The 143,538-nt window shown below is 40.9% G+C and overlaps 7 protein-coding genes across 11 annotated transcripts; all 7 read left to right on the top strand.

Moving 5' to 3' along the window:
• The first annotated feature begins 44,904 nt into the window (after positions 1–44,904).
• Positions 44,905–47,443, top strand: LOC111661635 (uncharacterized). 2 transcript variants are annotated; one of them, XM_023415270.2, is made up of 3 exons: positions 44,905–44,961; positions 46,344–46,402; positions 46,543–47,443. In XM_023415270.2, the coding sequence occupies exons 1-3, from the start codon at positions 44,942–44,944 to the stop codon at positions 47,355–47,357; spliced, it is 894 nt and encodes a 297-aa protein (XP_023271038.1). In that variant the 5' UTR covers positions 44,905–44,941; the 3' UTR covers positions 47,358–47,443. The 2 variants fall into 2 exon arrangements, with proteins under 2 accessions (XP_023271038.1, XP_023271037.1); XM_023415269.2 differs by lacking the exon at positions 44,905–44,961 and adding an exon at positions 46,094–46,231.
• An 8,128-nt stretch (positions 47,444–55,571) lies between these two features.
• On the top strand, positions 55,572–66,295 carry csf3r (colony stimulating factor 3 receptor). The gene is made up of 17 exons (XM_023415233.2): positions 55,572–55,722; positions 57,846–57,950; positions 58,807–58,881; positions 59,444–59,740; positions 60,201–60,333; positions 60,474–60,640; positions 61,352–61,521; positions 61,689–61,839; positions 62,132–62,214; positions 62,338–62,545; positions 62,633–62,821; positions 63,054–63,155; positions 63,399–63,545; positions 63,633–63,773; positions 63,882–63,978; positions 64,066–64,144; positions 64,641–66,295. The coding sequence occupies exons 3-17, from the start codon at positions 58,818–58,820 to the stop codon at positions 65,121–65,123; spliced, it is 2,511 nt and encodes an 836-aa protein (XP_023271001.1). The 5' UTR covers positions 55,572–55,722; positions 57,846–57,950; positions 58,807–58,817; the 3' UTR covers positions 65,124–66,295.
• A 1,016-nt stretch (positions 66,296–67,311) lies between these two features.
• On the top strand, positions 67,312–72,399 carry mrps15 (mitochondrial ribosomal protein S15). Its single transcript, XM_023415226.2, has 8 exons — positions 67,312–67,561; positions 70,386–70,454; positions 70,546–70,621; positions 70,738–70,786; positions 70,972–71,056; positions 71,168–71,226; positions 71,710–71,901; positions 72,005–72,399. The coding sequence occupies exons 1-8, from the start codon at positions 67,429–67,431 to the stop codon at positions 72,098–72,100; spliced, it is 759 nt and encodes a 252-aa protein (XP_023270994.1). The 5' UTR covers positions 67,312–67,428; the 3' UTR covers positions 72,101–72,399.
• Positions 72,400–73,409: 1,010 nt separating this feature from the next.
• On the top strand, positions 73,410–75,544 carry LOC147818633 (cornifelin-like). Its single transcript, XM_087176321.1, has 4 exons — positions 73,410–73,682; positions 74,518–74,670; positions 74,816–74,952; positions 75,191–75,544. The coding sequence occupies exons 2-4, from the start codon at positions 74,559–74,561 to the stop codon at positions 75,293–75,295; spliced, it is 354 nt and encodes a 117-aa protein (XP_087032447.1). The 5' UTR covers positions 73,410–73,682; positions 74,518–74,558; the 3' UTR covers positions 75,296–75,544.
• A 14-nt stretch (positions 75,545–75,558) lies between these two features.
• oscp1b (organic solute carrier partner 1b) lies at positions 75,559–83,256 on the top strand. The gene is made up of 10 exons (XM_023415231.2): positions 75,559–76,271; positions 77,711–77,865; positions 78,287–78,454; positions 79,162–79,242; positions 79,364–79,467; positions 79,845–79,973; positions 80,648–80,717; positions 80,966–81,105; positions 81,236–81,299; positions 82,166–83,256. The coding sequence occupies exons 1-10, from the start codon at positions 76,160–76,162 to the stop codon at positions 82,274–82,276; spliced, it is 1,134 nt and encodes a 377-aa protein (XP_023270999.1). The 5' UTR covers positions 75,559–76,159; the 3' UTR covers positions 82,277–83,256.
• Positions 83,257–85,454: 2,198 nt separating this feature from the next.
• Positions 85,455–103,073, top strand: stk40 (serine/threonine kinase 40). Of its 2 annotated transcripts, none has more exons than XM_023415249.2 (11): positions 85,455–85,673; positions 89,167–89,293; positions 90,093–90,178; positions 90,831–90,974; positions 92,046–92,270; positions 92,563–92,615; positions 96,532–96,647; positions 98,024–98,168; positions 98,642–98,761; positions 99,013–99,097; positions 99,347–103,073. In XM_023415249.2, exons 2-11 carry the CDS (start codon positions 89,176–89,178, stop codon positions 99,563–99,565), a joined length of 1,311 nt encoding a protein of 436 aa, XP_023271017.1. In that variant the 5' UTR covers positions 85,455–85,673; positions 89,167–89,175; the 3' UTR covers positions 99,566–103,073. The 2 variants fall into 2 exon arrangements, with proteins under 2 accessions (XP_023271017.1, XP_023271018.1); XM_023415250.2 differs by having other exon boundaries at positions 99,275–99,413.
• A 6,995-nt stretch (positions 103,074–110,068) lies between these two features.
• On the top strand, positions 110,069–141,716 carry eva1ba (eva-1 homolog Ba (C. elegans)). 3 transcript variants are annotated; one of them, XM_023415255.2, is made up of 4 exons: positions 110,069–110,247; positions 138,561–138,725; positions 140,203–140,297; positions 140,414–141,716. In XM_023415255.2, the coding sequence occupies exons 3-4, from the start codon at positions 140,231–140,233 to the stop codon at positions 140,836–140,838; spliced, it is 492 nt and encodes a 163-aa protein (XP_023271023.1). In that variant the 5' UTR covers positions 110,069–110,247; positions 138,561–138,725; positions 140,203–140,230; the 3' UTR covers positions 140,839–141,716. The 3 variants fall into 3 exon arrangements, with proteins under 3 accessions (XP_023271023.1, XP_087032446.1, XP_023271022.1); XM_023415254.2 differs by lacking the exon at positions 110,069–110,247 and adding an exon at positions 128,061–128,352; XM_087176320.1 differs by lacking the exons at positions 110,069–110,247; positions 138,561–138,725 and adding an exon at positions 128,059–128,352.
• The last annotated feature ends 1,822 nt before the right edge of the window (positions 141,717–143,538 follow it).

Raw genomic sequence — 143,538 nt, 5'->3', positions numbered from 1 at the left:
GGCACACAGTTTTCAGGTTAGCATACAGGACAGCAGAAAGATGCGCACCGAACATCCCTATAACAAATGGCATACATGTTAAACTCCCAGAGAACAGTTAACCAGAGCTGTGTCAGCCTGCTACTTTCCCTAAGTGAGTGACTATATTAGGTCAAGGAAGGAAACATCTCTGATTGTACCAAAGTCTAAAATTTTTAAGTTTTCCCTGCTGCTAAAAATGGTTTCTTGCTGGGAGCGGGTGATGGTGACTGTCGCCTAACAAGAGCTTCAGCCTTCACTGTGTTTACAAGACAAGAGGTTATGATATACCCTCAAGCAGCGTTATGTCTTCAAGGTGGATTTGAGGCTACAGTAATTCGCTATCAGAGAATGACGAGGTGGGTTAGCGCTAGCTGGTTAGCGTGTTAACTTGATTTGAAGGAAATACGTGATAGAGACGAGGTAACACTGGCTTTGGTGAGTAAAGGAGAGACGTTTGATGCTGAACTTGCAATGTTTTCTCTAGACTGGCAAGTTAACAGCTGTCAATGCTGACGCTGGCTATGTAGCAGTAGCAAAACTTACAACTAGCTCCTGGTAGTAAGACTCAAGGTTGAAAAGCTGAAATGTCTGATGCCTATAAGTAGCAGGTAACAAATATGCCAGGTGGACTGAATCCTCCTGAATCATAACTGTAGTATAAGATTTGATTTATATCAAGGGAGTTAAATCTGGCATCACAATGTAAAGAGTTTACCCAAACACATCCCTTTAAAGAATCAAACTGACACATATAGTTCTATATTGATGCATGCTAATAAAAAAAATAAAAAAAACTGGAAACACATTCACAGACACACACAGATGATATCAGTTTTTGCTGTGCTATCCAGCTCTGTAGGCAGATTAGTACAGTTTTGTGAGAATCTGTGCTGATTGGCAGCTTCTATTTATTTGGACTTCTATAACTTGCCATCATGAGGTCTCTGGGCTCTCGTCCGTGGAGTGTTCAGGACGAGGAGGTAGAGCAGCTCCAAGGGCACCTTGGCTGAGTGCCACACTTTTTAACTTCTGAAATTTCACAGGCAAGCGCATAAGCCCACACTCACACACAAACACATGGCCCACACTTACGGCATGGGCAGTCTCTCCTAATGAATATTTGTTTTTCTTTTACAGAAAGTTTAGGAAATAAGTATTTCTTTGCCTGAGGAAAAGAATATTGATTTTAATTTTTTTTTTGCTATATAATGATGACATTTCTTCACCTTTGCTTCATTTTGGGCAGTGTAGAAGTGCAGCTCCATGAAATGAAACCCTGCACTCGGCTCTTAATTTTCCCTGTTGGTTTAGACATCTCTTGCTTTGTTTACTGGAAGAGGGAAATTTATATTCTATTTTCTGAGTTGCTGGGATGTAAAATGTATAATTCAGAAATGAATGTGCGGCCTTGAAATCTAATGTCCAAAATCCAGCTGTATCATAATGCTGTTGGCTCTGATTTAACCAAGCAGCACTCATTACAGAATGACTTACTTTCCCTACTGAACTAGAAGGAAAGGAACACTGAGTTGATATTGAAGCACTATTACTCCATTACTCCTCTGACACTCCCATCTATTGTGACTTACACTGTGAGCCTGTGCCCATTTCCAGAGTCAGTCTGATGTTATTAGCTCAAAGATTAGTGCAAAGCACTGGCATATTTAACTCGTGGAGGGACAAGTGAGTGACATGAGTGACTCGAAGCTTAGCCATCAGGCTGTCAAAGGGCAGAGGGCAGAGCAGCTGCAGACACCTCCAGCTGTCTGGACGCTCGCAGCGGCCAAACGCTGAGGACACAAATGCTCAGCACAGTACAGAGGAAATCAGCGCATTTCATCAGAAGGAAGGCAGCAGCTGAATGGCCTGTGATAAAAGCTGTTATTGAGTCATCAGGGATTTTCAAGAACTGGTGGCAATTGCGCAGACTGATTGCATGCATTCACTATTTACATCTCATTTCCTGCTCTTTATTTTCAACAAAAAGTCATATTTCTAAGATTTTTATAGCAAGAAAAAAACTTTTTTTATGCTAGATTTATATGCAAAACTCATCCATCTAAGTGACTAAGTGGGGCTGAAGGAGAGAAAAGCATTCCATCTTGTGGCTGATATGCAGCAGATCTGCAATATTTCCTCTATTGTTATTGAAATGACCGTGACTCATAATAATATTAGTATTATCAATGCTGTGCTTCGTAACCCCTCATGACATGTATAAAAGGAGAGAAACTGTGCATTTACCGTTATTTATAAGTGAGAAACAAATAGGGCTGAACCTTACAATCATTTTCATTACAGATTTATGTATTCATTATTTTTAAATGTCTTGCATGTCTTGCAGGGCTGAGCCGAGCAAATTGTGGCTGAGTGTGGGAAGCTGAGCTGAGCTGAGTCCAGGGCATCCGGCTGACGGGTCTGCAGGAAGAGGAGAACAGGTTTCATCAAAAGGTTTCAGACAACAAGCAAAATACCTCTTAGAACGGCGTGAACACAGACCGACTAAGCAGACACTATGATCTGGCAGGGTGGTAGCGGCAGAGCTGGGTATTTGTAGAGGTCTTGATTGCAGGATGGGATGCAGCTGGTGGAGCCCCGCTCTGACTCCAGCACACCTGTCTCCACTCAGACAATCACTCACAGACACTCACAGACACACATGGAGAGAGTGAAGGCTAGGTCTGAGGTGGAGGGTGTGACACGAGGGACAGATCATTATCGGCCAGCTTGTGGGGTGTTCTCAGTCAGCGGAGGTGAACACCTTAAGACGGTGTCCCGGGGAGGGACAAAAGATGTATTGGTGACAGGGTGTTGGGGGATATGCAGGAACAGGTCTGACCCGCAGCGACTCCACCTTGCAATGTACATGGATGTGCTGGGAAGATCTTGGTGCCAGATACCACAGGACACGAGTTCTTGTAGAGCCTGTGCCTCTGTGGGTCAGAGGTGTTTTGGTGACAAATGAAGGACAAACGGCTACAGGCAATGTTTTGCTGATTCAACTGTGGTTATAATGTAAATGTATACTGCCCTGAAAATACATCTACCAATGAAAATGAAAAAAAAAAAAAGCCATCCACCACACCCAGAAAAGTCATGAAGCAAAAATGATCAGGAAAGAAGGCATCCTACTAATTTGGACCAATCCTTGGGTACGAAAAATATATAAATAATATATAAATATCCTCAAAGAATGCAGCATCAAAGCCTGTGTATCTTTCAGTCACAAGAAAGAGACTGATTGAAATAGTCCTTTGTATGATGGTAGAAAGAATTTCTTCAGAAAAAAATTGAAGGGAGGGAGCCATAAAAGCACATCCACCACCATCACCGCCTTATCTTACGCCTTCTGTTCAGCTTCACACAAAACTAACTGGGGAGCAATGAGGGGCATCATCACACAAGTATGACACTTCATTTAATTAAAATGGTCAAATATTTTAACTGGGGCATTTAATGTGGATTTTGAGGAAAGCTTTAATTAAATACACTCACACATTCTTTATTAAATAATGTGTCTTGGAATTTTAATAATTTGCCTCAGATATATTTAATGTCAGAAATCCAACATAATGTGAAAAAAGTCAGCTGTAGTCTGAATTTATGTAAATGATTACTGACAGTCATAATAAACTATTTTCTGTTTTTAGCCTGGTAACGCTATTACTGTAATTTGTAAATGGAGTTTTAATTCTCTTGTTGACTCTGAGGAAGGAGAGTAATGGTGATGCTAATTTCAACCTCAGGCGAAGGAATGACTCCATGCCACAGTTGCTCAGTTGTGTTCAGCTCATAGTACATTACATTCTTACTATTATTTTCACCTCAACAGTGAGTTTTTTTTTTTACATTCAAACTAGCCTAGTTTTAAATTCCAGAGCAGACTTAAGAAAAGGGAGATGACAGAATTACCCTAACACTTTAGTTCTTGCCTTGGATTACACAAGGGGATACATAACACTTTACAGCATGTGCGCAGCATGCTGATTTTTTCTTACAAATGATAATCATATTAATACAGAATGAAAATTCAGTGAAAGTTTCTGTGTATGTCATATTTGTTTAACCCTTGAACCCAGATTTTTTTCGGAAGAACTTCTCCTTAAAAGAACATTACGTTATGAAATGAAGTGGTTCCACAGCGTGTACCCACATAACTATGTGGAACCCGTCAGTGTCTAGCGGTGTGTGTGCTGTGTTAAGTAGAGGCCAAGACCGTTTATCCTGACAGGTCAATAGAAAATTCCTGTGATATAAATAGTAAAAAAAATGTATGACAATGTTGCCAGCCCTGGAGGATTACAGAAGCTACAATATATGGACAGCACTGAGTAACAGAGGTGTTTCCAATACGTTGAAAGAAAAACATTTGAAAGATTGCAAGGGAATAAATCAGTTAATTGGTTTTAATAATTAAAGACACAATCTGAATAATTTAGATGTACAATATTTTATGTGCTGTTGTTATTGCACTCTTTAAAGCATGTATTTTCTTTTAATCAGTTGCCCCTCTGCCTTGTGTCTGTGTCATCTTTAACAGAAGACTAACTGTAGAATGCCAGGCTTGTGTGGAGATAACACTTATAAGCCCCCAGCTCTGACTGCTGTGTTGGAGTTTTCCCCAGAGAACAAGCTGATCGTCTCTAGACTACGGTGTGTTGCAAGGAGGAAAGCTCTGGCTCCTGTTTGTGCCCCTGGGCTTAACTGCAATTTGGGGTATCCAGTCTCCTTGCTCTCTCTGGGTGGGGCAGTGGAGAAGGCAGATGCTGGGGACCTCAAAGCATATCTCGGACACCTCAGCGCAGAGACGAGCAGAGCAGCCAACTGATCACAACCTGGTGGTGTATGGGATGTTGAAGCAGGGGAAGTTGCCACAAAGAACCCCATAGGGACATCTGGCTTGAGCCCCCTGTCTGCAGACTTTAAAACTCCCTGAGTTGTGGCCAGAAGGTGATCAGTGCCTGTTGTGACAGGAAACAAAGAATCCACCGGTGGATATCATTGTTGAAGGAGGCCGTCAAGAAGATTGAGGCTTGGATGGATGCTGAGTGAGGGACTAGAAGATAGATACGGTAGATATTGTTCAGCCTCAAAGAGGTTCTGGAAAACTGCAGAGCCTTGCCAATACTGACTTTGAGGAGGCCTTGTCGATCACAAGTGATCAAAAAGCTCTCAGTGGATAGTGAGCTATACTAAAGGCTGTACTGTCACTGATTCTGTTTGTGATTTTCATAGAGAGATTCTCAAGATGCAGTGTTAGAGTGCCTGCTGGTGACTGCAGAATTACCTCCTTTTTGTTTATGAGATCCTTTCTTTTGGTTTTGTCGTTCTGTGTCGGTTTGCAGCTGAGCATGAAGGGGTTGGGGTGAGAGTCTGCAGCTTAGTGTCTGAAGCCATGACATAACATGACATTACATAAGCCATTACATAAAACTTGCTGGAAAATGTCGGATTGCCTATTTCAGGTAGAAAACAAGTAGCAGCTCCATTTAAAGGAGTATATTGGTGTCTTATTAAAACATGAGACATGCAGGTTGTTGGAGTGTCAATGGCAATGCCGGACAAATGAAGAAGGTGCTCGTTCTGATGTTGAAGACTTCAAATCACCAGTTGATCCTCTTTCCAACCCTCAAATATGGCCACAAGCTCCGGGTAGTGACCAAAAGATTGAGATTGTGGGTACATTAAAATCAGCTGAAATGTGTTTTCTTTCGCGGCGAGTCCAAGCTCGCCCTTGAGGATCGGGTCGTACATTCAGAAGGAGCTTGGCAAAGAGCCGCCGCTGTTCTGCTCCTTCATTAAAAAGAGCCAGTTCAGGTGTCTTGGCCGTTTCATCGGGGATGCCTCCTGGTCACATTCTGGTGGAGGGGCTAGTCCAACTCGGATCCTAGGGCAGACAAAACACAAGCTGGTGAAATTACATATCCCACCTGGCCTTGTGGGGTGCCAGAGGAAGAGCTGGAGGACGTGGCAGGGCAGAAGGGCATCTTGGCTGCCACTGCGATTTGACCCAGATATGGGGAGGAAAATGGATGTTGTATGGCACTTGTGTTAAAAAAGCATTAGTTAATTGTTTACACATATGTTCAGTGCAAAACTTTGATAAATTACAGATGCTATAGATGCTTCCTCAGAGGAGTTATAGTATGGAGTCAGGTTTTAATAAGTGCTTGCAGCTGCGTCATGATAGTGGAGATACAAAGCATTTATTAATTGTTTATATACTGTTGTTTATATACTAATGTTGCCAGTTGTATCCCTCCTTCATGAGCAAGTCTAATTTGTTCCCAGCATCTGTGACGGAGCATCTGCTGCTTACCAAGGACACAATTAGCAATCCATCAATCAACTCTCTCACTTGTAACTAACTCAGATCATGCTCTGCCAAAAAGCATGGGCATTAACAAGCAACTGTTGGCTGTCATGTCACAAGCCAAACTGTGTTTTGGCTTTGCAGTGACAAAAATTGAATGCTGCAAAAGTAATATTGAAGGCTTTTGTCGGAAATCACCAGGACACACAACTGAATTAACTACGTTGCCCACAATCTGTTATCTCAAAGAGGAATGCAACTGACAGCATTCATGTCCGTGTTGTGCTCTGTTGGTGAACATGCTATAACACCGGTTCTCAGAACTAGAAAGGATGGATTTGAACAGACAGAAAACGTGTGTGCCAACGTGGTTTTGATAATCCCAATGATTGACAATGACAATGTTTAGAGATAAACATTCATATTCCTGCCTGATGAGACACTTTCAGGACGGGGCCTAAGTCGTCCAAATTATCATGGAGCTAAGGCATCAGAATGGCATGTACAGTCGCTAATCCATAACAGGGCGAATACAGATGGACAGTACTTTTAATCAGATCTACTGGTCTGTATATGGTCTTGACTGTACTGCAAGTGCATCATTATAAACAAAAATTAAGATACAGATAAGGTATAGATCCTGCAAATTCTTTTTATTTTATTTTTTATTTTTTTATAAATAATTAACATCTATTACTGTAATGCTATCTTGTTAGAAAAGCCATATAGGCTACCCCTGAAAAATATAATGATCATCTTTACAAAATGATAAAGAAAAACTTAAGTTCAGATAATTACAATTGTTATGAAAAACAGTATCATAAATTTAAGACCATTTACATATAGAACACAAAAAACATATTATTTTACTTTGGAAAAGATCAGTGTTAGCATATAAACTAATATCTGGATTAACAAATTTAACTGGAAGTGGTTTGTGGAACACAGTTGATTATACTTTTGAATTGTCTGCATATGAAAGACATTGACTGTGACTTTGTGTGTGCATCTGTGATGCCTTCTCCTCTCTCCATTCAAAGTCAGTAATGCTTGTGATCAATGAAAGAGCCTTGACATTGATGGACTGCTGTTTTTATATTCTTTCGTCTCCACTTTTGTCCCTTTTTCTGGATTTATCTTGAAAAGGCACCTGTTCAGACAGAAGTAAACATGAATGCAGCGCTACAGTCATTTTGATAATCACTCATTCTGCGGATTTAGCTAAAGGGATCAAAGTCAAAGGGAAATGCTGGTCTTTTGTAACTGTTATGATCATATCTGTACATTACAAACACTGGTTTGAAAAAAGCAGTCAAACCGAAGTATTTTGATAGTTACATATTTTTGTTCTTTAGTCTCTGAGCATCAGCACATTCAATTTGGAATAAAATAAGGATACTACATTACACAAATGCGTTCACATTGACAAATATGGCAACATGCACTGCACTGAAAGTACCCAGATGGTACACTGAAAATGGTCAAAAAATTGAGTGTAAAAACGATGGACGCTTTTCAACCTCAACAGCCACCATTTTGGCTACATAGCGAAAGAGGAGGGACCACCAGTATATTTTCAAACTTGTGAAAATGGCAACCAAAAAAAGAGGACATGTTGTCGGTATCAATGGCGGCCTATTTTCCATGTCGCATGTCGCATGACAAAGGCGGCCGGCAAGTGGGCGACAACATGCTGTTGAAATTCACACACTACTCCAGTGAGTATACTGTGTACACAGCGTACTACATGTGAGCGTACTGACTAAATATTCGATTCTTTTTGTAAATAAATGATTTGCAATTGAAACTTGTGCGTCATTGGTGCATAGCACTACACCTCTGACTAGAGGCAAACACAAACACAGGAAATCCAACTTCCTAGTCTATCAGCTACCCTGCACTGCCTCTGAAGTTTGACTGCTGCTGTGAACTGTGCTTGCTGCTGAGAGCTCCCTGGTGGTGACAGCGAGGTCACATTCTTCTTCCCATCATTTCCTTATGCCTGGAGCATAACATCCCTCCCGCTATCGCCATCAGGCAATCAGACAATGCACCCCTAATGAGATCTCCAACCAATTATGATTCTCTGGAGACTACTAGACCCCTTATTTGCACCTGCTAGCATGTACATACAATAAATAGCTGTGGAGCACATTCTTACTTGAATGCATAATATTGCTCTGGGGACAGAAAGATGGATTTGCTATGACTGGGTATTATTCCTCTGGTATATCCCCTTCAAATAAGAATGTCCCGCGTTGCAGCTCTCCCTACTGGGACAATCTGCAGCATGACGAAGTGCAATTATGTGCGGCATAATAGCCAGTTCTAACCCTAACCCTGTTTAAGACACGAAGGGCAAAGTAAAACCCTGCGGGACATGGTGTGACTGTGGAGAATTGGGAAGGAGAGTATGTGTGACACATTGACTGAAAAAGCCAGCGACAACAGACTAATAATGGAAGGTCACGCCTCTGCCTGACATCACCAAGAAGAGGCAGCTCATTCAGGATTCCTGGCTCCACTTGTGATGAGATGCACACAGGCATTAGGATGCGCTACGACTGTCTCCCATTTACACTTCAGCACAAGTACCGTGCCACTGGCTTTAGGTTGACAAAGCAGACATGTTTGCAGAACGTTTCTGTGTTTTCCGAGATCTGTATCGCATTAGAGTTGGGGAGGGGAGGGAGGGAGTGAAGCGGTGGCATTCAGGTTTGTATGAAAATAAAACATGATTTTATGTTTTTATTATGTTGTGGTCTATGTTTTATTGCAATTTTTGGGGGGGATTGGGGTTTCCTGCGCCATATGCTTGGAAATTTCCCCTTGGACTCAACTATTGTCAGAGGACAGCATCAGACTTGATTTATTTCCTGCAGACTACACAATGCAAAATGTTGACAGTATGACAAAACTTCTCATTGCTGCTGTCAAATGAAAAGTCTGTCAGCTTTCTATGGAAAAAACTCACATTTTAAGCTTGATAATTACATAACTTTTTTTTTTTTTTTTACATTTTTGAGTCGTAGCAGCCAGGAAAATGTTCTTCATCCTTTATCTTCATATATACTAAAATCAGCAAACATGTAGATGCATGATTTCCACCAGCTATTGTCGCTATGTTCCCTCCACTCCCGCCCTTCACTTTTTTTCCGCTTGTTTTTTTTTTTTTTAAATCTTTCTTTTTACACCATTGCAAATTATTTCCATCACTTCTGCTTAAGTGACATTTACAAATGAGGGTAAAATCAGGAAGGCAGTGGATCTCAAATTGGAAAAGGCATTGAACTGAAGATAATGCCACAGGCTCCATAATATCAAACCAAATGATATGAAATGTCAAATGATGTGAAATTGTTGCAGAGCTGAATTTTATGCTCCCACCCTCATCAATGCAGCACTTTTTTTTTTTTTTAGTAACCCTCTATTTAGGCTCATGAGTTAAAACCTGATTAGAGTATTGTTATGTAGAGTTGTGCTTAACATCATGTTCAGCCTGAAAAATGAATATTTTTTAAGAATTAACATAAATGAAAATAAAAGGGCTACTCATAATAAATAAAAATAAAAGGTCAGTTTATGTAATGCTTCATTTAAGAAATAATAGGACATTTTGGAGTACTGCTGGATGCTCCTTACTGCACATTACCATGATTATTTCTGTGCCTCCAGGCCAGAAACAAAGAAAATCTATCTGGTGCAGAGGGGGAAAGACATGATGGTTTTATTTCACCTACTTACCGCATGCTGGTAATAATTTACATGCAGCTCATACACTAGATGTTGCGAAATTTCTTCACAGCAGCTGCTGGATGCACCGTCTTTCTCCAGTGACATCCAATTTGAAACAGTGTTTTCCCTATGAATGGCCAATTTCTCAATTACCATTACCCATGTTTCGATGACGAGGGATGTTTTTTCAGCTCTTTTTTTCCTTGCAGCTGAGTCTCTCGGTTGCTGTTCTTCACGAGCTGCTTTCAGGGGCTGGAAATGCAGTTAATTTAGGTTCATTTGTGAGACAGAGAACAGAATGAAGGGCCTGGGTCATTGTTTAATGCAAGTAGTCAATTACGCTGGATCTAATGAGATCAAACTGATGAAGGCCATCAAGAGTAACATAAAGCTTTATCAGTCACAGATTGATAGTCAAATAGAACACTTTGGATGTTTGAATAAAATAATGTTCAGTATTTCCTCCAATAATCCTGAGGTCAGTGTATTGACCTTCAAAATCACGTTACTACTGCTCCGGAATAATGATCCATATTCAATAAAGCTTTGAAATACAGGGTTGTAAACATTGTATAGACGTGCGTTATATCTAATTAAAGGCCTCGACCTCGCAGACTTTGAAATGTGACATGGGATGAGCAGAAAATCCCATCCTGCTCATGTATTCTTCACCTCCGCGCTGAACCCGTGCCCCTTGTTCCATTACATTTGATTTGGAAACCCATTCACGGTCCAGTGACTCCCATTTTCTCATGGGATTATCGACAGGGAGCCTCCATTTGTTCTAATCCATCTCTTTGTCATTCAAGAGCCGATGTCGATCCCATAATTATATTTCTATCTTCCAGTCAGATCTGGCTGAAAGATCTGTATGCAAAATAGTATCAACCCAGATATACCACCTTTGGAAGAAAAAAAAAAACTACAATCCAGTTGAGTACCTTTGAATGCCTAACATTTAGGCTGTTTTTGGGTTTTTTTTTTGTCTTTTTTCTTTCTTTCTCTCCACTCTTCCTGTCTTTTCAGGGTCATGTGTTTTGTGTTAGTTACTCCATGTCTTCCTCGCCAGATGTGCAACACCCACAGCTCTGTAAGAGCCTCCGTGTTGTGATAAGAAGAGAGGTGAAGGCAGCTCATGTTTATGGCATGGAAGTGATATACTTATATATGACCCTGAGGCAGATGGGCAGATGCTTCATTACCCTCTCTGCATTACCAGGATTATAACAACACATGGGTATGGAAATAAAGGCTCAGGGATGCAATAAGGGAGGAGAGATACATGGTGAACATGGATGTTAACAAGTTATGGCAGTATTCAGAGAAAAAACAAAAAAATGCATGTATAGATAATGGATAAATGAACAGATACTGCAGATGTAGTCTGCACTCACACAGATATAAATGATCTGGACAATATATAATAATACCTCTTATCATAAGTAACACGATACAATTAATGAGCAGTATAAGCTAGAGCAGGCATGTCCAAAGTCCGGCCCGGGGGCCAATTGCGGCCCGTGTTCAAATTTTCACCGGCCCGCAGCCTCTGTCATAAAATCAATAATATGCGGCCCGCCAGCAGTGTTGACCACAGTATAAAATACACGCGTACAAAAAAAAGCTATTTTACATTTCACCAGAAGATGGCAGTAGACCTGTGGCCGCACTCTCACCGCCGTGACCCTTGTGTGATCCTTTCAGCCCAGCCCATTTTTGACATGGCGACTCTAACTAAAAAAAGAAAAGTTGACAGCGAGGGCCGCCGCTTCCAGGACAAGTGGAAATTGGAGTATTTTTTCGCTGAATTACGAAGCAGTCGGCACCAACAGCTCCCTCTTGTCAACTTCTACCGCCAGCTGGATGAAAGCAGCTTCCAAGAGATTCTAACATTTGCTAAGAAAACGCTGAGCTTGTTTGGCTCGACATACTTGTGCGAGAAGACATTCTCGGTTATGAACATTAACAAGAGCCGCGTGAGGACGAGACTAAGTGACTCTAACCTGCGTGACGTCTTGCGCATCAAAACCACTGTTTTTGAGCAAGACCTGGACTAGGCCTACATACTGCAGTCGAGATCTAAGTATCACCCTTTACATTAGTGCGGGCAAGATATGTGTTTAGTCCTCCGAGGTGAATAAATTCTAAAATCTCAGTGAATTGATTTTTTTGTGATGGTCAAAACCACAGTTTTGAATATGCACGGACCACAGTTTTAAATTTAGAAGTTTACAGTGAGCATAATATGTAATGTTTCAAATGAACCTAGATATGTTTCACCTTCCCAAAAGTGCTGTTGTCCAAGGAAGGTTGGAAAATTCTGAAATATTGTCCAAACTTGATGAGTGTTTTCCGCATTTGACTCAGCTCCAGAAAGAGGACGTGGTCAGTTTAATAAAATCTCACGTCTCTCTGTTTTCAGATGTGCCAAATCAGACCCATGTGCTGCAACATGATATCGATGTGGGCGATTTTCCGTCGATAAAGCAGCATGCTTATAGAGTTAACCCTGATAAGCGCCTCCGGTTGCAAAAGCAGGTCAATTATATGCTTGAAAACAACATTGCAGAGCATAGCTCTAGTTCGCGGAGGTCGCCGTGCCTCTTTGCTTATAAATGTGATGGGTCCGATCGCTTCTGCACAGATTTTCGTAAGGTGAACGAGGTTACAAAGCCAGACTGTTATCCCCTTCCCAGGGTTGAGGATTGTGTCGATCATGTCGGCAGTGCCAATTATGTAAGGAAACTTGACCTGTTGAAAGGGTATTGGCAGGTGCCGCTAACTCCTCGAGCGAGGGAGATCTCTGCATTTGTAACCCCTGACGCTTTCTTGCAGTATACGGTGATGCCATTTGGCGTGCGTAACGCGCCTGCTACATTTCAGCGTTTAGTAAATACCGTTTTGTCTGGCTTGTCAGGGTGTGAAGCATATTTGGATGATATTGTGGTCTATTCGAGTTCATGGGATGACCACATTCAGCAGCTTCATGCAGTGTTTGGAAGGTTGTGTGAAGCCAATCTCACACTGAATTTGGCAAAGTGTGAATTTGGTCAAACTACAGTGACATATTTGGGCAAAGTTGTGGGCGGCTAGCTCCGTTTGCTGGGCGCAAGGCCGGCGCCAGTTAGCATTAGCATTAGCTTTTTTTTTTTTTTGTCTTTATTGGTGAAAAGGGACAGACAAGCTTAAGAAGACTTCTGCTTCTTTTAACATCGATGGGGCCAAAATAATCAATTCCTACATTTGTGAAAGGGGCCTTTTCAGGCAACACCCTCTCTTCGGGCAAGTCAGCCATCTTCTGCTCAACCAGCTTTCCTCTGTTGCGTCTGCATACAATACAGTCTGATATTACCTTCCTGGCAGCAGGGTTTGCGTTAGTAATCCAGTATTTTTGTCGTAACCTGGACAGCATGTGATTCCTCCCTGCATGGCCCAATTGATTATGAATATGGCACAAAATGAGTGTGTGGATACATGCATGTCTTTTGAAAGAATCACTGGATGTTTTGATTCTGCTGGCAATGCTGCTTTATTCGACCGACCACCAACTCTGAGGGTTCCATCATCCAACACTGGATCCAGTTTGTACAGTGGGCTTTCTTTGGAGATGGTTTTAAAGCCACTCTTGAGTGAGGCGATTTCAGCTTTAAACTTGTGTGTTTGTACATACAGAATGATGGACTCTTCTGCTTTCACAAGATCTTCAGGAGTTAATTTTCTTGCCAGGCTCTCCGTGCAAAACGTTCCTGAGCTTCCTGGGTCATAAAAAGCATATGTCTGTACAGTTTCGTTACTTTTGTGGCTCTTAACTTTAACTGCGACAACAGAAAAGATAGAATCATCTTCAGAACCGGCCCCAATATGGCCACAGGTCTGTGACACTACAGTAGAAACACTTGGAGGGCTCACAGACTGTTGTGATTGTTTGGAGGATGTGCCTTTATCCTGCCACTTGATTTGAAGAATTCCTGGGTGTTTTTGGTTACACACAGTGCAATCCGATCGACTCCTACAGTCTTTGCTTGTGTGGCCTACTTTCAGGCAACCAAAACATATTCCTTTTTCCTTGATGAAATTAATCTTATCCCGATGCAGTTTCATTTTAAACTGAGAGCAGTTATCCAATGAGTGACTACTTTGTGAACAAAACAGACAACAGTGAATTGAGGAGGGCTTGATTTTATTTCCTGTACACTGAGTTATGTGTCCTTCCTTTATCGTGGTGACATCAGTAGCAAAACTGCTTTCCTTGTTCATTTGCATGAAATGGCTGGTCTTGGAGGCTTTCCATTTGGTGGGTTGTGAGTCTTGAATGTTGCCAAAAGGTGGATCAGTTGCAATTCTAACTTGCTTTTCAATAAAGGTAACAAGATCAACAAACTTTGCTCTCCGACCGTTCCTTTCAAGTAGATCACAAGCAACATTCCTCCATCTTTCCCTTAACTTATAAGGAAGTTTCATGATGATGCCTCTCATTTTAGAGGGTAAGTCCAGCTCTTTCATTTGTGTCATTTGCTCTGTTAGACTTGAACATCCTCGCAGAAACAGAGAGAATGACTGTAATGCTTTAACATCCTCATTTTTAACAGGTGTCCAGTTAAGAATCTTTTCCATATAGACACTTGCAACTTTGTATTAATTTCCAAAATGCTCTGCTAGAAGAATTTTGGCCTTGTTGTATCCAAGCTCTGAAGGCAAGTGTTGACAACTGTGCACTAGGTTTCTTGGTTCCCCTCTGGTGTATTGTTCAAAAAAGTGCAAACAGTCACTCCAATTAGAGGTTTTCTCCTCCACTCCATTTTCAAAAGCTCTGATGAAAGACCTGTAGTGAAGAGGGTCTCCATCGAACACAGGGATATTTCTTGATGGGAGGACAGAGCTTAAATTTTGCTGGACCAGCAGAGCAGCGATGTCGTTTTGTCTCTGCATAATGTTTACAATCTGATCCTGATAGCTGTTTGTCAGAGCTTGATGTTGAGGGTGTACCAGTCCCGCTTGATTTTGATTAACAGTTGATGTAACTTGAACTGGTTCACAAACATTTAAAAACATGTCATCCATTCGTGTTTCTCTGCTTTGTTTAGGCCTAACAACTCGTGGTTGAGGTATGGCATGCATTTCAGTAACATTCACCTTTTCATCCAGGGTTAGTGGTACAAACTTGTCAGCATCAGGATTTAATGCACTTGCTCTTTGAGAATGGTTCCTTTTTTAAGTTAATCAAACAAACAAAGTTGCTCATAATTAATCAATTAAATTTACAACTAAAACTAAACTTAACAAATTGCTCCAACACATGAAATTCATTTTTGATCCAAAACCTTTTTTGTCAAGCCAGTGCCAGGTTATTTCCAAGCTCCCGGCAACACCTGCCAGACAGAGCAGGGCAAATAGCGAGTTTTCTTCCTTCCAAGATACCAGGAGAGGCAGCGACGGGGAAGAACACCTCCTGTCCTGGGAAAGAGAGTCTCCAGAGGTGATTCACTTCAAATATCAGTTTCCTCTAATGAATATCAGATCTATATTAACACACACTGCTCTCTGATTATCTTTCGGCTGTCTTCTTGGACTGAACTCAGGCCCTGCAAACTGGGCCAGTGTTAGCCGCCTTGTGGAGGCCATATGCAACCAGCTCTGCCGTCTTCACCCAGTAGCCAAGTCATTCAGAGCGACCTTGAGGACTTGGTGGTCATTTGTGCTCAAGGATTATGTGGCCATTAAAGAGACAGTGCTGGCCAGCCTGAGGTTAATGGCTCAGACCAACATCCAGCTCTTTGAATTGAATTGAGGACTGAGTGGTAAAGAAAGAGGTGAAGAGAAGACAGGAGGACAACTTTTTCTATTTTCATTCATAACTTTTAATTGAAACTATTTATTATTATTATATTTTATTTGTTGTATTTGGAGTGGTGCTTGTCACCTGATGTCTCATGATGATCTCAGTCCAGTGTTCCCTCTCTTTTAGCTCTGTGTTTGTTCTCCACCGGCTCCTGAGGGAAATCTGTCTTAATTTGTGCTTTCTTTTATTCTTGCGGCTCACATCATGTGCTGTGGTGCAGTGGATGGATGTGCAACGGTTGAGAAAAAACTAAGGTCGTCACATGACTCACTATCACAGGGTGAAGCCCTGGAGAGAGATCATCAGTTTCACCTGTACCTCAAGTTCTATTAGTAAGTTATATGATAAGTTTATGGCGCAACAGTGACTCACTATCACCTCTTGAGGAACAAAGTGGTGTTACAAGATGAGACGGACTGTTCAGGACATCCAGCACCAGTTACACTGTAACTGGTGCTGGATGTCCTGAAATGTCCGGATTGTGTTAGAGAAGTGGTCATTTTGGAGGCTCTAGCTGCTAGAGCATTGCATTAATTAAATTGTTCAAATAAAATGTTTGGTTCTTGGAGGACCCTGGTGGGTCTCGCCGTGATTGCTTTTTTTATTGTGTTACCTTTGCTCTTATGTGAACGTGCAGGAAACCACGGAGACCAGGAACAGGTGCGTCGAAAGAGATCATATTCCAATAGAAAAGGTAAAGCATCACCCGACACATGCTTGAACACCTATGGAGGTATTGAATTCTTAATGACGAGATGGCCTCCCAAACAGGTATAAATGATTCTTTCAATGATGTATTTGACAGTTGGTTTGGCAAATGGCGCAACCTGGTGGTCTCCGTTGTCTCCTCGATTATTGCTGTTGCTGGTATGCTTGTTTTGTGTGGTTGTTGTTGTGTTCCCTGTATTCGTTCTCTTTGCATTAGACTCTTGACCACCACCATTGAAGGGAGGGCTGCTCAGCCTCCACCCTATCAGATGCCGCTCTTAGGAGCACCGCAGGATGATGACGAGGAGGTTGCCGCCCCCATGGCGGATATTTTGAATTAAATGTTTTCAGCTGTGATTGTGAAGAGAGAAGAGGCGGAGTGACCCTGTTACACAGAGAATGTGTGTATAAGAATGAATGTCTGAAAAAAGGAAGTACTGCACTCTAGCTGCTAGAGCCTCCAAAATGACCACTTCTCTAACACAATTTCTACAAAACGTGACCATTATAAGCTTCGTGAAGGGAGGATTTATTGCCCGACTGTTGTATGAGACTGCATTAGATTTAGCTAGGTGTACCTGGTAAACTGGCAACTGATTATACCAGACAGAAATAATATCTTCTTTTTTTTTTTGTTGTTTTTTTTTTTATGTCAAGCACATCCATGTCGGAAGGTCTAGCAAATTTTACACACAGCAATTGCAGTATGGTTAAAGTTGGGGACAGATCATGGCCATGGCAAATAAACCATGGTTATTAATGTTAGGCAAATAAAACTCATAGTTGAGGGTACGGTATGGCCAAGTTAAGGCAACTTAAACACAGAGAACATGTACGCCTGGAAGCCCAAACCCTGACCGACAGTCAGCGGATGGACCTGTGGCCTAGATGACGCTTCAGTAGTTTTTCTTGTTGAAAAAAAAACTTGTTTAAAGGTTGTTTTTTTTTCTTCACTCCACTGGATGCTTTTGTAAAGCTGTTTCCAACAGAGCACTCGTGTCCACAATTTGTGCAGTTGAGGTGCTGACTAGTGATCTTACTCTACCTTACTATCAAGGCAGCACTATAACAATAAAGCCCTGCTTGTAAAACAGTGTAATTTTATGTTTTTGAAGGCCTGTCAGTGCAGTCAGCAATAACATGACTGATCTCATAATCATTAAAACACTGGAGTTACTACACACACATTCTGCAACAGATCACAACACCATATGCAGTACTGATAAATCTACTACACACAGTAACAAATAACATTCAGTCGTTTTTTGTGAGTATTGGAGTTTTGTTTTGTTTTTTTAAATCAGTAATTTCACTCTTACTTAAATATTTTTTATGTCACTACATTTAAAGTCAAAATCGTTACAGAGTAAAAACAAGCCACACGATGAAGTTATGATATGACAATAGAGCCAGCAGCTGCAGCATAAGACACCCCCACCCGGTGAACACAGCGAAGTGTCCCAAATCAAACACACCTGCCACGTGGCATGACCCGCAGGTGTACGCTGGGTCTCGCTAAACGCCCAATGCTAAAATACTGACGCTGGATCCTTCAGCTGTGCCTTTTACGTTCACGTCTGCCGTGAGTGAGGTGTGCACCACCACCTTTCTGCTGTTTTTCGTTCATCCCTGTTGTGGCTGCAGAGCTCCTTCAGCCCAGTGTTTGAAAACTTGGAGGAGCACAGTGAGACCAGGCAGTAACCAGAGTGGACTGGTTCATTTGCATTGAGAATGAACTGGCAGAGAATCTGGATTTAGAGCAAACTTTGCGGTGCACAACACTCACAGAGTGACATTCAGACGGGTGTGTGCAACGAACGACTGAGTGTTGTAACTCACTGCACAGTGAGTGTAGTGTTTGTCTGTATTTGTCAGCTGGCAGCCGCTGTGGGGTTTATGTTGTCTATACATATTCACATTTCCTGCTGCTTTATTCTGCTGTTAATTCTACGAGAAGTGGCAGCGCTTTGATTTATGTAGCTTAATATTGCTACATAAAGTCTATGGACACCTGGTGTGGTGTTGTAGGGTTGCAATGTGCTACTGCCTCTACTGCTACATAGATCAACAAAGAACTAGTATATTTCTGCACCACTTCAATCAAAATGTTTTGCCTATAATACTATTAATCCTGGCTTTGCATGCACAGCAAATGTACTATATATTCACATAACTTGACTGTTACAATGGCTGAGGTGATGATCTCCATATCTTCAAGTTTATTCTTCCTAGCCTTTCTCTTCTGTCGGTTTGCATTAAGCCCAGCGGCAGATGCAGAGAAGCTTGTGGCCAATAGACCTTGCAGTTTTTTTCTTTTTTCTTTTTTTTTTAATTCAACTCAGATTTCACCTCAACTCACTGTATTATGTTCCTAGCAGTCCCTAAGCATTTGCTCTCTGAACCCAAAGTCCAAAGAGATCTCAATCCCAAAGGAGTAGTGGGGGACTCCAGAGAAAGCAGAGGGCAGACTACCAAAATCAAAAGCACTTTCAAACCTAGAGCCTGAAAATAAGGCCTTAAAGGGCATTTTTATTAGACTGTGAGGAGGCTGTGATGAATGGGATGCACTGTAAACATTTTCACATGGGAGCGCTATTAATGGTGGGGCTTATGACACGGGGAAGCACAGACAAATGCAGGGGGTTGTTGTGGAGGGAGATTTTCATGTTGAAGGGTTTTTTTTTTTTCCTGCTTTAGAAGGTGCAGTGTCAGCTCACATCCTGTGATTTTTGCTTACAGACTCAGAAAGACTGGGTCACCTGGTAGGTCACAGCAAGGCACAGATTCCCTCGGTTGCATAGCGACCGCTTTCAATGTCATACTGACGCTTTTGGAGAACCTTGTATATCCCTGTAAGCAAGACTCTCCGATGATGACCTGAGGGACAAAAGAGTAAATAATTTTATGTTACAAGAGGGACTCTAAATTGAAGTATTGTGATGTCTAAACCGCCCTCCTGTACACAGAGTACTGCACATTCGATCTGAGAGGTTAGTTGGTTGAATACAGTAGCACATGAAGGCAAACATTTTGTTGCACATTAGAACAGCACATCCTAGTGTGCCAATTATTCCACATTGGAGCTATTCCCTCAGTGGCCCATTTAGTCAGAAAGCACACTTCATTTGAAAGTGAAAAATCTGTGAACAGGCCTGAAGATGAGACATAAATGCCTCTTTGGTCTAAACACTGATTTCTTTTAATTATTATTTATGCCGTCTGTAGAGCTAAAGCGATAGCCTCGAAACCATGACAACTTGCTGATACAGAAATTGGAATAGGGAATTATAGTTGTTTCTGGGCAGGTTTGCTGCTCCTATACACACTAATTTGCAAATTCAATTACTTATTTGTGCTTATATCTAGCCTGAAGGCCAGGCTTCACAATCAAAACGGCAATCGCAAGCTTATTTATTTTTGCTGTGGATCATAACAGTAGTGTTATATTGGAACCTCGTGATGACGACCCTCAACAACCTTGCTTCATTACCTCACAGAACACTTGACCTATGTGTTTAATCCCCGGTGAAGCAGTCAGCAGTTTGTAAGTGGCTTAAATGAAGAGTCATTTAGAGATAAATGGACACTTGGCAACTGATGTTTATGCTTCTTTTCTAGTTGTTAACTCATTTCAAATGGAGTCACTGTTTTGCTGCATTTCCCAACTTTCTCTCATCCCATATACACCATAAAATCTCATGTTTCCTTATCCAGTGATCTTTTCAGACTCTTTAACATTTGTCCTCACAACCTGGTTCAACTGAATAACAGCATTCACTGGTGACTTCAAGATGGACAATCGGTTGGAGTGTTTGTTTGCCCCCAGGTTCACCCTGCCAGGCTGAATACGCTGAGACATTGTTTTGATTTCAGCTCAAGCTCCACTACTGCCCGTATTAGATTGTCTATGAACAGGGAAGAAAACTACTACGCCCTGCCTTGCAATCTTCACTGGGCTGAAGTAAATTGCTTTCATTTTGGCTAGGCTCTCCTTTGTTATAATGTGACAAGGCTACTGATTAGACGAGCGGGAGATCAATACACTGTCAAGCTTGTGGCTCAAAAGCAGTACAGCGAAATCAAGAGAGAGACTTTCTCCACCCTGACACTGGCTGGAGTCCACATCGAGCCTCCTGTTCTAGAGGGTTCACACCCCTATCTGAACTGACACTTGGGACCTTAATTTTGTGACTAGCAGGTTAGGGCTGCGTAATAATGGGGCTACTACTTACTACCATCTTAAAGATGGTATTTTATCATCATCATGACTTTATCACAGCATGACATGTTGGCTGCCATAGCACAATTGTGGTACACCCCTGTTAATGTTCAGACTCATTTTTCTGGTACATTATAATTGCAAACTCACCAAATACAACAGAGATTTCTTCTTGATGATATACTGTAGCTCCATTGCAGATGCAAATAGTCTTAAGCAAGCAGCAATACCTGTACCATATGCTGGTGCTATGGGGCGTATGTGCAAAGATGTGGAATAGCTCAAATTGGTGTGAGTGATCTTTAAAGGAGCTATTTGTAAGTTTTGCGACTGCTACGTAGCCAACATTAGCATTAACAGCTGTTTCCTTACCAGTCTTGGCAAGAGCTACAGCTATTGTTGCGTTTACAAGACAAGAGGTTATTATACGCCCTCAGAGCAGCGTTATTTCTTCAGGGGAGAGTGGAGGCCACAGTGACTCGCTATCGGAAAGTGACAAGACAGTCCAACTGGGCAGGGGCTAGCTGGTTAGCATGAAAAAACGTGATAGAAATAGAAAAAAAACAAAGGAGGGTTGCTTTCCACCATTACAGACAGCTTGTGATGAGAAAAAAAATTACGTTTGATGCTGAACTCGCAACGTGATGTGATATTATTACTGATGCATCAATGTGTAAGAAGCATTTTAATGCTGTAGCTGGTGGAGGTGGATCTAAATTGAACTACCTTATGGATGGTTGTGCAGTTTAATCAATAGCTATACATTATATAAGATGATAATAGATCTGATGCTGCAAAGTAATCAGTAATTATGGTTGTCACATAAATGTGGTGTAAAATATATATTGTATATAATATTTACCTCTGAAATACAGTGGAGTAGAAGTATAAAGTGGCAGGAAATGGAAATACCTCTCTGTGTCGGTTGACACAGAGGTACTCAAAGTGCAAGCACCTCAAAAATGCAACAAACGCAGACTTGACAAACCCGCTGAAAAAAAACAAAACAAAAAGCCTAAACATCAGCAGTTTCAGGGCCACTATGTGTTGTATGGAAAAAATATAGCCTATTACAATATCCACTTTTATAAATACTATTAAATAGTATCCAGTTTAAAATCCATTCAGGAGAACACATTTAGTTCAAGACGGCTGGTGTCAATGAAGGGATACGTGAGGGGAATAAATAAAACGTGTAAATTTAATAATTGTGTTAAATTGTCGAGCAACAATTCAACATGAATTAGTTGGTCTATTTGAAAAGGAAATAAAAAGTTATCTATATTAAAATGTAAAACTAATTGACTTAAACACTCTTAACTACAAATGAAGAGAATAAGAATCTAGCTGTTGGCAATGGTCATTATGTTCTGTTGGTAGTCAGTCAACACAGAAACAAGTTTGCCTCCAGTTGTGAGCTACCTCAAGCTATCTACGATGCAATGAAATATTTTTTTCCCTTTTTTTTTTGCTGTAGGGGCTGATGCTCATTGACAGTGATGCTGATGGGACAGGGCAGGTGTCCTTTTGATGTCCTCTGCACAGTTATTAACACGTCATATTGTATGTGAAAACCAATCATAAAGGGTAACAGACAGTAATAGCTGTTGTCTCAGCATAATTGTTTAGAACTCAGGACGCACAGAGAGAGGGGTGGTGAATGACGTGCAGAGCGGAGACACATTTGTGCTCACCGCCTTTTGAAGATTGTCCTTATCCATGAAGGGAAATGTAGCAGCAGGTAGCTATTTGTCATCCAATTAGGATTATTCATGGAGTTCAACAAGCATACACCTGAAAACTCTTTTTCATAAATTTCCAATACTCTTCTTTAATGATAAAGATAGGGGGATGCCAATGAACGTCTCAGACATATCCCCCCAGGAAGCCGCAGCCAATCATGTTTCAGATCTGTTTATCTATTAATGACTAGATAAGAGTCTCAGCAGTGCCTGAAGTGTAAGCTGTAACTTTGCCATGAAGTAATCTCTATGTTTAGTTCATTAAGCCTGAAGCGTGGTGAAGCCCTTTCACACAGCTGACACCCTCCAACACGGTCTTGCTAAATGTGCGACAGCTGTGGATTTGTTACAAGGGGAGGTTACTCTTGCTGTTGTTAATGCACAACAGGGAAAGACTGTTTATTGAACATGATTCCCAGGGAATCATTTTTGCTACCTGGATACTGTGACAAAACATGTCGCGCTTACTTGTAATGTCAGTTTAGACTGAAATAAGTAGCACCGCATCAGTGGCGAAAAATATACAAGTTCCTGTGGTGCATTGTTGTTAAATATGCAATTTTTTTTAAACATTTTTTTGTGGAGATATTTGATTATGAGATTCACGTGTGGCTTTTCAAAGGTTTTCTCAGAAAATTGCGCCACAAGAGTGAAATAGCTTTGCGTACATGATACGTACCTTTCGGATTATCCTCTTTGAGTCTTAAAGAGTTGTTGATGGAAAGCCCAGGGGGCAGAAGACACAGCCATTTCACTTTGATCCTGACAGAAAGATGGCTGCCTCCCAAAAAATATCATCTCTTCTTAGCTTGACCCACTTGTTTGCTCTTATCTCCAGCATGTTGAGGGGGAGTGAAGTGATATGCTGTTGCCGGTAGGAATTGATTCTGAACCTTTTTCTCTATGCGACAGGGTATTTAGCAGATTCTAAGTGAGACATGATATATGCAATTTTGCGGATGCTTTTATCCAGAGTGAGTTACTGTAGTGCAAGTGCATACATTATTAGCATGAGTGAACCCGGAGAATGTGTGAGCTTTAATATACTAAATGAGCTCTGCAGAGGTTGGACAGAGAGAGTCGCTCATACTGAAGGCTGGTAGCAGATAAGAGTCTGTCACCCTGTTTAAACTGCCTTTGTCTACAATAGAGCTGCAGGATGTATATATGAGGTTCTTGCGGTGACACGAGTGCAGCTAGATCACCGAGCCAGACAAATTCTGGTCTCTGCCAAGGTGACTCGTCGTGCAGCGTGTGCATGGGGTTGTGTATAACCCCCATTACATCCCATGTCTGAGACGAAGCACTCAGATCAGATGGTAGAAAGAGACCCTTACTTTTGTTTACAATCACGAACTTCGTCATTGTCACCATCCCAGCTGTGCTGTTTCTCACCAGTGCTGCTTCTTACCCTGGTGAGCTTAATGACCCGCAACACAAGCCTGTAAAACTCAAAGGACACGTTATTAGTCTTCCTTAATAAAGTCAGATTGTTTTATTGAGATGTCAGAATGTGTTTCTAAATACGGCGTCTATTCTGCCATTTGTCGGGCTGATGCAGACGCTCTTATCATCAGCGGCAGAAACACTTGGTTATGATCTCTGATAATTGATTTTGCAATGCGTGTGCTCCTTCAAAAGATGTGGAGGGAAAAGACATCATTAAAAATTATTAAAAACGTAACCGAGGAAATCTTTCCCCACATTTTACTAATCATCATTGTCAAACAAAGTGTACTCTTTTTCAGTATTAAATGGATTGCCTGGATTGTTTGGAGTCTTACAATAAGAAATTGTTATATTAATTTAAAAAAAAAAGAAAAAAAAAACGTGTTTTGTTTTGTTTGGGGTTTTTTTTCAGGACAGCAAGGAAGGAATCTGAGCGAACAAGGAATGTGCCAGTGAGATAAGGTGTGGAGTCTCTTTTGCTGTCTTATCAGTATCCTCTGCAGTCTTAGTACTGCCGCAGCTCCAGTGGGAATTGACAATAACAACCGAAATGTTTTTTTTTTTTTTAGTTCTTTTTTTTTTTTTACCCTTGCTTTTTCTGCAGACGGATTTGCGGGATCTTAAAGTATGAAAGCTGTTGCCAAGTCCCAGTATTAAACGCTATCTTTCCTCATTTAGTGAGCGAGAGCTCCAGGAAACTCAAATACATTTACTCAACTTTACAGGTGTTATTGACATGGACACACTAGAAGGGCATTCTGCACTTGGCTTTTGTACAATTCCCAGCAGCTGAGATTGAAGAATTTTGTCATAGTGGATGGCAAGGTGACAAAGTGGCTAGTATTGATAAATATCAGTGCAGTTAGACATTTTACTGCGTTCGACAAATGGTGTACGCGTAAAATTCTTAACCACTACTCTGTTTATGTTCTCATATCTGGCACACAGCAATGAAAATGTGAAAACTGAGATATGCTTTCAGATGATAATGTTAATATGTAATGCAATGCTGATCCAGCATGGGACTGTTCTTTATTTTAGAGAGGGAACACAATTTCTTTCCCTTCACACTGATGCACACATACAGCTAAAAAAAAAAAAAAACAACAGAAAAACAAATATGACAACACAATATTTTGGAAAATATTGACTTAAAAATCAAGACTTTGAACAGCTAGAATATAGTGTGATATCTCCAGTGGCAATACCACAGTGTAGACACTCCATGACTAAAACTCTTGCATCATGCATCATGCATCATGCATAAGCTCCTGTTAGTAAACAAGTGTGATCATTATGCAGCAGCCTGTCGGTGTTATATTATTAAATATCATATTACTTGAGGTGAAGACAGGTTGAGCTGACCTCACCCCAATACGGTCCAATTCTTAGCTGTTCTGGAGCTTTCAGTCTTATCACATGATCCTCATCAGCAGATAGAGTTGTTTCATGTCCAGATTTTTAGTTTTTCTCATCCACGTTGGCGTAGAAGTTGAGGTTCAAAGTCCTTAAAGTTTTTATTTTTATTTTTTTATTTCTGCACCTCTCCAGTTTGTTTATGAAACACATGCCTCAATTTTTCTTTTTTTTCTTTTTTTTTACTGGGCTATAAAGCGATGCCATTCACACACGCACCCTAAAATCTTAACAAGCACCAGAGATATTAGATGATTAATTTCATCAGGAGAGATGATACAGTGGCTCAGGCTTCCCCTCGCTCTGCTTGCATGGCTCCTTTTTGTCCTTTATGTGACATATAGAGCAGGACAGAGGGGCTGCAGAGGGGTGACTAATGTATCCAGGTGGGTCATATCTAGCTGGCTGTATAATAAGCAGGATGGGATCAAATTTCGAAAGTGGAAACAGATCAGGAACAGTATCCCACCCCCTGTGGACGTAATGTAATGACCTTGACCAGACTTGGAGCTCAGCTTTGGGTGTTTTGCCAGAGGTTGCACCAAGGTTATTTAGCTTAAGCTTCTCAGTGTCATTGTCAGTTATTGAGAAGTTTAGTGGTGCGATGCTGAAAATCAGACAAGCCTCAGTCCTTATTACCAAACTATATGAAGGAAAACTATTGAAAGACACACTTGATCAGGCTGAAAATTCTCACTGAGCACTGCTTTATTTGTTATTGACCTACTGACTGACCAAAGTGCCATTTTCTTTAAGCACAATTGCCTGTGAAAAACACAAATAACCCCCCCCCCAAAAAAGGAGGGGGTAGCAAAAGACTGAAATGAGGCATTCAAATGCCCCTCAGAACACAGCAGTGGATCCAGTCAGACAAGACACAAAGGCCGAAGCGAGGCATCACTGTTCTGGGTGACGTTTCTCAAACAGCTGCACAGTGCCATCTAGGGGTGCCTCAGGCAGCAGTGGTGGGAGAACGAAATCACAGAGAAAAACAGCAAAAAGTTAAGTCTCATGCAGGTGTCACCCTCATTTCTGCAGGTGTGCATTCTGGGTATCAGATGTTTAGAGGTGATATCTGTCTCTAGCACATGCACACGCTCAGATCCTCTCCAGGTGAAAAGAAAGCAACATGTCACTGTGATTGCTGATTCTGTTCCCCCCACATAACTAATCCCTTACTGATCCTATTTGGAAGGAATGTGATGCAACCACAACTGGAGCAAGCATGTCTTCACAGGGCCAGACCCGGGCTGTTAGGAAGCAAAGAGAGCAAAAAAAAATAAATAAAAAAAAGAAAGACACAAAGTACCGTGAAATGTGTCGAGGTTGTGGAGCTGTCAAAAATATCATATTTGAAAGTGGCTGCCGTTGAGTAGCAGTGCTTTGTCCTTTTCTGTTTTAATCACCAGTGCTCAGCTGTCCCCAGCAGCAGCGTGACATCTTTAACACTGCAGGTATACAGCCTCCAGATATATGCTGTCATCAGTTTTCCTGCCCACTGAGCACACATTGTTCATGTTCAGTACACCCTTGTCACAAAAGTCAAACCTCGCTGTTCTTATGGTCTCTCGCGGTTAAAATATACCAATTCACTTGACCAGATATACATGCATAATATCTAGTGGCTGTCTGCGCTGAGGGGTTTGAGAAAATACTCAGTTTTCCGGAAGCAAAAAACAATTCTCTTCCTGTAAAGTGCCTCACACCTGCTTGGAAAAACAAGTAACGAATAACATAACAAACGTGTCCTAAAATAAATCTGATAGATAAATACATAAACAAAGTAAAGGTGATATTTATTTGTAATTAAGAACCTGAATTCTGAAATGCTAAAACTCTGTTGCTGCTGTGACTGGCATTTTATTAAAATTATTTTCATTTTCATTTTTTTTTTTTTTTTTACCCTGAAAATGAGTTTAGTCACGCATGGGCAGCACTGACAAAGAAATGCAATGTAATTATATCAGTAGACGAAGCTTTCCCCTTGGACCTGGAGCAGGTTCACGCAGTCGTCTGGGTAACTGAGCGCCATTATATCTGGAACATGGGCTGATGTAAAAACACATGTTTAATTAGCAAAATGAGCTAAATAACTAATAAAAAATAATTCTCTGTGAGACCTCTCCTTGCTGATGCACCCAGCAGTCGCTCGCTGGCATCAGATGCTGTGCTCGTAGAAGGTGAGAGAGAAGTGTTGAGCGCAAGCAATTGATTTTGTTTTCATGCGACTCTTTGTGAGTATCTGTGTGAAAAGCACGTGGGTGCGATGGTAAGTGAGGTAAGGTGAGGTGAGGTGAGGTGAGGTGAGGTGAGGTGAGGAGAGGAGCGCCATATTCTACAGTTAAAATGGGGACAAAAGACTGGAGTGGGCCCCAGTCTGAATTAATTGCCAACACCTAAAGCAAATCTAACCTCAATTTTGCCACCTGATGATTACAGAGGTCAGTGTAGCTCTGGGAGCCTTGTCCTCATTCTCATTTAAAAAAAAAAAAAAAATGTTGCTTGAGGGCTTATTTTGACTTTTACCAATGTCACAGTTAAAATATTCTAAATTTGGGATGGTTCTAGGACCTTTGCATCTGTTCGGAGATAATTATATATGCATGGTGAAGATGTTTTGGGGGCTTAAACCTGTTCCTGTTAAATTATTTCCTTATCTGGGAATTATAACTATAATTACTTGCTGGACTGTTTCCAGTGTCCGCAGAGGGTCATTGGTAACATCACAATAATAAACAAGAATTTCAGCCAAAAGCATATACTCTCAAAAACTGACTGATAGTTGAAAGCAATAGATTTTTTTTTTTTTTTTTTTTTATCACAGTGGACATTTTGCATTTACCATTAACAATGGCTGCGTCACCAGCACCTACACCTACATAAAATGCAACAATTATGAGTTACACCTGTGTTAGTAACTACATCTTGAGAGATTAGCCGTGTTTCCATTTGCGCATAATAGAAAACAAAGCAAAACACAATTGAAAATGGTCTGTGTTTCCATTGAGTGATGTTATGCGAATAAAGCTGGGTTATATCCTCTCCCGATATCATTCCAAGTAAACATGCTGACAGATTTCCAGCATCTGCTGGGACGGCGATTTCGGTTGCATCCACCGGGATAGCCGCTGTAGCATTCAATCAAAGAAAACGAGGGCAGCAGGTGCATGCAATGACAGAAAGGCAAGCCCATTATATCTGGCAGCGGGTGACTACTCATGTCAAGTCATGTGACTTGAATGCGGAAGATGTTTCTATTTCACTTTCGCTATTAAATAGTCGCGTGTTTCCATTACTCGGTTTTTAGTTCACAATTTCAAATTGCGCATCAAGCAGGTTAATGGAAACACGGCTATTGGGAAGAGTCTATATTTTGTAGTATTTTGAGCCATACTAGCAGCATGGCTCCATAGATTGTGATGAAATTTGGTCCAGATATGCATTGTGCCCAGAGGATGAATCCTACTGACTTTGACGATCCCCCTGACTTTTCCTCTAGTGCCATCGGGAGGCTGACATTTCTAGTTTTGAGTGAAATGTCTCAACAACTATTGGATGTGTTGCAATGTAATTTGGTACACACATTCATCTTCCCCTCAGGATGAATTGTTGAATTGTAATTACAAAACTTTAATTTGTGCACACAATTTAACACATCAAAACTCAGATGATCAACATTAGAGATACAGAGAGACAACTGTTACTCTGCCTGGTGGTTGCAGGTAAAATCCACTCTCTCATTTGTATGCCATTTGCCAGGAAAGATTTTGAATGTTGCCTCAGACTGATTGGAGTAATTAGATGTGAAGTTAAGGCGTTCGTTTAGTTTTGATGGTAATAGTGCTGCTGCTGTTGCAAGGGTTTTTACGGTCTGCGTGTGTACGTGTTCACATTATGATCACATTTGACAGTTTGATGAAACACAGTAAACAGGATGTGATAGATCCATCCGATGCTCGTGGTCAGAGCGGACTGGACGCCGCTCGAGTCAGATAACAAAGCTTGGCGGTGGGTAACTCTGTGGTATAACTGCTGGGACAGATGACATGGATAATAAGTACCTTGTCAAATCAACTTCTTTGAGCAACAAGGACCAGCTATTTCACATCAAAGACAAAATAGAGACTGTAGGTTTGTGGCCCTGCTATTTTGTTATGTTGTGTGTTTTATTCTTCATCCTCTAAAACGGAACAAACTGATTTATAGATCAAAAAGAAGGGCTTTTTTAAAATAAAAAAAAGTGCCAGTTAGAAGAGGCAAATGTGCCAGGCTCAAAACAAAGATTATATTTAGCATGAAGCATCATGAGAACTGACTGAATGTTCCACATTGCTTCAGGCCTCCATTTTCTGAAGGGGGGTTTGGAAGGAGTTCAGCCTTTGAGGGAACAGGGAGGTGATGGGGTTCATTGTCACATTATCGCAGGGGGCATGTCCCTGCATCCCTCTGTGTATGCGCCTCCATGCATAAGGTGTTTTCATTGAGACTGTGAGTCAATTCTACTGTATGTTGGTGTTTCATGTGGAACATTATTGAAGTTCATTCGCAGCGTGAACCAGGCAATTCCTTAAGGGAGTAGCCTTGTTCTTTGTCTCTCCCATGTCCCTATCTCAGCATGCAGGCAGCGTATTGATCCATCTTGCAAATCCCTCATGCTAAAACTTCCCCTCAAACAGAGCGCAGGCTCACAGATGTTCCCGCCAAACAGCATCTTTTTGTGTTTATTCTTAAATTAAGAGGGACAATTTAATTTGTTAATTTGTTATTTTAGTCATTTTCTTAGTGATACAACACTTAAAGTCTTAACACCCAGCCTGCTGCACCTAATGGCCGTGATGATCTTCATTACACAACACATTGCACTTGGTGATTGACAACTTAAAACAATTTTTCATAGACGGAGTGCAAGAGGGGCCAAAAATGTAAAGTTTGCTTGTAAAGTGTTAGCCGTGATGGTTCCTCTAGGAAGCGTTAATGTGCTCATCAAACATCATGGCATTACGCTGTAACACTATGAACTGTCTTGGGTATAAGAAGAACATTTAAGTGGGTGGTGGCACTGCATGAATGACTGATTCACCAAAAATATCATAGATCATCCTCCGGGGAGCATGACTATCCACTTCAGTCCGGCCAGTTGCTGACTCAAAATATTTGGTCGTATGAAAGAACACACCGGTTGAGTAAAGACACAAGAGGTTGCACTTGACGCTTAAGCATCCCCTGCGTACGGAGGCTGATCACAACCATCCGACTTTGGCTATTTGTGGTGCAAATTTCGGTGCAGAGAGGAAGGCCTATGGGCAGTCATCAGCTCTCAGTTTTCCTGGATTTGTTTTGTACATGTGGGAAAGTGAGTCGGAAAATACTGTCTCCTTGATTTGCCTGATGTTTCCTCAGGAGCTTCTCATATAGCCTCAGGCTAGACAACAAAGAGAGGGAGAGAAGTTCATTGAATCATAATGTTGTCTCCTCTTCCTCTTCACGCTGACTTCAAGAGCATTTGAAATGCCTCAGCTTTAACATATAAATTATTTCGTAGAAAACTGACCAATTGAAATTGAAAAGTGGTAAACAGAAAACTTACATTTTATGATGTAGACTTAAACAATTGCATCAGCAGAAAACACCCTGCACCTTGCATACCTGCACATGCAAATTGCCACACCTTTCCAAAATCAGAACCATGGACTACTAGAATATCCACGTACCTTTAAAAATAAATAAATAAATACAAATAAAGTCAGCAACAAGGATTGCAAACTTTTGACAGAGAGATTAGTGCACCATATGGCTAGTGCATGTTCCAATATGTGATCTTCATGCAACAGTAGCTTCAGTGCTCAGTTTATGGATGGTCTGCTGAGGGTTGTACCTCACCTCAGCTTGTGAGGCTTTGCTCTGATACGCCTGCAACAATAGTCGGCAGAGAGTTGAGCTGAACCAGCGTCAGTCAGATTTACAAACTGACAAGGCGAAGATGCTCTTCTTCCCTCCCTAACCACATATCTCTCTTATTACTATGTACATCTTTAATAATGTACGGTACCCATACTGGTGCATCATCACACGTATTGTCACACACATATGCTCTGACGTGATGCATGACAGTGTGTATCAAAGCCGCAGTTCACATCAGATAACCCGGGTTTTTATGCTCAGAGGAACTTGTGCGTTGACACAGTGCAGGTAAGGAGACCCGAGGCACATCATCCCTTTTCACTCTGCAACTACCTTCTTATAAATATAGCATCAATAGAGAGCCTGTCTGGTGTTTTGGGTGAGGAGAATGAAGCAACTCCACTCAGTGAGACTCAGTGATCTTAGATGAATGCGGTGTCATTCAGGGAATAAGCAGGGCAGAGAGGGTGGATGTGATGGCAGGTGCTGCGGCTGCTGCTGAAGGCCGTTCCTCTCAGCCTCAATCACTTTCTAAAGCGTAACCTATCTTCGCGCTCCTTCGCACAGCTCTGCAGAGGAGCTTTTTCATGAGGCTCCTCCGCTCTTGTAGAAAAGTGTTTAACCTCTCTTGCAAAGACGACTTAATGTACCGCCGCAAATATCTTGTATCAATTTTTCTGTCTTCAATTATGAAAAGAAATCTTACAATGTGGGGAAAAGTAAAGTTTGCTTCAGTCCAAATCTTGAAGAATGAACGAACTTTGAAATTGATTTTAAAATACTGTCATGTTGGAGTGAAGAGTATTATATTCATTTAGTTACAAGAAGACTTGTTAACTGCTTCTCATGGAGCGGCCTGGCCGAACCCAAACCAAATGAAAAAAAACGAAATGCTTTGATTTGTTTGTTTTCTGAATCCAGGATAAACCACGATACCAAACGATGTGAAAAAATGACTTCCTTACCACCTGAGGAATTTTTCTTTTGAAAAGGCAATAGAAAATGTAGCTTCCAAATGTTTGGGATACAAAACGACAAATGTAGCCACATGGTATTTTGATGAGAAAAACAAAACAAAAAAAACAAAAACAACAAAAGAAGCCAGTATGGTGCCAGATAGTTTCAGAGGAAAAGCTGCTGAAGTCTAACTAAGGTTTTCCTAAGAGAATTGTTTTTTTGACTGTGCACAGGTGGACCCATCAATCTAATGTCTGTTTACATGGCTGCCAGATGTTAGCCACCATGACCAAGAGCAATCCACAACTTTTTTTTCTCTCTCTTTTAACTTTTATTGAAAGACCAGATGTAGTCTTTGACTCAAGTCGTACACATTATGAATGTTCTGGCTTTTTAGTATTCTTAGGCCATTTTCATTTTCATTATTTATATTATTTTATTCACAAGAGAGGGATCATCCAAGTGCTCAGTGTCTAAAACCGCTGTAAGTTAATAAAGGAAATAATGCCAAGGTATAAAACAAAGGCCAGTACCGGAACTGAGCAGGTATATTTATTTATATCCAGTATGTATGAATGAAATTGACTAGAAATTGTGATACAGATATAAACATCAACAGTGCAGGCCACACCAGAGCGGGAAGCCACAGGACAGGACACGACACAACAAGACAGGGCAGCACAGGACAAGACGGGCAAACAACAGGTCAGCACACCCCGCATCACTGAGCAGGACAGGATGGGACAAGTTTGGATGTCATAAGACAGGACTGGAGCATTACAGAACATTGCACATTTGAATGTAGCTGAGTTAGTTATGGCTTCACAACACGGATGAAGAGCAATCTCACTAATTGTTTGCGTTTGGCCGTCGTTGCCCGGCGACACATTGTGCCACGGCAGGTAAAACAACAACTGTTTGAGAAAAAGGGAACGAGCGATGCTGCTGTGTCGGTGTTTGTTTTCCTCCGGAGTTCCTCCTGTGTTTTTTAAGTTGCCGTGTTGTGCATGCTGATGCGTCTCTCTTGCTTCCTGTAGTAAGACACACCTGAGCTCCATGGTTGTAAAACTCTAGAATCAAACAAATTCTGTGTCTGAACTTTAGTAACATAAGTGAGTTTGGCTTAATTAGCATTTTTCAATTTGCATGGCCGTTTATTCACGCTAACATAAAACAGAGATACTCTTTGATACACTTTGTCTGTGTCTGGTGTTCCAAGGTTTTTTTTTTTTTTCGCATTATGGGGACCACTCTGTTCCCACTTGGTGTAATTTAATTACAGTGGACCTTGGCATGCCCAGGCAGTGCCCACGCAGAGCGGTGCAGAATGCCAGCCGGGAACATCCTGTCTTGGGCGACAGGAACATCAGACGCGACAGATGGCTCATAAATCATGGAGGTGCGTGCACAGTGTCGATGGGAGGCCTTCCTCTGGAGAGCACGCTGTGAGCAGGTGGGCACAGGGAGCATCAGCACAGCAACATGAGCCCCGGACGCATTACCAGTCTGACTAGGCAACTGCCTGGTGTCACAGAGATAGAACAGGGAAGGGGACAACACGGAGAAATGCTCCCACTGTTCACTTTCACTCAGCTTTTGTGTCTCAACATTTCAAGGTGTGAGATCTCATATTTGTGTAGAAACATGTTTTTGTTTGTGTTGTATCTGATGAGGACGGATCAGATCTGAGATGTGCGGACGGTGTCTCTGCGAAGGTAGAGAAAGTTCTCGCAGTCTCACTTGAAGTGTGCACCATATGTTCTCACCTAACTGAACCCAGTAGTTGTAGATCAAGACTGATGCAGGATTTTGTATCTAACAAGACAGAGTAGAATAAACTGGATGTGATGCATTTCACTTTCAGCTTTTGTGCACAGAGCAGAATTTATGTATTTAAAAAAAACAGGTGAGAAATCATCCAAAATGACAAATATGATATTTTTAAAGAGTTCTTTTACATCGCGAACACTGTTGTTTAACCATCTATTGTTGTATTGTACTTTCTTAAAGGGACACTGCCACATAATCGGCAGTTTTTTTAGTTTTTTTTTTCTGATCCATTTGCCCATCAGGAAAACATACGTGTTTTAGTGCAAAAACCCTTAAAAGGTTAAATCATTGAATTTACTCGTTTCAAAACTCTACTGCAATTAAGAAGAAAAGGTCATATTTTGACTCGCTGCGTCAGGTTTCTCCACCGCCACGTTTATTCGTTTCTCATCGGTAGTGAGTTAATTAAGGCACCGCCGCATTAATTGATCCTGATATGCCATTCATTCATAGGAAAAACTAATTTCCTTTTCGATTACTAACTGTAATCATCGTTTTACTGCATTGCATTCACTCACTTGAAAGAATTGCTGCTGCTACTGTGAGCATAAGGCAGAGTACAGCAGGTGACAATATGCTCTGAATTGGAGCTTGTTTATTCCTCTTTGAGTCCACTTGAAAGGTGTGTCTGACTGACAGTGGACGCATCCCCACACTTGAATACTAGTTGTGTGACACAGAATTTGTACATCTGGCTCTTGTTTTTCTTCTTTTTATATGATATTGATTGAATAATCTATAACTTTAATCAAATCAATCTCATACATGCTCTTTCAGGGATTGAATTTTCATGAGAAACAACTCAAGTACAGCTAATATTGCACAATGAAATATAAGCATAATAAGGCCTATAAATGAATAATAATGCATATTTTTAATACATTTGAAGACTTGTGTTGCCATGCAGGTCGTTCCCTTGTAGCACACTCCGGCTTCATTGAGAGGCTAGAGAGGTGTTTTTGTTCCAAAGTAAATAAGGTTTAAAAGCCAAACTTCACCGGCTGGCAAAGAACCAGCCCTGCAGATATATTGGAGTCATTTTATTCTATCAGCCAATAAATATCTTAGTTATTGCACCTTTAAGCAAAGGCGATTTTATGAATATGTATGCAGCATGGCATGTTAATTATACCTGGGTCAAAAAGCATTTGCATATTATTAGTGTTTTAGAGGTTTCAACCTGCACCAGATAACTGCGGTTTATTTTAGTGTCCAATAATTTGTCGTTAAAGTGAAGAAGAAATTAGTTTTTCAAACACTGCCGCAGCATTGTGAACATTCTAGGATGCTAATTGTTTGGCTTGTGTGCCAAACTGCAGAAGTCTGTCACTGAGGAACAACACAAGAAATTGAAGTTAGGTGAAGTCATTCTACATTAATTATATGAATCCCTTTTTTTTTTTTTTATCAGTCAGCAATAACATTAAGATGGTCAAATGTTCCAGTTGATGCAGTCTACTGTCTGCTAAAAAGTAAGTTTTAATTTGTTTTGTCTTTCAGTGCCACTATAATTGACATTTTCTACATGGTGAGCTCAGCAAGGTTCCAGCTTTGACTAACAATGAGAGAATGAGACCTCCGCAAAAGGTTATCGTGTCCCTGCCTTACACATGCTTGATCAGTGGGGTCACCAGGAAAGAAAGGCAACAACGAATGAAAAATTCAAGCTGATTTCAATCAGTGGCCGGGGGAAACCCTTTGATAAGTGGCTATATGGCTGCATACACAGACTGACAGATGAATTTATGAATAAAACACTAACAGACTTCATGAGTGAGATTGATTCCTTCTCAGATCAATGCTCCTCATGCCTACCTTGATGTGAAAGTGCAGGTATCGCCATTCAGAATCAGAGCGCATCACCGGCACTCTCCAGGGAACCCCCGCTCTTCTGTGTGAAAAGACTAGCTGGAATATTCAGCATTAACTCCACTTCAAGCCAATGTCACTTAGTTCTCTCCCTTCTCCAGCTGGCTTGTAACACACACACACACACACGTGCACAGACACACAGTTGCACTCCAGTGTTTGCATACTAATGTCTATGTGCTAAACACCTTTCCATCATCCCTCTGATGAAATCTCCAGGCACACAGGTCCACAGTTGTTTGAATTGTTTGTTTGGAGTTTGTTATTTACTTGTTAATGAAACACAAATGCACACAGCATCTTGAAGTGAAGTGTGGCATGCTGTCGTAGTCAGGCTGTAACCCAGAATAGGAACATCAAAACTCTAAAATCTCCAATGACAGCTTATCACTTTGAAAGACAAATAAGAACGGAAATTCTGCACGAAGGCGAAGCAGGTGGAATTATTTTCAGCGGTGATTTGAATTGGATTCAGGGTGAAATGTCTCAACATGATTTGAATGGATTGCCATTTAATGCAGCACAGACGCTCATGTCTCCATCACGATCAAATGCAATCAATTTAATGATCACCATCAGGTCGGGATTTCAGTTTGTCCGACGACTAACATCGTCATGGTCGTCATCGCTGTAAGCTACGTTGTGTTTATCCCCGATTTGCTAATGTTAGCATGCTGATGCTAAGCTAAGCGCTGCAAATCTGAATGTTTAGAATCAACAGGTTGGTGAAAACGTCACATTTCTTTTGTAAATAAGTGGTTAAATGAATTATGTCTTATCTGTTTACCCATGTCTTAACTCAAATAACAATAACTTTTCATTCAGCACACAATTCCATTCAAACAACCCAGAGTAATGTTTTGCTTTACTGAATGAGGAGCTGTGCTTTTTGCAATACTGTTGAATGATGAAAAGAAATTAACCTCTTTTTTTCTTTTTTTTTTTTCATTTAGGGGTAATTTCAAATGCTTTATCATACAGTGACTGTCAAAGTGGCAGCTGTGATTAGGCGTCATATTTAAGGTGTTCGCTCAGCAATCAAGATCTGCCCTGTCTTTGTTTTGTTTGTCTTTTGTTTGTAATTTTTTTTTTTTTCCACCTCGGCTGGTCTCTTTTGTTTGTTTGTACAAATACAAGCTTGTTGTGAACAAGTTTCCATATTGAAGTTCTGATTTGAAATGCTTTTTTTTCTTGCTTTTTTTTTTTGTCAGGGGGTTGTTTGTTTGTTTGTTTTTTTTTATTTAAGGCTGAAGCAATTTACCACAACAAACACCTGATTACAAATGAGAGAGGCATGTGGGTGTATTGTAGTATAGTCACTTGTTATGGCCATTTAGTTTTTAATTAATGCCATTATGTTTTTCCACAGTTGTTTAATTGGGGATCTGTAGCCATTCACAGTATACATGCGTCAATGTTGATATGTGTGAGTCCATGTCCAGGTTCTCACTCTCAGATCACATTTCATTTTCCCTTCATCTTTGTTTATGGTAATTCTGACTGAGTCAATTAAACGCTTCAGTAAACTAATATGATGTTGGCTTTAAGTTTTGGCATGTCAGAGGAGAGCAGAGGTTATAACAGCACACCGAAATTTGTATTTATCACCTTGTCTTTCCCCACGGTACCAGCATTAAGCTTGGCATTAGTAAATCTCTTAATAATTACCTCGTGATTTTCATACCTACTTACGCACCGAAACAAAGCTGCAGGAAGACAAAGTTACAGTTACAGGGATGAGCACAGACAAAGGACAGGTTCCAGAAACCTTTTATTTTTTCTTTCTTGGTGGACAAGGAGCTCAATTCTTCCAGGCATCAGGGAACAACCCTGTTGCATAGCAGTTTATTTGTACACTACAAATTTGCAACAGCGAATACATTTTGAAGAAACATAATGCACCCTGGTTTAAGTTTTTGATTAACATAATTAGGAAACATTGTTTATTAACATACAGTATCTTCCAAGTCACAAAGTCTTTATACTGGATGTCTCACATGTCTCTACAATATATACTTGTAACAACTTAAGTACAATGACACCTTTTTTCTGGTTATGTTTAGGCACCCTTAGATCTTATAGCTAAATATTAAGTCAACAGTGACTTGAAGCGTGGTGCACTGGTAGCCTCATGCTTTAGATGTGCATAATTGTAGCGCTCCATACACTAGAACAAATGTTGCCAAGAGTACATTATCTATAGCAACCACGTTTCCCATCAAAATGTAAATGTCAAAATAAATTACCTCAATAATTTAATTGTTAGAAAACGAGGATGCGGGGAATGAGTTCGTCCTCCATTTAGACGACCTCATGGTTATGGCCAGCTTTCCTGAGCGGGCCATGTTTCACACAGTCTGGTCGACCTTGCACCTGCTGCCTCACCTGGAGGAGAACTACACATCCACAGCTTGACCCACGGGGGCGAGTGAGTTAGAGACATTTGAATTCTCCATGCATAGTCACTTTAAGCAGCAGAGATACATTTTCCTGTTTTTATGCTGAGTGATGTTTGTTGCGGCATTGTTGTCCATCAGAGCGACTTTTAGTGCAGGTCTTTCAACATCATTGACATTTCCTGTCAGCACAGATAAGACATCGCCCCACATGAAGCTGCAGCCGATGCTGGAGTAGATTTCCGCTGTATTTGCAGTACTGTCTCCTTTCACCGCGAGGATGCTGGCCAATTAAAAACTCAAAATCTGTGTATTTCAGCAGAAGCAAATGACTGTTGACTGCTGTGCAGAAGCCTACAGTGTGGAGGACAGAACCTCCTCTGAAAAGTTTAAGGCCAGGCTTCCAGATGGTCGACAGATCTGTTTAATGCACCGTGGGGGAAGATTGACTAAAAGAAGATGACTACTGCTGCAATAAAATTACACTAGTCACATATGACACTAGGCAACGCTATACTGCTATTCTTGTTTTAAGTATATTTTTTGGGGCTTTTATGCCTTTATTGGATAGTATAGTAGAGAGAGACAGGAAACGTGGAGGCAGAGAGAGGGGGAATGACATGCAGTAAAGGGCGGTCCGATGCAGCGAGGACTGTAGCCTCTACACATGGGACGCCACACGACGCCCCTATACTGCTATTCTTAAGGAAAATAGACTGGATTATTATTCTTTAAAATCTACAATCAATGTTTTAGAAATATTTGATGACCTTAAATGATCCTTTCAGAATTTTCAGAAAGTCTAAGTCTTCAGCGAATGCGTTGTTTTGCTCAGCCCTGTTAGCAACAGAGATGTTCGCTCTCAGTGAGGAGTGAATGTCACTTTTCTGCTGCATCCATCTCTGACTCTGGGTGGTGGTTGGTCACAGTGATCCATAGAGGCTAAGTGCTTGTGGGACAACTGTATTTACAGTTACTGAGCTTAGTCGCCATTGAAGCAATGTTCAAACAGCTTCAGTGTATTTCACATACGTTTGAAAATGTGTGCCCTGAAATAATAGTTTTAGAAAAGCTCCTCCATTGTTGGCTCACATGTTTTAAATTGTCCACCCTGAGTATTATAGTGATGAGAGTGTGGTGCTTTTAATGCTCATTTTGGTGGCATTAAATACATTAGGGAAGCAAAGGGTATTTGGTCACAAGGCAAATAATTTCAAAATAAAACAAGAAATCATTAATATTAAGTCTTCTGACTTAATGACACTTAATGTCTTAAAAGTCATCTTAAAGTCTTGTAGTGTATAGTAGGCATGAGGACTAAAATTCAAAGTAAACTAATAATCAGTTTACACAACATTTCTACATGATGAGGAACCACAAAAGTGCATCACAGCTATAATTGCATTGGTAAATTCTTTTTTTTTTCAAATTTGTTTCCTTTCCATGGTGTCTAAGCGGTAACGCGGCGTGCGGTGCCAGGTCTAGAGGCAGAGAGGGGCAGGTGGGTGCTGACAGAGACGGGTGCACAGACACCAGGAGCAGAGGGAAGGAGCCAAGACCTGCCAAGCGTACACAGACACCAGCGAGCCCCCAAATGACACAACATATGGAGTACAGCTGAAAAAAATCCCCTCCACCCTTCTCCGCCCGCCACCATCTCATCCTGTTTCCCTGCCGCACAGCAGCTTTGTGAAAAATAGGCGCTGAAGCTGTAATGGCAAGTGGAGAATTTCAATATCTATTTCTGTTACAATGGCAACCATGTTAGGCATTCTCAGAAGACGTGCTAAATCGTATCCCGCTTCATACTGAGAGCCCCCCCCCCCCGGTTGAAAACATCTAATTCTGTATAATAAGTGAATCACTGAAGCTTGTTAGGCAATAACATTTTCCCTGCAGTATCGCGGATGATGAGGTGATACCTGAATACCGTCGCCTCGTAAAGATGGAGCATGTATGAGAAATCAGAAGAGCAGCATGTGAATGTTTATATGTGATGAGTGTTTCTCTTGATACGATCAATACAGTCGATGTGTTGCCCTCTACGACTGCTGTCCGGCTCTCATTAATTAGGCAGAGGCCAATTACCACCCAGAGCACCTTCCACCCCTTCATTGTCTGCAGGCCAAAAAGTAGACAATGGAAGGAGCGCTTGACCTTGACTTCCCATCATTCTACTTTTGTCATGGCAGGATTCAGCGAGAAAAAAAAAGAAAAGAAAAAGAAACTTTCCAGCCTTTCTTTGCCAGCAAGAGAAATATTTGTCAGGTTTTCAGTGAGATAGAGATGATGGAAGAATCAAGGCATGGCAGCAATCTCTGGGATCAGCCATCAGAGCCTAAGAGCTCTCTGTCTGCTTCTCTCCTCCTTTTTTAGGCTTATTTTTTCCTTTCTAGGCTTCATCCCCCCTCCCTGCCCCTTTGCCTGCTTCCCTCACTATGCCGCTTGGTGCGGCTCCATTGTAAAAGCCTCCAGAACCTTTCCACCTACCAGCAGCAGCAGCCTGTCTATGACTGCAGGGCATGTCCACATGTGCAGGGTATCAGACTGGCATTATCACCAGGCTCTACACCCGCAGACACTTATCTGATTCACTGGGTGTCACAGCCAGCAAAGGCCTGCTCCTGGCTCCTCAGTTATGGAGCATTCGAAAAGCTGATCCGAGTCTACAGTAAGTAACCCACCCTGCTGAATCGCCATCAGGAGTTCATCACCTCTTCCACTGAATCAAAACTGGATTCATCCCTAAATCTTGCCTCAACCTTAAGCTGAGTTTTACAGATGGTAAGTTACATAACTATGGAAGTGCCCTCTGCAGTTGATGCATTCAGCGCCCAGACATGACACCACTATGACCAGTACCAGTATTCATCACTAATGTCTTATGTGCAGGAAAACACTTGTCACCATCTGTCATCCGCCACAAACACATGGATCAAATAGCTTAGGGCGGTGACATAGAGAACATGGAAACAGTAAAGCCAAAAGTACAGGAGCATGTAGACCAGGGTTCCTCTATATGAGGCCTGTGGGCTCATTCAGTGTATATACATGTACACCGACTAACCTAATGGCCGACCGTTAAGGCGCTTCCAGACGGTAGAAGTTTGTGCCGCTTTGTCCACTGTTTTCAAAGAGAACACAATGGCCAATGTGAGCCAATAAACAGCGTTAGTAAGCAAAACCTGCCACATTCATCGTGACATATTGCTAAACATTTTCTCAGTTAGGCCTCAGCCTGCTCTATTCAGCGGCATGATGAGATTACACTTGGTGAATAGGGCCAGTCTGTGGTATATGGTATTGTTTGTTAGAAGGAAACCACCATCGTGGCGTTGTACCCTGCTGCTGCATATTAAAACTGCAGAACCCTGACGTCGCCAGATGGCAGACAGCAGCAACTGCTCACCGTCTGAGAGCACCTGAAATTCCCAGAAGAGCACCAATTTAAATCTTAAAGTCTTGCCTGTATAAAAACCCACTGAAAGTACAGCAAGGTCTGACACTGACAGCTGAAATATATCATTCCACTTATCCTGAATAACCAGTTTTAGTTAATTTTACCGTACTAATCCTAGCCTGACTTGTTTGCTGTACTATCTGTCATCTGCAAGACTCCCAACATAAAATGACACTAAAAAAGTAATGGTATAAAAGTAAACAAAAGTTAGTGCTCAAGGTCTTTTAAGTTGCCTCAATTATATGTTCAAAATTACTGAAAAGACAGATACTGAAATGATAGCCTAGCTTAGCTACTGCAGTAAACTAAACTGAGGAAGTGGAACTTAAATTAGCTTAGCTATTATTGTTATTATTATGATTGATATTGCTGTGACAATAATGAGAGAGCTGCTATATTCATGAAAGTATAAGAGGCTCAGACAGAGGCAGGTGACTTCGTTGGATTTTGCTTTCAAGGAAAGTAATTAGGGATTCCTGATGTACACGGCACACCTTGAGTACATATATTCAGCGTGTGTTGTGGGAAAACATCACGCAGTGTGTAGGTAATAAGCTGCGGTATGATACTCAAATAATTTGAATTGACAAAAATATACAGTGGACACTTTGTAAAACTATAAACTGACTCGCATAATTAGTTTGTCAGACTTCAACCACACCTAGGAGTTTGCGTGTGGATGTGGCTGCTACAGTTCTGCTTGTCAGAATCTGCTGCCAAGCATCATGGGAATTAGGGTGATGCCTTTTGCTTGGATAGCGAAAAAGAAAAACTGTGAGGAAGACACCACTGTTTATTCATCATTGCTCATTTCCTTTCTTTCTCTTGACCAGCTTGCTTGGGTGTCCCGTCCTCTGTACAACCAGACATAGCTAATTAATCCCCGACGCTGAGCCGAGCGTGGGGAGATGGTGTGGGACAGCGCCATGCAAAGCGGAATCCGCAACATCCAAATGAGGCCTGACAGGTGACTGTGTCCCCGATGCAAGCCACTGCACGCATGCTGGAAACAGCCACAAGAGGCTTTTGTTTATGGATATCACAAGCAATATTTGCTGACTGCTTCTTTTCCTAATTAGTATGGAATTTAAAGGAGCCATCCTGGAGGTGTCATTCTTAATTATACTTTAGGCCTTACAGCATTTTGTAGTTGCTTTTTTTTCTTGTTTTGGAAAGCCTGGAGAGAGGGACAGATTGCAAGCAACAGTCTGTGTTCAGTTAGTTAAAAGATGAGAAAGGCAGGCTCCAAAAAAAGCCCAAATTAATTGTTGTCTCAAATCGCAGGCTCAGCATGCCTGGTGCAGGCAAGCCTCTATAATGAATGCTGTATGAACAGGAGATGGATTGGAGGGCTTGCTAATTCGGTAACGTGGAAACAAATGCTTTGCTTCCTCCTGTACACAATCATTCTCTGTCATTTTTCCTTGTACATATCTCACTCATGTATTTTGTATATTTAGACCATTTCTTTCTCGCAGGAACTGTTGCTCTTTGTGTGTCTTTGTTTGTGTGTGTGTGTGTGTGTGTGTGTGTGTGTGTGTGTGTGTCAGTTCCTCCTCTTCTTTCCCTTGCTCCCTCTGCTGATTGGTATTTGTGCTTTGGCCTGAGCCCTAGAGCTCAAAGAGTTCAGTACCTGTTGTCCACAGTGGTGAGAGGAAGAATGGGGCAGTAAAAGGAGAAGAACTGTGAAGGAAAACAAGCCTGAAATTCACTAAAACGATCACTGCATCCCAGTTTATTTATCTAATAATGGGTCATATTCATTAAAATGGAGGTTGCCAGAATCCTGTGTTCTTATCCTTTTAAAACATGAGGTTGCTAAAGGAAACAAGATTTTTTTTTTTTTTTAATGATTGATGACACTTTTTAAGCTGCCATTATCACTGTAAACCTTTATTACATAGATACTACTAGGGCATCATGTGTCACTGTTTATGTGTCAGCTGCCTGATGCTTTACAGCCTCGAACCTCAGTAGTGCACTTTATCTCAGTGATTCATCCTCTTCATCCTTTACACTATGAGTAGTAGTATACAGTACTTGGCACCTACTGCTCGTCCACCTAGAATCATATTGCATTATATTATAATGAACGTAAGAAATAAATGGTTGTAGATTTATGGGGGCTTTATTATGTGCTCTTGTATTTGAGATGACAAAAATGCTTTGGTACTAGTATATGTCCTTTGCCTTCAGCTGTTTTTGACTCCTAGAAAATTCATTGTATCGCTGTTAAGCACTTTGAAATAGCAAATCAAATGTCTGTAATTCCCGATTACCAATTCTCTTGTGGTTTGCAACCTCGGTATCGGGGATGGGTGTCCTGGAGATACACTGACACGCAAAACAAATGCACAAAAACGTATTAAAGATGGCAAGGCTGCATATACTCTCGGTGTTTATCTCTCTCGACTCGTACATGAAAAACATGCGCGCGCGCACACGCGAACGCCCACACACAACCACTGGAAAAGACACTGGCAAATACTGTTTACTGATATGCGGATTGGGTTTAAGAGCGGAACGCTGAGCATTTCAATCTAAACAGTAAACACTCTTAATTGGATTGTGTGCTTATGTGCTTTGATGTGAATCCTCTAAGGACTGTATATTATTAGGCCTAATTGATTCTGATACATATTTACACGAGTTTAGAAAATTAGTCCAAAACAAATGTGAGTGGTTTCATCCTGATTCTAATAGCGCTGCATTATATGCCACCTCTTTGGTTGAACCGATCATTACTGGAGCATCGTGCCGCTGCAGTGTCAGAGTTCACTGGTCATTTGGCGGTCCGGTGAGGGCTGCTCAGTCTGTGTCAACATCTTGTGGAAGTGACACCGCAGACCTCCCGCTCGCCACAAATGAGGCCCGGAGGGAGTGATGGGAGCTGAGCGACGGGGGTTCACCGTCGCCCTGAGGTTGAGAGGTGGAGCACCGATCCTCTGTTGCTGACCTCATATAATACCACCTGCCCCTAGAGGGTGTGTGTCAAGCAATTCAACCTCGTCCACATGGTATATAGATCTGCTTTTAGAGTCCCCGGAAATGTCAGACGGTGCAAGACGAATACAGTCCCTTTGCTAATGGACAAGCCGCCACCACAGTGAGTGTTAAACAGTTTGTGCGATGCGCAGAAGTCCACCAGTCAAATAGCAAAGTTCAAGACAAGTCTAGTGCTTCCGTTATAACGTACAGACGATCTTCGAAGTGCAGGAGCAGAGGATTAGGCCGCAGGAGTGGGTTGATTGAGGGCTGGTGCCTCTTTTTGCCATCACTCTCCCCTGGGTGACACTGTGGTGGGAAAATAACATGAGTTGCTTGGCCAAGCAGGAATTCACTTCTTTGGTTTCACATCACCTGCAATTTGAATTCCATTACTTGCCGTGCCACACTTCAAATAATGCTCGGGCCTATTAATTACCAAAGTATGGGTTCAGGGTAAAGGTGAACGTGCAATTACAGAATTAAATCAAGCCCCCGTTTAGCTTGTCAGTCCTGACAGAAATAATTTGGGTGAATTATTAAATGCTTCCACTGCTCTTGGTTGCGTCATTGTCGACTCAGACCTACCCAGCTGCAAGAATCCAAGCTCTGCTCTTTTCTCTCTTTCAAATAAAACGATTAATTGCGCTTTTTAAAAAATGATCCGAACTGCACATTTTTAATAATAATCAACTTTAGAATTACCCACTGTTACTGCTGCAAGTCTCCAAATGTTTTCTGTGCTCTTTGAGCCGCTTAATAAAGGAGGTCAAGCTTTAATGGGATCATTATGAATTTGTGGTGGTTGTGGTAATCATGCAGAAATTGTTTATCATTCTCTCGGTTTTAGGTCGAGTGAATGAGAAGTTTTAATTTCTAAAAAGTTCTAAGGTGATGTTATTAATTATCCTGGGGCAATAACATAACATTTCAACCGAGCCGGTGCAAACTTTTCTTTTGGCTACTGTGTACAAGGAACAGATGACAGAATTACAAGTGTGTTCAAAGTGGCACTGAACCGGCAGGATCTTCATGACCCTCGTCTCTGGTGCTCACACTGTCGTTTCTTAAATGTTTCACTTCGCTAAAATGACAAGTAAAAAAAAATGTCTTGTTTTGTTGAATTCTGCTGCTAGCAAGCATTTTAACTAATTGCCTGTAATGAAGCAATTTGCCAGTGGCTGACTGGTTTCAGTGGTTGAGTTTTGGTCTCCATGACAACCAGCTGTCTGTAATTAGTAAATCAAGCCAGGCTGAGGTTTTTTTGGGGGGCTACGCCAGAGTGGCTGGAAAAAGAGTCAAGAGTGGCAAGTGTTTCAGTAATTGCCTTGTCATGAAGTTCATGCTGACTTAACTGCAGGGATGTGTGCGCCTCTGGTGGTTTTTCTCAGGTATTTTAAACTTGAATGTTTCCTGTGGTTTCAAAAGAACAAAAAAACACACACACCAGTGCTGCTCAGCGCTGCGCTGCTTGGGTTACAGTGTTTATTGTCTCTCTTCCAGCGCCACTGTGCTTCACTCGGTGTTGGCTGGAGGTGTGTATTGTGCTGAAACAGCGAGAGGTACGTTGTGCACTTTGATTGATGATACTGCTTTCTCATAATTACCAATTAGCGGGTGTATTTGTCATTTCACAACAATGAAACCACCAACGGAGGATAAATACAGTTTGTTAATACTTGTGCATTTCGTCCTGCTGTAGCCCGCGCCGCCGCCTTGGGTTTGGAATATCCTGGAGTCCATGGGGCCCCTGATCTTCATACAGCAGCCCACCATGTGATGATGCACCCAGGCACAGTGCCGTCAGAACCTCGGCCTTATGAAAACAATGATCCTGAATTGGGTGCGACTGAGTCTAACATGGCCTCCTACGAACTAAATCAGCCAGGACTGAGATCCTTACATGACGGAGCACAAGCTCACACCAGAAGTTCTGAAACCACGTTCCTACTGAGCAGTGGCACTTACCTACCAGTTCAAAGTGAGTACAGCATCAACCAAGAGCTCAGCTTCCCCAGAGAACACTCAGCCAGTGACCACAAGTCTGATTTTTTTGAGGAGGTCAAGCATGCTGCCCCATCCACATGGGTTGAGGCCCCAGGCCGGTCTGACCTTGTGAATTGGAATCCTCAAGGTCGCAGGAAGCCGCTCTCATTTGTCTACAATAAGCTTGACCTTGCTGTTGATGAGTCTGTCCCAAATAGACGTGGCATGTCCCTGAGTGGACTCCCCCTGCCCCAAAGCAGGGGTCACGGCACTTACCAGAGGGGTCTAACTGGATTTGGCCTGCGAAGAGAAGTTCCTGTCCTTGCTTCATCTCGCTTCCACAACAAAGGCCACGTCAGAGCGATGACTGGCCGAAGTCCTGTGTTTGGTAGACGGGAAAGGATTGGGCTCCCTGACCATCTTGCTCAGTCCCTGCGCAGAAACCTCAATGTCAAACCGTTTGTTAAAGGTAACCCTGTTCTCAGACGTCTGATGAAAACGAAAATCGGACAGAATAAGTCATTGAACTAAAGGGTCTGACACAGAGCTCAACTGTCTTGTCAAATAGTGTCCCTGTGAGGAGTTATTAAAGTTAAGCAGTTTGTGAAGGAAAACAATATGATTTCTGGTCTGGTTTTCTCCAACTTTCACTGAATGCAGCAATGTTTAACTTATCTGTGTACAAGCCTCTGCATTGTTGTTGAGCTCTTAAACAAGACACATCATATGTGCCTCATTGAATATAAAATGTACAAATGGTGATAATGCTCAGTGTTTCTCCTTTTTTCTTTTTCTTTTTTTTTTTTTTTTTTTTTTTTTTTTTACCCCACCTCACCATAAATGTCTCACTGAGGGCTGGGTGTTACCAGAGTGCCATCTGTTGGTTTGAGTGGGTACATATCGTTTTGGCTCACAGTGTTTGTACACAGGTGCTGCTTAACAGAAGGTCAGCCTTTGACAAATCCTATAATCTGTTTACAATCTGTTGTATGCAAGTACTACTACTGGTTATGTAAATTTCTCCAAATAGCCATGGTCTTTTAGTGACGGCATGTTTCAATTGTGTTCTGGCATTTTTAATAGAGATAATGAGGTTTTAAAATGCAGCTTCAGATTTTGAATTTTTGGGTAACCATCAGCAAATATTAAACATTTATCTTTGCATGAGTTATTTTCCCAGAGACGGGGCAGGATCCAAAAGCGAGATTAATTGAAGAAAAGCGTTGTATGTCAACAACGGGGTTTTGATTCCTCACTGATGGAGCGTTTGAGTGTGTGAAATGGTAGGTGGGGAAGGTTATCCGCCTATCGACCCATAAATCAATCAGTCAGGAGCCAGAAAGTGAGTCAGTTATGAGCACTCATCCAGAACGCGAATAAGGAAATGAGTGACAGAATAAAGTGAAGCAATCAGCTGTTTATGGGGAGGGAGTGGGGAGGAAGGCGGTCAAAAGTGGCCATACATCATGAAAGATGTCAGGTTGGGGCAGGGAAAAGTACCAGCAGCAGCAGGAGGGAATGAGTTTGAAGCCCATCTGGAGGCCACACACTCGGTGATGTAAAACTAAATCTAAAACCTAGTAGTGGAACATATATGCTGCATAAATTATGTTGATCTCGGAGTGCAACATGAACCACAAAGTGAATGTTTTCATCCAGTCTAAACTGTCACGAGTGTTACACACACACACACATACATTTGCTGTGATACCCTGCAGATGTTCCTCTCTTTACCCTCGATCAATGACTTAATGACCCCCTGTACGGTTTGAAAAAGTAAGGTGAAACTGAGAGAGGGAAGGAGAATCAACCGTGCATAAACATCTGGGCTGTAGCAGCCTGAGATGAAGCTGGACTACCTGCTGGCAGCTCGCTGGGTTGATGACACAACATGTATGACGGGAGGATTATTAGCATAAAAGTGTGTGAGAGAGAAATCTGACACATTAGGATCTCTCCCTTGAAATACAGTTTAACTCGACATTTAGTCAGATAAGATGACAAGCCGCACGTGGAGAGCAGTTTAACTTTGTAGTCCTATCCTAGTGAACGGACAGGTTTCATTTAAAGATCAAAACATTAAAAACGAATTGCCTACACAGGGTGATAACCGGAATTCATTTAATAAATATAATGCAATCTAATACAGTTCTACACAATAAACTGTTGCTATGAAGCTTATATGGTGACCCTTTTGTTGAGGGACTGTCAGAGGGTTTAAGTTAAACTTTTTGATAGTGTACTACCACATATTGTTTTTTCTTTCTCCTTTTCCAATAAGTCACCAAATACTATTTCTCCCACCTGTTGGACAATTCTATTGCTGTTGCGAGGTGCTAAGGCCCCAAGACAGAGTTAAATCAACACCTCTGAGATGGTCTCAACAAAAATTGATCAGGTATCATCTGTTGCAGAGCTGCTGTATTGAATTTTATTTCACACGTTTTCATTTGTGCACCCTTTGTAATTATATTGCGGTCGTTCCCCGCTGCCTGTACCACTACCCATTGTGCGCGAGGTTGTGTGTAGCCTAGCTTGAAGAGTGAGTGTGTTTACCTGGCAGTATGTCTATGCTCTTTGTCATGTCTGCCCACAAAATGCATCTCTCCTCTCTCCTGAAAAATGTGCAGGGATTGAGGCACTGCATTTTCCCTTACAAGACCTGAACAATGGCTACTTCTGTGCTTTTTTTTTTTTTCCTTTTTTTTGGCGGCGGCGGGGGGGTGAGGGGGGGTCAGTAGCTTTCTTAGAGGCTCTACTGTGCACATCTAGCAATGAGCAGCAGCAAATAATAATTAACTGCACCCCACACAAACACAGTCACATCCCTCCAGTTCCTATTTGTTGTTTCCAGTTTATCATTGGTTAAAGTTTGAAGTTCTCTGGTTTCATATGTTGGCACTGGCTGTGTCTGCTGGCATCCCCAACAGAATCCAACAAAACGCTCCACAGACCAGTTGAGTTTTTATTGCTGTCGGATTATTGTTCACAGACCAACACACAGTAAAAGTTTATAGAGCCTGTGGAGAAAGTCGTGCCACTCAACTTAGTAGCCAGTGGAGCTTGTATTGCTCATGTTGTCGGCTTTAAGGCTGCAAAGTTTTAGAAGTGTTTCCTCAAAAATCGTCTTAAAAAAGTCTAAACTCTAAACTCTAAACTGTAAGCAGCTTTAAGGTAATCAATGCATTTATCTTTTTTTTTTATCGTCGTTTAGTTTAGAGCAGAGACTGTTTTGTGATGCTGCATTCAGGTATTTGTTGATATTGTTTATCTTTACATTCTCATCATGAGGAAGAGGAGCCCAGATAACAAGGGGACATACAACCAATGAACCAACATAATAAATACTCTGCCTACATCACCATCACTCACTCCAAATCCAACATCCAGAAAGTCAATTACAATAAATTACACGCAAATTATACTGTGACTGTGATGTTTACTAAGTATTTCACCGTCCTAAGGGCACATACGCAAAGGAGAACAGCTCCTCATGTTGGTGCTGAACCGCATCATATACAAGTCAGCAATAGTTTGAGTGGACATGCGTTCATCCAGGACCACAAAGGTCATCTCTGAGAGACGTGGGAGCTCTGCACTATAAATATTATGCATCACACAACCCTGACTGACATGATCCGAGAGGCAGAAAAGTGCTTTTGTCACTTTAAAACTCTATATTAGCCTATATGCTTTGGGAAATATAAACAAAAGTTTTCCCCATGTGTTGATGTCAGAATATGTCAGAGTGTTTCAGAAGCACACTGGGCTACCACAGCAAGAATACGCATGGGATATTAGCTATAACTTGATATAAGACTGCGTGGCAGCTTCGGTCCTGTGTCTGTGACCACACAAACTGCACTCAAGGCAACAGTATATTGTGTAGGTCACCCAAATTTTGGCAGTGCTCAGAGCCCAACACACAATCACTGTAGTTACACTCATAAAAAGCAGCGAAATACGTTTGCATACGTGCATAGCACCATAGACATAAATTATAACTTAAAAGTCATCACTTCATAGTGAAGCTCACCCTCTGCTGTTTCCTCACAAGAAAAAAAGAACCCAGTGACCTCTTAATTTTAGGGCCCATGACCTCTGGAATCAGCAATAAGAAAGAAAAGGTTCATTTTGTGTTCCTCTGCTGCACTGGTTTCCAACCTTGGGGTCAGAGATAAATCTAAGGGGTCAACAGATGATTAAAGGGATGAGAAAAAAGAAAATATTTTCATTACACACATCTCTCTCTCTCTCTCTCTCTCTCTCTCTATCTCTCTCTCTTAATTTTCCCTTCATCTGGTGAAATACTGCATACTTTCACTTCTTCAGGCCACTAAAACAGTTCCCATGAAACAGTCCAGGAAGGCTACACTTCTGCCAAACTCTCAGTAATAATGCCATAACCTCTGAGGGCTCTCAAGTTGGCATTATTTTAAAGGGTCACCAGCCAAAAAAGCTGGGAACCACTGCTCTGTTTCAGTGAAGAAAAATGAAGCTTTACAAATCTGGGAACCATCTCATATTTCATCTCATCAGACTATTCAACGTTTTCTCCATCGCAAAACAAATCCCACCCCAATTTAAGCGCGTAACACACTTTAGCTGTGGTTTAAGGTTTAAAATGGGTTTAAACCTATGCTGTCTGGGTCATTGTCGCATGATCACTTGAACCGCATTGCTGTGTTCTCAGACGCTGTGATTTAAATCACACCCGTGGTTTAGTCTGAGCCAGCAGCTGTGTCCTGTCGAAATCCCCTGCAGAGGTCGCTGCTCCTGCTGTAGACCTGGTTTAACTGACGTTTGAGTTCATAAAATTCAGCACAAGGACAGATACAGCTCAGATCGTGTTTTCATTTCTGTCATTTCAAATCTGTTCTTTTGAAGGCAACAGTATAATCAAGTGTCAAACTTTATTAGGTCATTTCAGTTAAAAGCCTGGTTCACTGGTTCCTCAATTACATTTTTATGCCAGAAACACTTACTTATTATTTGACCAAACATAATAACCAGTTGTTAATTAATGCAGGCCCTCCTTGCTCCTGCAAGGAGGGCATGTAGTCAGTTTGCCAGCCATGTTTAAGTCACAGAAACAAATGACAAATGTTCTAACACACGTCTTGTAAAGCAGACTTCATTGTCTTCCTTTACACAAGCCCAGAGAATACAGCCGTTAATAAGAACGTGTACGCGTGTGTGCGTGTCTGTGTGTGTTTTGTAATGTGTGTGGTTCCTCTCCTCTCCTCTCGTTGTCCCGCGTGAGGCTCTCAGTGAGCCCACTATAGCCTGCCAGCACAACTGACCTGTGGTAAGGGGGAAATCAATAGTCAATTCCATTTTGCAGCCAGCGTGTGACAGGTACTAGATAGGAGTGGATTGGGTGCATGTAAGGAGCAGGAGCATGAGTCGGAGATTGTCTGACCCCCTCTTCTCTCTCTCTCTCTCTCTCTCTCTCTCTCTCTCTGACAGTGTCTCACTGTCTCGCTCGACCAACCCTCTTGGTAGAAGCAGAAGTGAAGTGCAAGAGGCCATACTCCTTGGTGTACAACAGCTCAGGGGTATGTAGACATATTAAGCGTCATCCAGTGTGAAAGTTAAATATGACCAATGATTGTGATTATAACTGAATCAGAATCGATCTCAAATGCCATCAACTATGAGTGCACAGGGAATCTAACTGATGCAGACACTTTACAAAAGAGATACAAAGCAACATTGACAAAATTCTCTCATATTTTCATACATTTGTGTGAAATAAATGTTCAGTACACCGTTCAGTACATATGCAAACAGCCTCCATACATGTTATTACTGTTAGGATTATAACAGCGATAAAGGGAACAGAAAGATAAGCGCATACACCTTCCACATTGACACTTTTTAGGACATATGGTTCCTCCATCTGGGAGTTTGGATAGTGTGGGCAGCTAGTACAGCACACACGCTGCAGGCTACATGTCCGTTTCAGAAGTAGATATACATTTTTAGCCATGTGAGCTGTTGCAGCTCAAGGGATTGCCGTGTCTGTCTGTCTGTCTGTCTGTCTGTCTGTCTGTCTGTCTGTCTGTCAGATGGTTCACCACTTTGGTCCCGACTGAGATGTCTCAACAACACTTGACTTGCTTCCTCCCTGACATGTTTGGTTTTAAGTAAAAACATCTCCACAACTATCACACGGATAGCCACATTGGTAGGCCACACACATTCATGTCCCTCTCAGTATGAATTGTACAAACACTGTTGTGTGGCGCTTTTTGATTTTTCTACCACTAATGACATTCTCATCAGCCTCAGCTGTGTTTTGTGTTTAGTGCTAATCTGCAAATTTTAGCATGTTGAGTAGCTAAATACAGATTAACATCATTATATCTGCTGAACATCTGCATGTTAGAATTGTACTCAAGGTCCACTTACTATTTTCTCCTTTGCTTTCAACCGCATTGCTTTTGCAGCAATATATAATTTCCTCAGTTGTCCTGGAAATGGATGATTTCAAGGTTTGAAATAGATAAAATCAAGTAAGTGGACACATTTGTCATGATGTTGTTCACACCTTTTTAATACCTATTAATTCTACTATAATTTTTACTTTACATGCTAGTCCTGAAACTACATGACCCAGTTTTAACAGGCGGTTGTATAAATTCTTTGTATGTTTGTTTGTTTGTGTGTAAATTTTATAAGTGGTTCACTGAAGTGTACATTCAAAGATAAACTCTGGTCCAGTAGCTGGCCTTGCATCAGTACTGACATTTCAATTGCACATAGATATCTGTGAGTCATAGCACTGTGGTTATAGGGCTGATTTCACAACACTTTCAGGCACTATGAGAAAAATACAGTCTATCCAGGATACAGTGTATTCATTTTGATGCAGTAGGGTTGAGTGGAGTAGTGGGAATGGCAATTGTTCAACAAAAGGGTGCAGTTAAAGAGTTGGCCCTAAATATTTTTAGATGTGAATGTAGGCATCCATGATTAGCAGAAGCCATAATTACTGCAGTTGTGATTGCAGTTAACTACTGTAATTTTCTGTATAACATTAGATAGATATGAGAGGTTATTTCCAGCAGTGACTAATTTGGGGTTAGTCACATCTCTAATGCGAATAAGAATCTAAAGAGGAGACAGCGTTATATTAAGTACAGAACAAGAACCGTAATCAAACCTAGTAAAGCTTCATCAGTTCAACTTAGCTTCGGGGCCCTCAGCTAATTTTACTGCTCACTGAAACGTAGCATGTAATACCCAGTGGATGGAAAACACTTTGTTCATTACTGCTGATTAGGAAAAAAGATCAAGCAAAATATGTCAATGCATGATAAGCAGTTAATATATTTTTAATTGGTGCTTGCTTTTTCCATTTCTCCTGTTGCTACCTATTCAGAAACCTACTACTGTGCACCTCTTGATTAACAGTTAGCTTCCATTATCTGTTTGAGGGCAGCAGAGTGACCAGGCAGGGATACAGCTGTTAGATTAAAAGTTGAGTGGGTGAGCTCACTGACTCGCCTCGCACACCATTTGAATGGAAGCCTCAGCCAGAGAATCATTTTACAATTTAATAAGCTAATAAACGTGATATGGCAAGTAGTTTCAAGTGCCCTTGGGGGGTCAAAGCACAGTTTACAATCCCATTTAAAGGCTTGTTCTATTACCGTGCTGACAAAGGCTTGGACAGGCGCAGAGAGGGAGATGACTGCTTTTTGAGGCAGTCTCTGTGATACAGCAGATCTGCTACTTCAAAGGTCACACTCAACACAGAGGGGTCAGGCTGAACTAGACTTATCGCATTCCTCTGGGCAGTTCCCTGGAGTCATATTGTAGGGTATTTGACAGCCGCCATATTAATACCTTGTGGGGAAGGATGATCCAATAAAGTATAAATTCCTCTGTACTCTCATACAAGCAACGATCAGTAGTCTGTAGATCAAAGACTGGTCTTATTACTCCATCAGCAATCACAATCACTGTTCTACAAAGCCAAAATCTAACTGTATATTTGGTTAAAACTGACTGTTTGACATCTGTTTTACCATAAATATAAAATATATTTTCATATATAAAATTTTGAGCTTGAATATTGAGACTTTGAGTTTTGCATTTTGCACTTTGAGTGCTCTCCAGCTACCCTTAACTATCATACTCACAGCTAACCTTATAGCTAAAGCTAATTCAATTTTTTTTTAACACCAATTTTTTCACCAATTCTACTATAATTGAAAGATCTTTATCAGATTATCCGGCATCTTAAACTGGGTTTGAATATACCGCTTAAATAAGGCAATAACAAAATGTAACTGTAATGGAGAAAAACAAAAAAAGCCATCAGATACACTGGTCCTGCTAAAAGCGAAAAGTTAATGCTAACTAGCCAAGATTAGATACACTTTACATTTCCCAAAAATAAATTGGCTAAGAAACCCTAAAACTTCAAACCCATTTTTTTTTCTCAATTTTCTCAATTTTATTGTTTCTGTAGTCACAGCTGTGAGCCTTTGTGAGGCAAAATACCTGTAGAAGGTGACAGTAAATAAATATCCAATATCACCTAAAGAATTATGGAATTTCATCCAGATTCTATTTTTTTTTTTTTTTACCTGAACTATTCAGCTATCTTCTTTCGAGAAAACCCTGAATTCAAACGACTCATGTTTCTCTCCTGTAACTGGGCCCCATCAGTCATGTGTTCCTTCCTGGAAAATAGTGAAGTTTCACAAATTCAAAACAAGGATGTTGCCGCTGTTGGTGCTGCTGCTGTTGCTGCTGTTGCTGCTTGGCTAACAAAAACATATGTCCTCCACTCTGAACTTCTTTGAGCTACACCGTTTCATTTGTTGCTATCAGGGCTGATGAGAGCCACTCGTCCTTCTGGGTCTGCTGCAGCTGCTGTGTGGTGAGTGGCAGCCTTCTATGATGGCTCTCCTTTATCTTCACATCAAGCTATTTGCTGCTCCTTTCATTTGGATACTTGGGCAGATTGAAAAAGGAAACTTTGCAAAACTTATTTCTCGATGACACTGGTTCAGGTTGAAGAGTTGTATCCTGATCCAGCTGAAGGACTGATCAACTTAATTTAATTTAAAGCGCTTGCTTAATTGGATTGAATAGCCGTTCTCTATTTTACTTGTGCCATTTATCATCCTTTGTAGTTACCTGTCAAATGATGCCAGTGTTTCCTTTTTTTAACAATCATGAAATACTAAAGCAGAGGATCATCAGATAATTAGGATTTAAAAGATAAGACAATCCTTTTTAAAAAAAAGGATACTTTATGTTTAATGGTAAAAAAAAAAAAAAAAGAAGAAGTGTCACATTAAAATTTACTAACTTACTAAAAGCATTTTGGATTTACAAAAAAAAAGGAATTTATTAGATTGATTTTTAGAGTGATTTCGTTTCGATTTTCGTACTGAAATCATGTTTATGCTCTAGCCATCCATTTAAAAAGCGGATGTGAAACAGATTTCTTTCCTCCTCTTGAGATGTTGGGAGTTTTACAACTGCTGACACAAAAGGTCACTGTGTCTTAGCTTCAAGGAACTGTTCTTTCATTGAAAAATGTCTTTATACAAACAAATTTAGCGTTCTTTTACATTTTTTAAAAGGCTTCTTTAAACACACACTGCATAGTGTGAGAAAATATGACCAAAAAAAGGGGAAACCATGGCAAGTTTGTCATTGCGCTCCGTGTCAAGGATATTGCCAAATCCTGATAGTGGGTGTTTTGTAACCCCAAACGGGAAAGGAAACAGTGGCTATAGCAAAATACATGTATTTCTTTTCACATGGTGACATGACTCACTGAGACAAGAAAAATGAACCTAGACAACATGTTTATATCAATATATCTGGAACATGTTTGGCCAATACACTGAAAATGGCCACTGTTAATTCACACAGTCTTTATTTTAAGCAAGCCAAATTTTGTCTGTTGACAAAATGCACTCCAAATTTATTCTCCCAGTTGCCTTTTGTCCGAGCCACAGGCAATTACCTATTAGTAGTAAGCAGAAACTGCAAAAAAAAAGGAAAGCAGGGGAAAATGGAGGCCTTTATGCACACTGCTGATAAGAAACAAGCAGAAATTCCATTTCCCCCACATCGCTAAACGCAGACTTCACCAAATAGTTGGCTATTGTGGACTGAGGGCAGCAATCCATCTGTGACTTTGAGTGATAGTTACAAATTATTTAAGTAATACCTCGTCGTCTCATGGGGTCGCTTGCAATTCGACAGTCAAGACATAAAATTTCTGCTCAAAAGTGGAAGGTTGTTCTATACCAGAAATACGCTGAATTGAACTCTCAAGAGTCTGTTGACAATACGAATTTAAATGTGGCGCACATGTTTCAGCCTGAGGAATACAGAACGTCCTTTAGGTTCCTCAGTTTCTCATCAGCATCAGACAAGGAGACCAAGATCACAGGGAGTTTCTTTCTCATTGCTGTGGTCTCACTTACTGCCTCTGTGCACAAATGTTTGTTGTTTGTAGAAAAGGTGAGAAGCTGAACTGCTACAGGGAACATGAGATTTTCAGGGGGGCGCTAAGTTACTCTTGAAGCAGCAAGTACTCACATCTGAGAAGCAGGAACTAGCAGTTTTTTTTTTGTTTTTTTGCTTGATAAATCACTGCAATGATTTATAAATTTTACAAAAAACAACTTGTTTTCATATGGATGTAATGATGTAATATATACAGTATATGTAAATGTAATATATTGCATGTTATATTGCAATGTTGTATAGCCACATGTGCGTATGTGCGGTCCATTACGAGATATGCTGTTACATGTGAAATCTTCCATTTGACATGTAATGTCTTGCTTGTGAAATAACTAAAAACCACATGTTCCCATCTTTGAAATGTTCACTTTGTGTTCCACATGTCAAACACTTTTGCTTTTAGTTGTTCGCACAACATCGTCCATTAATTTTCTGTTGTTCAACTCACCAGTGAATTGTTCCAGCTCTACTTCAGACTATTAACCGCTACTTCTTTCCTCTTGTACGACACAGAGAGACACAGTCGAGCCGCGAAGGCATGTCTTTGTCCTGCTGGTGGCGCTTTGTTAACCAGCGACCAGAGTCCAGTGAATTTTAAACGTTCATGCTTGTGTAATGGTGAGTATTTCAAAAACAACACAGACCTCAAAATTCATTTCAACTTCCCTCACACCTGTGTATTTGCAATGTGATGGTTCCACCTTATTCTCAAATTTAAGAAGCAGGTTGTTGACTTTATGTCAGACGTACACAATATGCCAGAAAATTGCCTCCATCTGCTTAGCTTACAAGCTCCCATCTTCTAATCATTATACATGACCAGTCAGCTATGGAGCGCATGCCCAACAAGGATGATTACCTTCTAACAACTGGCAGTTACAATGTTCCTGTCTGTTCAGAGGTTTTATCCCTGTAATAGAAAAGTATAAGAGGAAAGATTCACTGTGCATGAACAGCATACTTATTTATTCTGTCTGCAGAGAATCTAAATTTCATTTTGTCACAAGTAGGGAAGCAACATCCTTTGTGTAATCATGCTACATAATTGTGGACCCAAGCTGCCATGAATGTTGATTTTTTTTTTTTATTATTATTATTATTATTCATGAGTGTGTCACGTATCATTGTATGTGTTTGTTGTGATTCTGCTCTGCAAATAGCTCACACAGGCAGCACTGCAGATTTTTCTTCACTGTTTCAGGGAAGCAGCGAATGCATTCTCCAGGTGTCTGTTTATACTGAGATATTATGCATTATGGAGATCACATACTTGCTCACATCAGCCCGCCATACCAAGCAGTTGAAACATTGTGCTGATGATGTCTTTTGAAACGAGAGACGTTATCACTCTCAATTCCTCCTTCACACAATGTAGCGTGTCGCTGGGAAGGAACAGCAATTGAAATATTTTTTTTGATAGGGCATGAAAGTTTGTAATTTAAGAATAATGCATTTAATTTTTGCTCCCTAACAGGTTATATCAACATGATATCCATATGGATGTCAGTGATTGTCATGCTGGTGGCATTTGTGAATGGAGCGAGGAATGGTGAGTGTTGCTCTCAGGATGAAATAACAAATCTAAATGGAAATACCCAAGTAGCGGTTACAAGGACAATTGTTATTACACCTGCTCTTCCCCTGACTTGGATTCTATCAAACTTCAATATAAAGCTGTTGAATTCTTCATAACAGTAATAATTTATAAAAGGCATTTACCAGAGGTGGGAGACTTGAGTCACATGACTTGACTCAAGTCAGACAAATATGAGAACTTCAGACTTGCTTGACTAACACAGATAAAAGACTCAACTTGACTTTGACTTGGTATTCATGACTTTATGACTTAATACAGAGGACTTGAAAGGACAAGGCCAAAGGCCAAAAAATCCTACACATTAAGGTAGGTGATAAAAAAAATAAACTTGTTTACTTGACTTACAGCAGTGACCCCTTGACTTGCTTGATTGTCACCACAGTAACTTGGGGCCTTGCTTGAGACTCGACAGTTAAGACTTGAGATTTGCTGCTGACTTGCACTCCCGCCTCTGGCATTTACAGTTTAGACCATCTTCAACATGGCACCTTCAAATGAATTTTCTCATTGTCAGAGGATGTCATACAACCATGTGCGAACATCCGGACGTCCAGCTCAGTGGTGCCTTTGGGGTCACCTGTCACAGCTACCTGTGTCATCAGAGAAGACTGCCTTCCCGTCATTGGACAAGCTGTTCATATAGAGTGGCGCCTTGACGATCACTTTATTCCCAGCAGCCCTGTGGCCAACGAGAGCGGCGGGATTTCTGAGGTTGTTATACCAAGCTTCAATCACACCAGGGCGTTCCTCACCTGCTGTTTACAGGCCTCTCCCGTTCAAGTAGCAGGAGGAGTGGAGATCAGAGCTGGATGTGAGAAAGATTTCTTCTTTCACATGTTTGTTCATTGCTGATCAAATTAAGCTGCCTGTATCGCTAGTGAACAAACAAAACAGAGAAAATTGGGAACATGTAAATTTTTTGTTTTTGAGGGACACACATTTCATTGTTGAGTTGAGGTCAGCATAAGAAAAAAAACATTTTAATGGATAAAACAAAGATTGTATCAAAAAGAAGTCGCACTGTTTAATTTGGAATAATTCTACTTTTTAATTGGCATTCTTTACCCAGATATACAATGTATTACAGAATTCCCCAAAAAATATAATACAAAAACATGCATAGAATCATGAGATTTTTAGTTTTATTTACATTTATTTGTAAGAGACCAAGTACAAAAAATGGAGATGTAGAAATACAGGAATATGAATACCACCTTCCTTAACAACTCCATTGAAGAAAAACATGTTCACCTTGTTTTTTCCATCTATAGATCCACCAGAATCACCACAAAACCTCAGCTGTCAGACAAACCTCACTACCTCTAACACCCTGACCTGTAGCTGGGACGCTGGGCAGCTGGAGACGCACCTCCTCACACAGTACACCCTCCACACCAAGATATGGTAATATTCAGGAATACACTGAGACAGTTACCAGAAAGCACACATCATTTTGGTGTCATGGATGTTTAAAGTGTAATTTACAGAATATGTCTTCGAGGTTGCGCAACTGTGTTTCCCACAATAGAATTTCTTCATTTCAGGGATTCAAACAGGAACTATACTTACAAGCTACCAACAGGAGTCCACCATTATACCATCCCTCGTTCTGATTTTGTCCTGTTCTCTGAAATGGAAATATATGTGGAGGCGGTGAATGAACTTGGAGAGGCAGCTTCAGTACCCATCATTTTGGAACCCGTCAGTGCAAGTGAGAATTGTAGAATATTTATTTATTGAATCTTTTCACAGATTTATATATTGTGTGCAAGCAGTAACCTCCATCAAAATGTCAAAGAGGTGATAACTGAAAAACCCAAAAGGTTGTTCAACAGCACTTGGAGGTATTTTCAGAATCCTCAAAAGACACTTCTAACCATCTGGATGACCAAAAATATTCCATCTGTTGCATATAAAAAAAATATTTGTAACCTGTTTCCCAACTTGCAACATATATTCATGTGTATTTCCTTTTCTAAAACATAAAACTACTATTTTGCATGAAAATATAAAATAACATTTTTATAGAGAAAAATGTAACAGAAAAGAAAGCATGTTGATTTTGTGTACCTTTGTTCTCACGTCGTACAAATTGAATAAGAAGATCTGTCATTTCCAGGGACCATCTTTCTTTGGGTTAAAAATCTTTTTTCAGTTGACAGAATATTTTTTCATCCAGATGGTTAGAAGTGTCTCTGGGGACTCTGGAAATACCTTCGGAACAGCTGTAAGTGCTGTTGAATGACCTTTTGGATTTTTCAAAGTTTCCACAGGTATTTATTTTTTAGAAAAACTGATTAGTAGATAGTAATACATAAAACAGGCCAAATCTAATATAAAAATGCTCAAATTAGAACTAAACTAAAAGTTTCCAAAATCCAAATTACATGGAGTAATTGCTTTGTTGACTGTTTTATTTCAGCCAAGTTTGACCCACCAAAGATTTTAAAGGTTGAAGCTGTGCCCAAAAGGTACGGCTGCCTAAAGCTGAGCTGGAGCTTATCGCAGCACCAGGCCTGGATACGTAACTTCCGCCTGAACCTGGAGGTCCAATTTAAGACTGCTGACAGTAGTCAATGGAGTGAGCAACCAGTGAGTGCAAATCAATCCGTTGTCGATATCAACTGAAGGCTCAGTTGATTAACTTTGGATGCAGTAGCTATAAGCAACCATATGCTACTAGTATAAACTCTGAAGTTCATAATGTGTGTGCCTGGAGTCATATATGTATGGTTTGTGTGCTCTTGGATGTATGTTAGATCCTGGTGAGCCGGATTAAACCAACCAGACCTGTGGACCAGTGTCGCCTGCTCCATGGGACTCAGTATTTTGCCCAGATTAGAGTCAGATACCAGCAGAGTCCCTGGAGTGAATGGAGCAGCAGCCAGTCTGGAGTCACCTTGGAGAGTGGTAGGCGTCAGATCAATTCAGAGTGACACAATCAGTCACTCTAACATTTTCCAATCTATTGCCTTTTCTTCCATTTTCTGCTCTTTTCAATATATGCTAATGTCATGTTCTACATCACCCATTGCTTTGCTCTATAGCCCAAGCTGAATTGATGTATTGAGTTTTTCCACACACTCTGGCAGTGAATCCATAACCCTGTCTTGTATGGAAAAGTTTTACTTTCTAAAGAGTGAGGAAAGAAATGCAGGCTTTTGACGACATGCGAAGCTGACAGCCGTCTCTTTGTTTTCAGCTCCCACTGGACGCCTAGACTCGTGGGTGAAACTATCGGGGGATCAGATGCACAAACAAATCAACATACACTTGTTTTGGAAGGTGCACACATCACACACGCTGCTTGACACCTGTCACAAGTTGATGGTATTTTCTGTTATAGCTCTGGTTGAGTCCGTGAGGTCTGCCTTTAAAATGTCTTCTCACTTTTTTTTTCTGTTTTAGCCATCAAAACAATTCCGCCCCAACAGCCGAAATGTGTCATACATCGTCTCAGTGCAAAAACTGCCAGGTGTAAAGGGAAAGGTGTGCTCTTCAATGGGGAATTACTGTACTTTCCAACTTCCCAGGAAAGCAAAGAAAGTGTATCTGAGTGCTGTAAATGCAGCAGGGAAATCCTCCCCCAATGAAGTTCGGATTTACCAACCCAAAGGTAAAACTAACATTTTTGAATGTGCTTCAACTGGTTTAGAAATAGTATCATGTAATTTTCCCGTAACATGTCTTTTGTGCTTGTAAGCTCTTAAGGTGATATCAGACATCACAGCTACTCCTCGCGATGACCGAGCTCTTCTGGTCCAGTGGAACAGTGTGGATACATCAAGCATCATTGGTTATGTGGTTGAATGGAGACCTTTGTTAAAAACAGACCTCTCCCTCACCCGGTTCGAATTTGCAAACAGAAACGAATCCAGCATCATTATAACAGGTACGTTTTATAGTATTTGTATTGCAGGTCTCAAAGTCCATGTGCTCCTTATTTTACCCACCTTTTATTTGGTTTTCCTACTCTGGAGCTCATCCTTTACCACAAAAATTCAAACAATCACTCCTACACTCACATCCTAAGATCCTCCTTTTCCTGTGCACGACCTGCCTGTACACACTGTTTGGAGTTTATAAGCACAGATCCACTCTAACTTCTTCACCCTCATCAATAGGAGGCTTTGAGCCCTACAAGCCCTATGGAATCTCTGTGTATCCCAGGTTTAAGGATGGGATAGGCCTTCCTCAGACTGTTAATGCCTACTCAAGACAAAAGGGTAAGTCACCAAAGATACCAAGAGAAATCACACAAAGAGCAAGCAGGGGTGTGAGAGTCAGGCTGCCTCAACTTTGAAAAAGTGAGAGAAGAGTTTGCCACATGAGTAAAAACTATATGTATTATGATGTCTATCAGAGACATCTCATATGTGATGGGATAATGCCCTCTTGTGGATATAAATGAATTACGTAGTCACTGTAACTGTAATAATCACTCAGAATGAATATATTTCTTTTTAAAGCTCCATCCGTGGTTCCGAAAATACGGATTAAAAAGACTTGGAAGTCACATATTGAGCTTACCTGGGATGAAATACCATTAGACCAAAGAAATGGAATTATCCAGGGCTACAAAGTCTTCTACTGGGACGAGAAGGGTCCCATTAATGGTAGGTGAAACAGCTAAATGTTGCTTTTCTTTTTTTTCTTTTTTTTTTGTGAACGTGGTGCTATCTGATGTCTGACTTCTCTTTCAGTTGTGAGTGCTCACCCAAAAGAGAGAAGGGTGGTCCTGAAAGACCTCAAGACTGTGTCTCTGTACGAAGCTTTCATGATGGTCAGCACGTTCGGTGGGAGCATCAATGGGTCAACAATTCATTTCGAAATGGAGCCATTTGGTTGGTATCATTATTATTTTCAAATGGCTTTCTAGAAACATTGGGGAAAAAAGGAGTGTATTCTCATGTCAGATATTTAATTGATAACATGTATTTCTCTCTTCTCAGATGCCGTTACTATTGTGATGATTGTAATCGCGTCTGGTGTTGGAATGTCATTGTTGGTCATTTTCATAGTCATGACTTGTTTCTCCAACCACAAGAGGTGAGATCATTGCCATACTTCATTAAGGTGTGAAGCTGCAATGTCCTTTATTCTCAACACATTTCTTTTGTGTTGTTCTATTTCCAGGCTGAAGGGTCGCTTTTGGCCAGATGTTCCTGATCCAGCTAACAGCAGCATCAAGAGATGGACATCAGAGTCAACACAGGTGCAGAAAATTAACCTGTGCAAGATAAAATGGTTTTATGCAACAAAGCCCTAATTTGCACTACTCTGTATTTTTAATGGATAACGTTATTCTGTGTCATATGAACAGTGTTGCTAGTAGTGACAAACCCACCAAGGGTTATCACCTGACTCTGCGGTTACCTTCAGTTCTGTGGAGTTTCCTTTTACATCCTGCAACTGTAATGTTTTGGTTCAGTCTCACTGCTCTCATCAACCTCATTTCTAGCTACAATAGGCAGCTGCTTTCAGCAAAAAGGCTCTGATACTTCCAGGGCACACTCCCTGCCCAGCACCAAATGGCAGACAGCACGCCATTACTCCACTATATCTCAACATATAAAATAGTTGTTTGCTGCTATATTATTGTTTAAAGTCTAATTTACAGAATCTTTAATTAGCAGACTGTATATTCCTGAAAATGTCAGGTAATATATGAGATGTAAAACACTGATGACTAATTCATTTTCCATTGGTAGGATACACATCCTTCCTGGGACAATGACGAGCCCAATCCAATATACCTGTCCCACCTCAGCTTCCTTGACTTCCCAATGAAACTAAGCAAACAAGAGGATGATCTTTGGTTAAACAGTGCAGAGGACACCAGTGACCTGGGAGAGTCCATTTGTGGTTCACCGTTCATCCCTGGATACTCTGGTTCAAACAGCTACTCTGTTCCTTATGCCACTGTGATCTTCTCCAGTCCATGCAGAAGCCCTCCACCCAAAGAGCCTCATGTCTACCTCCGCTCTGAGTCCACACAGCCGCTCCTGGAGGCTCAAGAATCCTTCAGTCCAAAGTGCTACCATAATATGGCAACTGATGGGATGCCGAGGGAGCAGTGTTTTTTTGGACCGTGCGATGACTGTATAGCAGAAGAAGGGGCAGACCCAGTCGTTCTTTGGGATGATTTCCCTTTTCTACGAGCATTAGCCTTGAATGATACTCAGAATGACTAAAAGTTCTTCCCTGATTATAAGAATAGCTGCTTTGCAAGATTTTCATGTAGATCTGAGTTTGTGATAAGTTGATCCAGTGTAGCACACAGCTGTAAATACATACTAGGTATGCTAGGTTTGATGCTAAAAATCATGTTGATATTTAATGATTATGATGTCCATGTTTTATCTGTACCAAACTTTGTATAAATGATATTGTTGTGTGTTATAAACTCATCAAGCACTTAATAAGAAACAGCTGTGCTACTGCTTATTCATTCAGCAGTGCAGTGCATAAAATCATCATCTTCAGTTAGCATTCACATCACACATCAGAATGTGGAAACAAAATCTTTGTGACTTTGACCATAGGATGCTTGTTGTTGTGCCAGACAGGCTGGACAGAATGGTGTGAAAAACACCAGTGAGTGGCAGTTGTGAAGACAGAAACACCTTGTTCATGAGAGAAGTCAGAGGAGAATGTCCAGACTGGTTGGAGCTGACAGAAAGGCTACGGTAACTCAGATAATCACTCTTTACAGTTGTGGTGGACAGAAAAAGTATTTCAGAATGCACAACACGTTGAACCTTGAGTCCAAATGGGCTACAACAGAAGACCATGTCAGGTTTCACTCCTGTCCGCCAAGAACAGAAATCTGAGGCCGCAGTGGGAACAGACTCATCGAAAATGGACGGCCGAAGACTGAAAAAACGTGGCCTGGTCTGATGAATCTCAATTTCTGCTGAGGCAGCAGATGGTAGGGTCAGAATTTGATGTCAACAGCATAAATCCATGGACCCAACCTGCCTTGTGTCACTATGAGGAGGCTGGTATGAGGAATGTTCTCTTAAGAAACATAATACCAATCAATCATCGTTTGAATGCCACAGCGTATCTGAGTATTGTTTCTGACCATGTCGTCTCAAACTGGTTTGAAGAACATGACAATGAGTTCAGTGAACTTAAATGGCCTCAGCAGTCACCATATCTGAATCCAATTGAAGACTTTTTAGATGTGGTAGAATGGCAGATTGGCAGCATAAATGGGCAGAAATTGTGGGATGAAATCATGTCAACATGGAGCAGGATCTCAAAGTAATGCTTCCAACATCTTGTGGAATCCACAAAAGTACTTTTATGCTAGAAAGACATGGTCTAAACAGTTTCTTTGAATAAAAAATATTAAATCCTATGAAGACAGAAAGGTGTTTTTCCCACTGACTGATGATTCACCACTTTACCTCGACATTTGATGTTTACCAACCATTGTTATCCAAAATGTTGTTCTCTGTAGCAAATGGATGTGATTTAAAATGGAAGCAGAGTAGCCTACAGTTTCCAAAACACAGTGAAGTAAACTAAAATCAAAAAGCAACCTTATGAAACCCGGGGTGATTTCAGGTAAACTGAGGCCCTTTTTGGCAAATGGTTTCTAGACTAAATAAATCCAACTAAGGTTTTGTTGTTTTTGTGGGTTTGTTTTTTCATTGAAATGGGTCTAAAAAGTATCAACTTTAACAGGATCCTGACTTAAGGTTAACTCTGAGTTAAGTGAGACACTTAATTTTATGACTATATTTGCTCATTCATTTCAGTGAAGCCCAAACAGCTTTATAAATCAATTTAGTTGTAAAAGATGGAGGAAATGGATGTTACACTGCATAAAGGGATTAACATTAATTCAATTAGAAACTGGGAAGTTGTATTTATTATTATAAGATCATAAGATTTTTTGAAACCTCCACCCTTGATTATACTCTGCTTTTGACTGTAATTTAGAAATATATAACATAGCTACCAGAGCAATTTGGTATTGTAAATGTCCATATTCATATTAATATGGACAGATACAATACCATTTAGTTGATTTACAATAACATATAAACCATTACTGTTTGAGTATTTTTGATTAATTCCTTTATTGTTCGTGTTTTTATACTAGCTAAACACATCATTCAACCTGAAACCTACTTGTTTCTAACTAAAGCCACTACAAACCTTCTCAAATACAGTAAATAGAATGATTTAGTTGTTTAGCTAACAATCTATAATGCTAAAATTAAATTAAAAGTGAACAAGGGGGCTACAAATCTAAATTCACTGTTGTTTTTGTGAGAGAAATCGAAACTGATGAATCTAATTGAACCAATCGATGTGTTCTGGGATCGTTATTTTAGCCTAGGACAAACATCCCTCCGTCCTCGCTCGGCTAGTTTGGTCTAGTAAAAATGGCGAACCTCATGTAGGGGTCGAATACAACTACCTGTCACATTTCCTTCACTTTCAGTGAATTTATTTTCTACCTTGTTAGCTCTCCTGTGAGCCATGTTCACAAACATAGCTCTGCGGACCGTCCTGAAATCTTCAACTGGTGTTTTGCGAGAGCTGTCCTCTGCTACGCCAGTGAAACCGTGGACATGCAACTCGGCTTTATTAACGGGACCGAGAGTCAGCTGCGGTAAGCCCGAGCGAGCTAGAAGGAAAAACACGCGGAACCAGATTTGTGGAGCAAACAGCTGGCTAATGTATCTCAATACACCCGGTTGTTTACTGCTATTCTGTCGACACTTAAGCTAGGGCACCATCCGTTACCTAATATCAACAGTAGTGGGCACTGCAGAGAGCTGCAGTGGCGAAAAGCGCCTCACTACTTGTGAAATAGCATTCAAGGCAGCACTTCTAAATTAAAATGCTTAATAGTGTATGACTTTCATTGAGGCACGTTCAGTAATTGTGTATATTGTGAGCTTGTTTTCCCTCCGAGTGCCAGTTTTCATTCTTAACCTAGCTTAAACTAAACCTTGAACATATCACAACAAACATGTAGCCAGTGTTTGACGGGTGATCTTGCTTGTACTCCTTGAGTCATGCAGTTTAAACTTGTAGATGAGTTGTATTATCGTCCTGTAAACATGCTTCCCTCACTTCGAAGCTTGCTTTGGAGACAACATGCCCTTCATGCTAACTAGCAGTAAAGCTTCTCCACGGGCAGGAAAGTAAAAAAAAAAAAAAAAATCAAAATGGTTGTAGCTCGAGATTATATAGATTAATTACCCTAAAAATGCCCATAGTCATTCAATTTAGTTAAACTAAACTGAAATTAAACTTAAACTATTGAGAAAAGTGAATGTTATGGAAACAAGGCCTTAAAATTTTAAGGTCTTGATTTTAATAGACAAAAGTTGTCAATATTTACTCTTGCCTTCCATAGACAGTGATGTAAACTGTAAAATGTTTCTTTAATCTGATTATAGGTTGTTGGGAGACATTGCACGCCTGTAAACTACAAGTGGTATTAGTGCAACAGTGGGTTGTGTGCACTGTTCAACCCATATCAATGCAAACTGAAAGGGGCTTGAATTTGAGGTCTAACTAAAAAAAGACATTGTTATAGGTGGGCTGCTTTTAGTAGCAGTACTGTTAAAGATGTCTGACAAACAGCATTTATAATGTGAAAAGGAAACGGACAAATTATCTGCGTTGCAGGTTAATTGCTCAAAAAACAAAACAGCCCACCTCAAACCCATCTCTGCTGCAGAGCTTGCATTGATGTTTTGGTTGCTTCAAAGTCCCTTCTCACTCAATGCTTGTGTGTGGTTACTTACCACTCAGTGCTCCTTTGTCTGGTTAATCTAATGCAACATCTAGCTTTATTATGATCATATCAAGAGCATCTACAGCAGCTATAGTTTCATTTCCCCCTCAAGTCTACTAAAATGCCAAAACCTATTTTCCCATTGTGACACCTTATCTTTGTCATCTTGACGGTCACCGATGTAACTGAACTCCATTAACAGGCTCGACTGTCAACCAGTTGACAGTCGAAAAGGTCAGCTTTTGCATAGTTGGAGAAAGGTTTACATTTTATGTAATTCTGAGAAATGGGCAGAGAGCACTGAGACACCAGAACAGGTTCAGTGCACCATGATGTTAATTTTACATGCATCTGGATTTCTGATGTAGGGATCAACCACCACTATTTCACGGGAAACAACATCATTTGGTGTTTTATGATATTGAAAACCACAGTCCTCATCATCTGATATGTGCCTGGTTGTGTTATCAGAGGGGGGTGGGGGGTGGGGGGGGTGGCCAAGTTTTACACATTATCTTGCTTGTGTTCTGAGTCCTGCAGCTTAAACTAGATCAGTTATGAGCCTGTAAAAAATTTCTCACACAACAGAGTAGAAATGCTTCTCTCACTAAGAAGCTTATAATGCAAACAATATCGCCTTCATGCTAAGTAGTATGCAATAAAATATATTCTAATGCTGCGTTTGGTAACTAGCAGAAAGGCTTCTCTACATGCAGGAGTGATCACACTTAAAGGGTCTTTTAGAGCTTACTTTCAAAAGTATTAAAAGAGGGCTCTGTACAAAGAACATGGAACTCCTCAGACATACTTTTGTCATCCTTGGTATGCATTAATTCACAACCTGAGGGGCTAGTGAACATGTCGCTATACACAGTTAATGTCAGAATCTTGCTATATAGTATGAATATATGAAACTCAAGTACAAAGAGCAAGGCTATCTTTTTTCCTTTTAGATCAGCTTTGATCCTACTTGCAATGATGTCAAATTTAAGATAAAATCAGATTTTTAGAATAGATCAGGATGTCTACAAAGGGTTATAACATCTTGGTTTATGTAAACATGAGATAACTATGTTTGCATTTATGGTCCGGGTCCTAAAAATGGCCTATTTGCCTAATTAATTGGACTTAATAAAAAGATATAAACCCACCGCTTTATTTCACCACATGTAAACTATATTTGGCTTTTTTTGAATAAAAAGATGAGTGGTTTATAAAAGGAAAAGGCTGATCATCAGACCATACTCCATTATTGAATTGCGCTTCAGCTTTTGTGCTTCTTATTAAGTGTTGTTGCGGTAGACTTGACATACAAACCAGCTTGTGACACTCATGCATCTTTGTTGAAACTGTCACTGATGCCTTGAGTCATCCCTGTAGTAGCAGTAGCAGTAGCAGTAGTAGTAGTTCCTTTGCCTTATTTGAAGTTTCCGTATAGTTGAATCATGTTTGACTGGCAATTGCTAATCGTTCACTGAGTTAATTTTTTTGTGTCTGGCCAATGTCATGTATTAGTTTGTCCTGCAACATTGGAACACATTGCAGTTTTTCTTATGGATTCCCCTGTTCTTCAGGCAGCTGTTGGGCGTCTTCTGAGCTCATATTAGCCGTCATCAAGTTGTGTTTGGTTGTTTCCATCATTCTGTCCACTCACTACACATTTATTATTTTTTTCCTCTCTCTTAAGTTCCAGGGAGCTTTGCCATTCCACCAGCAGTGAGACATTATGCTCGGGGTGCAAAGAAAAAGAAGACAGGTATCTTATGAGGCTGCTTCGTCACTAATTTCACCATATTCTGACATTTTTGAAATGTTCATCTTTCAACCAAATCTTTTGTTTCTTCCAGGCCCTCCAAGCCAGCTCAGCGATCTTCCTCCAACAATGCTGAGGATGGATTATGCAGCTGTACCCCTCGCTCAAACGTACATATATACCTTACTTTCCATAAAAGGAGTAAAAGTATATTTATGATTAATTATATTGATATATTTATTACATGAATCTACTACTTTTCTAACAAGGTTTTTTCTGTTAACAGGACTGATGATCTTGTCAAAAGACTTCTTTCATTGGAGTTAGCGTGTCATGTAAGTTGTCATGTCACAACAGATTGCTTTGCCATGTTTTTATTCTGTTTTCTTTTTCTCCAGTAATTTTGATGCTATTGATTGATTGATTTTTTTTTTTTTTTTTTGAAATGTACACTCACGTGCCTCTTTGAAAAAGTAGAGTCACAAACAGGTAATTGATTACTCTGTGATCATGTCCTCAGAGTGACAAGCTACAGCTGAAAAAGGAACAGCTGGTTGCAAAAGTCCAGAGGGATGAGAATGACCGAGACTCTGTGGAAGTCCGAGGTGAGTTCCTTTGCTTCAGTGTTGCACAAAATGTTCTCACTGAAGTACAAAGAGAGGATCTAGCCTATTTTAATTGTATGCTGATTCCCCTTTTATTGTCTTTCCCTTCAGTGGCTAGTTTGACAGCAAGAATCCGAAACTATCAGGAGCACTTGCAGAAACATCACAAGGTGAGCGAGGGAGTAGAGTCGGCATCATTTTAGCATCATTTTTCTCCCTTGCATTCTAAGCAGGGAAACTTGTTCTATGGGCAGTCTTTATAAAAAAAAATCTTTTGATGATGTAACATGTATTATTGGTGTTGACTTGCACAACTAGAACTGTTCACGTATATGTCCCCACATTTCCTCTCTGCCTTCCTCTGGTGTCATGTGTGCGTGAACTACAGGATATCCTGTATATACTCCCCCACATGAAATAAAAACATGCGTAGCACAGTCATGGTTGGAAATTTCCATGTTACATCATACATTGAACATTTTTGTTAAAACTGACATATATAGGGAATAGAGGTTGTGTAACCTTTTGGAATGTTTCTTTCTTTGATAAGCAGAAATTTTGCTTCACTTGAGGTCCTCATTTCTTCCTATTTGGGCCTCTTTGAATCACATTTGATTTCCAACTCCAATCTTTCATGTATTTTTTCATTCCAGGACAAAGCTAACAAGAGGCGGATGCTCATGGCCATTGATCGAAGAAAAAAACTTTTGAAACACCTTAGGTTGGTTCGCTATGATGCCTTTGAGAGAGTGTGTGAGCAGCTGGGCATCACTTACACCTTCCCCCCAGAGTACTACAGACGGGCCACCCGTCGCTGGGTGGCCAAGAAGGCGCTCTGCATTAAGGTAGCAAAGAAATGACCCTGTTATTCTAGTGTGGTGATGAACATCTTGGGTATTGTGAAGGTGTTGTGCCTCCTCTGACGCTTTTTCGTGTGTCTTTTCACAGGTCTTCAAAGAGGTGCAGAAGCAGAAAGCAGAGAAGAGACTACAGATGAAGAAAAGTATAGCCTCCACGGGGACAGAGGCAGCCAAGGCCCAATAAAAGTCAACATATACTGTATATTACAACGCTTGATTCTACATGTTTGTCTTGACCAGCGTCTTTACTTTTACACCTTTAGATGTGGTAATGCGGCATGCTGATAACCAACTCCCTTTTTTCACATGGTACCATCATAAAATATTATTTGTTTTTGCTTTCAGGTTGATGTCAGAGTTGCCTCAAAGTGTCAGAATTAAATTGAATAAAGTGACCTAGAAAGTGATGTTAAAATGAGCTTTGAAATTTTGTTTGTGCTGAAATATATTGCCATCAATTAAAGATGTATCTGCACAAAACAAGTGAACTGGCCATTGCTCATTTGTGCAAAGTGTTTCCTTAAGTAGCTAACTCAACTAGATTGTACACAGATCTGTCAAAGGCAAACTTCCTGTAGTTTTATCAAAAACTACTAAAAGTTAGATATGTCTCCAGAAAGATGTTGCATAATATTAGATATTAAGTAATCACAGTATTAATACTAAACTTCTCATTGTTTCAGTACTGTTTAGGCGTTTCTCTGCAGGCTTTGTGCCAAATTATTTAAATCCGCATTGATGCTCACACTCTTCAGTGTCTTTCTCACATGACAGTATGATGCTTGAGGCGTGTGTGCATAAGGTGAAAAGGCTATTAAATACAACACAGGAGCCAGAAACAATAACAGGAATAGTTGTACAATATGATGAATCCGCTGCGGAATTCCTGCAATGAGTAAAACATTTGTCAAATAGAGAGAAGTTGATGAAACCGGTCGTTTTAGAGGCTGTACAGGTGGGGTTGCTGTCTTCTATTTCAATGTTTCTCTTAATTTGTCCAAATACTAAAAGGTTCTCACTTTAATGTGTAAAACATCCCAACAAGTTATGGCGTCAGAAATAAACCTCAAGGTCAACATTTCATATCAAATATGCTTGATGACGAAATAAATTCCAGAGATATCACCATCACTACTCTCTGACTGCACTGTGTGTATAGGCTCCACTATACCGCAAGTTTCCATTAATCTATCAAATCATTTCAGATCTTAGTTTTGGAATACTAACAAATGAAACCGTGTGTGAGTGTAACAAGGCCAAATATATGAACATCTCCATTCCCTGACAGGGTTTTAATTAATTTTTTATTTTTTAAAAGTTCTTGTGCTGATTCAAATCTTGAGTAAATGCAGCCCTTCCTTTACAAACTGCAGTGGTGACACAGGTTGACTAAAACCTCAAGCCAAGTGACAAAAAGGACGTGATGCATTTGCGGGAGTTCTGTGAAAGTGTGGTCTACAAGATGCTTGAATGCTGCATGAGTTCTCTTAACTGTCATGATCACATGTGAGATTAAAAAACCATTGAAATCCAACATCCTAACAGACACACAAGTAACAATGATCTGTTGCTGTTCTTTTTTTATATCCAAGATGATTCTCTTTTAAGCTCCAATGTTGCCAGTGAATTACCACAGATCTTTCTCATCTTTAAACAGCAGTTTGTTAGCAAAACAGCTTTTCACAGCTCAAGCTCGTCACAGTTTCCTGTGTGGTGCGTAGTTTGTCAGTTTGATCAGGAGGAGTGCAGACTGACAGATTCTTCTGGTAAGTGACACCTCTCTTTCCTCTCACAGCAGATTAACGTTAGAATTCACTATTAATTTACTTTAAATGATATCCATTCAATCTCAAAAACTATATTTGTGCTTGTATTTTAAAAGTTGTGCATTCACATTAAACTCCTTTTGACAGCATTGATATAAGATAACATGGACCCTCGCATGTTCTTTTGTACTTCGGGTCGATCATCAGCTTCATATTCATTTTACATCCCTTTGTATGTAATATTTTGTATTCATGGCTCATAGTATGACCTTTTATACTTTACTATTGTGACATTTACCAGTCAAAATGGTTAATAATACTTTTTATATACCAGTATTTTGACCTAGTTCAGACCTAATTCATTTTAGACCATGTACAGACAAACAACCCCTAAAGGAGAAACTCTAAAATGATGTAAACAATGTTATTCTTGAAATATTTAACATTTTTCAAGTCAAGTCTTTCAAGACTGAAATACAAATAGCAAAATATTTTCTGAGCAACCGTAGTGGATGTGAAGCTGAAGTGTTGCACACTGATTGTGTTGAGGAAGACTTCCAAGTCCATGAAATGTCTGTTGATACATTACGTGCTTTGAAAGGAGGATTCATTAATACTGACTGAGCTGTGGAGTCTGAATAACACATGGAATCTGTATTAGGCTTAGAGCATGACGTCTCGTACTCTGGAAATTAATAGCATCATATATAAGTGGATATGACCAAATGTGAAACAACTGTGGTAGATGGAAAGATTGGTTGAGTTCATTTCTCCCACAGCTTTTCTACACTTTTACTCTGTTCCAGTCCTAACAACTCAATTTGTTCTTAACTAGGCAGCTTAATCAAAATCAACTAGCCGATCCAGCAATCCAAAATGTCAAACCCAGTGATCACCCATCAGCCAGGAGCAGGCAGCTTCGGGACAAATGTCCAAACAGGAGAGTGGAGCACAGGCTTGTGCTCCTGCTGTAGTGACTGCTTAATCTGTGAGTAAAATTCAAGATGCTTCATTTTGACATTATTTCGTTTTTGTCATACACGTCAGACACATTTTGGCCCCACTTAACTTTTTTTCTGAGACACTAAAAACATTTTGCCTCACATATTCACAATGCAATTTCTTTTTTGCAGGTGCTGTTGGTTTTTTCTGTCCAATTGCTTTGAGCTGCTACACAGCTAATAAGTATGGAGAAAACTGCTGCTTGGGTTGTGTGCCAGGAGGCTTAGCAGCCATGAGGACTCATATGAGGCTGACCTATGGTATTCAGGTATGTCACTTATATGAACAATTTAGTTAATATATATTCCAAACTTGTCAGAAGCCTTTTTCTCATGCTTTGGCTAGTGTCACTGACTGACTGTTAACTTGGCTCTTGTGAAAGACTTGATAAACTTTAGAAATAGTGGGTGCTCCCTGATATTACGAAATCTCTATTGCAGCAATGTCCTAACTGAGGGTTGACATCTTATGTTGTGATTTTTTTTTTTGCAATCTTTTAACCACAGGGAACAGTATGCAATGACGCCTTGATGACTTTTTTCTGTGGACTTTGCGAGGTGTGCAGGATGGCACGAGAAATCCGCATCAGGAACGGAGAGATTTCACAGTAAAAAGATATGAAGGATTCAGGCCCACTCTATACAGTATCTTCTATTTGTTATTGATGTCCTGCTATTGTGGAAGTAATTTGTTAATTGTAACTTTCATGCAGATAAAATATATCGAGCAGCTAATGAAATATGCAATTCAATGTATGAAAAGTTAATTTTACCTTTAGCCTTATACTGTGTGTGTGTTTGTGTAACAGTGTGTTTTAGTACTACTGTAGTGTAAATAAATTGCATTATTCATTCACATTATTAATTGTTTTTCTACATTTCTACAACATTGTCAATAAAAATGTGATTTATTTATTTTTTTCATGTTATTACAGGTTATGGCCTCAGTGTGGACCAAAGTTGAGAGCAGTTAAACCAAAGAGTAATTTATCTATCTGTCATTGTTTTATTTTAAGGGTTTTGGAGGCTTAAATGGGTGAAAGTGCCCAGTATTTTACAGGAACAAACACAAAATATGAAACATTTACATTTGTGTGAATTTGGAGTAGCGTAGGTTGGGAACCACTACTCTAAACTAAGTGTTGCAGAATTTTGTTCTGACACTGAATAAATGAATTATTCAGATTGTATTTTTAGCTGTGATTTTCAGTTTGGGACTTTGGATTATATTACATGTGCACTGGATGCTCAATTTAATTCACACTATGGTTAAACAGCAGCTTTCACATCAGCCTGACCCCTCCCTTTTCCAGTACGTTATAACGCACAGCCCTCCGATTGGCTGTTTTCTTCGTGGCCTGGCAACCAGAAGAGGCTTTACCAAACAGATAGATACCCCATCGGCAAGCATTCGAGCTAGCTACAATCGTTAGCTACCGCTGTTATCTGGAGACATTCGGCCGTCCAAATACCATCATGTCTTCAAGGACTCTGCCGCTGCTCTTCATCAACCTCGGTGGGGAGATGCTGTACATCCTGGACCAGCGGCTTCGAGCTCAGAATATCCCTGCTGACAAAGCTAAGAAAGGTAGCTAGCTTAGCAGCTATCCAGCTAACAACACAAATGTCACCCTGCAGTGAAGCGTTAACGTTATAACTGCACATTCAGTAAAGCTGGTTTGTCCGTTTACAGGACGGTGTATTCACAAGTGTCGGTGATTCAGATAAAGTCATATAAAGTCAAGTCAAGAGTTAAAGTTAATCAGTCAATTGGCTGTAGCTTGTAAATCCACATATTTTTGATAAAATCATAACTAACATCCCAGTGGTCCATTGTCAGTGAACTTCTCTATCTATATTCCCAAAATAACATGAAATGAATAATAGTCACATACACATACAGTATGTGTGCAGTACGGTGCAAACGTTTTAGAGCACTAAAAGTAAAGTAAGGATGCTTTCAGAGATAATGCAATGAATGGTATTTATTTATCAGTTAACATCATACAAAGTGGAGTGACCGGAAAAATCTTGCTGTAGCCGACCAGCAGCACCAGATCTGTTAGGGTTTTTTTTTGTTGTTGTTGCTGAAGATAATTTTATAAACCTGGATGTGTGTTTGGTGTTCTTGTCTTGCTGCAGATACATTTGGGACTGATCAGATGTCACCCTGATGGTATTGCATGATGGATTAGAAATTGAACATCTAAAGTGCCAAAAAAAAGCTTTTGCACAGTACTGTTCGACTCATTAAATGCCTCATTTGAGCCTCATTTGACCACATTGAATGAAGTCTTGAGATGTTTTCAGAGCATCATTGCATTTATCTATCTCCTTTTAATTCATAAAGTTTCCTCAATAGCTGGCTGGATAGAGGAGGACAGAAAGAGAGGTATTATTCCAGAGCTTCAGTATAGTTATGCACCGATGCATTAGTAGCTCTTCACTCTGCTTTGGCTATGATAAATACACAACAGATGAAACCTCATATGCATAGATCAGCTGTCAAACAATGTACTGTGGTTGTCTGTAAGTGTACATTTCACTTGTTTTTCTGCATATTTCAAGAAGTTCATCTGGGGTCACCACACTGTCTGTCTCTGCTCTGAGAGTAGTGTTGTACTTGTCACAGCTCCTTTTTTCAGTTGAACTTTGGCTTGCTTATGGGTAAGTAGCACTACAGAAAATACGACCCAACCTCACCTTTGAGGTGATAAAAAGTATGTGAAATGTTTGGAAAATATGATTGTGATCATTTTTGTCAGTTGCAATGGTAATTGACAAAAAGGCTAAGGGGAGTTCAAACACTGCAATTTTCCTACCTGGCTGCAGGCCTGCTACCAAGTAGGATACATGCTAATGGCTTTCCATGCTGCTGCTTTGTTAGGGCCTTTGGGATTAGGCATTGGATGAAATGGTTTTGGCCAACATGTAGTATAGAATGCTCATCTGCCTGCTTCTGAGCCTACATTTGTCCAACCTTAGTTAACTTTTTGTGGATTTCTGTTGTGCTGTTTGCCTCATTAGTTATGAATGACATCATCACCACCATGTTCAACAAAAAGTTCCTGGAGGAGCTTTTCAAGCCACAGGAGCTTTACTCCAAGAAGGCCCTGCGGACTGTGTTCGATAGGCTGGCCCATGCCTCCATAATGAGACTCAATCAAGCTAGCATGGACAAGGTAGAGTGATGTTGGCCTACAGCTGTATACTGTTTTATAACCTGTACATTTTGAATTCTTTCAATTCTGTTCCTTTTTTCCTTTAATTTGAATTTCCACATCATCACACAAACTTTATCCACATACTAACTGTCCATCAACCATCAACTGCACAGTGATCCCAGTTTGTCTTATAGGTTCATCAGTATACACACTAGAATTGTATTTCAAAATCTAACATGCTTTGCATCTACATGACATAAATCAACACATCAATCAATACTTTATATTTATATAACAAGTGTATAGCAGTAGTAGCGTATATAATGTATATATCTCATATACTAGATGTGGCTCCCTCTGCTGTTTGTTATGCAACAGAATCAGTTGGTGGTTTTTAATGCATGAGTCAATCAAGTGATGCATGTCTTCCTCTTTACAGCTCTATGACTTGATGACCATGGCATTCAAGTACCAGGTACTCCTGTGTCCCCGGCCAAAGGATATCCTCCTAGTGTCCTTCAACCACATGGATGCAATCAAGGACTTTGTGAAAGACACTCCCAGCATTCTCAGTCAGGTTGATGAGACATACCGACAGCTCATAGAGGTACGAAACGTGTGACTTAACCCTTTTTACAGGAATGGGTAGCAACATCACACATTGTCTATAGGTGCTTTCTGCAGTGTGCTGCAAGTTGTTTGAGGTTTTGGCCGTTAGTGAACTAGGTCATATGTCGAAAGAGGAAAAATGCAAAAAGGTACCAAAACTTGTCAAATAATACAAAGAGAAATAAAGTAGAGGGGGAAAGAACTTCAAATGTAAAAACAGGAATATTTTTATTAGAGTTTTAGTCATGCATACTCAACTGTATATCATGAACTGGCTTTACACTAACATATCTGGTGATACATTGCGAGTCATTGCTTCTCCTCGGGCAGGATTAAAGAAACCGCCATGTAGTACAACTTGCCTGGCCAAGAATAGGAAACACATGTCAGGGTTTGTCATACAACAGAAAACAGTATCAAGGTCCACCTTTATTACCAGTCAAAATAAGGTAGATGAAGTTAACCATCCAATCGAACTACAAACTGATATCAAGGCAACAACAGAAGAATTCAATATCAGCATTTTAAGGGGCAGTGACTTGTACCACTAATAGAAATGGAGGTTTGACTGAATATACAGCTGCTAGTACATGGAGGGTGTGTTTCTGTTTCCATTCAGTTCATCTCCAACTCTGAAGTATACACCTTTTCTCCTCTTTTTCTTTTCAGATATTTTTAATTTTGACTTTCATTTTCACTTTTTAGATGTATACACCCTTGTCTAGTGGTGACTTCCAGCTGATTAGACAAACTCTTCTAATCTTCTTCCAAGACATGCATATAAGGGTAAGTCCATTTAACAGTTAACATTTAATAATGGAGAGGGCATAATTAGAAGATACTGGGTTTTTTTGTTTTGTTTCATTCTCTTCACAAGCTTTTTGCTGTGTGTCTTCTTCTGTGCCAGGTGTCTATTTTCCTGAAGGACAAAGTACAGAACTCTAATGGCCGCTTTGTACTTCCCACCAGTGGTCCTGTGCCTCATGGAACACAAGTTCCTGGGCTGATAAGGTAGCACTGTAATCTTCACTCTAAAGAATGATGGAGATAGTGAGAATAAACAAGTGGCTTTGTGGAGAAAAAAATGTGCCTTTGGTCTTTAATGTTTGCCTTTTTGTCTTTCATACACTTTCTTTTCTGATTGTTCCCAGACACTGTAATCTGATGTTAAGTAGGCCTATCTGCAGCTAATTGCATTACAGAGGTTTTGTTGAACAAGTCTTTGCATTCTAATTTTAGATGTGATGTATGTTTAGCTGGGATCAAATTACTTAAGGATTGTATGTCCACAGTGAAACATTTAATACATAACAGACAACTAAAGGGTTCCACTAAAGGGAACTACTTTCATCAGAGAAATTTTGTGTTTTTGTGTCTGGTATTTCCAGGATGTTTAGCTGTACTGGTGAAGAGGTGAACAGGCTGCAGTTCAACAATGGAGGAAGCTACACCTCTGCCACCCGGGAAGGATCTTTTGAGATATTTGGAGACAGGGTCACCAAACTAGGCACAAACATGTACGACTTTATGGTCCTTTAGCAATGGGTCAGTGGGACAGTGGGTTAATGACTCCATCATTCAGGTCATGAGATATTTAGAGGAACTAAGTCAAAGGCCTCTGGACAATGTGCCACCAGTCACCCAAGATGTTTGATCATTCTCTAAAGTTTATCTTGGCATTTTATGCCTATATTGACAGTCAACAGTTGAGAGATGTCAGGAAATTAGGGGAGAGATGACATGCAATCAAAGGTACCTGAGCGGTTGTGAGATATTGCAGTTCATGGTTGTCTCCTTAATCCCCAGGGAACCCTGGGTTTTATCACTTCTACTGACTGTTGGGGACTCTTACACATTTAAACTCTGGTTTTACATTAAATGTTTACGTATATCATCAAGGTAGGAACAATATAATCTAAAGTTTAAATGCCTAGGACTCCCTACCACTCTGTAGAACTGATGGAGTCTCTAGGGTAAGTGACAGCTGTGTATAAGATTAAACCAGCTTGCTCATTAGCCCTTGACTTAGCTTCTAATTTATACAGTGATATCTGAGATACAGTATTAACACAGAATGTACTGACATCATGCAAAAGAACAATTTTAATGAAGCATTTATACTTTTGTTGTTTATATTTGACACTGTGTTGCATGGGCATAAGTGTTGTCTCTTTTTCATCTTTTCATTCAGGTACAGTGTTAGCCGCCCTGTGGAAACCCACATGTCAGGAACGTCAAAAAATTCTGCTCAGCACACAAAGGTGAAACTGGTTTACTGTGAGCACTGTAAACATGCATACATTTTAAAGATGGCCTCCAACAGGCTTGACCTCTGTACTGTGTCCACAATACATAACATACATAAGTGACCCTGGTCCAGAACCATATTCTACTTCCTGGTGCACCGTCAACAGGAGCAGGATCTTATTAGCAACATGTTTAGCACAATATTTGTGCTAAACATGTTGCTAATAAGATCTGAAGTAAACAATCCACTGTGTGTCAACAGGTCAATGCTGCTCCCAACCCTCTGGCCAAAGAGGAGCTGAATTTGTTGGCCAAGTTAATGGGAGGGTTAGAAGTTCAGAAACCAGGAAACGTAGACAGCGGTTTCCGAGTCAACCTCTTTGCCACCGATGAGGAAGAAGAGTGAGTCCCCTTATTTGTGTGTGTACTGTCAATGCGTTATATGGCATCAAATGAAACTTCCTTGTTTAAAAAAGATTTAACTTGTTTTAATTGTTTGCTAAGCTAACATTGTGACTCTCCTTTATCACAGAGAGGCATTCATATCAAGACCAGATGAGCTTTCATATGGAGTAATAAACATCCAAGCAACAAAGGTAAAGCTTATCTACTCACAAACTGTTTGTTTCAGAAGAAAGGAATTGGATGTCTAGTATATGTGTTGTTGAAATCAAAATTTTACTGCACATTAAGTGACAAATAGTCCAACCATATATCTGTCATCTAAGGGCAAGTGTGGACTGCAAGACTGCTTAACCCACAAGAAATTCTTTGTCCCTGACTGTTGTTATGTTGATGTGAGGGTGAATAAATGACGCAACTGATCTCAGATGAGGTGTATTCATTACAAGATTCAACAAAAACAGGCGAGAAGTCAGTCGTCACAAATGATGCCAGGTTTCTTTACGCCTGGCTAGAAATGGAGCTTGACAAGGGCTTGAGTTCAATGAGCCTCTCCTCCATGTCTTGTGTCCATGCAGAACACTAATCCCCATCTTTACCCTCTTTGTAGCCATGATGGTTGTTTTGTTTTGGACGGTCCGCTTCCCTTCTCACAGCCTTGTTTCCTTGTGTGCTCTGATTGGATTACTACCCTCTGAATTAAAAGGTGCCTCAACTACAAGCGCATCTTGTTTTTTGGCTATGCACAAGGGTTTTTATCTCAGATCTGAGAAATTTCTCTGGGACAGGCAAATTGTGGCAAAAACTTTGTAGTCTGCACTAACATGTCAGCCTCACAACTAGTTGGGTATCTTTTAGCCTTGATAAACAACCGCCATTATTTGCCCCCTTGGCCATATGTTGCTTATCTTAATGATGGGCTTAAGGTTACACTGTACAGTCAATGAACAGATATGTGAGGCTTTTCCAGTCAAACAGGATTTACTCTAATGAGGTGTAAATGCCTGTGCCCACTCCAACACTGTGATTGGTGGATAACATTGTCTTTCCGGACCAACAGGGCAATGCTGAGCTGGCCAAGATCATGGGAGAGTTCACAGAGTCTGGAGACCAATCTCCCAGTGCTAGCAGCAAAGGAGACGACCTTCTGGCCATGATGGATGGTCTGTGACATGTCACCCAGACAGAAATGCCCAGGGGGTGGGGCACAATGCATTGTCAGCAGTCCACTCTACTGTAGACCAGTCTGTTGTCTGTACCTGCACAAACACTGCAGCAACCTCACATGCAGCCGGAGAACCTTCTTCCTTTGGGTGCTTTTCAAATGCAGATATGAGCAGGTGTTTCCATTGGTTGTCAAATGAACAACTGCAAATTTGCATAGTTAACAACAAAGAATGTGTCATGAACCAAGCTTTGAGTTGTAATACACTGTAATAGTATGTATGCTGTAAACTGAAAAGAGTTTCAGTGCATCAAAATACACAGTAGACCTACATCAGTGTGTTGAACATATGTGTGTGGTGATAGCAAAACATCTGTCTGTTTAATGTCAAGATGTTACATTTTTAAAATCTAATTCAAACTGCGCAGCTGTACGCAAAATACACATTTGATTTCACACAAGGTCATTCTCTTGAATGTCAGTAATACATCACAGTTTTAGAGGATTTTCAAGTTTGTTGTCCATAATTTTATTTTTGTTTATTACACAATGCTAAGAGGGAGTTTGTTAACTTCTTCTATATTCTAATTAACAAGTGAGTAAATGATACTGTGGGGTAATCAGAGGAAACCCAAGTGCTCTTTCTGTCATGATTCAAATTCTCTCAGAGCTTTATTTTGGTAAGAAATGTGTTTATCTGACATCTGTACTACCTTAGAACATTATGAGGAGCAACAGTATGAGCAAGACATTTTCCACGACCATGTGATGTCCCTGAATGTTGAGATATGTCCCAGAAATGTGCTCATTATTGAGTGCATAATTATGATAGAGATGGATGCAATATAAGAGATTGTCTAATATGTAAATATGTTTATTGCATACTTAATTTATTTCATTGTATCCTTTTTTGTGTATAGGGAAGTGCACATTGCTGAAATTGTTGAACGTGCAATGTAGGATTTTTAATAAATAATTGAACTATTTTTTTATTTTTTTATTCTGTTTTCACACATATAGTATGAACTGTATCATCGGCTTAGGTACTGATGCAATAGAGTGTTAATAATGGCACGAATCCTGTAACAGCTTGTTGTAGTTGATGAGATGTAACAGTAGGGGGAGCTGTCAAACCTTTCTAAAAATGATGTATTGCATGTGATCTGTCCCAACTGACTACCACACATTGATATAGCAGTCACACTTGTGAAAAATGCACTAAAGGTCAAAGGCCAAGGAAGGTTTATTTAGTTTTTCTCTAGTTCACATTTAGTAGTGCAGGACTCTGACATGTAAATAAACAAATGTGATGTTTGAGTATATTTATTTATACCACGTATTTAACCACCAAACCAGATTATAAGAAAACTGCTTGAATATCATCCACAATTAGACTCCCCTGATACTCCCACAGATCTACAATGAGAATTGCTATAGCAACAGCTATCCGTACCAACAATATTTGTGTGCAGTCTGCTTGCGAGTCAAAGTGAGACTGATAGTCTGCACTCCCCCAGTCAACCACACTCACATGCACACACACACAAACACGGTGCATACCATGCAGGTAAAACATGCTGAGACATTTCTCTGAATTGATCTAAGGGAGGAGGTTTCTGGTGAGGTCTTCCCAATAATCTTGGCAAAGGAGAGACAAGAAACACTATGTGCCTTGAGGGTACAGCCAACCTGCAAAACAAACAGAAACCAGAGCTCATGCCAGTCATCCCGCAAGACTGTGCACTGAAGTCGACAGAGCCCAAAAGAAAACAGTCTTTTACCAAACAGATTTGCAAAATTGCCTACATATTCCATTACTCATAATTTTCCTGAAGTGGCATATTAAAAAATATAGGTTTGATTTCTAAGATAATGAGCAATAGTTGCTTATTTTAAAAAATCTCTTTCAATGTTTGTAAATAAATTTACAAACATGAAAGATTTTAAAGTCCACTCAGCCTTAGTTTCCCTAAACACACCAAAAGAGCCTCTGAAACATGTTTCTCTCACAGACCCCGCATTTTGAGTTATGATTCAGTTTCCCCTTTAAAAACTGTGGGCAGGACACTGTAAAGCCACAGGCTGACAAATGTTTCATGTGGCCGGGGGCATATGCTCTGCTGAGTCAAGGCAGGAAGACTAGTGCAACTTGAATAACCCTCTGCCATTTAGCCTCTGCGTCTGTCACACCTGCCCACTGGTTTGAAACTGGTAGCTGTGGGTGGAATTTAAGGTTAATCCGGTAGTCTAAATTGAGAACACAAGTGGGCTTTACTAAATGTTGATGTCATTCAAAACTATACTTGCTGAGTAAATGAGTAAGGAATTTACTTTTTACTGAGCTGAATTGGTGGTTGTGTTAGCAATAACAACCTGACAAATTGCAATTTCAAGTTTCAAATGTTGAAAATTGTAAGCATTTATCAGGTGAAGTACCGATTGCCTCAGTGATACACAGTTTCACTGAGTCATATGGTTAACCTAAATGAGGTGCAATATGTGTCTCATTAAAAACAACCACAGTGTAGAGGCCAGTATAAAGCAAGAATATTAACAGTCAGCTCTCTCTATGTATACAATACCATTAACTAGAAACAGGTCAATTTAATGGATTCCCTGAACAGAAAAGCCTTCACTTAGGTGATATAGAGGACACCTCCATGTAATGTTATACTGCTCTTCATATATAAATTAGCTATACTTTCTAGTAGAAGTTTTTTCATTTCTGATGACATATTCTGGTTGGATGATTATAAAAAAAAACTTGTGTTTGAGGAAGCTTTGTGGTAGATTTAATCTGTGGAGCTAAAGAAAGAAGAAATACTTTTTTTTCAATATAATGTAATGTAAATGCAAAAGTTATTTTCTTTTCTGACCAGTAAAGTCCTTACCCTTATGTGGGATGGGTAATTGTATGCACATGGCATAATAAGTAACAAACCAACTATGCTATTATGATATTATATTTCCACGCTGACATTTACAAACACAATAAACTTTATTGTTTGTGTTACATATTTCCCGCACAGACAGCTATGATGTAATGTTGTTTCATTAAGCAACTTTTGTTGTCCAAAGAATTTCATCATCAGTGCGCAGCCATTTACTTGGAAAAGGCAGACAGGTGTTGTCATTGGCCGATCGCAGCTGTCAATCAAATAAGTGTGTGCGTCATTTCCGTTGTCAGGTGGCGCTGTCGCTGTGGAAAGATGCGATCAGCGAAGAGCGGAGGCTTATCCTTAATTGCTCATTTCGGTAACAGAGGCTAAACAACCCGAAACCAACCCTCTGTGGTCTCCCTTGTTTAAGCGAGAACCTCCGCATATCCACCATAGCGTTTACCCAAGAAATGTCCATGTTGTAAGGAGACAACGCAGACTTTACCCGGCGGTTTCGGCTCGAGGTAAGCGCGGTGGCGACTACGTTGCTATCTAGCTTTCTGGCACGGCTAGCCAGCTGTAATATTGCCTACTTTGTTTAAATGGCCTCACGGCTGCTCTGTAGCCTCCAGCCTTGCCTTACCTAACGCAGCTCGCCAGTGGTCATAACATAAACTATCTGGCACATGAAGATAGACGTTAAAGTTGTCGTAACCTAGCTAAGGACTGCTCTCTGTAGTTTGCACCGAAAGCCCAACTCCTTGTTGTGTTGTGTGTCCCTTTGTGTGGCCGGTGTGCCTGAAGCTGTGGCAGTGTCTTTAGCCGAGGAATTCCGTGAGCTTTGTTGTCGTACTAAGTTTGTATGTGCACTCAAGCTTAGTTTTGTTACCCTGCGTTAATGTACATCGTGAAAAAACACAAATGTGAACGTTTGTGTTTATTTAAATAAGCACCTCGATCAGACGTTGCCTACATTAACGCACGCCGGGTAAAGAGGTTTAATGTGTGTTTTAAAACGTCTCAGGGCGATCAAATAGTAATTGTTGTGGGCAAATCACATTAGCACCTGCTTAGTCGAGTTATTAGTAGCTCGTCGAGTGGTTTTGCACAAGTTAAAAGGCATAACGTCAGCGTTTTACTCTACGTCTCGTTTACAGTGCTCGCTGCCAGAACTGAGCGGTGTCCAGACCTTGTGGTCGCAAAATGGCACCAAACACTGTGTGACAGTCTCTGTGCATTTGTAATTACTTTCGTCAAGTGATCTACAGTGTGACCTTGTGTCCACAGCCTTGTTGTTCGGTCAAGGGCGTCGTTATTGTAATAGTCAACAGCTGCAGTTATAGGTAGGACGGTGTGTATGAGCTTACATGATTGATTGACATTTCAGTCAAGCAGCAGGATTCAAGCTTGTATGACCTTCGAGTTGCTTTACCTCTTTGCGCTGACTTTTATGTCCGATCTATTTGTGGATTTATTGATTTGGATCATACCATCTCACTGGCTTTACTTTGTAATCCACTGATATGTTTACAATCTGCTCTAGTGTCTTTTTGCTTTTTTGTCCACCTTGATACTACCTTGATTTTGCAATTAAGTTGTTCTTGCAGAGCCAGACAAGTGGCTTGGAGTCTTGGTGGGTGGATCTTGAGACACCTACGTGGTTGTTTTGTTCTGATACTATTTAAGGAGCCCACATTTCCCGTGGGCACCGGCAGCGTGTCTCTCCTCCTTTTGTGTGATATGATTCAGAGGCTGTATCTGTTCTTGTCCTCCCTCTGGTACAGTCAGAGGCAGTTAGAGGCAGTCTTGCTTGCCAGATCACTGGCTGTGCAGAGAGGCATAGCAGTGTCAAAAAAGGATAGCTGTGTGCTGTCATTGCACTGATGTCATTTAGGTCAGTGTGCATTAGTTGGTTGCATTGACCTTTGCTTTTTAGATGTGTTGGGGGTTGGCTCCACAGCACTTCAGCTGGTGTTTAGTGGGTAGATGAATAGCCTTGGGCCCATTTGCTGTGTATTGTGTAGCAGTTTCTGTCCATGAGTCAGTTTAGTGCTATAAGTCCAAGGTGCATAGATTAGTATACATTTTTAAACTCTGACTATATGGCTGCAGAGAAAGGAAATGCATGTAAGGTGCAATCACAGATAACCTTGTTAAAAATTTGGGAAATGGCCATAAATGGAAGACCTGTTTTGTTTCTTCTGCTTATTTTACTCAATCCAGCAGTCTTTCTTGAACTCAGACAACAATTGAAAACACATTTATCTGGCAGTACTAGAAGCAGTATGTACATTGTTTATTCTGCCAGCCATTTTGGCCACTGGATGAAAAAACTTTAAATAATTTCCTGCCCAGGAACCTCATGAATTGCAGTAGCTGATTATCCCCTGGTTTGCGTGCTCTAGAGAAAGATGCTCTCTTACTATTGGCAGCATGACTTGGTGTCACTCTGGCTTGTGCCATAAATGCTCTCAGAAAACCTCAGCTCATCAGACTCAGTGGGTGATGACTAGTGGAGATAGAGACAGATGGGCGAGAGACATGATGATGACACTGTCTGCTGTCTGGGATCACAAAAAGCCTCATGGAAGTGAGAATTCATACCAGCCCATACTGACTGCCAACTGTCCTGCCTCCTCTCTGCCCAAAAACGCCAACTGGCGAGTGGCACACGATTAGTTTTGAAACAGGAAGATGGTTTAATTCATTAGAAAAACAAATTTTCTCTAGTTTGTTTCACTTGCAAGACTAGTTATGTATTATGTTTTTTTGGCATTTGTCAGCCCTCTATTCGTTCGCTAGTTCTCAGTTTATGAGGTGCTTTGGATTTTATTGGTCTGAGTCACTTCTGTTGTGTAGTTTGCTGAAATATGCACACTGCTGCTATCAGTCAGTGACATTTTTACAACAGATATGTCACTTTGTGTTGTCTTTGTTGTGGACCTAAGTTCCATGAGGTATTTTATTTTATTTTTTTCTTCAGTTGACATGGTGTACATGTCAGAGGCTTGGGAGCACATTTCGCTCTTATCAGCGTTATCACCTGGACAACTTAAGCATTTCTGACCAATGGAAACTCAGAATGACTGTAGGATGAATCATTCCTCTCAGTGTAAGGCACTACTTCCCTGTTACGAGAAACAAATGAGGTTTCATCACATAGGAACTCAGTATCAGTAAACAAAGCATACCTCTTGCTCTCTGAATTCTGGGAGGTAGATCTGCTGTGGCAGTTAAAGTAGTTTGTGTAATGATGATGTGTCACACTGTGTCACTGGTTCTTCTGGCATGTGAATCTAGTTCCTTATCATAATGTCAGGGCTTGGCTTATTTATTTTTTTTTTGTTTCAGCCTTGTTCGAACATGCATGTCCTTTCAGAGGAAGGTCTGCACAGATAAGCTGGCTGTACAGATTTTGAGATAAAACGTGCAGATTAAGAGCGGAAGGATTTTCGAAACCTCTGTCCACTGCAGCAGGAAAAGCAAAAGATGGAAATGTGGTTCAGTGCTGAGATGTAAATTTTTAAAAAAAAGCCTCTGTTTAAAGAATTTGTGTGTTTGTGCAATGCAATTATGAGGAAGCGTTTACCATTTAAATAGCAGATTGTGGCACATTCGCATTTCTGTTGGGGAGATTGAATCTGAGGTGTTACCCTTGACGCCAGCAGCCATCACTCTGAATGGAGCCGTAATGGCCTCACATTCACACTGAGGTGTTGGTAAATGTGTGGGAGGGATATTTAAAATAGTCTGGGAGGAGCTGCCCTGAAGTTTACATCCTTTCACTTCTGTTCACTAATCAGTGTACTCTCTACCAGACTGTAGGACTACTGCCTAAGCCCAGGGTGAAGTCTTTATTTTTAAATAGGCTATTTATAAAACCATTGTTTGGTTACAAATTACCAAGTTATATTTGTCATCAGCTGAGAGTTTGCTTCCTGGCTGTCACATGTATGCACTTACCCTTTAACTTGACTATCTTTATCCTGTGTACTAATCTGATTTATTCTCCCATAGAGCTCCAGTATGTCCAAGCGGCGCTCGTCGGAGAGGGGGGCTGGAGAGACATCAGGCAGGGCCAGCAAGCTGCAATGTCCTGGGATATCCGGCAGTAACGCCAAGAGAGCCGGCCCCTTCATCCTTGGTGAGGAAGCTATTAGTATTTTCTCAAGCCCCAATACCCTAACGACTGTCATTCACACGGGATAACAACAGGGTCACCTGACCCTAACGACGGTCGTCCACATGAGACCACAACAACGGTCAGGTGAAACCAGTACTTTCACAGGTACTTTGGTAGACCCACCCACAAGAGGTTAAATACCTGGGTCCTACTCCACTTTCGTGGTCAGACTGGTGCGGACTAGAGAGACCAATACATAAGAACTGATGAAGCCGCTTGGATAAGAGGCGAAACGTCTTCCACAGACAAATATAAGTCCAGTTGCCTTCGATTTAATTTGAGAAAGAGTCAAGCCCCAATAGTATAGAAATAGTAGCCTGTGTGGCTGAGATTGCATCTAGTGTGCATTCTTTGTGAATGTGTAGCTGTTACATGTGTGCAGGAAATAAGTGAATGGTAGCTAGTTGTGAGTGTATGTGTGAGAGTCGTGGGGTGTCTCTGTGTATATGCACGCCTGGGACAAGAATGCGAAGAATTTTGCTGATCCCCATGACATCGGCCAGAAAGGTCTGAGTCTGTGCTGGAACAGGGTTATTTCCTCCCTCTGGAAAATGTATTTCTCTCCCATGCTCCGTCTTTTATGTTTTCTACTACACAACTCCTCCACTATTTGCAATGCAGAGTGCCAAAGAAAACATTACACCAGGGGTGTTAATGGGTACATGCACATGCAGCCTTTAATGAGTTGCAGTGAGAGCACACACTCTGGCATGTAGCCTGCCTTTTGGTCATGCAGCTGTTCCTTTTCTTTTTCTTGCAGGGCCTCGCTTGGGCAACTCACCAGTGCCCAGCATAGTGCAATGTCTGGCCAGAAAGGACGGCACAGATGACTTCTATCAGCTCAAAGTAAGTCTTATATTTCTCTCTTACACAAACACAGTGAGTTAAACATAGATATGAATAAAAACCTGAGCATATCTTTAAAAACAAAGCTATGATGTTCCAGCAGACACCTGAACCTTTGACCCTGCTTTGGTGGTGTTCACTTTATGGCCCCCTCTTTCAGTGTGACGCAAACAACAAAACCTCAGCTGGGCAATCTGTTTATAGGGGCTATCCGATGTCTGTTAGACAAGGGAAGGCTAGTAGAAAAGGTGGGGGCACAAGGAAGGGAGGAAGGTAACGCCCCACCTGGAATGTCAACTTTTAACCCCCATGACCACATAGTGAATCGGTTCGTGACCCTCCCCTCATACCCATGGCTACAGCGCCTCAATGTCTGCTGCACAACTTGTGTACTTCACATTAATATATGAGCCACTATTTCAAAGCTGCAGTCCCTCTTTGCTATCTCCATTCCACAGATTTTAACGTCTTGTTAAATACTAAGTAGATATAACTTAATGTCGTGGCTTAATTCATTAAAAGATTTAGAGTCAGGACTGAAGATTAGCTGCATACTAAATGGTTAAGGCTCTCTTTCCACTGTCTGATCCTGTATGAGTTCTTGTCTTGTGACCTCTAATGTTTGCTCTGTTCTCCTGTGTGATTACGGCAGATCCTGACACTGGAGGAGCGAGTGGACTCTGCAGGCGAGACTCAGGAGGAGAGGCAGGGGAAGATGCTGCTGCACACAGAGTACTCCCTCCTTTCTTTACTGCACAACCAGGATGGGGTCGTCCACCACCACGGCCTCTTCCAGGTAGATTAAGACCTGCACATATTTGGCAATTAAGATAGGTGCTTTGTATATAATCGGTCAAATCATTAATTTCATGGGCACAAAATTGTTTTTTATATTTTATGGTGTATCACTCGGCACTGTGTGGGCGAGCATTCTGCATATTTCAGACTGATAAATACACCAACATCACCATGGAGAAGTATCTGTTCATTTCGGTTTATAATATGGTGTCACCATGTAAGTACAAGAAGCAGCATGTTCTTTTCAGCTCTGTAATAGCAGAGGTAAGCTTGCCATTAGTCCAGCCAGCTGCATGTATTTTCCTTATCAGGCTTGTTTCAATAGAGAAGTGGGAGTACCATTAATAGCCACATTTATCTGCAGTCGTTTTCTATTCACAGCCCCATCCATTCACAATGAGCCTCCCCTCCCTCACCTGTCTTCCCGTCTGCCTCCTCCTCTAACTTTGTTATTGTTCCATCTGCCTTCTCTCTCCCTCTTTCTGTTTTCCTTCTTTGTCTCTCTTTCACATCCTGTCTGTTCTGCTCTGCCGGTGTTCTCAGAATAGCAGCATTGAGCCATGCACTCTGATTCATTTAGGTCTGCAATATTGATTGGATTTTTATAGTGCATCTCCACTGTGAGAGAACCAGTTAATAATGTACACTTTCAGAGGTGCTGACTGCATCTAAAAAAAAAAAAACCTGATACAGAAATCGATAAGAAGTGGTGACTCTGCTAAGACTGGAGTTGGAAGAAGAGGAATGACCTTTGTTATTCGTCCTCCACCACCCGGTGTGGAGGAGTGGAAGTGTCTTATTCACATCGGCTACATGCAGCCTGCTGATTGATAGCCTCTGCCCTTCTTCAGTCTATGTCCTTCTAAGCTGAATGAATCAGCTTGATCAGCCTGTACAGTACAGGAATCCATTCAGTTTGATGCATTCATGGATGCCTCGACTTATATTGATTGGACACTGGTGTAAAGTGCTTCTGAAATACATCAACAACTATGTCCACTTGCAAATAGAAGTGCCTTCCTGAACTGAAGATCATTTCTCACATTTCTCTTTTGTTGTTGTTCCCCAGGATCGAGCCTACGAAATAGTGGAGGACATGGAGGCCAACAAAGTGCGCAAGATGAAGAAGCGGATCTGTCTCGTGCTTGACTGCCTATGTGCTCATGACTTCAGCGACAAGACAGCAGATCTAATAAACCTTCAGCATTATGTCATAAAGGAGAAGCGACTGAGCGAGCGTGAGGCTATCGTCATCTTCTATGATGTGGTGCGTGTGGTGGAGGCCCTTCATAAGGTGAGTCTAGGTTAGTGTTATGTACCCTACTTCAAGATCATACTATCCAACGAACCATGAATGCTTAGCTTTCCATTTTCATCAATGAAGAAAGCTTGTATACTACAATGTTATTGTCAAATTGCAGGAGAAATTGTTTTGTTATTGTTTACTGGTAGCACATCCTTTCTGATTACTCATTTCCCCTGTTCGTGTGCCACTCCCAGAAACAAACTGATTGTTTTTGATACCAATGATTCACTAAAAACAATACAACCAAACATTTTTTTCCTTCTCTCTTTCCTGCCTGCAGAAAAACATTGTGCACAGAGACCTCAAGCTGGGAAATATGGTGCTGAACAAACGGTAAGATATAGCTCATTCACTCTCTCTGCCTTGTCACTCAGCTAGCTGGTTAAAACCTTCTCTCATTAAACCGGGTCATGTCATTTTAGCCTGCCAGTAAGTCATTCTGTGTCCGCTCACGTGTGCGAGAAGCCTCAGCAGGCCCCAGCAGCCCATATCCAATGTGCATTTGGCTTTAAACTCAAGCAGGGGTCACATTCTCAGACCAAGAGTGAGATCAGTCGCAGCAACCTAAAGCCTAACTCTCTTGTGCCTGACTCTGGGTCCGTGCCTGTGTGTTGAGTTGAAACCGGTGATTCATTCCCCATGGCTGGATTTTTGGAAGCAAAAGGTGAACTGGATTCCGATGCAAAAGAGGGCAAAGAATATGCCACTGCTTTGTTCTCAGTGGGAGAGTTTTTGGGGTCTTGGGGGGCGCGAGTAATGTTAAATAGCATGCAGGACCCTGTTGAGTGCACCTCAGGTCACAGAGTGCTGCAGTTCAGATAGGCCTTGCAGAATGGAAAACTACTCATCTGTAAAGCCCTGTCCAAACACTCTACATGCCGAGAGAGAGATGGTTTGCGTGTATTCAGGAGGTGAAAGCCTGTCTTTCTCATGTTGAGAGTACTACTATTTTATCCGCTATTTGATTTTTTAATATTGATTTGTCCAAGTTTGGATAAATTGACAGATTTTGCATCAATCCTTAGGAAGGTTTCCACTGAACAGCAGAGGTCTGCACACTCATTCCTGGCGACTCTCATAATAATCCCACAACACCAGTCTTTTCATTTTCATTTGGAAGGATGATTAACACATCTGCTTACACACACCTTCACATCCAAACATCTCATGCTTACATCACACACAAGTGAGTGTAATCATAGCGTTGTCCCACAGACTAAGAACATACTCGGACATGCAGATCATGTACGAGAAAATGGATAGAGATGTCATATGTTTTTACCACAGACACAATCTTCATCTCAGTCACCAGTGCCCATTGCCCCCACCACCACCTGCAGCAGCAGCAGCAGCAGCAGCAGTAGTAGTAGTTGTGGTGATGAAACAGGAGAGTGTTTTGGCCAGGGGAAGAGGGTGGTGGGGAGAGCAGCAGCAGACAGGCAGAACACTCCGTCCCAGCTGGAGACAAAGGAGAGGCCTGCCAAAGGCCCCATAGCTCAGAGCTGACTCACACCGCAATGCACGTCACACACACACACACACACACACACACACACACACACACACACAGTCATCATTTATTTACCCTCTACTCTGCTTTTTCTCTATTTTCTTTTACAACCAAATCCCTTTCCTGCCTCTGTGGTCTTTGTTTTGTCCCGTTTGTCATATCCCCTTTTTGCTTTTCACTTTTCCCTCCTCCTTTATGCATCATACTTTGCTTGCTTGCATGTTTCCTCTGACACTCCACCCTGTTTGTGTATGAATGTACAGTCAGTATGGGAAAGACATGGTCAATTTAGAGGTAGACCAATCCCCAAAATCCCCTTTCCTCACTGCTCGTCATCACTCTGGGAAATGCACCGATGCCATCAACAAGCTCAGCAGTTTATGCAAGAATAATGTGATTTCCTCTTGCAGAGCCAGCTCTTATGAAAGCAGGATGTCATAAATCAATCTGCAGGGTCATTGACGATGTATGTCACAGCTTTTGCTGTATTTCTAAGCTGACATAGCCATCCATAGACATACACCACAGCAAGGTGATTTTATTTTTTTAATTCTGTTTTGTTTTGGGTTTTTTTTTCCAGTGTGCTGTCTGTTTATATCAGCAAATTGCCTTTTTTGTCTGAGGGATGGATTACCACCACTTGCTTGTCTAATGGTATAAGTCAAGCAGTAACCATGATGCAATAATATATACCTTAAAAATGAGCACAATGCTACGATAAAGCTTGGGTATTAATAAAACCCTCCTAATGATCAGTTCTGAGAAATGTTTTTTTCTGGTCTCTGTAGAGGTTGCCCTGCGTTTAACCTCCTTTCTCGTCAGCTGGTGTATTTTCAGCAAAACGTTGTGGGGAGGGAGGAGAAATCATTGGGGCATTGGGTTTCTGGTTTCCTGACTTACCCGGGGTCACGTGACCAGGAAGCAGAGATGGTGTGGTCTCTCTTCAGTCCCCAGGGACCATTGCCTCACGAGGCAAACATGCAATTTAATTTACCCAATCTCCGGTGCAAGAATAGAAACCTGGGTCGTGATGCACACAGACAAAAGGACAGACTCCTCTATAAAGGAAGCTTTTATTCTTGAGGGTCCTTGAAGCATCACGCTCTGTTTCTCTGGCCCATCCTTTTTCAGATCACAAGGCCACTATATGGTTAGAGAGACTTGGATCACAAAAGCTGTTGAAGCGGCTGAATCACATAAGTAGCTGGAAATTATGTGGACTGAATGTTCTATGGGACGATTGAGATTGGAGCATTTGGTTGAAAATTGAGTGTTTGACAGGAATTGGCTCCAGACGCTGTAATGGGAGCTGTGTGTGTGTGTGTGTGTGTGTGTGTGATGGAGCAGGGTGTGAAAGTGAGAGAGAATAGGGGAAGCTGTTGACCTCAGGCTTTTTAGAAAGCGGATGCGGGTGAGAAGCGTGATCAAGAGAGGACCCAGGCTCTAGACCATGGCTGCTTTTGGGTGCGTTTGGTCTTTTGAGTGTGTTTTCATGCGTGCATGTTTAGCATGGGAGTGATTGTGTGGGTGCTCTCAAAGTTGTGCGTTTGTGTACATATTTTAAATCTTCTTGAGCTTTATATATTCGTCTGCCAGCCCATCACTATGCAGGCTTAGTCATCGGGACAATTATCCCAAGCCACAGGTTGACTCATATGTTTGTCAAAGTGCGGCTTTTTTTTTTTTTTTCTCTCTTCTAAAAGAACACAGTGATGTAGAACAGTCCATAGTCCTTCAGCTTTAATACTGTTAGGTTTCTCTCTGCCACAAGCAATTTTACCTTGATGACTCAGAGAAAAATTTTATAGTGCGACATTGTTTCCACAGAAACCAGATTAATCAAACATTGCTGGTAACAGCATTTGGGTCTCCTCAGACTTTGAAGCGCCAGTTTGTCTGGAGTGGTCTTAATCTCAAAAGCTAAAACTATGATGTTGGTGATAATAAACTCACTTTATGGAGAGCATTAGAGCTTACATAGTGTTTTTATAGGAAGGTACAAAAACAAGAACACAGGAGGAGATCAAAACGCGAAGTGCATTTTAGAGAAATTCATCTACAATAAATTTGTAATGCACAGTGCTTTCGAGTTTAAAGGCCCTCATTTTAAAAACACAGTAATCTTTAGCCCATGGATGTCATGCTGCAAGAGATGTCCATACTTGAAGAACAAATGCTATTTTAAAATCAGTTCTATACTTAGGCAAATTTTGTATTTTATACATTTACAAAATATGCAAGACATCTTCCTATGTTGCAACCACTTTTGCACAATCTTAGATTAAGAATTTTGTGTTGAATCAAATGAATTTTAATGAAAATATAACGTAAGGACATGGGAGACTTTTTTTTTTTCTAATGAGACTGGGTGTGCATGCTCTGTTTTGTATCTGGCAGTCATGAGATACTGATGTATTTTTAAGGCCAAGTGAACCGTGAGATTATTAAAACAACATGGCATGCTAGCAAGTTCTCCCTGTATCTATTGGGCTGTGTTTACTTCGCGCTTTGGGCTGTGAGTGCAGTGTTTCACATTCTGAACTTACATTTTGTTATGACGAGTAAGACTGTTTTGCTAGTATCTTCCATTGTTTCATTATGTTAAGTAGCGAATCCAGAGGGGGCCGTGTTTATGAGAACTGGAAATAGTTGTCATTATTTGATTTTTTTTAAAAAAAAGAAAAGATTCCTGGTGTAATATTAGGTATTGATCAGGTCTGTGTGCATGTGTGCTTACAGGACTCACCGAATCACTATTACCAACTTCTGCCTGGGAAAACACCTGGTGAGCGAGGACGACCTGCTGAAAGACCAGAGAGGAAGTCCGGCCTACATCAGCCCTGATGTATTAAGTGGTAAGTGAAAAAAACAAAGGACAACAAACAAGGTGCTTTTCAAACAGTCTGAATAGTGCTGAAAATCTGGTTTCTGACATTTAGCCCTGACGGGTGTGCATCACCCAGTTTTTGTCACTTTCAAAAACTGGCAATCCAACAGTCGCACCTTATTTTTGCAGCAATTGACCATCTGTGTACAGGTGTGAAAACCTTCCTCACGGCATTAGATTTGCTAAGTGAAATAGTGAAACAAAATTGTTGTATGTATTTCCCAGAATGACACAACATTGTAATTAGACAAGTGACCCATGTTGGTATGTGTCCAGATGGGATCCTTGGATTCTTTTGTAGGCCATTGCATAACGTTAAGCAGTCAGTCTTGTGTTTGATTTTCCGGTTATTAGGCAACAAGAAAGAGGTTATGTTGCAATCTCGGACTGACAAAAGCCAGGAATAGCTTTTCTCTTTCTGTCTTTGTTTGTGTTATCATGGTGATGTTGCATTTTCTCATGGTATGTGTCTGCAGAGGAGGCTACTTTCCTCTTTGTGTGAAACACTCTGTCTGAAAAAAAGCAGAAATCCATTTTTATTGTTCAGCCTCACAATGCTCATTTGTCAAAGCAAATGTGCAAATCAGAGCATTACACACCAGTCATGTTGATGCTTGAGCATGCACTTCTGTGGTAGACCCCCAGTTTTATCCATTTTCACTTATTTCCAGAGCAACATCCTGGACAGTGGACAAGATTGAGAATAACAAAAATCGCTCACCTCCAGCCACTCAAACTGTAGATAAAACCGGGGCATGTATATCAGCATAACGTGACAGGCACACAATTAAACAGAGCTTCAGTGACTCACACACTGATGACTCACTGAAGGGAAACTACTCCCATCTATCCCCTTCCCTTCCCATCCCGTGTGTGTGTGTGTGTGTGTGTGTGTGTGTGTGTGTGTGTGTGTGACAAGCTTTAACATAATTGCCTGCTGCTGTTGCTGCTGCCTGCCTGGCTGTAACAACACTGCCTATGGTCATGCACAGCCATGATGCTCCACCCTCACCAGTTCCAGTTTATTCATCAGTGATCCACAGCTCAGGGTTAATTATAAAAGCAGTTCTCCCATTTCAAAAGTCAGCAGTGTGTGGGAAATTTCTAGGAAAAATAATGGAGTCATTGCTTGTGTTTGTGTTTGCTCATCTCGTTAATCATTAGACCTTGTAACTTGACAGGAATTGAACTTGTTAAAAGGTTGATCACCCCTGAGTAACACAGGGCATTGCACTGAACAAATAGTTGATTTCAACCTCTATTGCTTAGATGCTTATTCACTTCAAAATAGCAACATGTTTTGATATCAAACACAAATCCTGATCTGCTCTTTCCTGTCTCCAGGTCGGCCATATCGTGGTAAACCCAGTGACATGTGGGCTCTTGGTGTGGTACTGTTCACCATGTTGTATGGCCAGTTCCCCTTTTATGACAGCATACCTCAAGAGCTCTTCCGCAAGATCAAGGCTGCCGAGTACTCTATTCCAGAGTGAGTACTTGTCCTGTCCATGTGACATTAGGTGAAGTATTCAAAACAATACAATTAGCTCTCACAACAGTCATACCATAGTAAATGGTATGTGTGTGCTGTTTATTTATCACTAAACAAACAATAATTTATTCTCTATTCATCCTTCCATATTTCTGCAACACAGAATGAAATTAACTGTAACTGCTGTTATACTAACAGGGAGTTTTCCCGCCTCAAGATTTCCCCCTCAAGCGAAATGAATCACATCAAAACAGGCTGTATAGATCTTCACTACAACACAATAAAAAATATATCTGAAAAATATCTTTTAATGCAAAATATTTACTGAGAAATAATCACATTTTCATGTTCAGTTTGGACCTAAAACAATGGTCGTATAATCTTTCTAATGGCGTTAAAGCCTTGTGACTTACAGTAGTCACATTTTACTAATAAAACTGTCCTTTCCTGTTCCCTCCACCTCCTCCCAGGGATGGTCGCGTGTCAGAGAACACAGTGTGCCTAATCCGAAAGCTGTTGGTGCTGGACCCTCAGCAGAGGCTGACTGCAGGAGAGGTGCTGGAGTCGCTTAGTGCCATCATTGCCTCATGGTAATTGCGCCCCCTGCTGGCTTTTAGAAAAGAATATTGTCGTCTTTATTTTTGAAGAGTTTAGAAATAATTGTAATGAATTACAAATGGATTGTGAAATTTCTACTACTAGCTGCAATCAGTTTCTGCTGGTTGGCTTTGTGTTTATAATTTGATTTCGTAGGCTCTTGAATTCTGTGCACATACAAGTATGTTGCTGTTGGCCAACAGCTCAGTGATCAGTGTTAATCATCATCCTTTCCTAATCTCAGGCAAACTGTTTCATCGTTGAGTGGCCCTCTGCAGGTGGTGCCAGATATTGATGACCAGATCAATCACCCAGAACATCTGCAAGAGGTAAATTATTAAATTACACATTCCACATTCACAGGTCTGAATATGGAACCTGTCGAATTAATCCGTAGGGGCTAAAATAGATGTACTTAAGATACAGAATTCACACTTGATAATAGCAAAGTACAATTATATGTAACAATGGAAATTTTCATTTGGTTTTACTGTTTACATTCTCAGATACACTAGGAGTAAATTTCATTCATCCCAGATGCTGCAGAACAATGAACAGAATACATTGTCTTCCCTCAGGCCAAGGTGATAGAAGAGTCTTCACAGTATGAGTTTGAGAACTACATGCGCCAGCAGCTCCTGTTGGCTGAAGAAAAGAACACTATTCATGAGGCTAAGAGCTTTCTCACCAAGCGCCAGTTTGGCAACATCCCACCTGTAAGGCGTCTCGGCCATGACGCTCAGCCTGTCAGCCCACTAGATGCTGCCATTCTGGCACAACGTTTCCTCCGGAAGTAGTTCCCAACCACCTTTCCCAGCCTCTCTGGTCTCCCCAGGGAGTAAGGAGACCTGCAGAGTCCAGAGAGGATGGAGGAGGATATGTCCCGAAGCTGAACTTGCATACATGGGGCCGAGCCTGAACGAAGGTATAGATGGCCCAATTCGTAGGTTGGCTTTGGGCAAGCTAGGTGGAGCAGTCACGAGGAGGGCACTAGAACAAACTGCCAACCCAGAACTTCACTCCTCATATCTGGATCCTCTAGTGAAATATGGAGAGGCCTGGAGGAAGATCTGAACCAAAGGTTCTTTGCCCTCAGGTCACCCACAGTCAGATCTCACTGTGCAATAAACCTGATGGCACAGTCACATATGGGGCTAACACGAGGCTCTGCCTCGAGTGCTGAAGAGACTATTTAACCCCATATTCCTCCTCCTTCTTTGAGATCCCCCTACTGTAACACTTTACCCATCAACTCTGGATCCCCTGAGCAATACAGGACCAGAATCATGTAGCAACCCTTTCTCTTCCCAGTGGTTAATGGTATTGCCTCAAGTAAGATCACCTGATCACAGCCGTCACCTCTCTTTACCTTCATTCCACCCTCCTCCTCTCACTCCCTTCTCTTCCTCTCTGTTTTCCTGTATCAAAAGTGATCCAGACCGCTCCTGTCTGTAACTCTGACTTCAAATCAATCTACCTCTCTGTCTCTCTTCTCTGTTGGTAAACCATGCTCACTGTTCTGAGACAAGGGATTGTAACAAAGGAGTCTTGATGCCACCAGTGACATAAAGCATTAATGTTTTCTGTCAGTGATAATGCTTTGAAACCTTTTCAGTGGTTTCGAAAAATCTGAATAAGCTTTTTATCATATTTACCACAATAAGTAGCATTTTATCCCTACCTTTGCTTTGAAGATATTGAATATCAAAGTACAAGCATCCTTTGATATTCACAGAATGCATTGTCTCCTGCTTTTGCTCACCCCTGTGGAAATCTATTTTTAGCATCTAGGCAGCTAGTGTGAGGTACCTGGAAGTCACAATGCCAAGAACTGAATGGGAATAACTGTTGGATCCTCCATGCCAAGGTATATTGATGGTAACGCTTCCTCAGTGCCATTATAGTGAAGATCAGGCACTGTCATGTTTCTATTGCCAAAAAAACATGTCTTAAAATTATTCTTAGCCAAGGAAACTGGTACCCACAGCCTCATTCAGAATCAAATGGCTTCCAGGTATTCCAACTTCCCTGTTTCTCTTTATCAAGACAGATCATGGGACAAGTGTTTTTCAGTATGAATGTGAACTGTCATTCTGTGCTTTGATATGTCTGCAGTATCCATGAGTGTGTATGTGTGTTTTTTCAGGCCAGGCGTAATAAGAGTCTGCGGAGCTGTCGAGCTGTTAACCTCTGACAGTCACAGACCCTTTAAGCTATCCTCCAATCTTTGTGTTCTGTTATCTGGCCTGCCTCATTGGCAGACACTGTGAAAACCAGAGCAGGCTTTGCGAAGACAGGGCTTGACAAAATGTTTTAGCGGTGGTCATGAATGCTTTCTTAAGATTGGAAAATATCACATATCTATTGCCATTCCGAAGCCCTCTCTCCAGTTCAACTTGTACATGCTTGTATTATCTCATTTCATAGGCTCTATGAGAGACTAGCTGGTGGCTGGTAATCGATACTGTAATATTTCACAGAGAAATGAAAATATATACTCATAGGGTTTAAGTTTAGTTGCTGGGTCTTCTTGGCTGTTGGTGCATTCTTCTCTTTTATCAAAGTGTTTCTTCAAACCATGGCAAAGCTACTAACCAGTGACTGTTAGGCATCTGTACACAGCAACTTGCCTTTGCGTATTGGTACCTGCTTCAGGCTCTCTAGATTTCTTCCTATTTATATTCAATCTGATTGCATGAACATAGGCTCTGGAATATTTTCAAATGTCTTTCCGTCTACTTTTTTCTTGTAATTTCATGTTGATTTATTTATTCACTAGTGTAGACTCCTCCTCCTGCCCCCTCCCCCAAAAAACACTGGGGCTTGTCTCACAGACATAGATCATACTCAGGCAAAAAGTTTCTTTGTAAATTAAAAAATCTTTAAAGTTCCTTAGACTAAAACTGGGTGTAACTTATGTCAGTGAAACTGGCCCCAAATCTCTTTGCTCTCACAGCTTTAAGAAGTGTTGTTAGCTCCAACATTGACTCAACTTTAACAATCTCATTTTGATCCTTCCAGCCACATTAATAACAGGTAGCATCTTTGTGTTTTTTCTCCTGTTTGGACTCCTGAATCATTTTCTTGCCATTTTGCCACTAAGTCTGTGGTCAACTTAAGCTACACTAATAACGAGACTGACTTTTGCATAGTTCTATTTTTTACAGAATACAAAATGATACTCGCACGATATCTTGATTCGCGGGAGGGTTTTTGTAGTGTTTTTGGTTGGTTTTTTTTCCTGTCATTACCCCATATCCCCCAGTCAAGGCTGCACTCTCTGGTCAGTATGTAAATAATGTACCATCTTGACTGCGCCAGTCATATTGTATGTAGTTCCACCCAGTGAGATACCAACTCTGTTTCAACACATACCGATTGACGTGCATTATAGGCCACGTTGGCCATCAACCACCACATCCGGAGGCTAAAATAATATATAAAGAGACTTATCGGCTTTCTCCCAACTCAATGTGAATTCCATGGGTATACAGCAGTATTGTAGTAGTCTAGGTTGTTCATCAGAAAAGGGTGTTTCGTGAACACCGTAGCCATTGCTGAATGCTGACATTAAGTGATCGTCTGTGGAAATGTCTTATGCCATCTTCCATGATGCCCAACTACAGATTAGTAACTAGAGGTTCAATAGACCTTTGATGTAGATGTTATTATCTGTCCCCCCCTTAATCAAAAAGTGTTTCACTTTCTAGCTAGTGGATTGTACCACATTCAATGTTTGTTTTTACAGAGTCGTATTGGTAGACTGCAACGTGGACTGAAAAGCATGGAAATAGTGTGAGGTTAAACTCTGTGTAAAACATGTGACTGTTGCATGATTTTGAACTTGCAAGGTGTGCCAGAGCAATGGATGCAGAAGCTGAAGATAATTTACTCATTTGGGTCCTAAAAGCTAAAATCCAGAGCGAGAATTCCACATTATATACTCCCCGATTGGATGAGTAGTATTAGTTTTCAGAAAGATCAGTAATGACTTTATGATTTTATTTTTTTATTTTTTTTTATTTTTTTCACACACCCTGGTTCCAAAGTTATTAAGACGTCAGTATATAATCAATATATTACTGACCGTTTCAACTGGAAACTTAGTGTAGGATATGAAATGTGGTGTAGTTTAAACCCAATGGGATAATGTGTTGTAAGCTGCTTGGTCGGACATGGGCATCTAGATACAGAAAACTGCGTAATTGTACAGATGAAAACGCGTTTGTATAAAAAACATATTTTTCTACTTCATCAGATCTCTACATGCATGTCAGCAATAAACTTTGATATGGAAACATTCAACTATCTCATGTCTTTGTATTCTCGTGCTTCCTTCCATTACCACCGGGTGGAGCACTTTCTTAAAAAATGAAACTAAAGTGAGCACTAGGAGGAGCGAATTTAATGTTGGCACTTTTTAAGGACACAATACTGAATGTTCTTCTTTGTTGGTTTCCACATATTTCTCTACCAGATGTGGACAATACAATCTACAGAAGATGTTCAGTTACTGTGCCAACCATCTGCATGTGCTTCAGGCTTCAGAGGGTGAAACCTGTGTTAAGAATGAACAGAATATAGAATAATTGACTCTCTGTGCGTCTAAACCGCCTCAGTCTTGCGGTGAGTCGGGTTTTGGACCAGACCGTGGTAGACGTGCTCAAACAGGAAGGCTCCTGCTGACTCTGACAGCACCACGGGACCCTGTGGGCTGCTCTCCTGATTTCCCCCACATCACCTCAGGCCTTTGAACACAAACACACACCCCCCTCTTCAGCAGGGCATTAATTCCATTAGAAATCATGTCAAGCCTGCCAAAAAATACACACAGATACACATGGAAATTTCATTTTAAGCAAACCTGACAGACATTGGATTAAATCTGTGATAATGGCATGTGCAAATGTTGTATGAACAGTCACTATGAAACACTGAAGAATTTTTTATAAAAAAAAAAGATACATCTGTATCATGTTTTCTGTACATCCACATTTTACTAGGGTGATTTAAGTGCGCCCAGTGGCTCCCACTGACGTCAAAGTTAAATCTTTTGCCTACTACATACAGACCAGTTTCAGTCAATAAGTAGCCACCAAAGGCAAAAATGCTGCACTGGCTCAGTCAAAAGAATAATTTAATACTGACTAACCTTTCCCACCCTTCTGTGTCTCAACTGGGTCTCTCCTCTGGGTCATTACACCCCTCTCCCAGCATGTCAAGCTAAGTAGAAAAGTCCAGCAATCTCAAGGGTCAAAGTTCCACTGATGCTTTGTCACCATAAACTACAACCAGCTGGTCTTGAGGAGGTCCATCCTGGATCCATGTGTGTTTCAAACAAACGATTGTTAAGACATATGCAATGTTCTTGCTTAATTACCTTAGAGAGCATTACGTATTCAGTTTCACTGGAAAAGGGCTGGATTTATCCAGCTGGACACGGATGACAACGGATAAACAATCCACAATTCCAGATGTGTGTATGTAACAGTATTGTCATGGTTCTGTGTGTGTGTGTGTGTGTGTGTGTGTGTTTGTGTGTGTACTTTACTGGCAGCAGTGTATTTAACTGTTAAAAATGTGTTTGCAATAATTGATTTAAGTGCACAGTTACTTTTATATCTTCAGGTGTTAATGTCTGTCGGAGCATGTGAATATGTGTTGTGTGCTGTAGCCAGCATAGGCTTTATATGGCCTCTCGGACACAAAAACCAAAATATATGACTATTTACAACATCAAACAATGTTCTCACAGCTGCCTTAAGACAGGACACATGAAATCAGATGATCTATGCCATGCCTCAGAGCGTTAAACATCAGTGGTAGCCGGTGGAAGTTCCCGCTTCTGAACATGTGGCTCTGCTGGCTAATTATCAAACATTGTCTAGCACCGTCTAATTTCTACTGTTTATATTCTTCTTACTGTCTCAATTGAGAATCAAAGCAAAAGAAAAGAACTTCCTGTTCTCAGTGGCAAAAACATTTAATTTCCAAAGGCCCTTAGGGATTGTAATGACCATTAAACTCCACAAAATGAAAGTGTTGGACGTGGCAAAGTAGTGATACACTATTTTTAGAGCCTCAAAGGAAACTGCTTTCATTATAATCATTAGAATCAAAAGTGTTTATTCCCTTGAGAGTGTTAAAGTGCTCAGTGAGTTTAGTGAGAGTGTTCCTGTTACATTATGAGATGACTTTTAGGCAAAGTTGACATTCTGGCCTGTGAAGGGAAACTAGTGCTCAAAGTAGAAACAGTTCATCTTCTGAGGAGCACCCCTCAGCTCACAGTAGTGTACTACCGGAACGAAAAGCTACATTTGTAAAACTAATATCCAGCATACTGTGTCCTATTTGAAGGAACAGATCGCTGAATAAGCATTTTCACTTGTTTCCAGCTGATACCGTTTAAGACTCATAAAGGAGAGGAGAAGATGAGATTAGCAGCGTTACCATTTTCTTCAATTTTCATTTTTGCTGGCCAGCCTTCATGGCCACGTAACAGACCTTGAAACATGTGCATAAGGTCCCCATATGAGTAGCAAGGATGGAAAACATCTGCTAAAGGTTTTTCTTTACTTTATTTTAAGTTACTTTGTTTTTGTCTCGCTCCTCACATTTGAGTGTTGAAATAGATAATAAAACGGATGAACAAGCACCATTACATAGTACTATCAGCCGCACAGTGAGCAGCTATGACCACAAAACACGTTAACTGTATTAATTGTCCAAATGTCTTCGTTTTATCCTATTCATTTATTTTGCAGTTCAGTTAATTGCTGTCACATGCTGCGATGTTCTCAAACTAATACTGTGTGACTTTGAATTCAGTGCTCAAGGTCTATAACCTTAACATGATCCTTACATTGGAGACAATAAAACAAACGAGGCAACAAAACCACCAGCCCTCGTATTCTGCCCACATTAGAGAAACACAACCGAATTCAGTAACAGACAGCGACTTGTGTGATGTGGCTGTAAATCCGGTGCCAGCACAAGCAAAGACTTTGTTGTGGTACTGTGCACATGGTGTGTGTGTGCCCTACAGCAATATATTCAGGGAACTGAACAGGACACTTACCAAGTCTAGCACAGATATATATATATATATATATACTAACTGTTTTCCTCAGCACATATTTCTTTAAAATCATAAAACATACAATGCGTCAAGCTTTCATGTGAAAACCAATTCATCGACTTCTTTTTTTAGCCTTTCTTCCTGAACATTAGATGATTAGATAACCATTTTCTTTGCTTTGTGTTAAATACAGCTGAAACGACAGGGGGGAAACAGCTAGCATTATAGCTAACGTAGCCGTGTCTCCCTGTTTTTTCTTCATGCTAAGCTAACTGGCTGCTGCCTCCAGCTACATATTTATCATACGGAGGAGAGCTCCCTATCTTACGTACTAAAAAAAGTGAATATATGTGTTTAACAAAAGGCTTTAGATACTACTTTTTATTTTCCTGTTGCAGTTGTTTTTTTGTCATCAACATCCATCAGTCTGATATATTGTGTGGGTATGAATCCTGACCAAAAGGTTTTATTACTAAAACTTCATGCAGACCCTCAGGCATAACCCCTCCTCACTCATAATCACCTGAGCCCCATCAGTGTATTGCAGAAGATTGTTTACAGCTGCTGTGTCTCTCTGTGGCGTTGCCCTGAAATGCTTGACATCTATATTCTGTTATTCGTGTTTAGTGTGTTTGCATTTGACGTGATGCAGAAGGGTTGTTCTGGTCCATCCGGTTCTTGCATATTTTGCCTACAAATGGCTCGAGTCTATCGTACTGGTGCATAAGTCTCGAGAGGAAGACGCTGAGAAGAGCCAGACCCGATGATGGGGGAGCATTATGGAGTGAGAAATGAAAGTTTGCTCATGTATATCTTCTTCTTTTTTTTTTTGCTACTTTGCTACTTTTGCTTTCAGGTTGTTTTTTTTTTTTTTTAAATAAACTGCTCTTCTTCAGCGACATACTGAGCAAAGTATCTGACTGATTCCCCTCTTCTCCTTCTACCTTTCTTCACCTCCTCAACCCTTCTGTCAGGAGCTGAGTGGGAAATCCAAAATGGCGCAAGAATGAGTGTGTCATTTTCAAACTGCCCGCTAACTCTGAACATCTGGTCCTACGGGGAGGAGGGCGACCCAGTCAATGGGAGCCCTTGTCTCCCCTGTCAACACCATGAGAACAGCCCGCCACAAGGTGAACAAGGAGGCAAGTGTGTGTTTAAAATGTGTGTTTGTGTACATGTGTGTGTGTGTGTGTGTGCATGTGTATGGACTAACGCTGGTTATGCTGGAGTGATGTTTAACAGGCATCGTTAAGACTCATGCAAACTGTGGAAGAGCTACTGTAGTTTGAATGAATGAATGATTTTTCTTCAATCTCGCCTGAAAACAAGCGTCTGAATTTGATTCGATTATCACAGGAAATAGACACAATACACTATGTGTATAATGTATTCTAAAATCTTACCTGAAACATTCATGAAAAAAAAAAAAACATGAACATGAACATGAACGTGCACTGCGTGGATTCTGCTTCTGATCTGTAAGGTTTCACTCATGTTTATTGGGATGCAAATGTTTCTTTTTTAAAAATCCCTTCCTGATCTTGTTGTTGTTTATTGCTCCACATGCACCTTGATGTCGTATTAATTCAGTGGCCATTTATCGCTGCCACTGATGAAGGTCCTGTGGCAAAAGGTGTGCTGAAGATGATTCTTCTCAGAGGGTCAGCAAGTGTCCGAGTCAATTTCATTACTTACGATTGGCCCGGTGAAGGAGCAACAGTACACGCTTATGTGTGACCTGGAGAAGAACCTGGCCTAAAAGATGCTACACAGACCTTTCAGTTGCCTCTATGATGACTCCCATCAAATATAATAATACCTGATTGAGAGTAGTCTGATTGTATGATTAGTGTAAATCTGGGTCAGCATTTAGTGAGAGGCGCTACTTCTCTGTGTGACCTGGCCTGGTGACATGAAGAATTGTTTTACTCATTTTTATGACAGAATCAGATCCAGGCCTCTGGGACATGTTCATAAAGGAAAGTATCTTTGTCCCATATGTATGATATCTTTGTTGTCATTTTGCTTTACCTGCCTTCCAAATAATAAAAAAAAATAAATACTCTCACACGCCAATCCCGCACTGAGCAGTTGTGAGTAGAGGTAAAGTCGGCTTGGGAAAAAGAGCCCGTTCTCCATCGCCGGTGATTACGACTCTCTCAGCTGTCCCCACTCAGCACAGTCAGCAGAGAGAAAACTCTGCTAATGGTAATGCTGTGGAAAAACTCAGCTGTCTGTCTGCACCTCTCCGTCCCTGATGATGCTCAGGCTCACGCCACATTCTCCCTCAGACGTACAGATATAAACAGTACGGACACATACTTACAGTAAATCACATACTGTACTTTACAGGAATAGTATGGAGAAATGTTTCTATTCGGTTTGGACGGACATGAGGACTATGATTTACAGCTACGCTTTAAATCCATAACATCTTTTGGAAACAAGCCTTTTTTTCACATTTAAAACCAAGTGTTTCTTTTTAAATCTACTATTTAGCTTTCTTTGTTTTCGCTCCCTGAACCTTAAGTTTTTGTTCATGTTTCATCTGCATTATAGAATAGACTGTGAAATGTAATATCATGTCAGGACCCTCTCAAAAACAAAATGATGCAGCTCTAGGGGCCCGTTTTCCTGCAAACAATAAAATCTGTACAAAAAAACAGCTGTTTCTTTTAGGTTTGTTAACATTCATGGCACATACAGACATATGCAGCTGTTGACCAGAGCACAGAGGAGCTTTCAACAAAAAACCCCCCAAAAAAACATTGCTTTGCTTTTGCCTTAGGCTTTGTAATTTAACTTTTACACACTGCTTTCAGCACCTTTATAAACTGCTCTTTTCACCCCAGCACCACAATGTTAAGTCTGCTGTTACTTCAAAATACTTCAAAAATACCTGGGGCCTTCTCATGTTACTGCAATTCACACTAAAACTAAGACAATTCAATACGGTACATGAAACGCTGAGTTTTGGCATCAGTTGTGTGGGTGTTCAACAGCTGAATCATTTACAGAAATCAAATGATTTCACTTGACATGTGAGAATGTTGAGGAAAATGAAACCCACCAGCAAGAAAATACAAGGCCTTATGCTCATCATTTTGCCAGGAAAGATACCAGATTTACCAAAACGCTGAATAAATTCTGACTCTCACATCCTCCTCCTCTTCTTTTCGACATCCGCCCACTCCTTCATCCTGTGTCTGTTGGTAGCAAACAGCCCTTGGATTTCCTCTTTCTGCCCCCTTCAAAAGGCACTTTTGGTGTGGGTGGTCGAGACACGTCTCTTTCTTTTTGTGTGTGCTGTAAATATTTTCTCCAATCAAAGAGTCAAACTTCAGAGCTCAGCCCTAATCTCTGGAAGTCCATCACTAAGACACACATCAAAGCACAGGATGAAGCAGATGGGTTAAGAGAGAGAGGGAAAGAGTGCACGTCTCTTCCTCTTAGTATAGTGTTTGTAGTGAGAAGGACTTTGTGATATAATTTCTGCAACTCACAGATACACAAATAAGGATTACGCCATATGGGATCAAATTTCTCTGCACACAAAGCCTTAAAACGAGACTGTGACTTCTGAAAAATGAAATATCCCAGTTTGTTCGTACAAGTGAAAACCTAAATTCATAATCCTAAATTTAAAACACTTTTGGTTTTGTCACTACACCATTGTTTGTAGCAGATCATCAAGATGCCTGATGTCGACGTCTTTAAAACAACTGACTTCAGAGAATCTTAGGAAATTTTGAAGGAATTTTGAAGGAAAATTCAAAGGACCACTATCTTGTAATTATTTCCACTGTGGTTTTTTGTTCAGCTAAAGTGAACAGACTCCAGGGGTCAGAGGTTTCCAAAGTCTGACACTGTGGGCCCCCTCTCAGACAAACTTGAGACCACTATTCTCCTCCAACACTCCCCTGTCTACTCTGTCTAACAAAATATTGATGGTTCAAATATTCACAGGTTTTGTTACTCTGATCATTCTTTGTATTAATAAGATATGGGGGATAATCATGCTCTAAGTTTTAGAACTACAGCTCCCACAATGGTTTGGGGCATGTAAACAGGAAGTTTGATGTTGCCAGGTGTATTAGTATGAGGGCTGCAACTCAAGCCCCTGAAGACAACAATTCTTTGCAACATGTATTTGTTGACATTTCGAAATATTGGCCCCATTAAGTGTATGCCGAATTAGCTATTAGCACTTCCTGTTTGCATTGTATCCATGGAAGTACAGACAGCTGTCTGGATTACTATGATACTGAAGAACATTTTTAAAATGTGATAAATCTCAGGCGAGTTCTGCAGTTATAAGGAGCATTTTTGCTACGATTTCTAAGCGGATTTATGGACGTGCATTCGCGATGGACAACAGAGATAATGATATCACCGGAAAGTGTAAGTCGCGCTGAATGTGAAAATATGTGTATCATGTATGGGTCTTCAGACATGAGTGAGTTATTATCCAGATCAAGAGCAATGCGTTTTGTTTTAAAAGTAGCCTTGCATAAGTGGCTTTTGTTGTCCTGTCCACCTCACACACAGTGCTTCACCTCTCTGGCTCCTACAGACAGTGTTGTTTTTTCTCTTTTCATGGGGTTTATTGACAATAACAAAAATAATGGCGTTATATCAATATATGGATTCAGATCTGATGACTGGTGCCTGAAAGACTGGGGAGGCCATTGAGCAGTTAACTCATTGTCATGGTCATGAAACCAGTTTGAGACTTGCTTTTGCTTTGTGACATGACGCATCATCATGATGGAAGTCGCCAGTAGAAGATGATAAATTGTGGCCATAAAGGGATGCACATGCTCAGTAACAATACTCAGATAGGCTGTAGCATTCAAACCATGATTGATTGGTATTAAGGGGCCCAAAGCGCGCCAAGAAAACATTTCCCACACCATTACACCACCACCAGCAGCCTTGAATGTTGACACAGGGGAGGCTGGGTCAGTGTATTCAGATTTCTGTTCTTGGCTGACAGGAGTGAAACCTGATGTGGTCTTCTGCTGTTGTAGCCCATCCACGTCCGGGTTCGACAAGTTGTTCAGATGATTTTGTGCTCACCACATAAAGAGTGGTTATCTGAGTTACTGTAGCCTTTGTGTCATCTCCAACCAGTCTGGTTATTCTCCCCTGGATGTTTTTTGTTCTTTGCTCGATTCTGAGTAAAAAACTCCACACGCTGTTTCAGATATACTCACACCAGCCCGTCTGGTATCAACAATCATCCCACGGTCAGAGTCACTGAGATCTTTTTACCCCCCCCCCCCTTCTGATGCTTGATGTGAACTTTAACTGAAGCTCCCGACCTGTATCTGCATGATTTTATGCATTGCATTGCTGCCATATGATTATCTGATTGGCTAACTGTATGAATTAGCAGGTGTAGAGATGTTCCTAACAAAGCGCACAAGAAGCGGGTATTAAAGAATACATCTAAAAAATACATTTAAAAATCTACACCTCCACAGCATGAGTTTGAAAAGCTGTCAGAGGTAATTGAAAGTATACATGAATTGTTTGAAAGAAGATAAAACTTGGCATCATCCCTTAATTCAAACCTTGCAAGTGTGTCAATCTTTAATTTGGGCCATTATTTTATCCTTTGTTTGGAATGTGTATTTATATTTTCAGATTTTAGATTACAAACTAGTGCGTTTTGTATGAAAACAAAAGAAAACAGGGGACATTGAAGAACAGGAAGCAACAACCCACCTACAACAGTAACAGAGATTTTCTTTTTTTACTTACTGTTTCTGTTTCTTTCTTAGCCACCACTCTTCCCACAGAAGGGCAAATAGAGCTGGAGGTAGTCATTACAGGCTTCCCAGGGTAATGCTTGACTGACTGCTCAGGTCTATTCTCGCTCAGTCAGAGTAAAGTGGGGTGCACGGCGGTTCTTATAGTAGACAGTGGGTGACAAACATTCATATAGGATGTAATTCTTGCGGTTGTCTTCAACCCCAATGAGGCGTGGGTGGAGTGCCACTTGCTTAAAACCAAACCAAGATTTCCCAAGTGGTGCCAGGGACCCATGGAGAAGAAACAAGTCTGGACCAAACTCTGGCTACATGTTGGCCCAGATGTGAATTCCTTAAGGGTTTGGTTTGGGATTCTTCCCATCCTGACTGCTGGCTTGCTTTGCAGTTCTATATTTTTGTGTGAAGCTGTAACAGTTGTAGCAGCAGGATGTAGGACACAGGACTGAAGTGTCAGAGGTCTCGTCGTCAGCACAGATAATGTCCATGTTTGGAGGTGCACTGATACCTGAACTTGCTGCTTCTTACTCAGCTGACTGGGTGTTTTGGTCATGTGGTTGCTGTCATGGCAGGTCAGCAACTTTCCAAGCAGCAGTTTTGTAGCGTGTTAAAGTTCTGTGCAAAGCAGCTGCGTTATCTGAGGGTGTAATAAAATGTAATGTTTTCCATCAAGTTTTGCTAACAGCCGTTTATCTTCATTGTATAATTACCATGCTGTTATCACATAGTTATGTTAATACTTCCCTCACATGCATCAAGCGGTGTTTCATGTGTAGGATTCATAAAAATCACACCCTGTCTCTGCTCTCTGAAAATCATTTAACATTTTGACAGAAATAGATGACAGCATGAATTACTGAACACACAGGGTGTGTACTTTGGCTCTGTTTAGATTTAGAAAATTAAGACCTGCTCTTTTCAAGCCTTTTTTTTTTCTTCTTTTTTTTTTTTAAACAGGCCTTGCCTTTTGCTCACTCGCAGTGGCTGAAATTCCTGACAGGCTATCATTTCCCCCGAGAAAATGAATGCATTTGAGAAATGTGGCAGCAAAGCTATATCATTTTATTTTCTCTGGAAGTGACGCAGAGTGTTCTGTGTGAAGCGCACTGAAATAACATGGATAAAGGAACAGTTTCAGAAGCCTGAATATTACACAGATAATATCTCTTCCTGCGTTAATTGAATTCAGAGAAAACGAGCCATTGCTGCTCTGGGAACACTTTAAACTTTTCAGTGCCCTTTTGTGTGTGCTTGATATGGATGCAATCATTTCTATGTTGTAACTATTAATTTGATGTCACCATATGGTCCCTTACAGTTAGGAAGTGAGTGCACTGAACAAATAAGTTCCAAATTTTCCTCAAGTTAAACTAAGATAAGAAAGAAATAACTTTTTTTTTAAGCTAAAGAAGAATAATTAGCCAGGGTAGTCATGGCCTCAGATCTAAGCTTTAACTTCTTGAATATATAAAGGCCTTAGGCTCAACTACTGCAATGGTGTCCTCACAGGTCTCTAAAAAGTTGCCAGGACAGCTGCTAGAGACCAAGACCGAGGAACACATCACTCAAATTCTCAGATCTCTGCGCTGGTTTCCTGTGTGTCAAAGAACTGATGTTAAATAGCAGTTAAATAACGTTGGTTCTGATTTCTGACCTGCTGCTATTTATCCAGACCCGTCGTATCATCTGGGACAGGTTTGTTTACCATCCCCAGAGTGAAAACTAAACCTGGTGAAGCAGAATTGGGTTTCTATGCTCCACATGTCTGGAACAAACGCTCAGAAAACTTGAGGTCTGTTCCAACTCTTGATTCTTTTAAATCAAGATGTCGAGACCTAAAAGGTTTCTGTTTGCACTGTAGTTTCTGTTTTCCTAATTTAGTCTGTTCCAATCTATTTTAGCTACTTTCCATCTTCTATTTTACTTTACTTTTTTAAAATCCTTCACATTTTTATTTCTTTTTTATGACACCTTGTGTGTCTCCTTCTTATGTCTTTTGTAAAACCCTTTGGGTGCCTTTCTTTTGAAAGGTAAATAACATTGCCTTTCTTGCCTTTGCAATGAAACAGATACTGAGCTGTCTCTCCACACAGTCATGATGAAACCTGGAGTCCCATAACAGTAACTTCTTTTTCATCTGTGGGAATATTTTGCAACAAAGCCCAGATTGCATTTTTGCCTCAGTGTTCTTGTTGTAAATGAATCCCTGCACTGTAAAACCGGCTTCAAGAGAGCCTTGACCGTTATTTATTAGGCTCCAGCCGATCCCACTCCTCCGTCGTCTGCACACTTGCCACCTCAGCAGCAGGTTAAGAGACTTTCATTCCAAACACCTGGTCCATCAGGAGCAGCAGCGGGGATTCAGGCGGCGGGCAGGACCAGGGGAGATTAACGTCCAGGGAGAGTGGTGAAGGTTCAGTTACAGAGTGAGGAGGAAAGGCATAACTCAGGAGGCGAGTGTGTGAGGGACCAGCAACATCAACAACAAAGTTCAGATGAATAGTTTGTAGCTGAGTGTGTAGTTTTGCCCAGTGTTTAGGCGCGAGTAGTCCGTGCTAATATGGTATTTTTATCTGCTTAAATCCCTCTTTCAGCGTGTTTATATTCACAGAGTGAAAGGTGTGTCAGAGAAAGTCAGAAAACTTTTTTTTCCCAACTCTGACAAGGTGTCAGCCATGTTTATGCTCCAATGTGGATTAAAACTGGCATAACAATGTGTGGTTTAGAGTTCAAGGCATCAAGCTGTGTTTATTGTTCCCACTGCACACTTGCATGCATCATCTCTCTCTCTCTCACTCTCTCACACAAACACACACACACACACACACACATACACACACACACACACATACACAAACTGCCCCATAGCTTCCAGTGAATACTTTGTGAGCTTGTAAGAGTTTATTTTCTCCTCTCCTATGTCCTGGGGTGAACTCAGCAGTCGAGCTCTCCAGATTACATGTCTGGCCTCGCTGAGCCTGCAGGCTAAACATTACCCCCCGTACTGTACTGTCCAACCAAACAGAGCCGCTGGTTCTATTTCTGGATGCTGAAAGGGAGTCGAAGATGAGTCAACCTGAGCTAAGAATGCTGCAAAAGCACATTCTCTGTTGACCAATAAGAACTTCAACGTTGAGTTTGAATTTGTGTAAGAAATATTTTTAACGAGGAGAACACTGAAAAGCTGAACAAGCAACTGGAATAAAAAAAAAATTCCTCATGTGCTGTATTAAATGTCTTTATATCTAATTAACATTCATTGTAGAAACCTAATGAGAGGGAACTGTTTGATTTGAAATCCATAAAGAGGAAGCTTCAATGTACAGTCAGTACTTTTAGACGTCTGAGACAAGTGGGGGGGTCTCACAGTCTTGTCTTGCTTGCACTGCAGTCAGACACCACAGCTGCAGCCCTGGAATTTCATTCTCTCGGAGGAGATGTTTATTATGTTTCACCCAATGGAGCAAAAAATGAGATATCCTTGGAGCGAGCGTGGATGGTGCGAAGATGAAAACTTCATGAAGGGATTTCAGCATTCTTCATAAATCTATTACACATCAGTCCAATGGAAAAGGTCAACAATTAAACACTTGAACAACTATCTAAAATAATATTTCAAAGCTCACTAGCTTTTTTTTTTTTTTTTCAACTACAAGATCTAGAGGATACGACAGCACTTGTGCAGCTTTTGCATGTGAGCAAAGAACTTTGGCTGCTTCCCAAATTGCAGGTCACTCATTTCATCAGTGATAAGCATCACACTATGCTGTGGCTGCATAAACTCTGGGGGCTTGAGCAGGAAACTGATGTATGAAGTCTTGGCTTTTTTTTTTTTTTTTCTACCAAGCATGCAGCCTCACTGTAAACACCCTGACACTGCACGAGATGATTACAAGTGAGGCAGATGGTTTCCACTCTGAGGGAGTCATGTTTTTGCATTCCCCTGCACACACTTTTCATATGAGCAGGGGTTCACTTGCTGTACTTCCCGAACCCTGGTGTGTTGATGTACTGTGTGTGCGCTCTGTCAAAAAATAATAGCTGTGAAAAGCATTCAGCAGAGGTTGTCAAGGTCCGTTTTTGTTCATGCTTCATGCAGTGCTGTGTCTGTAGAGATCCCCAGAGCTTTACCCTGAGCAATTTGTACATCTCATAAACCACCTAGATTCAAATTTGAGCCTTGAAGATTAGTCTCTACATCGGATATCCACCATGAATATATTATCTTACTCTGACCTTTCTGTGCCACAGACTGCTGCTGTCATGCTAAGAACAAATGGCTCATGAACTCAGTAGCTTTACATCTTGAATGGCAGTAATATATTCACGGCTGCATCTGAAGGAAAAGATATCTTACAGTAAAGGGGTGCTTTGATACGGGTTGGCTGTGCACAAAAAGATTAGATTTGTCCCGTTCATGTCAGGTCTTGTTCCAGCTCCACATTTGGAGGAATAAATCATTAAGCGCTTTAGATGTTGACTCGATGAGATGCATGACAAGATGCTGACAGACGAAAATCTTTGGGAGCCCCTGTGCTCTGACATGCAGCCAGTGTCTTGCAAGCAAACAAATTTCCTGCTGTTCTTTTATTTCCGCTCAAAGAATGGAAAGTCACACATAACTGCAGGCCAGAGAAGTTTTCTGTGAATCGAGCGTGAAAGGACATCTGCTTTCCCCCGAAACCCTCGGGTCTCGAAAACAGAACTTGTGACAAACTTGTTCTGGCACAATTACAAACTGTTCATTCACTTTTTTTTGACACCATTTTGCTGCACCGACTGTGCAATGGTGTCAAAGTGCTTGTTTTGCCAATGAAAAGCAGCTCCGCTTGTTATCACAAGTGTCAGTGTGTGTTGACTATAACTGCAGGGGTTTGTTCCGGTAAAGAGGTAAATGACCAGCAGGCCACAGCAGTGACCACAGTCCACAGATGGATGCCTCTAACCCGAAACTGTTGATTTAGTCAACCATGAGTCAATAGTTCCCAGCAGAGGGAGATGACAGGATGGAGGGACAGAGCAAAGGAAGTGTTGTGGTGTTGAACGATTACATGGGGCTTAAGCTTCTGGGGTGGGGGGCAAACAGGAAGCGGATGCCTGTGTGATTCAGGGGCAAAAATGTGAGCGGTGTGTACTGACTGATGAGGGTGTGGACTCCTGTAATTATTGTGTTGTTGGTAGGTTTTTGCGTGTATGCGAGATTGTGATGGGGGTGTGCATGTGCACATATGCTGGCTTTTTCCATTTTCCATTTAGAGGAATACTCCCCTATCTATCTTTTTATACACAAACATCTATCATATGGGTAACAAATGTGCAGCCTGCAGGCTTGAAAGGCAGCTCTGAAAAGTTTATAATTTCATCTCTTATCATTTACAGTAGCCTATAGCCTATTTAGATAAGGGTGATAGCTTCACGCCAGGCCCTAAACCTCACTTAAATTGTCTATTTATCACATTCAGAACGTATATGACATATTATGAGTTCAAGTCTCATAACTTAAAATGATGAGATAACTCTGTCTGTCATTCACTTAAAGGAGTTATTTGTAGGTTTTGCTATTGCTTCATAGCCAGCGTTAGCATTAACAGCTGTTTACTTACCAGTCTAGAAGAAATGTTGTGAGTTCAGCATCAAACTTCATTTCTTTACTCACCAAGAGTTGTCTCCAGCGGTGTAAAGCAACACCACCGTTAACTCGTCTCCATCATGTCTATCTCTTTTCTTCTATTGAAGTTAGCATGCTAACCAGCTAGGCCCCGGCTCCTCTTGTCATTTTCCCATAGCGACTCACTGTAGCATCCGATCTAGACGTAGCGCTGCTCAGAGGGCGTATTATAACCTCTTGTATTATAAGGAGAAGGATGGTCGAAGCAGAGAAAACTTACAAACATTTTTGACATTATAACAACTAATGAACAAATACAACAAACTATTCAGTTAACCTTGAAATTTTTTTACAGCAGTCTTATCATTTCATTTTTTGTTCAAACAGCTCAGTTTTTTTTTTTTTTTTTTTACAGTGTAATCATTTTCCATAGAAACTTGTTAAAAACCTCAAGCAGCATAATCCTTCTCCTTACTGGGTTGTATGCTCCAGATAAACCTTGGTATCACCAATAAATTGCACAGCAAAGCTTTGGAGCTACGGAGAGTCAATAGTATGTCATGAAAGTATTGTATTTGATGAATTGCAGAGGAACCATGAGCTCCCAGAACACATTGAAGATAAGGATGATTGGTTGAGAGGAGGATTATACTGCAGAAAGTTTTAATGGAAGTTTTAACGTGCTTTTGCTGTGATTCTGGGTCATTATTGAAAAATATAATAGGTGTGTAACTATGCTGACTACTGCTGCAAAGGAGCAAGCTACGTACAACATAAAGCCTACAGGCAGTGAACATTTGACACTAATTCGTTTTTTTTTTGGAGTATATCTTTTTATGAATACAAAAATGGACCTTTGCAAAGACACTACTTCATCCTGCTTTAACATCTGCTCTCTCTCTCTCTCTCTTCTGTCTCCATGGCCTGTTGGGTCCTGTCCTCAGAATGTGCTGTCAAGTAAACCTGCACTCTTCTGACTCTCAGCAGTGTTGACTTCCAACCTGGCTCAGCTCTGCAGTCCCCATCAGCAGCTGTGTGTGCAACCGTGTTATTATCTCAATTACACTCCTCCAGCACACTCCTCCAGGCTCCACCTTAATAAGAGGGAGGGAAAAAAAGCAGCACTAATGGCTCTGGCCTGCATCATTCAGACACAAAATTCATGCTTACATTTGCCTTTATGCGCAGTTTTTCTACCCATCTTTATTCTACAATAGCATGTGTGCACCGTACAGCCCAGTGTGTGTGTGTGTGTGTGTGTGTGTGTGTGTGTTTGGTATTTTCATAATCATTGTAGCCCCGTCAATGTTAGACCCTTAACTGTGGGATGCGCATGAATGGAAACAGATTGTTTGTTGACATCTTATTGATGCCAGTTTCTATGTCATTACGTGCCGGCGTTTGAGAGCGCTGTGCACCCAAGTCTGTGCAAGTGCTCGTGGTTCACAGCAAAAATCTGGCCTGCTCCACATCTCTGCTGGATGTTTCATTGCAGCTTGTTCTGAGCGGTCATGAATACAAGTGAGGGCTTGTATTTTTAGTTCATGTCTGTGGGATAGTTCAAGCTCAATTCTAAAAAGTCTATCTATTATTGTGTTTGTGTGTGTGTGTGTGTGTGTGTATAGTGCATACTGGGATAGGAGTGGCTGTTTTTATAAAGGGGATGACAGTGAGGCTTGGCATCCTTTGGGAAACTTGTGGTTCCAGGATGTATATCATGGACGCTCAGGCTTGTAGGGGAAAGGGTTGTGTGGATTTATTTGGCATCTGATTGGCAGGATGACTCCCAGGAGGGTGACTATTGGCCAGAGGGAGGGACTAGCAGAGAGAATGAGGGTAGAAATATTGTCTGTTTTCGTAGTGGCAAATCTCACTGCCATCGTTTTGCCTACTGTGATGAACTGATTGACCTCCTTGTGTTCAAAAAAAGAAAAAAGAAAGTCCCTTTCTCTTTACAAGAAAAACAGAATCAGTCATTAGAAGTCTGTTTGTGCAATTTGTTCTGCATCATCATGAGACCATCACAGCTTCACGGACTTTTGCCAGAATGAATTCATGACATGCTTACATGCCCTCAGAGTCTTGAGCAACGTTTTAAATCTTAAACAAGTGACTCTTGAACAAAACCGAACAAGTTTTTTTTCTTTTTCAGATAATTAACCCTTAATAACCCCAACCCTAAGCCTGCTCTTCCAATGGCGCCCATAAAATACAAAATCCGTTGAAGATTGTGTTTAATAAAGTAAGATATACAAATAGTGTAACTGGTTACCTCCTTTAAAATGAGTGTAATCATGGATGAAGAAAAGCTACAGTAACAGAAACCTTATACTTTATAAAGCTGTTGTATCATCCAATATGATTTAAGTGTACACTGAAGTGTTTTGAAACTTTTGTTGAAACTAAAGTGTTTTCTCCTTGTCCACTGCAGACCTGAAACAGTTAAATATTCTAAATAGGCTGCAATTGCAGTCTTGTAAGTCGGCCCAAATTGTTTATGTGTAAACCAAATTGGTGCCTCTGAAACGCCCTGAGGCATCTACACTGCAGTTTGTGTGGCGCTCAAAAGTGTTCAGGTTCCTGGGCATCAGCGAGGATGGGAGGGTGACGGCTTGTGGAGGGTGACGGCAGATGCATTATTTCATTTTTATTTATTTGTTTAGTTGAAAGCTGATGCCTCAGGTGGTTTTGCCATGTGGGGGAATTGGGGTCATTGTCCCATCCTGACCAGAGAATTCATTGAACAATGTCAACATACTGTTCGTGTTATTCTGAGAAGACAAATTTGCATGTATGACTCCCATATGTGATCTGATCTTACATGAAAAACACAAGGCCAAAGGACATCAGGACACTGAACTCTTGTCCGTTTTTCTTTTTGTCCCTGTTTTTGTTGCTTGACTGTTTGATTTGTCATTGTGTTTCTGTTTTTCGTAAGAGGTCATCTGTCAAAGTGTGTGGAAAGTGTCTGTTTTGAAATGCTGGAGATCTACGAGGAGGCAATGCAGGGCTGGAGGCCAGATCAAGGGTGGTGACGGGGTTACAGATGGTCAGCTGGGGCAAAGAGAAGCAGAACATTTTGAACATGGCAGCCAAAACACAACACTGTCATTTTGACACTCAACAGCTGCTCTCTCTCTTTTCCTCTTTGTCTCTCAATCTATCTGTGTATGAGTGTGTAGGACAGACAAGCAAACTGGCTCCAGCCTGCTCTGGGACTGATGCTTTTATCAAACCATAATCACTACTCTTGCTGTTTTTAGTGTGAGCCTCAAGTTTGATACTGTGTAAGTGTTAGTGGCCGTGGTTATGCCGCATATTCTCTGCTGTTCTTTAACAACAGCTGTAATCTTCTAAACGTGCTGGCTGCAATTTTCCTGCCTTGGCAGCTCAACTTTCCATCCGTAGAGCTACTGAAAAGCATCATGTGTCGTATGAAATGTCAAAAAAATATAGTTTTCTGTTTTTCTGAATACTTTTTTGTTCAAGTATTTTCTATTATCACCACTGAACATTTTCATAATCTTCAACAAGGAGGGTATTTGTCAGCTTTGAAATCCATAACTCACAAAAATTAGTCGTTGATCTCTTTATGGCATAATGGTTCTTTGTTAGAAAGTGTGTAAAAAAAAAAAAGTTGTTTTTTTATCTTCCAATGAAACCATATAGCAAATGGTAATCGAGGAGTTCCAGTGTTTCCACCCTCCATCTCAAAATACAGTGACCGAGCATCCCCAATTAACTTTCAGCAAATTTCATGAAGGTAGCCATAAACACAGTGCAACATTGTTCATGCTTATTTTGGGGTATATACTTAAAATTTTTTACAGTTCCCTGTAAAAGAAAGCCCATGATTATGACTCATGTGTAAACAGATGGGGATTTTTTGGTGTTGCTAGGAGTGGTGCTGCTGGCGAAAGTGGACAGAAGTGGAAATAATTATTCATTATCTCGGCCGGCAGCTGACCGGTTTTCTCTTCGGTGGATGTGACTCTCTCTGCGCTCCAGGCAGGCGGACAGTGAATTAATGTGACTGGCTGTTAATAAACCTGTTGTTTGGCTCCTAATCCAAGCTTATACAGGAATCTGCTGCAGGGCTTCACCACTATATCCTCTATATCCAACACTTCAAGGCTGTCGGAGGAAGTTGGTCAGTTACATAGTTTCCACGTAGAACATACTTGCATACACACAAAGAGCTATTCTTACATATGCAAAGGGCGATGGGTTTACAGTGTAAAAGAGCTGTTTGTGTTGTGGCCTCCTGCACGCTCTTGGTAAAGTTGTACAGATGTGCACAGCTGCAGCAATAGAAACATTGTTTAAGTGGTATGCCTGTTGCATTTATGTTACATTCAACAAAACTCTGAGAGGAGTGTAGTCACCCTGCAGTAATACAGTACTTAATGTACAGAAAACCATGCTGTTAGATTGAGGCTGAAGGCTTTTTTTTTTTTTTTTTTGACAAAGTCAGGGGATCACAGTGTGTAGGTTTTATCCTCTGGGGACCATGAATGAACAATATTTCATGGCAGTCTGCCCAGCAGTTGTTGAGATATTTTACTCTGGACCAAACCGACCAACAGACATTTCTACGTGCAAAGAAAGAATATTGTATTCCAACATTTTCAGCTCCACAAGCAAATAATAGCAAAGAGCACAAGACTGCAGATTTTCAGAAATGATTCATCTTAATATCCACTACAACATTCTTTTATGACAACTAAAACCTGACACTGTATTGTATTTTGCAAGGAATGCTTTCACCATTTTAAATAAATGAAACATGACTCTTTTGATTTAATTTAATAGCATCTAACTTGACACCATCAGATCATCAATATGATAAGCTGAGTAGGAGGAATGTGAGAGCTTCAGCTAATGTGCTTGGATCCTCTTTTGGCAACTCACTGTCACAAAATGAGGCGAAATAGAGTGGAAGAGCTGGAGAGGAGGTAGAGAGAGAGGGAAACTATGTAACCGAGTAGGCAGGGAGGACCACGTTGAGTTGCCAAGGTGTTGAGATGTTTATGTAATCTCACCCCTAAACTTCTCTTCAACTTTTGCAACTCCTCAATTCCCCCTCCACTCGTTTAATCTCTGTCAGCCCTTCTGTGCCGAGTGACAGAGAGAGGGCCGGGGGCGAGGGTGAACACTAGGGCCTTATTGTAGCCCTGGTGGCGGCGGGACCGCTACCCGCTCTGTGGATGGACTGCTTCTCTACAACCCCGGACCATTTCCTGTCCCAGGCTTCCCGCCTAACACCAAACAGACCGCTCCCTCAGTCTCCTTTTCATTCAGGACTACATGGGTGTGCCGGAAGTGAGGTATCACACCCTTTTCTTGGCATGTTTCCAGAAGCTTAGATATTGGACAATGCAATGTACTGTACAGTATTTTAAACATTCAACAGCAATACGTCTTCGCCAAAACAATGTCCCCACTAGTGTGGATAATCTGCAGAACACACTGTCAACAGTTTAGAGACTATGGCTTTTAGCATGTCCAAGGAAAACTATTCAAACTGTGGATTACCCAGAAGAAGAAATGTCACAACAGTATTTAGAATGGCGAAATTTTGCAGTTAAACCAATCCCTTCTAATGAAAATGCCACAGTGTTGACCAACAGAAAGCAGCTGTGACAGTGTTGGCTTTCCAGGCAACTTAGAGTCGAAAATAGAGAAAGCTGGTGTTGCTTATTTATTTACCACATTCAATTTAACCTCCTGTGTGGGATGTAAATACTGCTCCACAAAGGAGGAAGGGCTTGCAGACAGTTGTAACGTGAAAAATCCCACTGACATTCGTAACTACGCTAATAAGTATAAAACACGGGCTTGGAACACACTCTTTCTGAACAGTATTTTGTTTTTGAAAAACTAAAATCTAATGTTGTTGTCTGTTCAATATTTATGTCTTTAGCGGCCTTTAACAGACACCATTTCCCATAAGCCCTAGACATTCCTGGGCGAGGGGTCAAGGTTAACTCACACATCTGTAATAACAGTGGCACAGAGACTAGTGAACTCTGTAGATCTTTTTAGACTTTAGAGATTACAATTAGAAAGCTGAAAGAATGAGAGCGTTGGTGAGTTTTATGGAAATGGACAAAACCTTTGTACAATGACATAATTACCTGCTTGATACACTTTTTATTTTATTTCATCGGAGCTGTAGTTTTTTCTGTGCCGCCAAAGCGTTTGGATTCCTTATAGCAAGGGTAGATGTGGATGCCGATTTGTCGTAGAACATGGAAAGTAAACCCCCAGGAACGCACTTCATTTTTTTCACAAAGACTGATGAAAGAAATGCTAAATGAGAGATTGCATTTAGCTACAGAAGCTAGTAGGGCAGACGCTGGCTTGGATATAATGAGTAAATGGCACAACAAAGAAAAAATTGAAAAAAATATTGTAGCTTACTAGCGCTAGCATGTTCAGGCTCATTACCATTTTAGCAGTTAGCTTATGAGTACACCTATGAGTATGTGTCACCAAGCTTCAAATATTTTGCAAGGATTCACAGATGAATTGCGTTGTGTTACTCCTGGTATAACTAGATCTTTATGAGGACAACGTGGATGGAAAAATATGTTGCTGTTTAATTTTCAATGCTGTGAACACCACAATCAAAATGATTCACCTCCATAGCAGGCCTATAGAGGTGGCAGCAGAACACTCCACACCAAAAGACCAAAACTCTGGCTAGTTACCATATCTGATTTTGGTAATTTGGGTGAACTAACTCTCTGCGTGTGTTTCTATGTGCTTATATACGTGCATGTAATTTCTCATTTATGCATGTAAAGGGAGTGGAAAAATCAGAGCAGGAAGAAGATCAGACTTATGATCACAATACAAGCCCCGTGCACAGGAGCTCCCTGCGCTAGGATCCCATCTGTCCCATAAAGAAGCTACTGCTGGCAGATGCCTCCACTGTGCTTTTTTTTTTTATGAAGGGGGGGGGGGGGGGGGCAAAGACAGAGACATGTGTTTTCATGCACTGGAAAGAAGGTGTGGAGACTACCTGAAAGTGCAGACCTAGACTATCTACAGGTCTGCCATGAATGTTTTAATGAGCAGTTTGTGAATGCCAAAGTCTTGAGCCTCGACAAGCTTGATGAGAACCTACATTTTAAAAAAAACAGAGGCTTTTTTTCCTCCTCTCGTTTGTCTTCACTTGTTCTGTCTATTTTCCATCTGGCTCCCAGGATATTTTCTCATTATTTCATTGTCATTTGATGTACATTCAAAGTTCTAGCTACATGTGTTTACAGTTTTGATATCTCCATATGTTTTTGATTCCCTCAGGGTGCACTCCAAGGATATAAATTTCATTGTTCAGAGTACAGATGAGTCATGTATGGGTGGTGTTTTCTTTTCCTCTCTGATGTTGTACAACGAAGGCAAAGCTTTAATTATTATTCTTCCAGGTTAATTATCAGATTATTGCTTTTCTTGAGAAGAAAAGAATCACTGCTTTTCTATAAATGGATTGTGCTGTGTTGGTCTACAGTGGAAACAACATAAGTCTTTCTTGTCTTTATTTTCTTTTCTTTGTGACGAGCTTTAGCCGGCCAAACCAAGCCTTTCATCAGAGGTTTCCATGCACCGTTCATTCACGCAGCCTCCCCACAGTGCAGATCACCAACAAAAGCTCTGTGTGGCAACCTTTGGAAAATGAGTGGGTGAGGCGACTCTCTCATGAGACGCACTGCAAATATTAATCTAGGTTCAAGACGGTAGTTAGCTTTTGTTCCTATGAAACCTGTTCAGAGCACATCGGCCGGCTTCGCTCCAGCAGTGAGCTTTGTGAACGAGTGCTATCTTGTTTAAATCTCCCCCTTCCATCTCACACACACACACGCGCGCGCACACACACACACACACACACACACACACACACACACACACACCTTCAATGCTTGTTTCATCCTTTCCCACCTGCAGACCGACCCTCCCTGGTTATCAGCCATGTATCCCTCCCTGTTTCCGCCTCCTCCACAGTTTATCTATAATATACTGTGTATTTACATTGAACACCACACTGGCATGCTTGGGTTTGTCTGACATGATCCAGGAAAAGTCTGTCTCCTTGATAGCCACATAGGCACCCTGTAATTAGACTCCCCTCATTTCTCTTTAAGCCTCATTTTCACCTCCTCTTCTCTTGCTTGCATTTCCTCTCTTCTTTTCTTTCTTCCTCTGACTCTCTCCATTCCCCTGCCCCTAACTTATCCACCCTCCTCAGACCAACCCCATGCTGGAGTATAAATCAGCCCCAGGGACAGGTGGACATCTGCCAGCCGTGAGGAGATCCAGGCAGGAATGTGATCACTGATGCAGCTCAGAGAAACATTTAAATCCTGGCACACAAGAAAAAGACTCAGCTTTTCCCAAAACCCCTTGCTCCAGTCCCTAAACCTCCTCATCATCTATGAAGTTGACAGAGAGGGATATTGGAGAGATGCCTTCCACCTTCCTTTTTGCTTTGTTTGTTTCCAGGATATAATTTCATTTAGTATTTTTTTTATGGGAAGATAGGGTAAAGCAGAAATTTGAGAAAAAGGCAGTGGGAGGATGTTTGATTTGGAGTCATCAGCCTGAAAGCCCTGTGGGTGCAATATGAAATGCAATTTCAACTGAATTGAGTCTATGACAAGATTCTGCAGCCGCTCATGGGCAGGCTGCTCTGGTTAGCGAGCGGGTTAATGAGTGAAATATGTGGGATTAAGACCAAGATGTTCTTTCAAGTCCCAGCAGGGTGTAGCGCAATAACAGCTCTGCTCTAATGTTGACCCTCTGGAAGAATAAAATGAACTCTTGATTTCATTGCTCTCAGCTTTCCTTCCCCATTTTCCCATGAAGAGTAGTTGCAACTTTAATGAAAAATGTCACCATGCCTCCCAGAGTGCATGGCTTTAATAAAATTTGGTCAAGACAGAGCTTGGTGGCCACAAAGATTTACAGCTTAGCCCACTGAGATGGTATAAGGCTCTAACGGTAGAGGAAGAGTTGTCAGTAAAACTGCTTGGGAAATATCACAAGCACAAGTGCAGAGCATGTGCTGCAAATGTATGTGAAATGTTGCAACATTCAGACACTGGAAAAATAACATTATTGTCAGTGTTGCCTGAGTTGTGTGGTCCATCACTGACGCAGTATTACGTGAAAATGTCAGAAAGTTTTTTTTTTGCATGTAGCTCACAGCTGTTAACAGTTAGTATGTCAACTCCTTCAGCATGGGAGTTGACATGTTAGTGTGATTACATGTTTACCGTGTTCTGTGTGAGGCTGCTTTCACCAAAACCATATAGCCTTCTCATTAAAGCTGCACACTCTGGGAGGAACGCGACTCCAGTAATAATGCAAATGCTCATAACATTTCTGACTCTATGGCAAATTCAAAATAGGAAGTGGCATACAACTTGGAAGATTCTTCGGTGTATAGTAAGCATCAATATCTGACCACTAATGAGACATAATAAATTTGCAACTTCAGACATTCTGGGGAAAGTTCTTATGACACTCTCTGTCAACAAAAAATGGTTTATGTTGCATGAGCGCACTTAGAGACTGCATCTTGAATATGTAGAGTGATGTATAGTCTCATGAATAATATTACCAGGAGGATAAATATGTTTCCTTCCCTTAACTGACTCCCCCAGCCAATTTATGTGAAATAAAAATGCCAATTCTAAAGGAATAGTTTAACATTTTGTGAAATACTCACCCACTTTCTTGCTGAGACCTATATAAGATACCGCACATTTGTCCTATAGATACAGAGTTATAGTCTTTGACCTATAGCACAAAGACGAGCTACCCTGGCTCAGTTCAAAGGTGACAAAATGAGCCTACCAGCACTATTGGAGTTCGCTACTTAACATATCTTATTTGGCTAACACTTTATCAACACTAGCCAGGCTAGCTGTTTCCCTCAGTTTCCAGTCTTTAAGATAAGCTAATCAAACCGGGTGCTGGCACAAGCTTTATATAGCCTAGCATACAGATGTGAGCAGCATATCAATCTTCCCATCTAACAAGACAGCATCGAGAGACTGAATAAGCACAAAAGCCAAAACTATTCCTTTAACACTTGCAAAGCAACTCCACCATCAGAGGTTAAAAGATCTAAGTTTTGCTATTGGTACATAGCCAGTGTTAGCATCAATAGCTGTTTGCTTACCAGTCTTGCCATCTTCTGCCGTCATTGCTTGTACAAGACAAGAGATTATAATACGTCCACTGGGCAGTGCCTCTGCTTTGGGGCCGACGGGATGCTACAGTGACTCGGAATTGGAAAGTGACAAGACAAGCCGACTGGCGCTAGCTGGTTAGCATGCGAACTTCAGTAGAAGCAAAGAAGTGATAGAAATAGAAGCAAAACAAGAAGGTTGCTTTTCACCACTGGACACAGCTCTTGGCAAGTAAAGAGCCAAGATCTGTTATCTGTTAATGCAAACATTGGCTATGTAGCAATAACAAAACTTTCAAATAGCTTGTTTAATGTGTGCTGGTGAAATCTTACACTGCTATACTTACACAATGTTGCTTCTTTGTTGTTGTTTTTGTTTTGTTGTGACACTGGTCTGTGCATGGAAAAACTTGAGCTAATTTCTCTGGAGTTGCTTTCTGCCTGTTTCCTTAACAACAGAGGGAAAGCTCCCCCCATACCCACACCACATGCACCACACACATGCATTCACACACAACCACTGCTTTCTGCTTCCCTCCCTCCTCTCTTCCCTGAGCTTGCCCTTTTTAGGCTGTTCCTCTTTTTTTTTTCGTCTGAAAAGGGGGATAGTATGACAGCTTTTCCTGCTTCTTGTGGATTGGAGCCGGGAGGGAGAAAACTCTGTTGCTCACTCCGTCTCCAACTTTGAGAGGAAGTTACCACCTCTTCCCCAGACTCTGTACACGCACGCTCAGGCAGACACACACGCTCTTCAGGACTTGACCACAGCAGCAACAGAGAATCAACAGAAACAGTCAGGGCTGCTTGTAGTGCTGTGTTTTTTTTTTTTAATTTGGAGGGAAAGAGGACTAAGATTTGCAGTTTGCCTGAGGCTTTCTGTGCGGACTGAACAGTTTCAAAGGGACGGTTTTTGTTATCACTGACCGGTGAGTTTGACAGTTCATTTCAGTGTATGGGGAGCACCATAGAAACCCCAGTGAACCACAACTTTTCTGTTACTGAACTTTTACAATGGATGAACTTTTGAGTTTAAAGTTTTATTGCATTGCAGCTCATGTGATTTAAAACCTTGGCAGGCTTGTTTAGAGGTGCGTGTGTTTGTGCTATAAAGTTTAATATCTGGTTTTCATCACACTAGCGCAAGTTTTATTTCACGTGAAATACGAGTTCCTTATGTGAGTGTTTATATTAGAATAAACTGTGATAAAGAAGTGAATCAGAGCAGTGTTGAGTAAACACCTTCATGAAGCCCTTTTACGCATGATGCTGACTTTTTCTTTTCTTTTCTTTGTTTTTTTGTTTTCTTTTTCAAGTATAGCTCTATGTTTCTGTTGGTATCAGTCCCCAACTGTGTAAATGCATAATAGTGTTGTCCTTCCAAATGTGTGTGTTTTCAGCATGTATTTGATGAACCAAAGAGCTGATGCAGCACTTATAGTTGGGACAGGGCAGGAGAACCCTGCTTTCCTGTGCAGCTGCACATTATTGGCTAACCTTGCAGTGATTAATTAGTTGTCACCTTGCTACAATCAAAGCAAACATCCTGTCGCTTTTTGTATTTTTTTGTGTGGCCAGAAAGAACAGACGTCATATAATCAGAGAGGCGAGAGACATCACTGGATTACAGAAGGACGTTTTAAGAGTGTACACATGGTCCATATGGCTCTATTTCTTTTTCAGCTGTTCCCCCTTCTTAAACGTGTCCATAGAAACATTAATGCGGAACAGTTAACCATATGCTTCAGCTCTCATAGCTCTCTCTCTCTCTCTCTCTCTCTCTCTCTCTCTCTCTCTCGTCTGGATGGTTGTGGTTAGCACCTCTTATCAGGGAGAAAGCGAGGTGAAGGAGGAGGGAGGTGATGGGTGGAGGCTGGGCTGGGCTGGGTTACTCTCAGGGGTCTCCTTTAATTTATATTATCTGACTGGGCAGGCAGCACTTCAGCTGTGTCTCCTCCAGTCAATCAGATAACCGTCCATAGGATGAGTGTGAATGCTCACTGTAGTTAAGTAACCCCTTCAAGGCTTCATGGCTGGAAAGAGTTGACTTCTGTATGACCTCTGCGAGCTCTTCGTGCCAGCGCACTTTCTTTTTTCAAAACCCCACTGACTCACTTATCAGTCGGCCTGTCTTATCTGTCCTGAGGATGGTTGTTAACTTATTCTATTTACCCAGAGGTCAGAGGTCAGACTCTGATTTGAACTGCTTGTCTAAACTCCCAGGGTACCAATTTGTTTGCAGGGGAGATACACAAGGTTTCAGCCTACACACAGTCAGGATAAGTGAAAAGAACAAAAACCCCACGTAGACAGATTTATACAGTGACAAGAAATAGACACAACCCCTTGCAAGAAAAAGTTCTAAAACATTATTCGTAATTCTTGTTTTTAATGTTTAGCTCAACAGTGATGAACAAGAAATGCCCACAAAGCCAAAAACAGGGGAATGTGATGTTGCCATCTTGTCCACACACAATGCATTTAGTTGATTTAGTAGTCTTACAGATGAGTTTCATCCTATAGGAGTGTTGGGTTTTTTTTCTTGCAAAAAATGCATCGTCATCACAAAAACCGTCCCAATGGATGTTCTTCCTGTCAACTGTATTAGCAACTCCTTTAATTTTCAGTTTCTCATTTAGAGTATGACTTGGGGAGAGCATTATTATAACAAGAAATAAATTATCTTGGGCTTTTGCAGATTGCATTAATAACAACTTGGGTATTTGCAATTAAAGTGTAAGTTCAGCGATACTGTGTATATATATATATATATATATATACAGTATGATGCCTCTCTTATGTCCCAGTATTACTTATACATGCAGAAAGTTTTGCATATTCTGCATAAAGAGTTCATTGTTGGTTGGCCAGGTTCTGTATTGTAGCATTGTGCAAAAAGCTAGTGCAACAGGAAATGTCAAACAGTTGTGAGTATATAGAAAAGTTCACAGTTCTGCTGTGATTTTTACTCCCTTTTCCCAGACTCTTCAAGGCTAGCCAAACATGGTAGGCCTTATAGTTTAACCTGACCATTTGAAGTATTGTACATTTACATAAACTTTACAGATCCCAGCAGTTAGTTCAATTTTTGCTCAGTGCACACTTTAAGGGCGTAGTACCTGACCTTAGCTGACTCATGATTTTGACTGGCCTTTACTAGTCCCTCTACTGGGGACCATTCAGTGGTAAAAACTAGAGATGAGTAAGTTAGCTAACAAGAAAGAACAAATATCCAGCAGAAACAGACCATGAAGGATAAATGTACGAAAACTTGAAATGCTTATGTCATAATGGATTTCATGGCACATATTTAGGCAAAGGCGTGAAGTCCTAAGTGTCAGCCAGATCAGCTGATCATCAGCTGATGTCTTTGAACACCAGCTATATACCCATTCCCATCAACAGAGTGGTCCTTTCAAACTAATTGTTGCTGCGGCCATTTGCTTTAGCTCCTGCTGATGCAAATTTCTTGCCCAGTGACTGTTGGGTGCTGCAAACTGAAAAACATCCTATGTTTTTTGATTCAAAGAGATGCATTGACTATTGGTTGAACCTTACAACTTTTTCCATTGTACTCTTGGCATGTGAACACACAGTAAATTTGGAAATGGTCTCACTGACACCGTTAGAAAAAAATAATCCCTTCAAACATTCCTTTGCTCATTTCACCATCATGCAGCAGCTGGTTTTGATTAATGCCCTTTTCAAACCCTTTCAAATACACAGTATTATGGCCATCATAATATGGGAAAATTATACTACAGAATGTGAAAAGTTTAGTCTGCACCTTTAACAGTGCTTCTCTTTAATAACCCGTGGTTCAAATAGCTGTTTGACATGCTAAGTCCACTAGGTTTGCCTAAGCCGACACTTCTATCTTGAATACACACACACACAGACAGATACATGCAACCATTCACACACATACAAAGAGGAGCACACAGAAACCGAAACCTTTTATTTTCTTTAAGCTGTGTGTGAATATTTGGTTAAACAGGATGCAAAGACTAGAACCCCATGTATTTGCTACACATGTTGTTTAAGACAATATTAACAAAAGAGAGTTGACCCAAGATTAGTTAGGCCACTCTGGAGGCAGTAGACACAACAATCAGCCACAAATTAGTTGTATCGTCTTTGCAAAAAACATTTATAGGATGATTTAATGTACTGTAATATCCGTACCAATGAAAAAACAGCACTGAGACCTCTTTTTTCTGGGTTGTACTCTTGTTTTGGAACAAAATCTCTCAAATCCCCCACCCCCACAAGCTAACAACCATCACAAGGCATTTCATTCTTTAGCAACAAAAAATGACAGAGCAATATTATTATTATCTCTAGAGCATTTTCAAATGTTTTAAATATTTTTGTAAGGTCTTAGCTCTGAGGAGTTTACATACTCATCTCTTTTGTAAAAATATGATGCCACTGTGATTCAGCGGGCACCAGGACAGATTACAATGCTGTTGCTGTTTTTCTAATTGCTACTGGTCGCTAGTAGAGGTCAGTAAATGCCATGGACTCAAAGCCCCTTAAATATCTGAAAACACGCAACCAACCTTCACTTTCACTACGAAAATGCAGTCCCTGTCACAACAACATTTCTGAACCTCCTAAATATCATGGAGTTGCTCCATACTCATGAGCAAATCATGGAAAGGGCAAACACGTGTTTTGTGTCACAGAGTGATCCATAGGCTCCATGTAATTGATACAGTATGTGGGGTTGGCATGCTGCTGGATGGTGAGCCCAGATCGATGAAAAGGGTGAGATCATGGCTCTATTTTTAGAGCTTGGGGTTCGGGATGATCTAAACCAACTGTTCTTTAGCAAATCATAGAGGAATGTTCATATGAATCAATTTCAACATACAGAAACATACACAGACAACCAGTAATTGTCAACATGCAGACACATACTGTATACTCAGGCACAAATAAACTCTGTCAGCAAACACACACACACAGTTGTGGTTCCAATTCGGCTTGCTACTGCCATGAGCTCTGCGTGATTTGCTTGATTGATTCCTAACATCAGTATGAAGATGGTATGTGGGATATCTCCTCATTTACATAGTAAATAATTCTGACTCTGACTCACATCAGGAACACATCTGGGTGCTATTAACCACTTGCCCTAACCCCCAGCTCACTCCCATATCTCCATTACCCTCCTATTACCTGCCATAGCCCACAAAACATGTTCTTCATAGGACAAGCAGTGCGCTGTGGTTCACTTTTTATGACAGAAGGATACACAGGGATTCTTTCGGGCAAGGGTTGCAGTTACTCTAAACCAAGCTGGCGCCATGTTGGCATACTGAGTCATGTTGAATTTATAACTCTACCTTTGTTGAAAGGTGTAATGTCGAAAGGCAAATAATATCTGCCCAGCAACGCCTGACTGGTTTGATTCCATGTTTACCCTTGAAAAAGTCTTCATCCTTGAGAGCAAAGCTGTTGTTCATTGAGTCGATGTCAAATAAAGTACATGCCCAAAGACGAATACATCAACGCATGAGGAAAAAACAAAGCTTTCTTTCAGCTCTATATCAAGCATGAAAACATATTCAAGGAGTTTGGACAAGATTGAAATGTCTAATGGAACAAAAACGTTAAAGTTTGAATTGTGCATAAACAAGACAGGTTTAGATCTTAATATATTTGCAGTTAAGACCTATTCAAGAGGAAACTTAATAAAAACTGGGCAAGTGCTGACTTTGCATTCACTGGAGCGCTTTGTCTCTTCAGCTGGCAGCACACTGTAGTTCAGACAAGGGTCAAATGTAATTTAACATGTATTTGGTATACCTGCAGAGGGCGTTAGCTGGGTGAGGTTTCACATCCAGATAAGTTATTATCATAGTCAATTTTATAATGGTCAATATACAGTATACTTTCTCTGAGGTGCTTTTTGGACAATCTTAAAGTGATAAAAATCTTCAAGGTGTCAACGAAACAATCTTCTCAATTTCCAGTCACTTGCTTGTTCTGGTATTTTAGGCCGTATCACATGGTCTTCATCATCAAATGAAGTTTGCTCAGTTGTTATTTAACTGTACAAGTTTAAACTTTCCATGAGTCGAAGTACCTTGAGGTCTTCTTATTAATGTTGGCTCAAAAAATCAAGTTTACAGATTGTTCTTGACCCTGGAAATGGGAGTCTTTACTCAAGAACCTCTTTACTTCTTTGTTCTGGAGCATCTAGCAGTATCATGCAGTCTTCATCAGCAGATGTAATTTTGAGTTCCTAGAGGTTCTTTTTTATTTATAGACAGATTGAACATCTTCAGTTCCATGGTAACTGTTGTTTCCAGTGAAGAAGGGGTTGTAACCTTTGGCATAAGACTTGGGAGGGATGCATCCGAAACTGGGATCAAATACTGCACAACAGCTGAAACAAATCAGTCCAGTTGGACCAGAGCTTTCTAGCACTGACTTTATCCACACCTCCTCTCTGTGTTGTCTTATTTTCTCAGCATTTTATATTCATTAGATAGGATACAATAAAAAAAAAAAAAAAAGAAGACAGGAAGTGGAGAGGGAAAGAGAGTTGGATTTAACATGCAACTAGGGTCTCCAGCCAAACTCAAATCAGGGACTTTGCCATTCAACATTTAACCACTAATATGCCCCAAACACTCTATGTGGAATTCATTACACATCTGGCTACCCTTTCTGCTAATTGTTAAATGCAATATTTTACTTTCTGTCGCCTGTTTATCTCTTCAAGTTCTTTACAATCTCTCCCTAACTTTAAGATGTCTAGCTTGTAGCCCCGCCTTTGAATGTCGCTTCTTGTCTCTTTTGATGTGGTGCACGAGGCGCAGTCAGACATTGGTCTGGCATTCACTCTCAAAAACCCATATGGGGTTGTTTCAAAATATTTTAGTTCATTATATCACTCAGTGTCATACTATATCTCATTGATCCAACACAAAGTAAGCATAAAACCAACTATAAAAGTTTTTTCAAATACTCTCCGAGCTGGGTCTTTTTGGGGTCAACCTCACCTGGTGCTCCATTTCTCTGTCTTGATGGCAACCACATGCCTGTCCTGCTTCCAAATGCAACAACCTTCCTCTCAGTCAGAAACTCTGGCAGAGCTTGACAAGAGGGAAGCAGCACTAACAGTTAGCACAGCTTGAATCCCAAGATCTTCACGTCAAGAAGAGGGGAAGAAATGCACCCCTATTTTCTCCAGAAATGTTCTTTGCAACCTTCTTGGATGTGAAGAAATCTCGCTGCGGCTTCCACAAGAAATTACCTTCGCCCCATGAGTGCTTTCACAGACTCTGTAAACGGAGATCTCGGTTTGGACAATGTCTCTGTTTACTGAGTGATTGCCTGCACCTCTGTTGTTTTGGGGAGATCTTGAAGTTCCATTATGTTTTAAGACTTGGAGAACACTCAGGTGTGTGATGAATGGCTTGTAGCGACATCCAGCATATATTTTTGTGATACAATTTCGGATTCTTTGGAAGTTTGTAGCTAGCTGTTAACCTTCCATCAGAGACTGAGAAAATGTATTTTTGGGTAGGAGAATATGTGAGCCAAGACTGAGCTCTGATTCTGTATATGTATTTAAGGGGACCACGTAGAGTTTCAGAATGTGCTCGGCAAGCTGAAAATCATGAATTAATGACCCAGATTGGTTTGTTTGATGTTGTGCATCATTAAGTCCAGACTGATTTTCTTCAGTAGCAGCCACTGAATCAAAGCAGCAACTTTTTAATGAACATAATTGAGAGTAAAGATACCATGTAAGATGCTATAAATTCTTTAGCAGCTTCCTTTACTAGATTGAGCCTGTGTAGACTTGAGTTTAAAAACACTGAAGTGTGATTTAATTCAAATCTGGCTATTTTCATTCTGTGAAGCTCCGTCCCAGGCGAACCACAGAAAGACCATCGATTGTGCCAGGAATTGTTGCGGCTGCAGAGAAATTCAAGGTATTAAAAATATTTCTCTCCCTCTGCGGTTCGGCGTGTGTCAGGACAATGAGGAAATAACACCGACTTGCTCCCTCGTGTAATCTGACCTTTTCATCTTCTGTGTATAAATCAAATGTGGCTTGACTCCCTGCATAAATTCCACTGAAGGGTTATGACTTTGATTCCTTCACTGTGGAAGAAGAGTATTGTGGTTGGATGGTTTATGAAACAAGTATTACTGGTTAAGTATCTGGGGAAAATCGCCTCTGTTCTGTGACAAACCTTTGCTTTAGAGGTCTGCCCCTGTTTGGAGTCAGCTGATAAATCACCCAGTTGACATGTGTACAGCAGACAGCTCAGTCATTCTGTCTTATACTTATCCCAGACAATGGCAGTGATGCTGTAAGAAGGCTTGGACCTGGATGTTGTCCCTGCGGAAAGGGACAAACCCTGTGGGAAGGAAGAGCCATTGTGGTTGTCTTCAAGTGGATGACAACAGAAATATCACACTACATGATAGTTTGGAGAGTTTTATCCACTCAGCCTCTGCAACCAAACCAAAGCAAACAATGCTCAGTTAGAAATAGCGTCTGACCTCTTCTAAGGCCATAATAGCACACCATACTGTGTTTATGTTGGCATCAGTCAGAGCACTTTTTCCTTACATAAATAGCTCATCACTGACTGATGGATTTTGGAAAAAAAAATAGCAGAGCTAGTTGCAGCCTTTATAATTTGTTGCTGGGATTATATTTTGTTTTGATTTAATATGAGATAAAAAACAATTAGACATACATTTCCCACGCAATTTAAGCCATGTCAGGATGGGTTCCTTGATAATTTAATAGTCAGCAGCGTGCAAAGGACTCAGGAAAAGGATGCCTGAGTGTTTGACCTCAGGATATGAGGCCAGGAAAGAGCAAATGATAAGCTAGCAGGGACAAAAAAAGGACTAAACATTCACGTCACAGATGTGGCACAATGACTCGTGCTGCAGCTGGCTCGACCAGATCACTGGAAAATTACATTTCAGCTGTCTTATATCTCCGCTCAAAACATATGATTATTATTTGTAACTAAATTAATAAAGGCAAAGCATTGCTTGTATTGAAAGCCAGAAACTACACTGAAATATTTTTGGAAATTGGAATTTTATGCAGGTTTCCCACACAATAACACCATATGGTGTCCTCATTCTTGGGATATTGTGACTTCTATTGCAGAACAGATGGTGTGAAAGCTCCCACCAGTCAGCACTACCCAAAAAACTGCAATTTATAAATTCATAAGTGCAAAACTTTGTTTATTAATTTGATTTTCGCCAAAGTGCTTATCCTGATCCTGTATCAGTGTTTGATTACAACAGGAGCCATACTATGAGGACTGCTGTTTTCATTCATAATATTTACCAGACAGTTAATAATGCAGCTTAAGTTTGAGCAAAACATGATGGGACAAAATGATAGACCAAATCACTATGGCATGACTCTTATGATGGAGGTCTCAATTTTCAAGGCTGAAGGGAAGGGCAACATCTGCAATAGAAAAAGCAAATTGGGTCACTTGGAGAAAATGACTGAAAGTTGAGTCATGGATACATAGCTGGGGAGGAGAGGGTCTGTTAATAATTTCCTACTTGGGGTAAAACAAAAACACAACAAAACAACACAGCAGGATAATTAGTGTTTAGATGGGCTTTAAACAGGTCTCCACTTGTCATTAACCACCAGTAACAGATGCCTGAGTCCTGATGAAGCTCAGGCTTGCTGCATTCCAGTGTGAGAGGAGGCCAGTTACTGTACTGTAGGTGTCCACTCGTTAGCTTTGACCTTGGCTTGAAGAACAACTGTAGTCATCTGAGCCGTTCACTTTATTACCCTTGAGACAAAAACCAAACATCTCGTTGAAAGCCCATGTTCTTCAGCTCTGCTTGGATAATGATGAATAGATTCCGTTAGTCTGGCGGTGGTGGGAGGGGGGGTTGGACTCTTTGGGAGGGAGGAGATTAACTTGTTCATAATTGAAAAGAAAGGAAGGAACTCGCCAGGAAGACAGTGCGTAGGTCCATCCCTGTGGTGTGGAGCAGAAACAAAAGGCCCATCGTCTCGCTCCCGTGGGGACAGAGGGGGTGGCCTGGAAAGCCCGTCGCCATAGTGACCGCTCTGTCACTTAGCCCCCCGAGCGCTGTCTCAGTCAGGCGCTGTGCAGTGTACATAGGATCTGCCAAGAGTCAGCAAGATCAAAATCTGCCCTGGAAAGCACAAAGGCTCTGCTAAACCAACTGCAGCTGGTAGAGGAGCTTTTTCCTAAACATGGCTATGAGTTAGAAAACTTCACAGCATGGCATTTTTCTCAGCCCTCGATCTACCCACCTGGCATGTAAAACACTAACCCCCAGCAAGTTATAGGGCTTTTATTGAGTAAAAGAAAGTGATTCTGTGGCTTTTGTTATAGGATTTCTGATAGATTGTTGTGGTTTGAATTGCTAGAAATGTGAAGGGACTCTGGTGAGGCAGGGGACTTTAAGCTCCCTCCATTATTCACACTTTAGAAGTGAACTGAAAATTTAATTCCACACACTTTTTGTGTGAAAACATTAAACAACTATAATGATATTAGCCCTGTATAATGAATAGTCCTGTAATCTCAGCACTCTGTATTTTAGTCTGAGATGGGACAACTGCAGTCCCACAGCTGGTATACTGCATGTGAGGCCTTTAGAACTTAAGTGATACTATAAACTGTTTGAAGTTACTACGCGAACAGATCCAATCAAATTACATTGAAGACATCACAATTTTGGTAATTAAATTTTTTTTAATTTAATTAATTAGTTTTGACCTAAAAGACAAAGACCAATAATCCTGGTCTCTTACTAAAAAGCAAAAAAACATTTATATTTAAGGTTGACAATGAAGATATTGTTTGCTTTACTTTTTCAGACAGCCTAGACATTCCTGTGTTTTTTACAGTCTCTGTGCATTTTACCCTGGTTGGGCTCAAGAGAGCACAGTTGAACCACTGGCAACTGAAAAGCCTGCCTCTAGTCTCTAGCTGGACCGTGTATCCTACAATAGGCCTGTCACTGTTTGCATTGCAGACACCTCACTGAGTTTGGTTCTAATGTAGCTTGACGTCTGTGTGTCTGTGTCTGTGTGTGTATGTGTGTGTGTGTGTGTGTGTGTTTGCTCTTGTCTCAGGGTGGCCAAATGAACTGTTTAGCCTGAGGACCAAAGATCACGGGGCCCTGATCCAACAGCAAGGCAGGGAAAGAGAGAGGAGCGTTATCCTTTTGCATCCATTCTCCAAACTCTCATTACACTATGAGCTGGGACTGAGGGCGCACTCCAAAGTTTCATTTTGTGGTGAGTTTTATTCCCTCTCTGTTCTCCCCTTTGTGTTTACTTCTGCTTTTACACGAGAATGTTTGCCGTCTTTTAAAGGTCATTAGTGGGCCATGTTACATACGGTTTACTGAAAGCTGCATCAACAAAGCTCCAATGCTTCATAAATCACTGAGGTATTCACACCATGATAGAGATCAGGCACTGAGGTTATCAGTGGGTGTAATTTGGAGGTAAATGCAAACACAAACATGTGGTTTGTGCAATTTGAGGACATCCATATGATCCCTGTGTAGGCATAGTGACATGTGGTTCGACTTAGGGTGCAGTGCACACAGGTTACAGTCAGACAGCTTCAGAGTTCATCATCATTTCACATGAACAGAGTGGGTTTTTTTTCCACAGCCAGCCACAACACAAAGCGACATGTTAAAGGGGAATTGTGCTAACATTAACTGGAAGGATTAAAGACACCTTCCTTTTAGTTTTACACTGGTTGCCATCAACACTCTTATGTGCCTCATGGTGCAACACCATGATGTCATCAAGCCAGGGAGGTGGAAATTGTTAACAAAATGGCAAAGTGGAGGAGAAAAGCCAGAGTCAGCAGGAAAGGGCTGCGGGGTGAAGAAGGAGGGGAGCTGCGGATGGTTAACGGAGGAAATAGACCCAACAGCGCAACACGAGTGTGGTGTGGTATTCCATACAGGCAAATCCAATAAATGTTTTGCTTCAGATGAGAAACAGACTTGTTTCTCCTGAAGACAAAAGCTACTGAGTGAGGAGGTAACATGAAGGTAACATAGAGAACTGGATACAGATAATTGCTGAAAACAAAAAAAACAGACTGCAAAGGAGAATGAACATGAACTGCTCTTGTACCTCATCTGGCGAACGGCTCCACAGGTTTTTACTTTAAGAAAGATTTCCTCGGGAGGGTTAGTAGTCACCACTGCACACAGGAACGTTTAAAAACACAATAGGGCTCCTCAGACTAACAGGATGCCAGGAAGATAGACAGCTTAAATGTCAGGGACACAGTGTCCAAACATTACAAATAAGTCAACAACACACTGGCCTTTTCCACTGAGCTATACTGATTGATCTGGGAGTCCTATCAGGCAGGAAAGAGTCCTTTGTGGCTGCTTGGAAAATTGACACTTGACCTCATTTACAGAGGGCTGTCATGATTCAGAGAGAATGGCAGAGGCAGAGAGCCATGTTCCAAATGCGTTATGGTGATCCCAGATGAAGCCAGTGCTTAAAGAAAACACAGAGGAGCTTTTGTTTGACACTTGGTGGGCCTCATCCCACCCACCCTCAGGCATACGAAGAAGTGTTGTGGTCAGTGGGTTTGACATCCAAGCACTGCACAGAATGTAACACTGGAGGAAGGGTGTTTGACTTAAAGCACCTGGAACAGTATTAATAGGGTGTCTAGATGCATTATACACCAAAGTCAGATTTAATATGGTGTCACATGTTTGTTGTTTTTCAGGTGTGAATAAAACAAAGGCAAGATCACCATGGATGTGAAGAAAACAGAAATGGACCTCCTGAGCAACAGCATAGCTGCTTATGCACACATTAAAGGTAAGTCACACTCTGTAGCCCAGCACAATACCTACACCGACCTGTGTTCATGATGTGATCTTTAATGACCAACATTTAACTCTATCTGATGTTGTTCATTTGTATCGTTTCTGTAGCAAACCCAGAGAGCTTTGGCCTTTACTTTGTGCTCGGAGTGTGTTTCGGCCTGGTGCTGACGCTCTGCCTCCTGGTCATCCGCATCTCCTGCAAGCCACGGACCAACATCGCCCCCTCCACGCCTGAGAAAAAACAATTAAAGGACATCAGCGAGGAGGAGGAGGAGAGTGAGGATGATGAAGATGAAGAAGGGGACGAGGTGGAGGCCCCAATCCCTTTGCCCAGCACAGAAATCCCTGTTGGTAATCATAGCAGCCAATCAGATGGGACGCTGAGTGTGAACGTATTTACTTCAGCCGAGGAGCTGGAACGGGCGCAGCGACTGGAGGAGAGGGAGCGTATCATACGTGAGATCTGGAGGAATGGCCAACCTGATATCCTGGGGACGGGAACGGGGACTATTGGAAGAGTGCATTACTACTAAGAGGCTACAAGGGAAACACTGAAAACTCTGTGAAGGAGTGACAAAGACCTTTGAGTGGGCACGGTGTCCCTAAAGCCTGCAGACCTGTGTTAGATACAAAATGACACATGGAGACAGGACAAACAGTGATGTGATGTGCCACCTTTGATACACTTGGCTCTGACAAAGCCGAACTTTGAGATATTGCACGTCTTATGAAGCAATGTTATTTTCAACTGACTATATGAACTAAAATCAAGAGATTTCTTAACAACTGATTAGTCCATATGGAAAAGAGGCAGTATGAATGTGGGAGCTGAAAGACACTTGAAGTAATCAGTCTGTTAAAATGTATGGCGCTTAAGAACAGAAATGCACACAACTTGGTTTATGTAGGCTATGTAATAGGTGAAAAATGAAAATATAAATAAGTACAATGTATGTACTGTATGTTGCAATGAAGATTATGTGTTTGCAGTGAAAAGGAAAAGGAAATTACATTGTTTGAACAAACACATATCAATCAGTTTTTTGGGTCAGAGATTACACATTCAATATAATGCAAAGACAATTAAAATTGGAAAATTTATAAAGTACATTAAATCCATGTCTATATTTTCAGGGTTAATTCCACCAGCGGAAATGGCAGAATTAAAGTATTAAGCTGAAATAATTTACTCCTTGTTTCTCTTCATAATGCTCAAATGTCAGACAAATAAAAACAACAGAGCTCTTCTTCGCTGTACCTTTGGGCCATGGATTTATAATCAAGTTACAAAAAGTCTGAAAGCCGATTTTTATCAGTATGATTAATGGAAAGGTCATTCTTTGTCATTTGTTATTTCTGCTCAATGTCTTTGTCTTAAGGTTAAAGAAATAAAGTTTTATAATAAAATGTCTGGGAACTCATAACCGTGCTTTTGTGTTTCTACAAGGCTCTGGTGGACAAAGGGTTGAGGTTCTGATAACAAAGTGCAGCTGAAGAATAACTTTCATTTCTTGCCCTTCTTTAAAAAAGGAAAAGCTCTATAACGGAGACAACTCGGGAACCGGATGTAACTTATATCAAGCGCGCCTTTTAGGTGAAGGCGGTTCAACCTGATGGCACCTGCTTACTCGTCCACCGCTCCTGCTCGTGTTCGTGTAGTATTTTGTGGATACACTAGTGCGCTAAAAGTCCAACCATGTTACATAAAGTCTCGTATATTTGCGTCGCTTGTTTCCCCCGCCGATATCATATCAGCTGTCCTCAAACATTCAAGCCGGAAGTCTGACTTTTCTCCCTCACCTGCAAATTGGAAGCACATCACAAAGCTAAGTTCTAATTGTTTTATCTAACATGTATTGCGAAAGCTGCATTTACTTTGTTGAGCTTCTTTTGGCAAAGACTTTAGCCATGCTAGCAGTGAGGTGCTATGGGTTGGTCTTTGGTTGATCAACCATTTTGACCCAGCTGATTTGAAACTATTAGGTGGTTTGAAAAAAAATTCATAGACGTTTGTTTCCCCCAAAAGATGAGACAGACAACACGATTAAGTGAGTGCCTTTCCTCCTTCCCCCGAAGATTAACACCTGTGATTTAGAGTGAAACATCTCTACATTAATTGACTCAAAATTTAAAATTCCCAGATGATCCTAAAAGTGATCCCCTAGTGCCACCAAGTAGGAAATGTTCTGACAATAATTGGATGGATTGTAATGAATTTTAGTACAGATGTTCCCCACAGGATGAATTGCAGTAACTTTAAAGGTCCCCTGACTTGCTGCTAAACAGCAAATGTTAGATGGTGAATATAGTAAACACTTCAGTACATCAGGGTTAACGTTTCCATTGTGAGGATGTTAACTGACAGTAACATTTAGCTCAAGGCACAAGTTGTTTGCGTGGCTATAAACTGTTGTTAAAATCTTTCTGTTGTTGACCCTGCTGTCTTGGACTTCACTGGCTGCTGCTTTGTGCTCTTATGCTGTTGTTTCTGCTCGCTGGTTTTGCTCTTATGCTGGCATGCTATGCAGGCTGCTTTCCCGCTGCTACGCTGTTGATATTGATGCTGGCTGCTCATTTCTGTTCGTATTTGTGCTCTACCCTGCTGATATTTGTGTTTCTCTTCTGCTGTTAATACATTATGTGCATGTTGGTCATTTCTGTTCCTATGCTGTTGATTTAATGCTGGCTGCTAATTTCTGCTCTTATTCTGCTGAATTTACAGCATGTGCAGGATTGGGATTGGTATTAATTGTGAATGGCTTTCCTGCAGCGATTGAGCTCATTTTTCCTTTGGTTGTTTGGCATGTGCATTTTGATGCGTTGATGCTTTTGTTTCTCACACTTGACTACTATGTGTGCTGGGCTGAATTGGTTTTGTGACATCCTTTGTGTCTGGTTTGAGAAGTTTCCTGATGGCTCACTGTACTGCCATGCGTCTTTAGTAGGGTAATATTGAACACTGGCTTCAGGGAGGTAACAGCTCAGTTATGTAATTATTTCCCTGTAATATTGGCTTCACAGGAAACTGCATGAGTTTTGTCACACACATAGGTGGCCATTTTCTTCTGACGCTTTATATTCATCTTAGAGAAATATGTCAATGCAATGAGTGCTCACTTTTCTTTTACACCTTTACTGCTGCTGCTGCTTCTGTCTCTGTCTCTGTCCATGTGCTGATGTTGATCTGCTGCTGGTTACTGAGGTGTCTTGACAATTATTGGATGGATTGTCAT

Source organism: Seriola lalandi, unplaced genomic scaffold, assembly GCF_002814215.2.
Source record: "Seriola lalandi dorsalis isolate HSWRI2012SDOR001 ecotype SW California unplaced genomic scaffold, Sedor1 jcf7180002054546, whole genome shotgun sequence".
Lineage (NCBI taxonomy): Eukaryota > Metazoa > Chordata > Actinopteri > Carangiformes > Carangidae > Seriola > Seriola lalandi.
The sequence above is the reverse complement of the archived record's forward strand: the minus strand, read 5'-3'. Positions and strand labels throughout refer to the sequence as shown.

Bases quoted from the DNA above. Each gene is read 5' to 3' on its own strand.
- LOC111661635 (XM_023415269.2), top strand. From the start codon at position 46,203: ATGTGTGCGCCTCTGGTGGTTTTTCTCAG. The intron at 46,232-46,343 runs GTATTTTAAACT...TCTCTCTTCCAG, and splicing joins CCTCTGGTGGTTTTTCTCAG to CGCCACTGTGCTTCACTCGG. The intron at 46,403-46,542 runs GTACGTTGTGCA...GTCCTGCTGTAG, and splicing joins TTGTGCTGAAACAGCGAGAG to CCCGCGCCGCCGCCTTGGGT.
- csf3r (XM_023415233.2), top strand. From the start codon at position 58,818: ATGATATCCATATGGATGTCAGTGATTGTCATGCTGGTGGCATTTGTG. The intron at 60,334-60,473 runs GTAATATTCAGG...TCTTCATTTCAG, and splicing joins ACCCTCCACACCAAGATATG to GGATTCAAACAGGAACTATA. The intron at 62,546-62,632 runs GTAAAACTAACA...TGTGCTTGTAAG, and splicing joins TCGGATTTACCAACCCAAAG to CTCTTAAGGTGATATCAGAC.
- mrps15 (XM_023415226.2), top strand. From the start codon at position 67,429: ATGTTCACAAACATAGCTCTGCGGACCGTCCTGAAATCTTCAACTGGT. The intron at 70,622-70,737 runs GTACATATATAC...TTCTGTTAACAG, and splicing joins GCTGTACCCCTCGCTCAAAC to GACTGATGATCTTGTCAAAA. The intron at 71,057-71,167 runs GTGAGTTCCTTT...CTTTCCCTTCAG, and splicing joins AGACTCTGTGGAAGTCCGAG to TGGCTAGTTTGACAGCAAGA.
- LOC147818633 (XM_087176321.1), top strand. From the start codon at position 74,559: ATGTCAAACCCAGTGATCACCCATCAGCCAGGAGCAGGCAGCTTCGGG. The intron at 74,671-74,815 runs GTGAGTAAAATT...TCTTTTTTGCAG, and splicing joins CTGTAGTGACTGCTTAATCT to GTGCTGTTGGTTTTTTCTGT. The intron at 74,953-75,190 runs GTATGTCACTTA...TTTTAACCACAG, and splicing joins GGCTGACCTATGGTATTCAG to GGAACAGTATGCAATGACGC.
- oscp1b (XM_023415231.2), top strand. From the start codon at position 76,160: ATGTCTTCAAGGACTCTGCCGCTGCTCTTCATCAACCTCGGTGGGGAG. The intron at 79,468-79,844 runs GTAGCACTGTAA...TGGTATTTCCAG, and splicing joins CAAGTTCCTGGGCTGATAAG to GATGTTTAGCTGTACTGGTG. The intron at 81,300-82,165 runs GTAAAGCTTATC...CCGGACCAACAG, and splicing joins TAAACATCCAAGCAACAAAG to GGCAATGCTGAGCTGGCCAA.
- stk40 (XM_023415249.2), top strand. From the start codon at position 89,176: ATGTCCAAGCGGCGCTCGTCGGAGAGGGGGGCTGGAGAGACATCAGGC. The intron at 92,271-92,562 runs GTGAGTCTAGGT...TCCTGCCTGCAG, and splicing joins TGGTGGAGGCCCTTCATAAG to AAAAACATTGTGCACAGAGA. The intron at 96,648-98,023 runs GTAAGTGAAAAA...TCCTGTCTCCAG, and splicing joins CAGCCCTGATGTATTAAGTG to GTCGGCCATATCGTGGTAAA.
- eva1ba (XM_023415255.2), top strand. From the start codon at position 140,231: ATGGATGTGAAGAAAACAGAAATGGACCTCCTGAGCAACAGCATAGCT. The intron at 140,298-140,413 runs GTAAGTCACACT...TCGTTTCTGTAG, and splicing joins TGCTTATGCACACATTAAAG to CAAACCCAGAGAGCTTTGGC.